The sequence below is a fragment of the Alligator mississippiensis genome, chromosome 1 (genome assembly GCF_030867095.1).
Source record: "Alligator mississippiensis isolate rAllMis1 chromosome 1, rAllMis1, whole genome shotgun sequence".
In the NCBI taxonomy this organism is placed as follows: Eukaryota; Metazoa; Chordata; order Crocodylia; family Alligatoridae; genus Alligator; species Alligator mississippiensis.
In genome coordinates this window covers 110586972-110731150 of record NC_081824.1, presented here as the reverse complement: position 1 = coordinate 110731150, position 144179 = coordinate 110586972, and the positions used below count along the sequence as shown (strand labels likewise).

General features: G+C 44.1%; 2 protein-coding genes and 1 long non-coding RNA gene across 13 annotated transcripts; 2 read left to right on the top strand and 1 right to left on the bottom strand.

The window, feature by feature from the left end:
- Positions 1 to 46863: 46863 nt before the first annotated feature.
- Positions 46864 to 119660, top strand: ECHDC1 (ethylmalonyl-CoA decarboxylase 1). Of its 2 annotated transcripts, XM_006266241.4 has the most exons (6): positions 46864 to 47033; positions 60475 to 60696; positions 72712 to 72854; positions 78578 to 78630; positions 86859 to 86939; positions 115611 to 119660. In XM_006266241.4, the coding sequence occupies exons 2-6, from the start codon at positions 60477 to 60479 to the stop codon at positions 116014 to 116016; spliced, it is 903 nt and encodes a 300-aa protein (XP_006266303.1). In that variant the 5' UTR covers positions 46864 to 47033; positions 60475 to 60476; the 3' UTR covers positions 116017 to 119660. The 2 variants fall into 2 exon arrangements, with proteins under 2 accessions (XP_006266303.1, XP_014466531.1); XM_014611045.3 differs by lacking the exon at positions 86859 to 86939.
- LOC132243343 (uncharacterized) lies at positions 108825 to 112709 on the top strand. Of its 3 annotated transcripts, none has more exons than XR_009454812.1 (3): positions 108825 to 110243; positions 110737 to 110857; positions 112446 to 112709. It is a non-coding gene; the product is annotated as an uncharacterized LOC132243343 (long non-coding RNA). The 3 variants fall into 3 exon arrangements; XR_009454811.1 differs by having other exon boundaries at positions 110734 to 110857; XR_009454810.1 differs by lacking the exon at positions 108825 to 110243 and having other exon boundaries at positions 110256 to 110857.
- A 554-nt stretch (positions 119661 to 120214) lies between the features above and the next one.
- On the bottom strand, positions 120215 to 143796 carry RNF146 (ring finger protein 146). Of its 8 annotated transcripts, XM_059712863.1 has the most exons (6): positions 143639 to 143796; positions 126139 to 126287; positions 124805 to 124881; positions 124605 to 124689; positions 123821 to 123876; positions 120215 to 121979 (listed from the first exon to the last, which is right to left on the bottom strand). In XM_059712863.1, the coding sequence occupies exon 6, from the start codon at positions 121976 to 121978 to the stop codon at positions 120920 to 120922; it is 1059 nt and encodes a 352-aa protein (XP_059568846.1). In that variant the 5' UTR covers position 121979; positions 123821 to 123876; positions 124605 to 124689; positions 124805 to 124881; positions 126139 to 126287; positions 143639 to 143796; the 3' UTR covers positions 120215 to 120919. The 8 variants fall into 8 exon arrangements, with proteins under 8 accessions (XP_059568846.1, XP_019335089.1, XP_019335088.1 ...); XM_019479544.2 differs by lacking the exon at positions 124605 to 124689; XM_019479543.2 differs by lacking the exons at positions 124605 to 124689; positions 143639 to 143796 and adding an exon at positions 133432 to 133510.
- Positions 143797 to 144179: the final 383 nt, after the last annotated feature.

The window sequence follows — 144179 nt, the reverse complement described above, 5'->3', positions numbered from 1 at the left end:
AACATTTGTTGAGAGTTTTAGGATTTGTTTGCAAATGGATCTACAGAGAGTAGCAATGACATAAGACCACCATCTAAACATGGTTCTAGCTCGTAAGAGTCAGATCCAAAAAGGGATTCAGGGCCTGAAAGCAGGAGTTGGATGAATGTTAGGTGTCTATGTCCTTCCTTCTGCCCCTCAACAGCTGCTTCAACTTGTCCTTAAACTTCTGTAGACCCCTCACAAAATGCCACTCTGGCTGTTTTCTTTCAAAGTGCCTGGCAGAGGGCACTGCTGCCACTTTTTGTATGTTTGTAAAGTTCCCGTGGTTGTAACACTTAGAAGCAAGATATATTAGCCTGTGCTGAGCACCACATTAACATGATTATATTGATCCTGATTGCCAAACTAGCTCACTTAAGCTTAGAGCAGGTGCCATAGCACAATGCAGTGTCATGCAGCGGTATCTAAAGAATAATGTAAAAAAAACACGTAAAATGTTGCTTGTCTGTGAATGAACTATTGAGTCTGATCCTTCAGGGACTGGGGATATATGGCATTATATTTGGTTCAGGTTTTTAGAGGGAGAAATCCAAATGTGTGTGTGTGTGTGTGTGTGTGTGTGTGTGTGTGTGTGTGACATGTACTTCTGCTAATGTGAAGGAAAGAGAGACAACTTTTCTATTGAAGCAGGTCTTCTCAACCAAGTACATTGTATGTATTTTCAGTTTTTGATTCAGTTTTTGAAAAATGAAAATAATCAAAATAGAAAGTGTAACGGGGCCCCTGCCCCATTACTGAGAAGAAGGAGCAAACTTCGGGGCCTGCTGGCCAGCCAAGTCCCCAGGTACAGTCTTGAGTGAAGACTCGCCACAGAGCTGGTGGTGGCAGAAGCACCAGGGGCTGGAGGCTTGCACAGAAACATCACAGGGCCCATGAGAATTAATTCTTTAGTATCTGTACAGCACTTGGAAAGCATGTGTAAAGTATTGTTTTTGGGCTGAGTGTATAGAAAAGAAAGGTGGTTGAATGGAATGCAGTGCCCTCTAGTGTTGGGCTAATAATTGAGATGTTCAAAAAGCTCCTAGTAGGTGTGTACCTCTTGCCACTTTTCCAGATCTGATACTGAAATGTATTCGTTGGAAGAGGTGACTTCCTGTAATCCAGCAGTATTATTTTCACCTAAAACAAGTGTCCTGCAGAACATTGGAGTCTCCTCTGTTCTGTTCCTGCTGACTTTGACAGCTTTTCCACAGTGCAGCACAAAGGCAGAAATAATACCAACACCTAAATGATCACACTTACATACTCCATGTTACAAGTTTGGCAGGAGTATGATTTAGTGCAGTGATTTTCCACCAGCAAGCTGCAGCATGCTGGGTTGCCTTGAGATCTTTCAAGGGTGCTGCACAGTGCCACACAATGTTAGCTGGGACGTTGGGAAGGATTTTAGGGATCAATGGATAGGAGGACAGAGAAAGTATGTCCTAGAAAGGAAAAGAGAGAAAGTAGGGGAGGAAGTGACTGAATTTACAGGAAGAAAAACACAGGTACAGAAATGGGGAGAGTTAGATGAGAAGGGAAAGGAGGACAGGAGTCTGTGACAACAAATGGCCTGATGGAAAGCTATTCAGGGAAATAAGTCAGAGGGCAGTGATAGTTTGGTTGCACCAGATGCACTGGAGACAAGCAAGATCAAAGAGAGAGAAATAGAGAAGGGGAAACACGAAGGATGTAGAAGGACAAGACACAGGGGAAGAAAAACCAGGGAATAAGGGAAGAATAGAAGCGCAGAGACAGAAATAAGAGGAAATTGCTTACAGGCCAGAAGTGTGGGAGGGAAGAGGAGAGAGATAAAGAATGAAAAAGAAAATGCACACAGCTTTTTGAGGTTAGATTATATGATTACTCATATTACCATATGCTCTCAGGAGCAGTGGTGCTCTGCATAAGACCAACCTACTCCTAGGAAAGTTTCCTCCAATAATAATGAAACAAGATGCTTGAAAAATGGTGTGTTTCCTGTAACGCATGGCAGATGTGTGGAAAGGATAATAATGGACTTGTCCACAATTGCACTAACTACAACCACATGTCCATATCGTTGTCAATGCCAGTTTTTAAAAACACTTTCTACTATGTTTTTTACTAACTGTCAGTGGGGCAGAAGAGGCATTTGCTATAGTAATGAGTTGGTTATTGTGTATTTATATTTCTGCCCTCTACTAGATGGCATTGGAAATGTCAGAGACCCTACATTACTAATGTCAAACTGAGATATTTCTTTTATGTGAAGTGGGGCATAGGTCAATGCATTTAGGGCCAAATCCAAAGCTTAATATCAAAGCTATTTTGGACCAGGTCCTTGGAGCTAGACAATCTCTTTTTTAACTTCAGTCTTTGTGATGTTCCAAGTGACCATAAGCACTGATAGTTGTTCTTATATATGCAAGTGTTTATTAAACTTCGATACCAAAGTTTAAAAAAAATGAAAACACAAAAAGCTAAACTGCAATGTATTATGGTAGAGAGAAGCAAGTGTGCCTTGTCACAAATATGGTAACAAATACCTTTACTTTATCAACTGGGCCTGTGGTTCAGTTTGAATCAAACTAAAGTGCACTCTCCATAAGAACAAACCATATGGTGAATTCAACAACCTGACTAACTGGATTAGCAGGGACAGCTGCCCAACAATTGTTGGTAGGGGAGGGCAGAATTGTATTTAGGAGAGAGTGTGACAGGATATGTGAAATGAATCACTGAAGTGATTCAAAGACAAGAATGCTCCAGTGAGGCATTATGGGAAGATTTTGGGAGTCAGGGCATCTGACTAATATTTGTATGCAGGCATTTTCCAAATGAATGCTCAGATTGGTGAAACAAAAAATGGTCCTCCTCTGTGTTCTGCACTGCGGTGTGATACAGGAACAACCTTGTTGTCAGTGCAGCTGGTTGTAAAAATTTCAATCTAGATATTCTCCAACAAAAGCTAGCATTTTTTTATTAAATTGTTTGCACCAGGCATAGCTGTCAGCATCAGTTTTCCAGGCCCCAGAAGCTCTTTCTCTTACCTACTGCCTTTTCCTCCTTAGCCCCTCTGTTGAATGCTTCCTGGACCAGTTTTCCATTGGGTTGATAGCCTCAAGTTCCCCAGTGACTCCCTTTCTGCCAGCATCCTAACCCCCTTGCATGTGGATGCGCTATGTCACTTTGTTCTATATTCCCACCTGGACAGCCTGTTCCAGCCATCTCCCTGAAGGTGATGATGGGGAAAGAGACAGTTATTAGGAAAAAAAAGGGGGTGAGGGGGTGGGAGAAGTGAGCTGGAGCTGGGTGAGACTTGCACTGTCTACATTAAAGATATGACCTGCCTTGCCTCACAGTGGCTAGAAATTGCTGCTTCTACCCCCTTTCCCAGGGAGAGTCAAACTTCCATTTGTACATAAACTAATCTACTTCTAGGTGACATCCACTAGGGACTTATCAGTTTCCAAAATGCTAAGACTCCAGATTGGCTCCTCCTAACTCAGAAGACTGAATAAAGTATGGGTCTTCAGAATTCAAGGCAACCAAATTGCTCTTTTGCCTCTTGAGGTATTGAAAGAGCCTCAAGGAACAGGCTCTGATGACATTACATTCAGGAAGTTATAAGAACTAAACATAACAGGGAAACTGAGAGTGGAAATGGAAACTTCCTTTTGAATGTCCTTGCTTGTGTGGGTTTTACAAGTTCCGGTAATGCCATTTTATCTTTGGTTTTAATCTTTAACATGGTTTAAGCTCTGGGCATTTAATCTTCAAAAGATTAATTCATAATTTAGCCTGTGAATGGAGCAGGAGAAAGAAAGGTCAAATAAAAGAGAGAGGCTTATTTGTGGCAATTTCTATGGAGGATTAGTTCAGTTCCTCAGACACTCCCTACAGAAATACTTAGCTGAAATTCATAGGAAAATGTTGAAATGGAATAGAAAATATCTGTTTGTGTAATATTATTATACACATAACAAAAAACAGATGACATGGTTGTTTGATCACAATGCAAGCAAAACCCTTCTCATCCTGGTACATTCAGAACCATTTGCCCTAATCATTGCATTGAATGTTTCCTAATGGCAAACAAAGAGGCATACTGCAACAATACCAATCATATTTTAGGGCCACTGGGCACAGGCAGTTAATGATGCCCCAGAATAAATGAGGTCAACAGATGGCAGAGTCAGCTGACTTCTGTCACATGGCGCAAATTGCTCACAGGCATCAGCCCAGCAAACTGGGTTCTACTGCTAAGGAACTGTTATATATTAAAAGTGCATTAAAATGAAAGCATCCACAGATTTAGCAGATAATTCCTGTTCAGCATTTAGAACATGCTGTTGACTTGATACTATAGCTACAATACTGAGAGTCACATTTTAATGCCACAACTAAACCTCATTGGCCTATATTTAGAGAGGTATAGAACCAGTGTGCACTTGTATTGGTCTCTAAACAGTGTACTGGCTATAGCTGCAGACTGTGGAAGACCAGACCTGTAGCAAAACCTGTTTAAAAAGAATTGAATCAATAATGGAAGAGTAGCAAAATTAATAAGAGGGGAGGGGGAAGCAGAGGGAAGAACTTCAGTTTCTGAGCAATGAAATCTGTGTATGCTTGGCTCTTCTAAATCCCTTCTGTTTAATGATTGAAAAATAGTGTTGCTTATTTAATAACAGAACTGTCAACGTTATTAGGCCTTAAAATTAACCTGCCAATAGTATCGTCTACTCTTATAGGTCTTCCCTTAATAATTTAAGCAATGATGAAAAACGATCTGGTAATAGCACTGCATTAAAAATAAAAAACTACTGACACCATACTGATTGTACACAAGCATTAGCATGCACATGCTGTAATCTCTCCTCACAGATCCAGATCCTGATGGTGGTATGTACATACCAACAGATGTACATCAATAAAGGGTCAAAGAGTTGCCTGGTTTTCAGAGATGCTAAGTATTTGCAACCAACTTTACAAAGATTCCTGCCTGCTGAGTACCTCTGGACATGAAGAAAATAATGTGAATCAATGAAAGATCAGTCAAGCTTACCACTTTAGCTTTCACCTTACCAGACCTGCTTTCAGACTCAATGGTCTTGCCATCATTATGTTGTGAAATAAGTAAACCTGCTGTGTTTTTCATAGATGTGTGTTTTTCTGGTCTGGTAACTGTGGCTGAGGACAGATGTTCACTTACCCTGGTTCGATTTACAGTGGTTTTCTTCACCAATATATTATAATGGGCTGAGTAAACAGACAAGGAGCTATCCTGGGGTAGCTACTCGCAGAAGGGGGCTATTGCTGCAACCCACCAGTAGAGGGCAGGAGAGAAATAAATCTCTTATTTGCATTGAGGCCCCAGAAGAATGTAGGCTGATATCTAAACCAGGACAACTTACATTAGTCGAGTTTTCCCCTGTTCATTTTAGGGGTATTTGCCACCAGACAGGTCAAATTTACCTCCGTTCAGGGAGTGTCATCTCTCCACTTTATTCTTATACCTCTGTAATTCCAATAACAGCACTGTAAGTATGTTATGCATCTAGGTCCTAAGTTAATTTGGTTATTTTTCAGTAACATTTGTATTATGATAGTGAGGTATCATAACATTTCCCAGCTATTCCTTAGCCTTCTTCCAACCTTCTTACTTCCAAGCACTTCCAATTGTGATATAGAATTTATCAAGGCAAAAAAGTGTGGCAGCATTCCACTGATACAACTTCTCTGGATGCACCATACAGGCATGAATGGATCACCAATGGGCTTAACATCACAGGTGTTCATGTTTTGCTGGACTGGAGTTTAGGTCTGCCACTATCCCAGATTTTTCCTTAGGCTTTTACTACTCCTGAATCAGCACAGAGCTTGTTTAGCCCATAGCAACCATAGGCTAAACCAATTGCTTATGTTGAGGTTTGGATAATATCATATAAATCAGGCAAATTACACTTATAACACAGAGACCTGGCTTGCACTATGAAATTGAACCATACTGGAATATGGAACCATTCTGCATTTGTCCAGGGTGTTGGACGAAGTGACCCTTGAGGTCCCTCCCAACCCTGTGATTCTGTGGTTGCCAACTCTCTTTTGTCTGAGTTGAAGTAAGAGGATACTATGCTCATAACCTTTTAAGCTTTCAATGTTGGCAAGGGAAAAAAGCATAAAGCTAGAGAAATAAGATGAACTCCACACACCTGATGGCAACTGTACTAAAGAAGCTGGTGGAAAGTGTGTGGAGAAGCAAAAACCCTTTTACCAAGACCATTTACTTTCTTCTTAGCTTTCTGCTTCATTGTAGAATCAACAGGAGTATAAATAGTATATCAGAAATGTTCATGGATAAGGAAATGAAAAGGGAGGATTGTAAACTCTGTTTGCCTGGCTTGCTTTTCTTGGACTATTTTGAAACCATACTCATAAGTATTTTGACTGTAATAGATGTGTTGGGATATCTGAAACAGCTGGAAATAATTTAAGGCTAACCCAGTCTCAAGCACAGTTGATTGCAACACACACATTGTTTTATTTTAAAATAGAGCAGGATTCCATAATTTCTGTGGAAAGGTGTGTGCGCATCCTGCTTGGATTCATCACTATTATTAAAGGGGATTTTTTAAATAACTCTACATGCTGAGCAATCTGAAAATAATGAATGAGATGAAGCCTCACCTACCCCCAGCTCCTAAATATTTACTATATTTTCTTTCCTTTAAAAACAATCTGTAAGTCACTTTTTGGAATGTCTTTAAATGACAAACCATTTTCCAGGACTCACAAGTGGTGCTGTCTCTGAACTCCTCTTCTGCAATATCTGATTAGCCTATATTAGGCTTGGTGCTCTGCTGATATTATTGGGGTTTGGTGCATCCGTGTGTTGGGAAACAGTAATAGATTTCTGAATGCTGGAAGAATAATGGGATTTTGCAGGGGACATCACAAAAGAGTTAAGAGATTGATCTCCCCTAACACAACCCCCTGGTGCACATAATGGCCATGAACAATTATCCACAATACACTGCTATTTGGAAAGGTGCCAAGAACTCTGGGATGTTTGCCCAGAGGTTATTGCTGCTAAAACAGTTGAGTGCAGTATGAGTACAGGGGCATAACAGCAGGCCCATTAAACATGCATATGAATATCGTGTGTGTTAACTGGAAGAGAACTTAACACAAGATAAGCAAAATCCATGTAAGCCTGCATTATGGACATGCACTCTCATTAAAAAATATGAAAGGGGAATTAAGAAGGGACAAATGGATGAAATGGGAATTACTTTTGTGCACCATGTCTTTTGTACACTCTTTTGGGTTTCAGCCTGTTCTTGAGATGCAACAGCTGAAAAAGCAATGAGTGTATTCTAAGTTGTGGTAGTGGAAGGTCTTTAATTTCATGTCTAACTGCTTTGGTTTTCCCTGTACTTTGTCTCAGCTGTTTTATTTAGAGCCATGCATAACCAGGTTTGAAGGAGAGTAGGGAAGTGGAGTAGAAGGCAATGCAGAAGTTAAGCAGGGAATGAATAGAAGAAGCACATCTGTCAGCATGTGAGAGAAAGAGAGGGAGAGTGCATGGGGGAAGAGGATTAAGCCTTAGGATGGGGGAGTAATAAGAGAAAAATCAGAGAACATGAGGAGGGGGAATGGGGATCAATAAAATAGAAGTATGGAAAAGAAGTAGCAAAAAATAACAGATGAACAGGAGAAAGAGAAATGTTTTGTATTTCCATGTGCCTTTATCCAAAGATCTGAAACTACAGACATGAATGTATGAAAACTCACAACAATACATGAAGTAAATAAATATTACTTTCCTTTTGTAACCAGGACACAGAAAGCGTAAGTTGCACAGCTAGCCTGGGTCGGTGATGAATACAATATGGATCCCTTGAATCCTAGTTTCATAGTTTCTAGGGTCAGAAGGGACCTGAACAGATCATCAAGTCTGACCCCCTCCTCTGACTTTCAGTCTTTATTAATGAAAACATTCTTGGCAAATGCTTTCTCTTTGGTTCGTCTTGCGCCAGTCCAAGCATTTCACATCTAGTGGCACAGTACGAATGCCCCCGGCCAACCCTCTTAATCATGGTCCCAGTTCCGAAACCAAACAGTTCTTCTTGTTAGTGTCTGAGGAGGGGAGCCACAGGAATGCTGAGGGAAAGGTTGTCTCATCTTTCCACCTCTTCTGGGGCATCAGCTGAGGGCTTGCACAGTTGGCTGGAAAGCTGGAGACATGGGCAACTGGTGCCACCTTAATCGGGGGATGGGGGGAGCACATACCCCCTCCCAGTGACCAGGCAGGAACTGGGGGCGGGGGGGGTCCCCTGTGGCCAATTTCGCAGGGGGGGGGGGTGGTCCAGGAAAAAATAATGTGCACCAAATACAAAAGGCCACAAATGGCAGGAGAAAATTAAATGTGCAAGTCCTCATGATTGCATCCAGTCAATCTTTTCCATGGGCTTGGGAACAGGGCCCCTAAAAAACAACTAGAATTAGCAGGGGGAAGAAACACTCAGTTCTCTTCCAAAAAAGTTTGTGGCAGCGTTCTTTCAGACAACTTTGCCCTTATAATAATTTGAGGTGCCTGTGAAACTATTTGGCATGCTATTGTCAGAGTGCTTTTTGTCCTTGATTGTGTAGATTGGAACATAAAGCAGGCCAAGTGAAAAAGAACAGCTGAACACATCAATAAAATAAAAATAGAATAGGTAGCAGCGTTAGGGGGTAAAAGGCACAAAAAAAACCCCCAGTCTGTTTCATCAGAGCTTTGAGTTCAGAAATCACAGAACCTAGAGATAGGGAGGGTTATAGGCAGAAAATATCTATTAAGTTGTTTACTTCTCCCATGGGCAATGAGGCATTTTCTATAGTGTTCTTCTGTGCTGTGCTCAGCTTGGTTTAAAATTTCAGACCATTAAATTTCCCTCATGTCCTTTAGGAACTGAAATAAAAGACCCAGCAGCATCTAGGAATGGATCCATAGATTGTAAAAGCTTAAGTTCAGTGCAGGATTTTTTATCTGAATTCCAACCACAGAGTAGATTTTCATTTTAACTGCAGTAACTGTAATGATTCTCTGGCCCCAGGTGGAGCACGACCATGAGAATAGATCTGTATGTCAAGCAGCCTACTAAATCCCAGAAAATTCCTGTGTGATGTGGTGGTCAAGAACTCCTTAAAGAAGCAATAAAAGAGTATTGAAGGCCCCAAGGGAGGTTTGGAAAAAGGTGGTATCACACTCACCACTCAGCTTTTCCCTGCTCTTTGTACTTATATTTAGATGGTGGAAATAGTGTGTGTGAAAAAGATCAGTGGTGGCTGGTGGCCCTGACTGGAGTCTTATTTCCAAGCCCTGGAAGTGGATATGGGTCTTTCCAAGTGTCTGAATTACTTGGAGCAAATATTGCAATATGAATGTGGAATTCTTGATCCCAACACTATAAAATCTGATGCTTTCAGTTTGAAGTCCCAAGAACAACAGACCTGGTGGTCAGGAAATCTTTCTTAAGAGTTGGCCTCAATTTTCCTCTCTTAACTTCCTCTGATTGCTCCTCCTTATATTTTAACAGAGTTATATGTTGCATCACATTTCTGAGAAGGGAAGCCAGATAATTCCTCTCTGCTACATCATGTACTAAACAACTGGAGACACCGGTCATGTCTAGATTGCTTCCCAGCCAAACCTAGGATTACCATTGACATAATTAGCCCTTTCCACTAACTAACGCTCCGGACATGCCTCCGTTTGGCAATTAAGTAGGTTTTCTGGCTTATGCCATCCTGAGCACATTCTCTGTTGTTTCTCCCAGGAAAAACCTAAGTCTGTCATTATGGCCTGCACACTCTATGCTGCTCTATGCCATCCATGTTACTTCACCCTTGGACCTGGATATATACAGAGCAGGAGAAAATAAGCATAGCTAATTTCCTTGGCAATGGTTCTGGGAGTAGCAGGGAGGCAACATAGACATGCCAACCAAAGCCCAGACATTCGAAGATATTAAGGTACCTAACTCCCCTTGATTTCAGTGGGATATAGGTATCTAAATAGAAGGGTGTAGATCAAATATTTTTGAGCAAAGCAGAGCATGTTCTCTATGTTTATACACTTCTATTTCAGTCTTTCTGCAGACTGTGTGCGCTTTGCTAGGCCTGCAGATTATAAAGTGGCTTTATTGTTTAACAGTATATGAGCTCTAAGCAGTACACCTGGGTCAAAATGGGCAATGTCAATAAGATAAAAAATTGGAAGAGAGGGCTAGAAGGGCACTGATTGAAATCAGGTGTCTGTATTATTTTGTTTTTCATAATAGCTCTGGGACTATTGCTGCACATTTCTTCTGCACTCACCCAGAAAGGCTGTGAATGTAGTTGCTAGGGTCCTTAACAAAACCCATGACTTTATAAAGGAAAACCAGAGAAATGTAGAGAAACACAAAAGTGATACTTAGTGTCACTTTTTGTGTCCCCAAATAGGAACATACCTAAAGTTGTGCACTCAGAAATCTAGTAGCACACACAAAACTGTGGAGTTGTGTCAACAATCACATATTTGAACACTTGGCAGGATATAATTCTTATAGCACTACCTATTTATATGTGTGCATACGTGTTATATTAGCAAGAAACTATGTAAAAATATTTTGTCTCTTTAACTGGGAAAATTTATGATCTAATTTATCATTTCACTAGAAGATAAATTTGAGCGTAACCTGCTAAAGAAAGTCTTATTAGTAATTTACAGGCATTTGTTTTTCCCATATGGGTAAGTATGAAGAATAAAACAAGATAATGAATTTAATGAACAGTGGGATTCTTCATTATAGTCTCTGTATATATACGTACTTTCCAGCCTTCTAATTAAGATCTTTCCACAGAAAAAAAATCTATTCGTTTAAGGTATCAAAACAGAACATCATTCTAAAGATATTATAATTCTGAGTAACATGAGATACTCACATTTTTCCTATTCCTTTGTTTTTAATGCAGTGACATCAGCTCATCACTGTTCTCTATGTTCTTCCATACTTTGATCATCAGTGAAAGAGGTAAGCACATTGACACTTAGTCCATGCAGCACTTGCAACCATGGAGCAGTTCTTACAATTATTGTTTTAGGCTGACGAGCGATAAGTAGACATCACCACACTGGCTTACACGGTTCCCTGTTTTGAATGTTAGGTCCTTGCAAGCTGAATGCTGGAGACATAGTTATTTTCTTAAATGACAGCTGAAGTCCTAGATTACAACATGGTAATCTCCTAAATCAGGGGTGCTCAACCCCTGACCCATGGGCTAGATCCAGTCCCCAGTGCAGAGTCATAGAATCATAGAAAACTAGGGTTGGAAGGGACCTCAGGAGGTCATGTAGTCCAACCCCTGCTCAAAGCAGGGCCATCCCCCACTAGATCATTCCAGCCAGGGCTTTGTTGAGCCAGGCCTTAAAAACCTCCAAGGATGGAGATTCTACCACCTCTCTGGGTAACCTGTTCCAGTACTTCACCATGTTCCTAATGAGAGAGTTTTTCCTAATATCCAATCTAAACTTCCCTTACTTCAACTTGAGACCATTGCTCCTTGTTCTGTTGTCTGCCACCACTAAGAACAGTCTAGCTCCATTCTCTTTTGAACCCCGCTTCAGGTAGTTGAAGGCTGCTATTAACTCCCCCCTCAGTCATCTCTTCTCTAGACTAAATAAAACCAGTTCCCTCAGCCTCTCTTCTTAAGTCATGTGCCCCAGCCCCCTAACCATTTTCGTTACTCTCTGCTGGCCTCTCCAACTTGTTCACAGCCTTTCTGTAGTGGGGGAGGGGAGGAGGGGGCAAAACTAGACACAGTACTTTGGAGTACCAGACCTGTACTCATGAGTACTGATGAGTACTCACAGTACTCGTGTGGTCCATGAGCCACCTCTCAATGGGCTGTGGCCCTGTGCAATAGATCAGGTGCACTGGGTGGTGCAGGGCCTAATCCTAGCACACAGGGATGGATGGAGGTGATGCGAGTCTCCACGGCCCCAGTCTCAGCACATGAGGTTGGATGGAGCTGGCATGGGGCCCCAGAGACTGATCCTGGCACACAGGACCAGGTGGGGGCAGCCCAAGGTCCCAAAGCCCAATTGTAGCATGTGAGGCCAGGTGGAGGTGACATGGGGTCCCAGGACTCATTTCTGGTGCACAGGGATGGGATGGGGCCTGATCTGAATGTTCAGGCCTGATCCCAGTGGTTGGGGTCCAAAACAGTCTGCAGACTGGCCTGGCAGCATTCATTTGACCCTTGGAGCCAAAGGCTGAGCACCACTGCCCTAAATAAAATATTTTTACTGCCTTGATCTGGCCTAGTGAATCCCATGCTAATCTGTTAAAGTCTATAGCAGGTCTGTCCAACCTCCCACTGGCCAGGGACTGCGCACCCTGTGGGTCACAACATTGGGCCCCATGTGCTGTGCAGGATGCACCAGCACAAGTCACAGGGCCCCAAGGTGCTTTCAGCTTCATGGCACCATGCACATGGGCGCTTACCCCCTTGCTATACTGTGCGCATGCCTAGGTGTCATGGACCTACCTTTAGCTCCCCATTTACGGGCTTTTCCCCGCTGCACCACAGTGCACAGCTGTCCCTTGTTCTGAAGGCCATCAGTGGTATAGCCCTGGTATACAGCATCACAGAAAGGACCGCATGTCTACATACTTTCCAAAAAGATGGTCAGAAGCTCCAATTCCATTCAAAGATAAGTTAAAGTAAGTTTGATTATCACCCTTCCTCTTGAGGAGATGTCCACAGCACATGGATATAAGTAGTTTGATCTTCCTGTGGGATGCTGCTGCCCCTCTATTGGTTGGAATCAGTTTTTCTCTTGGTGTGAACAAGCAGCTTATAACTGAGAAGATGGATCAAGCTTTCTTCCAGTGCTTTAGGACTTACTTCCAACCAGTCTTGAATATAAGATAGAAAAATGGAAGCAGATTCAAACTGATGCAGTTAGTATGACCTCTATCCATTCCAGGGGCACACCTGATACTCACACAAGGAGGAATGAATGACTCCAGAGCAGTACCACTAAAGGTGCTTTTGTGCTCTCAGGAAAATAGGCATGTGAGGCCTTCCCTGATTAGTTTTAAACTGTTCATCTTTTGATAATTTTGCATTGCCAGTGGAGAGCATGTAGAGAAGAAAGGATTCAGCTTTGACAACATCTCCTTTCTGGAAGGCAGCACACTTTTCCTCACAGAGCTAACAAAAACAGGAGCAAGCTGAGTGCATTGTTTTCTCCACTTCCTTGTGTGACCACAGTATATAAATAATAGTATTTACTCCTGGCAGTTGACATTTAAGTTGTCTAAAGTAAATGACCTTGTAGGACAGAGTCATCCTGGAGTGTGAAGTTTGTAAAGTGATAGTGAGCTGTGTGCTTCACTGGGTAAACACATAAAAATAGGGTGAACCCTGGGAAGGGAAAGATGAAAGCTTGAGGAAGCTATGACAGTTTAATGATATATCTGTGTTTTGTCACACCAAAATACTGCTTCTTTCCTTTAATGGCTAGAGTACTTCCATTAGTAGCATTTATGTTCAAACAGGCAGCCTGCAAAACAATTACACACCATCAGATATTCACACTGACTGAGCACCCCAGCTTCACCTAAGTGCTCTGTGAGTTATGTTTTACTTCCTTCCCCTGAAGACCAAGCCACAACCTCCACTTCCCACACTAATTCATGTTGCCATCATGTGGGTGTTTTCTTTAATCTGCTAGTGGCATATACCACAATTCCCTTGTTAGCCAAATTTACCAGACCCGCCAAACGTAAAATAATTTAGCAAACATCTAGGGACAGATTTTTCTGAATATGTAAATTGGCGCGGCATAAATCTAACAAATGATCTGGTCTCCTGCTGTCAGGTAGTAGGTAATGGAAAGGGGAACCTGCCCACCCACCTCTGTCTGTGTCTGAGCCTAGCATCATATGCAGATGCTTCCTGCTGTCTAGCTAGAAAGAGGCAAGAGTGGCTTCTCTGGGTATCTGCATCAGGCCAGGAAAGCAGTGATTGTAGGGGGGAGGTTTTCCTTTTCCTGTGTTTGCTTCTGTGTAGTATGCAACATGGGAGGGGGGTGCAGAAGGGAGCAGGAGTAGGAAGAAGAAACTTGCCTGCTGCTGCTGCTGTCCCTGGCTGAGCACAGCACCCAGTGTAGCCAGAGCCCATCATTGGAGCAGGGCAGGAGCAGCTTTGGGGTTCCCCCTGTACCCAGGCTAGCCAGGGATAGCCACAGTAGTGGGCAGGCCCACACTTTCTGTACCTGCTCCCTTCCCCATCCTCCTCCCCATCTTCTCCACCAGCCCTGGGGTTCCAGCTTCCAGGAGAAGCTGTGAAGGTTGCTGAATTCAGCTGAAGACAGCACCCCCCTGGATCAGCCCCTGAAAGCACATGGTCTTCCTTAAGCTGTACATAGTTAAGCTGTAAATACAATGAAGGATAACAGCAATACTAGAAGCCATGAAAATAATGTCAAAAGACCCCTAAATAGACATCATGTATATCTTTGGCATAACACTAGCTTAAAATATCTGTCTCTTTCAACATATGTTTTTTGCCTTCCACACCCTCCTTTTTTTCTCTCCTTCTTCCTAGTTTCTGCATCTCTCTCACATTTCTGGTGTTTAACAATCTAAATGAAAACTGTACTGAAATTCTAATATATTATAGGCTTTGGGGGATGCTCTTTTCTCACATAATTTGCTTTCATTCACATAAGGATATATGAATACTAACAGGGTTAGAAGCTGATATTTTTGATAAGTCAAGTGTGGCCTTTTGCTGAATAACTAGCAGTCTGCCAGCTGGCTGCATTATGTCTTGACTGTTGCCTAAAGCCATTTTCTAACGTATATTAAAAAGAGATTGATGGCTTAAAGAGACTCACACCCACATTCTCTTTCTGCCTCCAAGAAGAATGCCATAATGATAGAGCTATAGAATAGGCTGGGCAGGGAGTGTGTGCTACCTCTCCTAGTTTCATAGTTTCATAGATGTTAGGGTTGGAAGGGACCTATTAGATCATCGAGTCTGACCCCCTGCCCTGGGCAAGAATGAGTGCTGGGGTCAGATGACCCCAGCCAGGTCCCTGTCTAATCTCCTTTTAAATGCCTCCAAGAAAGGGAACAGCACCATCTCCCTTGGAAGCTTATTCCATATTTTGGCACCCCTCACTGTAAAGAATTGTTTCCTGATGTCCAATCTGAATTTGCTCTCTTCCAGTTTGTGGCCATTATTTCTAGGTACTTGAACAGGCACCTGGTAAACTTTGTATCCCCTATTTCTTGCTGCTCCCACCACCCCCGATGAGTTTTTAGGCGGCCACAAGATCACCTCTCAGCCTTCTCTTGTGAAGGCTGAAGAGGTTCAGGTCTCCCAATCAGTCCATATAGGGTTTTTTCTGTAGGCCTTTAACCAGTTCAGTGGCTCTCCTCTGAACCCTCTCCAGGCCATCCACATCCCTCCTGAAGTGCGGTGCCCAAAACTGGACTCAGTACTCCGGCTGCGGCCTGACCAATGCTGCATAGAGGGGAAGTATCACCTCCCTAGACCTGTTTATGATGCACCTACTTATGCAAGAAAGAGGGCAGTTCGATTTACTTATTACCATCACACTGGTGACTCATGTTCATTTTGGAGTCAACTACAACTCCCTACGACAAGATCCCTTTCCACAGTTGTGCTACTTAGAGTGGTGCCTCCCAGCCTATAGGAGTGTTGAGGATTCTTCCTCCCTAGGTGCTACACATGACACATATCCTTGTTAAACTGCATCCTATTCTGTTTGGCACATTTCCCTAGTCTGTGCAAATCAGTTTGCATTCGCTCCCTCCCATCTAGACTGTGTACCTCCCCACATAGTTTGGTGTCATCAGCAAACTTGGACAGGGTGCTTTCTAGTCCCTCGTCCAAGTCACTAATGAAGATATTGAATAGTACCGGTCCCAGGACACAGCCTTGGGGGACTCCGCTGCCCACATTCCTCCAGGTAGAAACTGATCCATCCACCACCACTCTATGGGTGCATCCCATAAACCAATTTTCTACCCACGGGACTGTGTAACAATCTACATTGCAACTGTTTAGTTTACTTATAAGAATTGGGTGTGACACTGTGTCAAAGGCCTTTTTAAAATCTAAGCAAATAACATCTACCTCTATTCCTTCATCCAAGCATTTTGTGACCTGGTCGTAAAATGAAACCAGGTTAGTAAGGCAGGATCTGCCTGCTATGAACCCATGCTGATTGCCTTTTAGCATCATTTAGCCCGCTGGTCCCCCACAAATGTGATCCTTAACAATTTTTTCAAAAGTCTTGCCAAAGATAGAGGTAAGACTAACTGGCTTATAGTTACCCAGTTCCTCCTTCCTCCCCTTCTTGAAAATGGGGACCACATTGGCCCTTTTCCAATCCTCCGGGACCTGTCCTGAGCAACACAAGTGCTCAAACTGTTGTGCTAGCAGCTGTGCTGTGACTCCAGCTAATTCCCTAAGTATCCTAGGAAGAAGATCATCAGGACCTGTTGACTGAAATACATTTAACCCCTCCAAATGCCCCTTTACTAGGTCAGCACAAACAGGTTGTGCAGGTTGTGGGTTGGTATCTATACTGGGCTTACCTAAGGTCCCAATGGGATGCCTATTTGTATTCGTGTCCAGGAACATGGATGCAAAAAAATCATTTAGAAGCTCTGCTTTGGCCATCCTATCTGTTACCAGTTGCCCGAGTTCATTCTGAAGGGGCCCTAAGTTACCCTGCACCTTCTTTTTGCTTCCTGTGTACTTAAAGAATGACTTTTTGTTATCCTTAACTTTTGCTGCCAGCTTAAGCTCCATTTCCACTTTGGCCCTCCTCACCGTATCCCTGCAAGCTTGAGCCAAGCAGGTATACCCCTTCTTGGTGGCAGCCCCCTACTTCCACAGGCTGTAGGCCTCTTTTTTCCCTACAGGCTCTCCTGGATTTCCCTGCTCCACCAAGAGGGTTTCTTTGCTTTTTTGTCCCTTTTTATGTGTATTGGGATGGTTCTTTTCTGTGCCTGAAGGATTAGTCTCTTGAGAAACGCCCACCCTTCCTTGACTCCCATCTCTCCAAGGCTTTTACCAGTCAGTCCCTCCCTAACTAATCTCCTGAGCTTGTTGAAGTTGGCCTTCCTGAAGTCTAGCACTTCCAGCCCACTAGTTATCTTCCCCACCTTTCTCCAAATAGTGAAACCTGTCAATAGGTGGTCACTATCCCCTAGGTTACCTTGCACCTGCAGATCCCCCACCAAGTTGTCCCCTGTGGCCAGTACCAAGTCTAGTGAGGCAGTTCTCCTGTTGAACTCATGTTGCTGGGTAGCCAAGAGTGCAAGATTTATTGGGCCAAATGAAGAGTAAGCAAGAAGGAGAGTGACTTAGTAGCATTGTGACAGACAGCAGGTGGCTCCTGTTACTTTAAGTAGAAAAACTGCAGCTGGAGAGACCAGGCAGTGGCAAAACCTTGCTGTCCAGGCAGGCGGGAGGCCCAGGCAGGTAAAGGGCTGCACCTGCTACCAGTCAGGAGCTCTCTACAGTGAGCTCGCTGTAAGGTAATAGGCAGCTGGAGACCTAAGGCCATGACTGCTTAGTACAGGCTTGGCAATCTGTCATAAGCTCACAGGGCAACACCTAACTGGAACAGCAAGAAGGCTGCTTGGAGCAGGTGCAGACAGAAGTGACAGTTTTCACCCAATCTGGCCACAGAAAGCAGTTTATAGCCATGACCAAACACAAGTTCATGGCTGCAAACCGCTTAAAAAATGGCTGATTCATGGAAAATCTGACCCCTCATTGCATGAGGTATCCAATAGATATTTCAAAGTCTTTTGTAACTTATGTCTGCAGAGCTCCCAGCCTATTGCTGTTTTCAGAATGGGAGGTGGGGAAATGGAGTGGAGGGAGCTCAGTCTGAGGGATTTTTATCCCCCCCCAAAGGTGGAGAGGGGTTCCAATTCACCCACTGCACCCTTCAGCACCAGCTGTGGAGCACCAACAGGCTCCGTCCACTGCCTTTCCCCCCCTCCCATTCTGAAAAGAGTGAGCACTGGCAGAGGGCCTTGACTGTTGCTATGGGAACCTGGATGCACCCAATAAAGGTGCAGAAAGACTCCCAGGCTGCAGCTAAATCCCCCTCCCCCCTGGAACCAACAGTGAACTTCTACTTGGTCTGGGGTAACGCTGTAACTCAGAACACTTTGCAGAAACCGTTCTAAGTTACAGCTGGGAGCTGCACCTTCTAAGTCACCACGGCAGCCCTGAGTCATTAGGCCCTGAGGTAGAAGCCCTGCAGGTGGTTAGGGAGCCACCTGACCAGAAGCGGGCTGGGTTTGGGGCATATAAGCCCAGGGCTGAGCTAGGCAGGCAGGTTTGCCCTGCAAGTGGCTGGATAAAGAGCTCCAGGCCAGAGAGACTGCTGGGGAATGTCAGGCGGGCTTCAGGGCCATAGGCAACTGGTAAAGGGAACATGGGGGGGCATGTGCCCCCCACAACAGGGCCATCCCTGCCGCTGATGCCACTGGCAGCTTCTGCTGGTGCTTGCCAGCTCCGTCCCCACTTCCAGCACTGCCAGCAGCTTCTGCGGGTGCTTGCCAGCTCAGTCTCTGCCACCAACAGCTTCTACGGGTGCTTGCCAGTGTGCCCCCACCACTGATGCTGCTGACGGCTTCTGTGGGTGCCCCCCCGCCCAGACTCAGGAAGCACCAGTCAGCCATGTTCAGGTCCACTCTCAGAACTGGCAGCTGAGTACTGGTGCTTTGCAAAAGGAACACAAGGCCAAGTAAGGGAAAGCTGGGTTGCAAGACAGCTAGCTATTGCTGTCATTGGTTCTACCTAGAGCAGGTGAAGTTTTTGTTACAGTTCATAATGGTGATTTGTGGAAGGGATTGTGAGGGGCTGGTCTTGGAGGTCTCATTAGTGCCCTAGGGGCACATGATCATATTCAGCCCTGCTAGGGACAGGTACAAGGTGCAGCTAGGGAGCCCAGTGCCTGGGGAACAGCAGGGCTTGAGGCTAGAAGCTGCATCCAACACAATGGATCCTGAGCTAAATAGCTTAGTGAGAGAACAGGGGTGGAGGCCAAGTGGACCAATACCCCTACAGAGAAGTGACTGATACCATCTATGAGGCATGGGTGTGGTGTAAAGGGGAGGTTGGAACCATGTAATTAGCTCTTAAGGAAATGAGCATGAAGATATGCATTTATGAGTACTACTAGATTATGATTATTAGTACCAGGATAGCCAAGTGGTTAAGGTGTTGGGCTTAAGATTTAATGGATATATGTCTGCATGGGTTCAAACCCTGCTCCTGGTAGCTGCTATTTTATGGAATAAGCTTCCAAGGAAGGATATGCTGTGCCCTTCCCTGGAGGTATTTAAGAAGAGATTGAACAAACATCTGACTGTGCGGTCATCTGAACCCAGCACTCTTTCTTGCCCAGGGCAGGGGGTTGGACTCGATGATCTAATAGGTCCCTTCCGACCATGAAATCTATCATCTAACTTGGGAAGCCTTGGGACAGCCTCCCTTTTTCTAAAAGACAATAACATCAAGGCATGATGAGTGAACAGGAGAGCGCCCAATAAAGGCAGACTAGGCAAGGGCTGAATAGCCAGCAGGGGGTGTCACAGCCACCTCCTGGGATGAGCTCTTGTTACAGGCATGTTGAGGAGCCCATTCCTTTGGAATGGGGGGATCCTGGTCTTTGGTTATTAATTGCCTCTGTTCTGACCTATCTCCTGCTGCATCAAGCAGCATCCAACCCATGTATCACTGTCCATATGAACATTAAAGGACAGAATCTTCACACGCTCTTTTGATGAGCCTTCTTGCAAGTAAAACTCAATCAGTTGAATATTCATGGAAAGTGGGCCCTAAAGGGGCATAAGCACAGCTGGAGTTAATTCATTTCTAAGTTCTAACATACTTGTGGATAATTTTCGAAGCTCTAATGACTTAGATGTGAAACATTTCAGACTCTCTTGAAGGTCTGGGCTACAAACACTCAGCTGAGCTTAAATTCAGTGCTACTCATTTGTCATCTCTTCTTTCAACTCATTAAGCCAGGGATGTCAAACATATGGCCTGCAGGCTGGATCCAGTCCACAGAACCAGGTCATCTTTTTCCCAGTGACAACCAAGTGCCTGGGTGAGACTTGTGGTTCTGGAGCCCCAGAAGCACCTTGGCTTGCTCCTGTGGCAGCAGCCAAGCCGCTGGGATGCCACGGTTCTGGGAGCTTGGCAACCAAGCTGGCAAGAGTCATGGCACTGAAGCCCAACTGCCCAGGAACACTGTGAAGAGAATCTCAGCACTGTAGTTTGTTCCTGCAGCCACAGCCAAAGATGGGGGATTTGGGGCCTGATCCCTCCAGGTCCTGGACCAGCCAAGATGCTGTATACACTTGATGCAGCATGTTGGGGGGTGAGAGAAGCTGAGAGCTCAGTCAGCCTACTGGGCCAGTCCTGTATCACTCATCCAGCCCATGGACTGGCCCTGCACCACTCCTCTGGGCCATAGGGCCAGAGAAGTTTGACACCCCTGCATTAAGTCATCATCTTGCATAAATGCAGGGGTGTACTAGGTTAATTTAAAGCAGTTCATGCTCAACATTTTTATTACACTAAATGACTTGAATGGCTGAGAAATCTGAAGGAATCCAAACTACTATTTCAGGTCAATACACTGTTTTATCAAGCTAACGACATATCAGGAGGCTCTATCTGAAATTTACAGTTTGTGGGTTGTATTAACCATTTTGGATCTTGCTGATGAACTTTTCTGGAAAAAAAATCATCATAGTTTTAATACTATAGTTAAATTTAGTATTAGAGCATAGAAAAGCTTCACTTATTAGGAAAGTTATGCCATTTCAAGTGATCTTGAAACATGTGGGTCTGATTCTCATTTGTACTATGGCCCCCGTATGAGTGTTTAAGGGTCTTAATTTAAATGAGAATCAGGCCCAAGGTGCCTATGGAAACTTTTACTAACCCTATTCTCCCTGTTTACTCTGCTTCATTGACATTAGTGAAATAATTGTCAGAACTACAGCTATGCAAAATGTTGGCAGTGAATGCTGAAACCTAGTTAAATGAACGCATTAGCACAGACTGAACTCAGACGTGTTCTGCAAAAGGAAATCTAGACATATTTTTTTTAAAGAAACTCAGATTGGGCTTGAGTAAATTCATGCAGTTTTATGGTTTTGTATCAGAACTATTCAAATATTGTCAGTATGCCAGTTTGATAGAAAACTGGGTGTCATTTGAAAGTTTTGACTGAGTTCTCCTTTTGAGAGTTGGGATTTATTTGGCTCCTGCCTTTCCCTTTTGCTCTCCCACTTCTAGCCAATGTATACATAGAAATATCATCTTGAATCAATTCAGTTTTAAACAAACACGGTGCTCTTGTAGGAATTGCTTAATACAAAGAGGAACATAGAACTGAAGGGGCCTCCTGGGCTGATGAGTTCAGTCCCCTGCATGCTCCGGCAATAGTTAACAAAATCACCACTTCAAACCCTCACCCATAACTACAAGGAATGGTATTTGAAATGCTGAGAACACCTTAGCAAGGGTACACAGCAGGGGAGAGGAGGCATCCCAAATCATTTGTTCCTTCTCCTTCATGGCATATTTGTAGAGTGATCACAGAGTCTTGGCCTTCTCTACCCACTAGACAGACTAATAAAGAAAGGTTGGACAATTTCTGGGGGAGAGCCAGATTACAACCTATGCTGTGGCTGCATATTTCTCTGTCTCTCCCACCCCACATTCTCCAGCAGTATCATAACTGTGACACTGGCAGCATCCCCTCTTGAGACTCCTCAAAACAGAAATCCATGTGCAGCTTCTGCAGACATAAACAGCTTCTATAAATTACATCCACACAGCATTAGGGACAGTGCCTAGAGGCTTGTGTACACAGGGTCTGGGGTGAGTTGCTGCAGTCTAACTACACTGAAGTTTGAAAATGGTGCAAGGCACTTCTTATGTTACACTAACTAAAGGCTTGCAATGGTGGAGCCTGAAAGACTATACTGAGGAGCTATGACAGTGATTATAACACTACCACGTGTAAGAAATCCCTAGAACCTGTGGCTCGAAATGATGCTAAGGCAAAGGTGTCAAACTTACTGCCTGAGGGCTGAATCTAGTTCATGGAAACTCTCTATCCAGCCCAATGAGCTATCAGTGGGCTACTGGAAGTTGGGGAGCATGGCATCCTGCAGAATCCAGGGACCTTTTGCTCTGCTAGGCATAGTCACTGGAGTCATGTGTGGCTTGTTGCTGGTGCTGCTGCCACTAGGCCGCATCTGCCACCTGACTTGGTGCCATGGCTGGACCCACTGCTACTGCTACCACCACCACCACTGTAGCAGCTATTGCAGCAATCCTCCTGTCTAGGGCTGGATTTGGCCCTCAAGAGGACCCATGGTCCAGATCTGGCCTGGGTTCCCAGATGAGTTTGACACCCCGTCCTAAGGAGTTATTCAGAAGGCTCTTCCAAGCTACAGAGGTCCCATTTTGTCTTTATGAGGCACATTGCTTCCTAGTGCTCTGCTTGAAGCCATTTAACTCCACAGCCCCTCACCACAAAGAGCAGAGGAATTAACTGCCACAATTTTCACCTTAGACCAGATGTACTTTTTGGATGCACTTCTCACATCCTGCTTTGTTTACCCTGTTCTCCTGCCATTTTCTAAAAGTGGATTTATTTTAACTCAGCTGGGGCTTTTGACATTTGATACTCTCTAAATACAAATAAGTAAATAAATAGATTAATTAATAAAGAAAATAACCAACAATAAAGCTACATGGGAAATTGTTCATCCTACTAACTTGCAGCAGTATTGACAATGGATGCATTATTTATGGGTCATTACAGACAGCTTGGAAAGTTTACCAGGACTGTAGTTTATGATTTCAGAGGAATTACAAGTATTTCAAGTGTGGATTTTTGTGTCATTCATTTTGTGTGGTTGCTCTAAAATTAAGCTTTTTCTCACCATGTTTCCTCCTTTGATGACCTGACATAAAGAATCTGTATCATAGGCACAGTTGTTTGTCTGTATTTATTGTTGCTGTTTCAGATCACATCACATCCTTGCTATGTATGCTTGAGGTTTTTTTTGGGTAGATGATCAAAAAGAAAATAGATTTCCTGGAGTGAGGAGGAGGGAATGTTCTTGTGTCACATTGCAGCAATTCTTTTTGCAAGGCTTGGTTCTTATTTCAGTCCGGCGCTTTTTCAAGCTCCCTCCATAATTGGCATTTAGTGACACTTCAGTGACCTTGTTATACCAGCATTCAGCTGTCAGAGTGGTATAATAACTATCACGGACAATGTACAATAGGCATATCCTTTATTTATCACTTGCATTGAAAGCAAAGCATTCATCCTCTCTTTAACTAGCTGTATTGATGCCCTGATCAGTTAGTTACTATTCACTGGCATTTTTTACACAGTAGTGTCAGCATGGCAGGGAATGGGTCAGACCTGGCATCTCCACTTCATCTTGTTCTGTTTGGAGGGAGAAAGTTCAGATGAACAAAACATGCTTCTAATGAGAGGAAGAAAGACCCAAGGGCTGTTTCCAGTCTGTTCCAATAAACCAAACTGGTATTTTTGCTTTTCATTTTGACAGGATAGCAGCTTTGCACTTAATTTCCACAGTAACTATTTGGTAAGGGATAGAATATTCCCTTGCCTAGATAACAGTGGGCATGTCTACACAAGATGCCCACTGCCTGGTTGTTACTATGCAGTCATTTAGTACCTGAATAACCAAGTACTAAATGACTGTGCAGTAACTGTTCCTACTGAACTACACTGTAACTGTGCCCTCCATCTCCTTGGGTGTACTTCTTGACTGCCCTGACATTTAATTCAGTAGAAACAGACCTGTTGATGAGCCCACAAGTATAATCCAGAGAGAGAAAACAGAAGATCTCTTTTTGTGCATACTAGGATAACTTCTACTTTGTGTCAGTTGGTAGCTCCATAGCCTTTACTAGAATTTCATCAATTTCTCCCCCTGTATGTCATATTTTGTCCTTATTTTGCATATCATCACATGTAAATTGGTCTTTCCCATCTCTTTATTCTCCCTTGTGACACATGCTTTGGCATATATACTTTGTTTTTCCCTTTACATTTTGTTACGACACTGATCAGCTACTTTCAGGTACTAATACGTTTCCGCATACTATTCTTTATTAACAATAACCATAATTACTCTACAAGAAACATTGAGACAGCAAGGAACTCCTCCACTAAATGTTTATCCTCATCAAAGTTCAAGAACTGGCAACAGAGGAATCTGAGGTGCTCTGTGCCTTTTGCTTCAGGAAGATGCAGCCAGCTGCACTGAGAATTCCACCATGCTCAACAGTAATTGAAGAAGAAGGTTCCCTCTAAGCTGCATGTGTGCGCGACCATGCACAATAAAAAGTCTTTCTGTGCAGGAACATTTTAATGCTGCGCACCTGCCCAGAGAGGAGCTGGTCTGTGGCTTACTGGAAGTTTTGTGTGCAGGCCACGGAGTGCGGTTTGGAGCAGAGCTACTGGGGCCAGCACAGGACACTTACCAGTGGTAAGTTACCTTGGCTGCATGGGGAGCCACTCTGCTCAGCTCCACTCCTCACTGCGCCAGCATCCCTGCGGGGAGGGAGAGCAGTGCAGGGCAGGCAGCGGTTCTTCCCCAAGGCAGGGGCGGGGACAGGGGCTGGGGAAGAGCCGGGCACCGCGCGGGCTCCGCCGGTTCCGGGGAACTGCTCTGCTCCCCAGCCCCTTCAGGCAAGCTTCGCCCCAAGCCCTGATGCCACATGCCTCTTCACTGCCTGGTCTATCCAGCGGCAGGACGCACATGGCGCCACACTGCTTTCAAAGGCTGCATCAAGGGAATGTCGAAGTATGTGCAGAGACTGTTGAGGTGCAGTTGAGCATGAGAGATTGCATGGTTGCACCATTTATGTGACTGAGGAGCACTGGACTTTATGGTGGGGCTTTAAGGAGACCCTAGAAGAGTCAAGATGTGTGGAGATGGGGGTCACAGCAAGAGTGGAGCAGAGGGCATTGATGCAATGTGCAAATTTAAGGCAAGGTTTCTGTGGCCAGCCTGCAAGTTTGGGAACAGATGTGACCCTGAATTTGCCACGTACATGCTTGAGGCCTGTCCTTCCTCCAGGATTTCAGGGAGAGCTGGGCACCAAGGTAAACATTTTGCCCAAGGGGAAGAAACTTGGAAGTTTAACAAGACAGCTCATTTATCTTCCCATTGCTTCCAAGTTCAAGATGATGCGGATGGGGTGGAAGATGGAAGGCCACCAGGTTGCCTTCACCTGTCTCCAGATATCCAGGATGGGCACTGTAAGACTCAAGAGGAGACCTGCCCACCCTTGCCTTACACAAAGATCAGGGGCCACCCATGTGCCCTCACTTGGCTGTCTGGCATGCATCGGGAAGGGCCTGGGCTCTTCCCAGGGACAACTTCTGGTTATTGGCCTTACAGTTGAATCCAAGTGTAATAATTGGTTTTTAGTTTATTTCTTTAAATTAAAGAAATAATCATCTTTTGTTGTTATACTGTGAGGCAGACCAAAGTGGTGCACACACAAAGGGGGAGGCAGGACTAATTCAGGAATGGATCGAAGTGACGCACTCACGGACCAAAGCAGCATACTCATGGACTGAAGTGACGTGCTCATGGATCGCTACACCATAGAGAGAACATCACTGAAGAGATGTATTTTTGTGAGCAGCAAGTCAGTCTTGATGTTGGATTAGACATAGGTCATGTCTGAAACCAGATTGCAGAGCGCATTTTACAATGGATTGTCTAATTTGTAGGACCCTTGGGTCATGAGGCCTAAATTGAGCTTGCACATTCATTTTCACTTTCACTTCACAATGACAAGTTAATCTACTGTATAAAGAACATATTGATCAATAATATTTTATACACAGCTGCTTTATCATCTGTCTATCGGTTCAAAGAAAACACTAAGACTGTGATGATCCTGGCACTGAACCTTTTCCCTTCCAAGGGAGAAAAACTACTTGAAAACAAGTCCTATTGGAAAAAACAAAGCACAAATGGTCCAAATTTCTGTTATATTTTTATCAAACAACATATCCTGTTTTTACCTCCAGTCAGGTCACCATTTGGGGAAAAAATGTTTTATGCTAGATTCATCTTGGTTTTCTTAATGTACATTCTTATTAGTTTCTGACCTAATTCAAACAGTTGCCCCAGTCTGAGTGACATACATTAATATAGTATGATGTTGTTATTATTAAGAAGTGGATATTTGCTTTGTCTCACATGCATTCTGCAGCAGCAAACTTCAGAAGAGAGGAGGCAGAAAAAAATGTTTCCTTTTATTGTTATGTGTCCAAACTGATGAGCTGCCAGGAAGCAAATGGATTTGAATGCCTCCTTTTGTAAGGCTATAACAAGCACTCTGGGTGAACCACAGCAATCCAGTATTTCCCCCTTTTTGCTGTTCTGACACTTACCTTCTGCCTTCACTACATAAACTTGCCATTATTATTAATGCTTCTTACTCTTACTCTTCTTTGGCTTTACTTTATATGGAAAGAACAGAGAAACAGCCTCCCTGAAAAGAAATAAATGTTAGTACTGTCAAGGGTTGGAAATCTCTCTGTTCCTATGTTGCAGCCTGTACAGTGAACTGTATTTCCCAAACAGGCATATCACGCAGAAAGTCAGAGAGAGCTAAAAGTGCATATTTGTCACGTGATCCATAAAATCTATTAAAGTGTGGCAGTGAGACACTTCTAAATATCCTGCACAGATGCCTGATCTTACAACAATAAAACTCTTCAGTAAGCATTTTCTGCTAGGCAACAACTATGCAAGAAACCTAGCTATCTTTATTCCAGTCTTTATATGTGGGAGATCAGTGTCAAAAGGAGGTGCTTATACAAAAAGCAGTATATTGGGGAACTATATAGAAAGAGTTACATAGCAAAACAACTGGGTCTTTTTCTCTGATACTTTAAGCCAGGAGTGGTCAGCCTTTGACATGGGCAGAGCTGTCCCTAGGTTATGGCGAATTGGGGCAACTGCCCTGGGCCCCGCACTTTGTGGGGACCCTGCAGAGCTGGGTGGAGCAGCTGCAGCCCCTTCCTCATGGCCCACCTGGAGCTGGTGGCTCAGACCTGTCATGGAAGAAGCACGGAGACCCCTCCCCTTTTGCAGGGGTACCACAGCCCTTTGCAGTGTTAAGGCCTCACACAGGCTGACCTGCCTCAGGCCCTGCACCCTCTTAGGGTTGGCTCTGGACATGGGTGTCACAAGTGGCATGGGAAGCCTCTGGACGTGGCACATGGCAGACTGGAGAGGGGACAGGCAGCACAGTGACAGATAGGGCAGAGAGCAGAAAGCAGAGCATCAGACCAGGCAGGGAGCCCAGGACAGGAAACAGAAAGCAGAGCAACAGAGTGGACTAAGAGCACAGGACATGGAGCAGAATGCGGAGCAGAAGGCCAGTCAGGGGAAAGGGATCAGAATGGCACTCGGGGATTAGAATTACACATGACAATTTGCGGCACCCTGGCCAAAAAAGGGTCCCCCACTGCTGTAAGATGGCTCCAAGTCACAAAAGTGGGATCTAAAAATGATTCTCAACATACAAAGCTATCACTGCATCATGGAATTGATGAGGCAGGAAACTTACGTTAAAGGGATTCAATTTCTCTTTGGTTTCTGCTTTTAATACATTGTGCCATTGTAACATTTCATAAAATTGTTAATGTTTCAAATTGTAATATTCCTCTGATACACCAAGAAAGAAGAGGGTAAAATATAGTGTTTGTAATCCTGGCTGTATGACTGTAATACACCTGGAATGAAATTAACAACAGATTAACAAGTGTTAATCTCAGAATCCCATAAGAGCTGGAACCTACTGCCTTACCCGCACAATATGTTTACTCCAATGCAAAGTAATTTATGCTGGATTTTAGTCTGCAATAAATTTACTCTGTAGTAAGGAGTGGACAGATGATCAGCTCTCCTAAAGTAGCTGTCTGGCCAGAAGGCAGAAGAGTCAATTTGCATTGAGCATATAGCTACCCTCAAGTAAGATTAGCAGTGGTAGTGGACATATGGCATGTATGCAGGAGTAACATTCTCTGAAGAAAATTTACATGCAACATCCTTGGAAATAGCTTTACACTAGAGGGCAGAATTTCCTTCAGACTAAATGCTGTGCATCATATATTTGCTCCACTTTTTCTCTGGAGTAAAGTGAAAATATTCCATGTGTGCCTGCACCCTAAATCTTGGTGATTCAGGAACATGTGTTCCAGACAGGAGTAAATGGTAAATTCAGCTTTAGCTTAAGCAAACATCCATTGCACCTACATTTTACAGCATTTTATGGAATGCCAGATCTATTTCTGGCAGGTTTACCAAAATGCCAAGTTTCATTTATCATAATTGTGGGGAAAAAACCTCTCGGATGCTTCTGTTGCTTTGAATTGGAGTCCAGTAGTTAAAGAGAATCTCATCTCATGTTTATAAAGAGTTAGCTTTTAGCTTTCTTGCTTGAAAACTAACCTGAATGAACAAGATAGCATCAACCTGCAATATTACAAATTCCATAAACTTTTATGTCAATCGCATGATTTGGTGAAGGGAAGGAGGAAGAGGGAACTGACATGAAAGATAGGGCTAGCAATAGTGCATCAGCCCATGCTACAAAAGATGATTACAACTGTCTCTTCTGCTCTGTTACAACATCTTAAGTAAATATTGGGTGCCTGTACATGTCGCCGTATGGTGATGTTGCTACGGTGCCGTGCTTTAGTACTTCCAAAAGGCACAGTAACCACCCGTACTAAAGTACGGCACAGAACGGATGGTTGCTGTGCCATGCGCATGGTGCATGGTTAGATTTTGCTTGCTATGGCAATGTAGCTGCTGATTACATGTAAACCCATGTAATCGCCACGTCACCATAGCTCACTGTATGGCCACATAGTGTGTTGCTATGTTGCCATAGGGCAACATGTGGATGCATCCATTTTATATTAAAATGGAGCTTTAACAATTTCCAATTTCCTCTTGAGTGCAGCTTGGCAAGGGAAAGGCACTAAAGATGATAAGAGGTTAACAAGTCTGAAGTAGTCATCCAGCTGCTCATGGCACGGTATACAAAAGAAGGGAGACCAGCTCTGAGAGAGAGAGAGGTGGCCAAAATGAGCAAAGCCTCTAAAGAGTTATTTGTACTTGATTGGCGTTTTAATTTTGTAGCTCTTTTGTTTGATGACCTTAATCCTATCATTGGATAGTGGAACAACCCAACAGGTGACACTCTAGCAGTTACCTTCTTGGACACCATAGAAGACCAGCTAGCAGATGAGGGTGCAAAATAAGTGGACACATTTTATCTCCTGGTGTCCTATCCAGCCTTCCCCACCTTATAGGCCACATTCAGAGCTTGGCAGCCTGTGGCTCCTGGGCTGAATCCAGCCCAGGAAACTATTGGATCCACCCCAGAGAGTTGGGGCCTACCTCAGACCTGCCACTGCCAGAGAAGTCTGTTGACTGGTGAGCTACATTGAACCACCTTGGGGGTTCTTGACTGAGCAGACCAGTGATCTCCAGGCGGATATTCCACCACCACAAGGCTGCACCCAAGGCTCCATTATTAGTGTAACCTGAGCTGCAAATCTGTGTCTGTTCTGGATTAAGATTTAAGGGTTTGTTTTTTTTCAATGGGCTGTATTTTAAGGCAAATGTGATTAGGTTCTCCACCCACCTTTTTCTGCTTGGACAAGAAAAGAGTGCGTGCAGCACACAATGTGATATGCCTCAGTAGCAGAGCTGGATATTGCAGCAAAAATATTTCTTGCATGATACCCACTCGTGTGTCAGTAATATTAATAATAATATGTAGCTCTTATGAAGCACGTTTCATATATAGGTCAAAAGTGCTTTACAAAGGAGATCTGTATCATCTTACTGCAGTAAATTCATTTGATATAGTTGTGTTCTCTCCCCCTCCTTTACACACACTTTCTCCACTTTCAGATCTGGTTATTCTACTTTTAATAATGCAAATATTAATAAAAACCTAGGAACAGAGACTCAGCTGGTATAAATTGACCCAGCTCCACTAGCTTCATGCTGGTTAACTCTAGCCAAGGCCTCCCCGCTCCCTCCAGCAGATATTGTAGTTATAAGTATTGATTTCAGCATGGCTTATGGGAATACACAATCAGGTATAGGATTGTCTCTACCACTTTATCTGACCAATTACATCTATCCAAAATTAGTTCGGATAGCAAAGAAACATTTGTAGAGAAAAAAATGACCCCCTCCCCCCCATCAAATACTTTAACACACTGAACAAATGAATGGAAATTGCAATTGGCTTGTAGATTTCCATGATTAGAAAATAAGACTAAATTCTTAAAACAAGTTATTTGGCATGAATTATTTACTCAACTCTGAAGTTATAATAAGGTCATCAAATTTACTTTCTCACTTTAATGATATGAAACAAGTGTTATCTTAGTACTAGGAAGAGAGATCTTATATAGTGAGTAAGATGCATTTGATCTGGCCTAAATTTACTCTGGTGTAAACTAATTTGATGTAAGCAGTTTTGGGCAGGCATCTACACATGCGAGGATTAGGAAGCAGATTTATTGTTCTTTGCACCAAGTTTCCTGCAGCCATGCAATGGGCCTCTGCCAAGTGCCCTACCACTTGGGGGAGCTCCAGGCTCCAGTTGCAGCTGCCAGCACCCAGCAGCCATTAAAAACCAGCCCCCTCTGTGGTGGCAAGAAGCCCCCACAGGCACCAGGAGGGCTGGGGAAAACCCCAAGAGCCCCCACAAGGAACAAACAGGCCCCCCCACACTCCAGAAAACTTACCTTTAGAGCATGGCCAAAGCCGGAGCCATGGGTGCACGAGCCGGCGTTATGCTGGCTCTTTAATCAGCTGCTCCCGAGGCGGGGGAGTGCCAGGCTGATTACGGTGGCTGGGGATGCCACTGTGGGAAACTTAAAAACCCCTCCAGAAGCCAGCAGGGGAGGAAAGAGAGAGAGAGAGAGCCAGCCGGGAGCATGCCAGGCAGGCGGTGACTCCTGAGGCTGGCAGGACTATCGTTGCAGGTGCTGCGCCTGCACTTGGAGCAGGGAGAGCAGTGTCCCTGCATTATGCTGGGGAAGACCAATCCCCGGCTGCCTGAATTTTGGATTCCATAAGAGTGTCTCTCTCTCTCTCTCTGAGAGAGAGAAAGATGCAAGATCACGGGAGCCCAGCCCTCTGGCACTAGGGTCTGGGGACTCCAGTTTCCCTAACATCCAGGCAACCGATCAGTGCCAAAGCTGATGCCTGACCCCTTAGTAAAGGGGCTAATGGGATGGCAGAACAATGGAAGCAACACCCAAGCAGTTGGTGAGTGAGTGGATGGGGTGTAAGGGAGGCGGAGCCCCGGGGAACGTCGTGGCACAAATATGAGTACCTCTGTCACCGGGTCACCCGAGAGGAAGAACACCACTGAACCCCTCCTTTCACCCAGTAACAGCAAGTCATGGCAAGAGAGTTGAGGGGGCACTCAGGTAAAGGGGAACAGGACGGTATTCACCATGCCCACTAAAGACGCCACACCCTTACTGCTCTCTGGCTAGCCCCTTCCCTTCCTAGGAGCAGTGTGCCCATCTTGGGTCAGCTCTCCTTGTTCACTCTGCCTCCCTGTGCCATGACTGCTCCAGCACTTGCCCCGGCAGCAACAACCAGTGCCCTGCACTCCCTCCGGCCATGGTGCTGGCCCCAATGTCCACCCCCCACCTTCGGCCCCAGGACAGCCATGCATCTGCCAGTGGTGGCTGGGGCACCAGGTGCAAGAGGTCCTGGCCAACCACTTCCTCTAGGACTCCCCACTCCAGCTCAGCTGTACCACTGGATAGGGACCCTCAACCCTACCTGCCCATGCCTTGCACCATGTTCACAGCAGACGTGTCAGAAGAACAAGATTTTATTACACTCATATCAAACAGAGCTCTATTCCAACCTCAACAAACAGTGCCCTCCCTCCCACATTCCTCCCCAACACACAGAGCTCCTGTCCCTCCACAACAAACAGAGCCCCTCCACCACCCGCACCACCTAACAACAATAGAAAATCCTCTTCCCTGTGCAAACTATTTACAAAATGTTGTTTGTGGTGTCCCAGAGTGCAGCGCCATGCAGTGGGGGCACCTAGGGGGCAGAGCCCAGCACCTTGGCCTCTGGGCATCCCCCTGCAGGTGTTAACATTGCTGCCAGTGCGGCAGGTGGGGGTTCGCTATGGGATGATGGTAGCCACTGGTCCCACAGTGTGGGCAGCTCTCCCTCTGGCAGGCACTGCCCATGGCTAGCAGGACTGGCATGCAGTCCTGGCCCTGCTGCTGGCACCTCTGGCTCTCCACCCACATGAAGCTGGGGCAAGTGGTGGGCCTGGGCCCAGGCCAGAGGGGTGTGGGGCCGGGCGGCAGCAGGTCTGGGGCAAGGGCTGGGCCAAGGGCTACTGTGGGCTGGAGGCACAACAGGACTTCCTCCCAGGTCCCGGGGGGGGCCTGCTGCAGAGCAACCGCCAGGGCCAGAACAGTGTCTAGCACCCAGAAGTCATCATCCATGGCCTGCACTGCCTGGCCCAAAATGGTATTCTGCTCCTGCAGCACCTACAGCCTCTCATGCACCAGGGCCAGGAGCTTGGCCTGGAACTCCTGGTCCTCCTGGTCCCATGCCCATGGGTGACATCCTCTGCCTGCCAAGCCCATGCATCCTCTGCACACTCATTCAAGACCACCACCATCCACTGGAGAAGGATGATACAGTCCACCTCTGGCAGAGCTGGTGCATCTGCAGTGCCTTGGCTATGGGCACCGGCGACCCAGAGACCGCATCACTGCTACCAAGTCTAGCTTCTCCCTCGCATTCAGGACCCTTTGGCTTATGGTATCCATACCTTGGTTGATACAGCCCTGATTTTGTGGCACTGGTAAGAGGGGCCATCTAGCAACATACACCATGTTTAGATTAACTTCCTTTAATTAAATATCATTGTTATCAAACAAAATACCAATATAAACCTCAGCTATCTAGGCTCCCAGGGTGTCCTTCTTATATGTTATTTCATTTTGGAATATCTACCACCAAAAATTTAATTACTTAAGATTTTTGTAGGTCACCAGTCCATTTGTTACCCATTATACAATAATGAATATCAGGACATCATGAGAAATGAAAGCCTTCTCAACAAATAACAAGAATAAAGCTTGCCTAAAAACAGTACAGTTTTTTCCAAGTCTGTCTGCTCTTTGTTATATTTTATACAAAGGCATGAAGAAAGTTAAATAAATTATAATATCATAATCCATGTAAATAGTTTGAAAGTCACAGATGGTTAGGATTATTATTTTGGTTAAAGAATAAATTGCGAGAAAAGATTAATTTCTAACCACAACATACTTTAAATATTGAGTATTTTACAACAACAACAAATGTATTTTTCCATGTTAAATCAATAACTCGACAGCAGGAAAGTACAGGCAATATGTGCACATGCTTTTGTGTAAATGCATTTGTTTCTCAATGAAATATTTCAGAAAGTATTATATTTGATGTCAGCAGTTCCTTAAACTATTGACACATTTGTAACTATGTGCTCTAAGGCAGTCAAAACTGTTCCTATTATTATCATGCTGTTTTTGATCTTACAATATTTGCAAGGGTTAGATTAATAAATTAATAGATTTTAGGGACTGGAAGGGACCTTACAAGATCATCAGGTCCGGTCCACCTGCACTTGGGCAGGAAAGACTGATGGGGTCAGATGACCCCAGCAAGGTGGGCGTTAAGATGCTTTTTGAAGATTACCAGGGTAGGTGACTATACCACCTCTGCTGGGAGTTTGTTCCCAAACCTTGGCACTCGAATTGTAAATAAGTTTTTTCTTATGTCCAATCTGAAGCAATATTCAATCATTTTGTGCCCATTGTTTCTTGTCTTCCCCTGGGGTGTCTTGGTGAACAGATGCTCCCCCAGGCCTTGATGTATGCCCCAAATATACTTACAGGCTGCCACCAAATCCCCTCTAAGCCTTCTCTTCTACAGACTGAACTGCAGCACCCAGAACTGGATGCAGTACTTCAGCTGCAGCCTCACCAAGGCCAAGCAGAGCAGGAGGATGACATCCTTAGTTTTGCTTGAGATGCATCTGTAGATGCATGCCAGTGTTTGATTTGCTCTGCTAGCTACAGCATTGCATTGGTGGCTCATGCTCATTCTGTGGCCTACACGACTCCCAGATCTCTTTCAGTTGTGGTCTGGCAAGCATAGCACTGCCAAGCCTGCAAGTATGTTGCAGATTATTCCTCCCTATATTATTCCTCCCCAGCACTTCACATTTCTCCTTGTTAAACATCATCAAGTTATGATCCGCCCACCTCGCAAAACTGTCCAGATCAGCCTATATCACCAGCCTGTCCTTGAATGTAACCACACACCCCCATAATTTGGTGTCGTCTGCAAACTTTGCCAGCACACTTTTAATACCGGAATCCAAATCATTGAAGAACATGTTGAAGCACTGGTCCGAGTATTCAAACCTGAGGGACGCCACTGGTCACCTTCCGCCATGTTGACTCAGTTCTGTCTACTAATACTCTCCAGGTCCTACCTCAGAGCCAGTTACCTAGCCACCAGACCATAAAGTAGTTGAGGCCACATTTTCCCAATTTTACCATGAGGACGTCAAGGGAGACTAGATTGAAGGCCTTTTTGAAGTCCCTGTATATGACATCAACCTCATTTCCCTTATCCAGGTGGTGAGTTACCTGATCATAGAAGGAAATGAGGTTGATCAGGCATGACCTGCCCACAATGAAGCCATGTTGGGTGTCCCCTAGAAAACTGCCTTCTCCTAGCCTATGAATAATGTATTCTTTGATCATTTTTTCCGGGCTTTTACCAGAGATTGAGGTCAAACTGATTGGCTTGTAATTCCCTGGGTCCTCCTTTCCCCCTACCTTGAAGATATGCACCACACTGGCCATCTTCCATTCTTATGGGACTTCTCCTGAGTGCCATGATTCCTGAAATAGCTTTGCTTTCTGAAATAGGTTGCATGATGACATTGGCCATTTCTTTCAGCACTCTTGGGTGCAGTTAATCTGATACTGCTGACTTGTAGATATCCAGCCTTTCTAAGTGTTCCCCCACAAGAACAAGTATGGGAGGGTGATCACCCCCACCTTGGGAAGGTGATCACCCCCGCACCTTGATCATCTTGTATCCTGTCAAGCAGGCTAACACCGTTGGACTGATGGAATACTGATGTAAAGTATTCATTTAGGAGTTCATTTTTCTCCTGAGCGTCGGTTACCAGCTGTCAAGGTTATTTGGGTAAATCTGATATCTTTTATTAGACCAGCTAAATACAGTAGTTGGAAATTTTTTTCTTAGCAAGCTTTCAGGTTTAAAAACCCTTCATCAGGCTGATGAAGCATCTGCAGTTGGTGTGTGTTCTTCCTGGATAGAATGAATAGTAAGGAAGACAGAGGCTGGTATGCGTGCAAGAAAGCCAGTCAGTGAAGATGTAAATTGAGGAGTCAGTGGGTGAGAGATTGGGGGGGGGGTGGCGAGGGGGAGGTCTCTCCTACGTAATTTCCATCAGGACATAGGTGCATTGCATGGTTATCAGCTGTCCCACTTCATTTATCAGGGGCCCTATGCTTCCCTTATTTTTTCCTGACTTCCTACACATCTAAAGAAGGACTTTTTGTTGTCCTTGATTTCAGTTGCCAATTTGAATTTGGTTTCTGCCTTTGCTTTTCTAATCTGCTCCCTTCAGGTGTGGGCTATTTCTGTGTACTCCTCCTTGGTGGTAATTTCTGACTTCCATCTCTTAAAGCTTCTCTTTTCAATGTCAGGAGGTGCCTGCGGGCCTGCAGGTGGTTGCCTGAGGGCGGTTGCTGCTTGCCCCCACTTCTTCCCTCGCCGCTGATATTGCCGGTGGCGTCTGCAGGCGGGCAGTCAGCTATCGCCCCTGGCTGTAGGCAGTGTCTGCAGGTGCTCCCTGATTACCACCACCATGCTCCTGCTGCTGTCAGCACCACTGTGTTCCCCCAGCCACCAGGGGGGCACACGTCGTTCATGATGAAAAGGAATGGACTTCGTTTGTGCTCCTAGGATTGCTTCCTTGAGGAACTAACACTCTTCTTGTATGCCCTTCTGCATCGGATGGTCCCACAGGGCCTTGACGACCAATCTCGTAAGCTTGAGGAAGTCAGCTTTCCTAAAATCAAGGATTTCTACCCTACTGACTGATTTCACTGTCTTACTGTGGATGGAGAAAGTGATCATTTCATGGTTACTGTTGTCTAGTTTCCCTTCAGTCCTTAAGTTGCTCACTAGATCATCCTCTTTGGCCAAAACCAAGTCCAGGAGTACCTTACCTCTGGTTGGCCCGTAGACTTCTTGGGTCAGATAGAATGCAAGTGAGGAAACTTTGTGAACAATCAGATCTTGCTGAGTGCTCATCCCACCAGATGTCTGAGTAGCTGAAGTCACAAGGCTTCTGTAGAATAAGGCACTCCTGCATGATAAGATTTGGGCCAAATCTTCCATTGGAAGTCAGCATAGCCTTGCTGAAATCACCAACTGAGTGATACAAATAAAGTCGGATCACCTTCACTGACTTATGCCAGGTGTAGATCTAAGTTTATATCATTCAAAATATATTACACATGAAGTGGCATATATATTAAATTGTAAGAAAATGAAAACATTTGGAAGGTGTTTGTTTCCAAGAAGACAAGTGATGCAGTTAAGGATGTCACTTGGCTCTTATATCTGTATGATAATATTCTGTCTTTTCTCTAAACTTTGAACTATGAAAATAATACAAATTAAGTCAATAACAGCCAGAAACAAAGGACAATAAACACATAGAAAGAGAAGAGAAAAAGTGTCATTGTTTGCAACCATTTTAACATGACCAGGAAATATGTAAAATCTTTGCAACCTGGAAGAAGAAGGACACTAATAAAAAAACAGTGCAGGATTTCTGTGACTCTAAATCAACTGAGACAGCATAATAAAGAGGAATAGCAACACTTGAATTCTTACTTTGTTTCAGTGTGGTCTTTAAAGCAATGATTCCTAGCCAGGGTATTGTGGCAGCCTGTCGAAGTCCTTTTAAGGGTGTTGCAGGGTACCTTTTAATATTAGCACTCTTGTAGACATCTATACATTATTCAAAAGATAAGCCCAGTAATTTCAAATAGGAATCCATTGTTTCAAAAACATTTTGACCTGTTGTGGTCTTTATGAGTTTTTTGCAAGAGAAGAACTATTCTTATTTTTTTTTCCATAGTCAAAAAATGAAAGCTAAGAGCTGGCATTTTTGAAGGGTGCCTTGAGTCTAACAAAGGATGCCTTGAAGTTTTAAAAGGTTGAGAGTCTTAAAACAGTTTATTCCCCCTACAGCAATCAGAGAAATCTAGTCTCCATGTACTTCACAACTACATGCCATCTAGTGACTTTTCTAGCAATTGCAGCATTTTTATTAAAAATGCCCTGGTTAAAGAAAATAATTGTTCTACCTGGTATGTATCTTAAGCTGCATCTGCTTCTTTCCCAGATCTGAAGAAGGGTATTTCGTCTCCAAAACAAGTCTAATGGGGCTCCCAGTTATACAGCTGGTTCAATAAAAGTTATTACCAAGCAAATCTTGCTTTTTGTATATTCCCTGGATCATCACACCTACAGTTCTAGTTTAGTAGTACAACACTAAACTACATTAGACACAAGAATTTTTGAGACATGCTTGTATGAAATAGCTGGTACAAAACTTTCTCCTGAAGTGCTTGATTATAAGGGTTCAGTCCTCAACTGTGCAGTGTTATAAACCTTAGTAGTTATGATTTAGATCCTGTAAATATAAAGTTGCTTTTGTATAATTAACATGTTTCCTGTTGTTGTGTTTTATTATTGTTTTGCCAATATAACAGTAATGATTAGTGGAGCTTTTTTTAAACTTTCAACCCAAGAAGGTCCTGGCCTATAGGGCTGTGAGAAGCTTCGGTTCCTGATTCAATTTGGCAAAGATCTGGCCGTATTTGGTGGCCAAATTTCCGAATCTGAATTGAATCAGAGGACCCTTTAATCTTTGCAAATTGTATCAGAACCTTCCAAATCAACTCGGAGAAATTTGGAAAGATTTGGAGATTCGGATATAGAGAGAGCTTTAAATGTTTTTTCTACATACCTCTAGGTATCAGGGGCTTGTGAATGCTGTGATGTTGGGGTGCATGGAGTATCTCACAGCAGCATGCGGAGTTGCCCAGCTTGCTCAACAGCAGACCCAGAAGTGGATCAGAAGCACTTCTGGTCTGCTTCCAGGAAGCGTGCTGGGCCCCTCCCCCCTTTCCTCCCGCCCACTTGGCTCAGTGACCGGTGCCTCCTAGGTCTGGCAGGGGCACCGAAAGTTCCCTTGTAGCCAATCGCCAAGCCAGGGAGATTTGTGTGTGTGTGTGGGGGGGGCAGCCCAGTGCACTTCCCAGCAGATCCAGTACTTCTGGTCCACTTCTGGGTTTGCCGCCAAGCACATGGAGGGCTCCCCCGCAATCCTGTGGGACACTCCATGCACCCCAGCATTGCAGTGATCATGAGCCATGCCTGCTACTTCAAGGTATATAGAAAAAACTTTTAAAGCTGTGTCTATGTCCCAATCGCTGATTGTTTGAATCAGCATCGAATCTTCAGATTCGGATTTGGCGGAATCAAATCAGGGACAGTGATCCAAATCAATTAATCGAATCACTGTCTCTGATTCAGGCTGATTCCAAAATCCAAATTGAATAGAGCCTGCACCCCTACTGGACTAGAGAGATGTTAGTGAGTTTCTTGCCATACCCCACACTACAAGAACTGGATCGAAAGCTAATAAAGCCTGTTATGATTTCACTTTAAAACTACTGTTAACATCAATAACTTATCTTTAAAATATTTTATAAATAGAAGGGAATGGAACTGGAAATGAAAGTCATTTGGCAGGCAGAAGGGCCCTGATTCGGCAAAATAGTGACATTGCATTGAAACCAATGGAGCTCTTTATTTCAATGTCTCTAATTGCTTTGCTGAATCTGGGCCAAAGGCGGCAAATGAGGATGATTAGCTAGGAGTGTCCACATATAACTCTGGTTTGGAACATTTGCATCCTCTCTCAGCTCAGCTCATGTGCACTCCTTAATAATTTGCTGAGGCTCAGAGAGATTTCAAAGGGCCTTACCCTGGTGCTCTGACCCTGTAAGCACTTAAATACTTGTGTCATGTTACACACATGAATAGACCCTTTCTCTTGAAGCAGGCTACTCATCAGTTAAGGCGCACACTTGCGTGATCACAACTGTATGTTGTAATCTGTTTAATTTATTCATTCTGACTAAGGTTATACAATTCCTAGAAACATCTGGATCTGATATTAAAATGTTTTCTATTGTAATTAGGGTTTTTTATATGTTCCACAGTATTTATTTTTAAGAGTCCCTTACAATTTAATGGAACAATGATTTCAAAGTGTTATAAAAGTTATTACTGTTTTCAGATGAATTTTTTAAGTGAAAATTGGAAACAAAAATCAGATAAACACTAGGTCTTCTGTTCCTGATGCAGGAATGTCTGAAAGAATGGTTTTATTTACTGCTGTCCAGAATATATAAAGAGGCACTTGCCCTAATTAATGGCCTATTTTCACGGAAGGCTTTTAATTAAAGAGTGACATTTATGAAGAGGCAGCAAGATGATGCATGATGTGTGATTACCACCTGGCCTACTTCTGTGTGACTAATGCTCTTGAAGGAACAGGTGGAACTCACTTTCAATCTGAAAGTTATGTATAATACAGTCACAAAGGAAAGTGGAATGGAAGAGAAAGAAGAGATGCTACGTTTGTGATGGGACACAGGCACCTAGGTACCCAGTGGGATCCACAGCCATGGGTCAGCTCTCATCATGCATTGTATAGGTAAGCACATGAAAAAGGTAAGGTAGGCCATAGGAAATATTGAGAACAGGTATATCTTAAATCATGCCCCTCTCTGGGGCTTTGCATCTTACTCTGGGCTTCAAAGGGGTATCTCTCATCACTCATGATTCACAGCCTTGAAACCTCTCCTCAACACCATCTCCTTTCTTTAAAGAAGGGAGCAGAGGGATAGTGCTTTCTTTCAAAGCATGGTTGGTAGAAGCAATAGTGGTGCCCTCTCCTTTGTATCCTGTAACATAAAGATTAGAGAACTCAATCAGGCTATAGAGCTGGATTCAATTCCATTCTCTGCCTGAAGGGTCTGAACCCACATCTCCAAGGAGTTTCCCATACCCACAGACAATTGGGTATTTCAATCTCCACCATCCTGACTGAGCATTCTTACCATTAAGTTATTAAAAAAAGGTGGGTAGTAATATCAACTTGTCTTCTAGTTATGGTTTGCGCAGACATTACACATTTACCGACTACTTAACACCTACCAGGTTAATCTCTTCAGGCAACGTAGGCAGAAAAAGGTCTAATTTATGAGGGAATTGGGGCCTGAACCAGGAATTGAACTGTTCAGCACTGTCAGTGTGTGAGTTCCTTCTAGGCATCCTCAGAAATAGAATTTTAGGTGGCTGGAGAACTTTAATTTTGAAATTGTAGGAACCCATGGATTCTAGGTACATCTGAAGATAAGCAGCAACTGAGGGGATTTTAAAGATCAAAGTTTTGGACATGGGCAACTGGTACTACCTTGGTCAGGGGGCATACGTGCTGCCCTAGTGACTAGTCAGCAACCAGGGGGGTGTCCCCCATGGCCAATCTCACTGACTGCAGACGGGTCCCCCCAAGCCTCCCACTCCCCAGCTGGCACTTGGCGGGGGGGGCACTGGCACTCCCGCCTCTCGCCTAAGCAGGTAGTGCAGCCTGTCAGGGGGTTCACCAGCACTCGCAGGGGGTGCATGTGCACCCCTGTGCACCCCCTAGAAGTCACGTTTTGGACTTAAATTTCTACAATGGGAGTTGGGTAAAATATAGGTGCCTGCAGAGCCATTCCCCGGGGGGGGAGGGGGGGAGGGGTGAATAGGGGTGACCGCCACAGGGCCCATGCTTTGGGGGGCCCTGCGGACAGTGTTGTACAGGCCCTGTGGACAGTGCCATTGGCATGTGCTGAAGGCGCGATCACTCTGTATGGCTGCCATGCGTTGCCAGCTTTGTGCTCCAGCCACTTACCCCTCCCCCCCGCACAGGTGCCTCTGTGCTTTTGGTGGGTATAGCCCTTAGTGAGTGTATCAGTATATATTTGAGCCTGCTCAATTAAGTTCACAAATCAGATGATAATGTTAGCAGTTTGATAATGATAGTCAACAGGGTATTTAGTGAACTGATTGTGGACGTGGGAACAACTTGCCCTAATTAGCAAGGGAAGTTTAGGCTAGCTATTAGGAAAAAGTTCTTACTAGGAGGGTAGTAAAACACTGGAATAGGTTACCTAGAGAGGTGGTGAAATCTCCATCCTTGGAAGTTTTCCAGACCTGGGGGGTGAACTAGATGACCTCATGAGGTCCCTTCCAACCCTACTTTTCTATGATTCCATGAAAAACAGTGTCATGGATATTTTATGTATTCATTGGAGAGAGTCCAGCTGAGGGCAACAGAAATGGTAAAGGGCTGAGGGACATGGCTTATGAGGAAAGACTGAGGGAACTGGGCTTTAGTCTAGAGAAGAAAAGACTGAGGGGGGATTTAATAGCAGCTTTCAACTCCTTGAAGGGTGGTTCGAAAGAGGATGTAGCTAGAGCGTTCTCAGTGGTGGCAGATGACAGAACAAGGAGCAATGGTCTCAAGTTGCAGCAAGGGAAAATTATATGAGATATTAGGAAGAATTTTCTCTCTAGGAGGTTAGCAAAACACTGAAACAGGTTACCCCGGGAGGTGGTGGAAGCTGCATCCTTGGATGTTTTCAAAAGCCAGCTGGACAAAGCTTTGGCTGGGATGATCTAGTAGATGATCCTGCCTTGAGCAGGGGCTTGTACTAGATGACCTACTGAGGTCCCTTCCAGCCCTAGTTTTCTATAATTGGAATTCAGGTCTCCCTGAGAACTAAGCTGGGATCTGTCATTGCCTGGCTGTGACAACAGGACTGGATTAACCCTTTAGTGGGCCCTAGGCGGACAAATTCATGGGCCCTGGGCTGGTCAAGGCCCCCGTCCCCACCCTGGCACTGCTGCCTGTGGGGAGCAGGGCTTGGAGTTGCCACTAGGAAGCAGCCACCACAGCAGTGAGGTCGGTGGAGGGGAGGGGAAGGAAAGAGAAGGGAGGTGGACGGGGCCATTTGCACTGCTGCCATGGATGGTAGGACCAGAGCTGCCTGGAGCTTAGGGCCCTGGGTATATGCCTAGTTAGCCTATGTATTAATCTGGGCCTGTGTGACAAAAGTGTTTCTACTATGAAAACAAATATTGCAAACAATGAGTTTCATGTTCTTACACATCACCTAAGACCTGGAATTCAAGCTTTGTTCTTTCTGGTTATTCCACCATCAGAAATAATAATAGAGTCACTCATGTGTAAGTAATGGTGGATTTGGACCTGAAATTAGAACTTGGGCAATAATTCTGAAGATGATCTGATTCTCCCAGAGTTACACACAAACAAAGATTTTCAGGATGACTCCCAGAACCATGCTCTTTAGTACACTACCATGGTTTTGTTGTCTGAAATTTTGCGTTGTTATATAATGAAACAGACAGAAAACAGTTGCCACCCTGTTCAAGTGACTCTCAGCCTAAGGGATCCCATCTATTTTTAGCCAACCCTCTCCCCCAGTCCTCATTCCATGGTTGTCTATCAACATGAATGCCGTGTACCCCCAAAGGCTGGAGGGTACAGTGAGCTCCAGCAGGTGGAGGTGGTGGCAATGTTGGCAGTGGGAGCATGGTGGCGGTAAGTGGGGAGCTCCTCCAGGCAGCTGCAATGCTGTTGGTGGCTGGGGGTGGGGGTGGCAAATGCCGACCTTTGGTCAGTGACCACCTGCAGACGCCACTGGCAGTGTCCAGCACCAATCACGGACAGCCCGCAGATACCGCCAATCATGTTGGCGGCGAGGGGGGGGGTGGCAAGCTTCGACCACCCGTAGGCGGTGCCAGCAGTGTTAGTGGTGCCTTTTCATAGGGGGTGTACTGCCATGCTCAGGGGTACATATGCACCCACAAGCACCCCGTATGCATTGCCAACATCTATCAACATCTTTAAAAGCTGTTAACTACATAGCCACAAAAGTGTGCAACAACCTATTACTCATTAAAGCTATGATCAGACATGTTACTTACCCTAACTTCTGCTAGGTGGCAATATGCTACCTACAAAACCAGGGGATTTGCCGGCATCAATAATTTGCATAAGATCCTTGCTTAAGGCATAATTGTCACTTTGCCATAAAACCTACCCTATTTATTGCTTCTCTTTCCCACAGCAGGATTTATTTCTATGAGCAGGATTTGGAGAAAGATGCATTCCACTCAGGAGGTTTCTACATTAGGATCTCTTCTGTTTTCGAGAAACAGATGTAGAACTAAATGCTGTAGCAAGTGTATTTATATTTAGGAAGGGAAAAAGATAACCAAAATCAAAGGGCAATAACTACCCCAATAGCAAAATATAGGAAACATACCTGCTACTGCAACATTATTCTTTTTTTTTTCATTCCAAGGTAAAAATTAACGGGAATTAACTCATTGTTTGAAGTTATTGCAACCTGTAATTAGGATATTTAGTATTTCTGTAATAGCATTTTCTTTAAAATCACTCAGAGAACTCTTCTGGGTGCTCCCAATATCTCTCCTATGCTTTTTAATAATATCACAGATTTTTAGGTTTTTGTTCACATAACAAAAAACCTACCCAAAATGAACTAAGAGTGAACTATTTCTAGTTGCTTCTCTGTTGGCCATTCTATGCGCATTTCTCTGTCGCAGCTCCTCAGACTTAATACTTACATGTTGACTTTAGGAACAGAATTCTAGTTCCAAAAATATCACCTACAGGTTTTAAATAATCATATTTAATCAGAGGGATCAATGTTAGGGAAATTTGTATTTGATACCAAAATTAAAAACAGGTGGAGAGGAAGCACATGCAAACCTGCTTGCACAGGAAATAGAAATGAAATAGAAATAAAAATAAAGAAATAAGTACAGGGAAAGAAATCTGGGTGTTGTGTATTAGCATTGGTATAGTGGACTGTTGGAAGGATTATCCATATGTAATGTTTGCACAACAGTTTGACAACAAAGTGCTGCCTAAGCATTCAATACACATTTTTGGCTCAAATACACATATGTCTGAATACAAAGGATTTGAATTTTTCCACACAATGATGTTAACAAGGCATTAACCTCATTGTCGTCACTGAAGCAACATTAGTAATGAAAAAAATGGCATAAATCAGTGGAGGATTAAGTCCTAACATCCCTGTGGGGCAATATTATAAAGGTTAATTAAGTGTTGCTTTAATTTACTTGCTTCGCTTCTGTATACTTTGGGCAGGGATGCCTATCATATTCTGAGCCAAATGAGTGGCTGCCCTAGGGAACCCAAAAATGGCAATTTTTTTTCTGTTGTCTGATTATTATCATCATTATCTCTGGCAAAGGGGGGGCCAATACTAAACATTTGCCCGGGACCTCCAGGAGTCTATGTCACCTTGAGTAGCTACCTTGTATTAGCAATTAACATGCCACTGTAGACTGCTGAGTCTCAACTAGGGTGCTGTGGTACCCAGAGGTGCCTTAAGATCCTTTCAGGGATGCTGCACAATGTTAGTACTGGTAGGTGTGCCAAGATAAATAAACGCAGAGATTTCAAATAGGAATCCAGAGTGTTAAAAACATTCTGCCCTGCAGAGGGCTTTCTGGGTTCTTTGCAACAGAATTGCTCTAGTATTTTTCTGTTGTCAGAAAGCAAGCGAAAACTAAGAGCTGGCATTTTTGGTGGGGCTTGAGTTTAACAAGGTTGAGGACCACTGCTGTAGGTCTGGGGTTAGATCTGCACTGCAAGGGAGCTGTGTGGAGTTTTTTGGGGTTTTATTTTTGACCTACGGATATCCAAAAAAACCCTCAGGAAAAAAAAAAAGCAGAGCAGCGCATGTGTGGGCAGTGTGTGTCACACAAAACCAGAGCCTGGCTGGCTGGAGCTGCACTTTGGCTGTTGGCCAGGCTGTGTGTGGCAGGAGTGCTGCTGCTGCAGCCCCGGGAGGCCCCAGGTACAGGTAGACAAGGTTCTGTGGGTAGACTGATGGAAGGGACCTCGCAAGATCATTGTGTCCAGCCCCCTGCACTAAGCAGGAAAGACAACTGGGGCCAGGTGACCCCAGCGAGATGACTGTCCAGTTTCCTCTTGAAGATTTCCAACGTAGGTGATTGCACCACCTCTGGATGGAGTTTATTGCAGTCTGGACACCCTGACTGTGAAGAAGTTTTTCCTAGTGTTAAGCCTGAAACAGAGTTTGTTGCCATTACTCCTGGTTTTCCCCAAGGGTACCCTGGTGAACAGTTGTTCACCAAGCCCTTGATGTATTCCTCTGATATAACAGTAAGCTGCTACCAAGTCCCCTCTCAGCCTTCTCTTTTTTTAGGCTGAAGAGACCCAAGTCCTTCAGCCTTTCCTTGTATGGCTTGCTCTGCAAGTCTCTGATCATACAGGTGGCTCTTCTCTGGACTTTCTCAAGCTTTTCCATGTCCTCGATGAAGTGCAGTGCCCAAAACTGGATGCAGTACTGCAGCTGCAGTCTCACCAGTGCTTAGTAAATGTGGTATCTTTTATTAGACCAATTCAATAGTTGGAAAAATTGTTCTCGACAAGCTTTCAGGCACAAACACCTTTCTTCAGACATCAGGAGAATACACATATATACATACATACACACACATATATGTGTGCATATACATGTGTGTATGTATATATATATGTGTGTGTGTATACATGTATGTATATATATGTGTGCATACACACACAAAATGCAGGTCTGTGAAAATGCAAATGTATATGTGTATGTATACACACACACACACTTGCTTTTTCACAGACTTGTGTTTTGCATGTTGGCTTCTATTCCATCCAGGAGAACGCAAAACAGCAGCAGACTCTCCCTATGCCTGAAAAAGGGTGCCTGTGCCCTAAAGTTTGCTGAGAACAATTTTTCCAACTATTGCATTGGTCTAATACAAGATATCACATTTACCCACAGAACCTTGTCTGCCTATGTACACATGTATACATACATGTGTGCCTGTTTTACACATGCATGAAAGACAACTGCATGTTGTCTTTCATGCAATGTTATACATGCATTATGCATGTATGCTTGTAAATATGCATGAGACGCATGCAGATGACATGCATGTATACACTTGTGTGTGTGTACATAGGAAGGTGTACACACATGCATGCATATGTGTGTATGCACATGGACAGATGCATACGCACATGCATGTACGTGTGTGTGCGCATGGGCAGGTGGACACCCACATGCATGTATATGTATATTTGTGCGTGTGTGCACGGGCAGGAGGACACCCACATGTATGTATATGTATATTTGTGTGTGTGTGCATGGGCAGGTGCAAACGCACATGCATGCATACGTGTGCACGGGCAGGTACGCACATGTATGTATATGTATATTTGTGTGTGTGTGCATGGGCGGGTGCCCTGGGGTTGGGCCGCGGGGCCGATCTCCCCGCGGTGGGCAGGCCCCCGGGCCGCTCGCGGGCCCTTTCCCGCGCGGCCGCAGGTTGCCGCGGAGCCTGTTCCCAGCCGCACCCGGAGCTGGCGCGGGGGCGAGGAGGCGCGGGGGCGCCAGGAGCCTGGGTCTGTCTGTCCCGAGGGGAGCCCGTGCGCAGCAGGTAGGGCAGGCCTGGCTGCTGGGCCGCAGGCCCCTGCCCTGCGGAGGGGGGTTGCCGCGCTTCCTGCGAGCGAGGAGCCCGCAGCGCTGAGGCCGGGTTGCCTGCAGCCAGGCTGGGAAACCTGGAAGGGCCCCGAGGTCCGACTGGCAGCTCTGGGCGCGAGGCAGTCTCGTAGCTAGGGGAGGCTGAGCTGAAACATCCTGTCATAACTCAAGCGCATTAAGTCGTGGGTGCTGGTGCTGGTGCTGGTCCCCCCGACGGGTTATGGAGGAAAGGCTCATCGGAGCAAGTGCAGAGGGGGAGCTGGGACCAGGGCTGGGGGTCTCGGGGAATTCGAGAGAAATCTTCAGGAGACTGTGGAGAGAGTCACCAGGGCGCGAGATAGATGGAACATTCACGGAAAGAAATATTACATGTTGAATCTGATTTATACAGTTGTCCAGTGGGTTTTTAAAATGTAATAGGAATGCATGCTTGCCTTCCTGACAGGAAGTGATGAATGTCAGTGCATCATGTGATGAAACCTGGAATAGATTCAAACAGATCTAGCAATCCTGACCAGGACTCAGGACTCCTCTGTCTCTCCTGGAAACCACATCCCCCCAATAAAACAAAACAAAACAAACAAAACTAAAGCTTTTTAAGAGGAGGCTAGACATACCGGGGTTGTCTGACCCCAGCACTCTGACCCCTAGATGGCTGGAGTTGTTTGACCCCAGCACACTTTCCTACCCAGGGCAGGGGGTTGGATTTGATGATCTGCTCAGGTCCCTTCTGACCCTAACATATATGAATCTATGAATCCTATGCTTTTTTTCCCTAGTTACCTAGACACAGTGTAAAGACTACAGGAACAGCCTGCCTAGCCCTAGAAGGCTGTTCATTTACTATAGAAATAGCCTGGCCTAAGCTTCAGGCACATGGCTAAAGCTCCTTACTTTCTGCTTGGCAGAACACCTTATGCCTGAAACCACGGGGACTGTTTAAGGTTTCTTTGGAAGGTTTGAGAACTCAGACTTTTAAGTTTTACCGAGTATACACGTAAATGCAGTGCAGTTAAATAACAAGCAGATATTAATGGGTTGTAATTATGGCAAATTAAGTTTAGTACCTGTAATGACAAGTACTAAATGCACTGTAATCAGCACTACTGTGCATTAGTGCAAATGAACACTTTCGTGATGTTAATGCACATTACACTAAATCTGCACATTAGCATGGATTTTGCCCGCTTTGATAATGCACAGTAGAATTAGTCTGCACATTAAGCATCTTATGTAGATGTATCCTGTGAGGCTGAAAGCTCCTATGGACTGAAGGGCCTCAAGTGTTTTGCTTAACTGATACCAGAGAACCAGTTTGTTACAATGTAAGTGGTCAGCAGCAAACTGGGACTGGCACTGTTTTATGCAGTTCGCAAACCATGAACTTGTCTAGTATTTGTGTAAATGGAGTGCACTGTTTTTAACTTGAACTAACCCTAACTGGAACCTAGTTTTCAGAAAGCATTGAATTTACCCCCCTTCTGAAAATCAGAAAGCTTCGGTAGATCTGAAAATTGAGCAGACCCAAATTTGGCATCTGATATTCTCTTTTGAAAATATTGGGCTCTGTTTCTTAGTTAAGCTGTTTTGGAGGAGGGAATAGCAAGTGGCGACATTTGGAAAAACCTTTTTGGGGAGAATTCTGCATCCTGGGGAATGTTTTGTATGAATTTCTTCACTCTTTTTAAGAATTCACTTTAGGTTGGTGAACCCGGCATGCCAGTCTTCAGGAAGGCAGGTTAGGCTATCATGGAACTGCAAGAGTAGGGAGAAAAATATTCTTTAATAAAAAGATTCACTCACTAGACTGAAGACCTATTGAAACATGCATTACGAATCCTCTGCAACTTGACTGATTGTGTAAGAAACAGCAAGTGGATAAAGCAGTTGCATATATTCTTTCCTGTAGAGCTGGGGAATTTGAATTCCCATATTCAGAAATAACTTGAGTAGAGAAAATTGCAGGTACAATTACAAAGACCATTTCTGGCCTGAAGCATAAAACACACCGTAATAGCTCAAGCACATTAAGCCAAGCTCACATTCTGTTCTCTTGATTGATGGGGAGTTATGACCATCTCTATAGACAAAGCATATTTTTGAGTACAGTGTATTCTAGGTGAATTTTTAGAGGAATGGTTCTGAAAGTTTGGCCCATGGAGTCTAAAGCTGCTAAGCAGTGAGAAAGACATTCACCCTTGGGAATGACTTCTATAATTCAGTGGAGTTAAAGCAGAAATTCATTTAGCCCCATATAGATTATCATCTAGAATTTGGTGGAGAAAAGGCATAATTTTCAGAAGAGCTGTACAAGGAAGGAGCATATCTTATACTTATTGGGCGCATTTACTGCATTGCATGCAATTAATGTGCCCCAATAAACTATGGAACAATAAACTCTGGAATTTTTTGTTCCCATTTGAATGTGCGTCCAGGAGCAAAAAACTCCAGAGCAGATTGCTCCTGAGTTTATTTGTGCACACCACATTGAGCCTGGTCAGGCTGGAAGGGGATCAAGGGGGTCAGTCTGCCAGCCTAGGGCTGCTCCAGCCATGCTCATGTGCTGCGGGGAGGCTGGCTGGGGCATAGGGTGTCTCAGTGCAGGTCTAGCAGGTAGGCAGCCCCTGCGCTGAGGCACACCACACCCCAGCCAGCCGCAGAGCGGCACATGGAGACGGGAGCGGTCAACCCAGGGCTGCTCCCCTGTCTCTGCATGCTGTGGAGCTCCTGCTGAGGCATGTGGAGATGAGGGAGCAACTTGCTCCCCCACCTTTTTGCACTCAGGCACATGGAGATGGGAGAGCAACCAGCCCAGGGCTACAGAGCCCCCATGCTGCTGAGGAATGCTATACCCGAACCAGCTGTTCCACTGTAGACACATTTTAGGGTGTGTAGACACACACATTTTGTACAGCTGACAGGTCGAAGAGGGTGATGAAGAAGTCTGGTGCAGATCTTTGGTTAGGGAGGGGTCATTAAGATAACAGCCTTCTGGCTGCAGGATCCAGGACAGCCACCATTGTGTGGGAAAGGAACATCCAGTCTCAAGGTCCTGAGGTTGCGCTCTAGCACTTGCTGCAAAACTCAGTCACCTAAAAAGTAAAAGGAGAGAAGGTGAGTGTAGGCTTTGTTGGAACATTGATTCATATACATACTGCAGTGCTCACACAAAGGCCTTCCTAAAACATTGGCTAGAGCACGCCTGAATGCGCCTGTTGCATGAGCTTTTTACATAAGCAAAAATTAGCTTGTGGGCCAGATGTGCACTAAGGAGATGGGCAGGGGAGATGGCTGTACAAGATACAGGATGTTCCAGATACGGGAACACCCAGATTAGGGTGAGAAACACACCCATGGTATAGGAAGGTTTAATATATTCAAGATATTGGTGGAATATAATGTAATTTGTTTTGATCCCTGTATAAAAAGAGAATTAGAAAGTATGGGAACTTTATATTGGCCTGGGGGAGCATACATGGTGTTTTGACAATACCTTTTCAGAGGCCTATACATGCATTAGCGCCTTGTCTGTCAGATCACAAGTGTGTCAGAGCCATGCCTTGTAGGCAGCAAACCTGTCTGAGCCTTTGCCACTGAACTGAGCCTGTGGTCATTCTTTAAAACAAGATTGGTGTTGGAATCTCTTGGCTGTGACTTTGCTGACACTGGAGCCCCTGAGATTTCAACACTGACAACACATCAATAATGCCCAGCGAAGACAGTGATGACAACAAGAAGCATATTTTTTTTATTTTACATAGCAATTCAGATAATAAACCTTCCCTAACGTTTAAACATAAATGTAGCTGTGGAGTGGAGGGATTAAATAAAAAAGCAGGTTCCACAGCATACTGCAAGATGTGAAAATGCTTTAAGGTCGACTCAGAGAAGAAAATGGAATGAGCACAAAATATGAGACATTTTCAGTAATTAAAAAAATTGAAGAGCATAATGGGTTACAATTAGAGGCATTAATTCTGTAATACTGAGACCCAAAGAAGTGTAGAAAAGAAAAGAAAAACAAAAACAAATTACAAACAAATTATAAAATTAGAGAATACTTGGTTTGCCAATCAAATAGTTGACCTGTTCAGAATAATAGTGTCTGCAGTTAAAAAAAAAGAGGGGGTGGGGATGAGAGCACGGACATGGAGTAAACAAAATGAATGGTAAGGGCAGTGTAGTAATGTTAAATGTGTATTGTAGTGTTAATTGAAACTTTTTTTCAAGTCACTTATCTGTTTTTAGTAGATCAGTGACTCTATTCAGAGCATCTTAGATTAATTAGTTCCTTCTCCTCCTCCCAATTCTGTTTTTCCAAAGCTAGGAAAGCAGCATTTCTAGGGGTTAGGACAGGACTCCCGGGTTCTGTTCTGTTCTCTTGTCTATAAATACTTTATTGGTGGGTTATGCTTATCTGTAAAATGGAGGAACTGACTATTATTTTCTTCTACAGCATGCTTCTAAGGATTTCAAAGGTCTTCACAGACGTTAATGATATTAGCCTCACATTGTAACAGTGACGCAGGAAAACATTCTTCAGTGGTGTAACAGATTGCTATGCAGGCATAATTATATACTACCTGTGCATGTAGCTCCTCTATGTACCAATCATTAAGGTGGCTCTTAGTGTCCCCCAAAGACAAAACAGTGGATAAAGTGGAAAAGGGCCAAATTTAAAGAAACATTTAGTCCCGTCCTCTCAGATCTGCTACTTCCGACTGCTGATGCCTGACTGTCAGTTCTGATCTGTGAACGACTATGGTAAGGGTATTGAACTCCCCCCACCCCATTCCTGCCTCTTCCATGTACCCCCTTCCTTCTTCTTCCCACTCTTTCTCATTTTATGAACAGCTGCATCTGACTCTCCTTTTCCTCTACCCCTCTATGTTGCTGTTATCTTCTGTCTACAAACTCCTTTCTATCAGCCTTATTTTTTTTAATTTTGACTCCTGGCTCTGTCTCGCCTCACAATTTTCTACACACATCTGTGGCTTCAGCTTCTGTACTGATGACCAATAGAATGCCATGTGGGCCCAATACTTGTCCTTACTGCTTAACTCAGTGTAAGGTCCTTGTTTAACTCTTCTACTTGTCAAAAGGGCTGTTTGCTTGAGCTGGTTTCTAAGCATAACTTTATTCCTGATCTGTTTCTTGCTCATTTCTCCCTCTGACCATCACCTACTCTCTTTAAATGGTGTCCAGCAGCCTTCACATTGTATCCTGTCACTTACTCTTTCTGTGCCTTCCACCCTTCACTGGTGTTGATGACTTCTTATCTGCTCCCACTCCCTCCTCTCAACCATTTCTTCCTTCTCCTCCGTTGATATACTGCTTGATACTCTCCACATGGCATTGTTCTTCACCCTCTACTCTTTGTTCTTTTCCATCCTAAGATCTGGCCACTCCTTTCAGATCTCAGCCTTGACTCACCCCCAACACTTGTTTACTCTGGTCCTGCTATTCAGAGTGTGTTTGGTGAAAATCTCATGATCAGATTGATTTTCTCTACTACATGTGCGGGCCGGGCCCCGATCCCGCCCTCGTCGCCATGCGCGGCAGTGATTCCGATCCCATTCTGGCCGCCACGGGCGAGCCGGGAGCGAACTGGGGTCATACCGGACCTGTCTTCAGTGCACAAGGGCTGTGGCCAGCAGCCCGGGCACGCGGGGCTGGAGAGAACCGCGGGGCAGTTTAGCGTACGCGAGTTAGTATTAGTTACGGAGGTGTAATGGTTGATTGAAAAGATTGTTTACTTACACCCAAAGATGGTATTGGTGTAGGCTGGACAGGTTTCCAGGCACAGCTCCCGCTTGAACCCTTGTTGGAGGACTCTGACAAATCGATTGCTCCCACGGAGTTGTTCAGGCTCCGCGGGTCCGGTTAAGTTGGGTTCAAAAAGTTTCCCCGGAGTTACTTAGGCTCCGCGGGTCCGAAGTTACAGGAAAGGGATACGTCTGGGATTGCGCTCGGCGACGGGGAGAGGCTAGAAGCGAAAGCTCCGTAGGCTCGGTTCCATTGCCTCTATTGCCTGCTTAGGGGAGGCGCGTCGGGTCCGCGAGGGTCTGCAGCGCTTGGAGATCTTCACACAGAATCTCTCTCGTCCTCCCTCCTCTGACTTGGGCGGAAACTACCCAAGCCTTTTGTACGGCTAGCAAGCCAATCGCTAGCCGCCACGTGTGCCTAAATTAGGAATCAGCCAATAACGTGGCGCGAATCCTAATACAAATGGCGGGAACTTCTTTACAGCGTGTATCACTACGATGTAAGAAAGAGATGCACACTGCAAAGAAGCTGTAATCTGGCGGGAAAACCCCCGTTGCACCAGAGTTCTCTCTAGCAGCAGAGAACTCCACCGTGCAAAGAAAGCGACAAATTGGCGGGAAATAATTTAGCGGTGCTGAAGCGCACACACAAACAAAAAATCACAACTTTGGGTTGTGACACTACAAATACCATTTCCTCAGTCCTAATCATGTATCCACCTTCTCATAGCCAATAGTCCTGCCTCCACTTCTGTATGGGATCTTCCAAGAGAAGACCAACAGATTACAAACCGGCTTTCCCTTCCTCGTCTTCTGAGGTCGCTCCCAGGTGATGCATTACTCTCCTTGTTTTCCTCATGCTCACTCCATCTCGTTCCATGCTCTTCTCTGAATTTTCCTTCCCAAATATGCTTTAATATTTCCCACCCTGTCAAAGTGGATCTCAACAAAGGGCTTTAATGGCCCGTCCCTAGCCAAAGCCTTCCACCAGACATCATCATCATCAAATGCCTGCCAGCTGTTTGTGACAGCTGACCGGTTCTTGAAATCTTCTTCCCAGCTTTGGCTTCCATCACTCTTTCCTCTTCTGGTTCTCTTTCTGTTTCTCTAATTGTTCCTTTACAATGTCTTTTGAAGTATCTTCCCCAGCCTCACTCCATATTTCTGAGGGCTTTGTCTTTGGTCCTCATCTCTTTGAATGCATGCTATTTCTTGTTAATGTCATCTGCACGTACAAATTTGGCTACTCTTTCTGTGCTGGTGGCTCATAGATCAGGCTTTCTACAACTCATTTCTTATGCAGCAACTGAAATCTCAGGCTGTTCCTTTAACAGCTGTCACCTTATGCTCCATGTGGCTAAAACAGAGCTGTTAATCTCTCCCCTCCCTGTTCACCTTAAAACCCACCCTTCTACCTCCATTTTTAGTCAGGGAGGCCTGTAACCTGGGCATGATTTTGACTTAGACTTCTCTATTTTCTAAACTGGTGGTTCAGGGTCTCATCCTCTTTCATGTTTTTTTATGGTAAAATTCTTTGCTCTGGCTTGCATAACCTGCCTTACTCATATCCATTCAGAAGGCTTATGCAAAAATTATTTCCCTGGCCCATCATATTGACCAAGCCATCTGTCATTGCATCCCTCTGTGCTACTCTTTTGGCTGCCTCTAGCAATTTTACTAGCAATTCCCCACTGATACAATGTGCCTTGCTGTCACAGTTGGAGAAACAATCTGCATGGTACTGCATACCTAGAATGAATGTGGAGTCATGAGTCATAGCTCTCAGCTTCCCTCAGTCTTGGACACTGGAAACTGTTTTGAAGAGAAAATATTGGCCGAGGCTCTGGATTTTTTGTCTTTATCTTTTTGAAAAGTATCATATTATAAAATCTTAACCTTCACTTTCCAGAGTCTCTCAGAAACAACCTTGGTTTAGCAGCCATTCTGTAGGTTGGCACAGTGTTCTGCAGGTATTTCACTGCAGGTTCAGCACTTGGTAAGAGTTCATATCAATCCATAATCTTTTAGCCCAGAGTCAAGAATGATGCTGCATCATATGGACACTGAATTGACTAAAAATAATTCACCTTTTATTAAAGAAAAGGTGCAAAAATTGGTTACAAAGAAAACCTTAAAACGGTGAATTAATATTAAAGTCTATTGCTTTCTGAATCAATGGCTGGAGATCCTTAATTGTTAGTGGTTGTAGGTGGTCTACCCAAGATCTGTCAAGTTTTATAACAATTAAAATTATACCAGTAGGTGTGAATGCTTACTGCTCCCATATTGATCACGCACTAGCTTCTCCAAGAAGGTTTGCCCCTGAAGAATCAGTACTATAAACTGATTCTGATCCAAATAATAGTGAATGTAGCAGGCCTTACTTTTGTAGGACTTATTATTAGAAGCATATTTACGTAGATATGATTATAATTAGATGATTTAGGAATTTTACTTTAACTTGATTAGTTTAGCATTACATTATTATTTTAAGTGGCCTAGTAACATATATGGCAATTATGCTTACTTAACAGGGTATGCTGTTACCTTTACAACTAGCAAAAATCAACTTTGACTACTCAGTTCCACGCTGAAGTTTTGATTTATTTTTTTCAGTTAGAGATCTACAAAACCCCCTGCAGCATGAAAGAGCTAAAGCTTAATTTTTTTCCTTGTCATAGGGGTGTGGGCTTTCTTAGGCTAAACTGTTAAAAATAATCTTTTTTCTTTTTATACATGATTAAAAGAGTAATATACACTGGTTGGTATTACAGAAAAGGTAAAAAAATAATTCAATGATAATGCCTTGTTTTAGATGAGTCATTAATCATGACTCATGATCAGCAGACAGTGATGTCCAATTTGTTTTCTAATCCTTCACTAGCTGGTGCTCTTTATTACCATAGTGATAATATTAAAAATGCATATAACCATGCAGTTAGACACTGACAGATTTTTTTTCCTCTGGAATAACATTTCCATATTTTAAGTCTCTTGCTCTTTACTTTTTTTTAAATGTAAAGTCTAAGTAGCATATAAATTATGAGAGAAGTATAATTTGACAAGTGAGTTAAGCTAAAAAAATGCTCTGCAGTCAGTCACTGAATTCACAGAAATTTAAGACTAGTGTATATTTTTGTGGGGGTTTTGGACATTTTGGGTTAATGAAAATGAGGAGCTAATAGCACTGTCAGATGTGGTATAATATAGCAAAGCATTATGTAAGCCAGGATTGGCCAACCAGCTGCATACCTACCACAGGGGCATGGGCAGCCTGTGTGTGTGGCATGCAGTGGATTGGTTAGGAACTACAGGGCAAGGAGGGGAAAGCAGAGGAAGAAGATAGAAGTGACATTTGGGGACAGCGGTGTAGGGATGAAGCCAGGCACCTGGAGCACAGAGACAGCGGCAACTTCTGGTTGCTGCTGTGGTTGCAATTGTGATTGTACAGCTGCCAGCAGCTGTTGCTTTTTTTTCTTTTCCCCAAGTTAGTGCCTATGGCAGTTGCCACATTCACCCCATCCTAGTTATGCCACTGCTTTGGGAGGGTGCAGGATTAATTTGAACCACATCTGAAAGCTATTCCATATTATCCGCTTACATACTTCAGTGCTAACTTGTATTATTATTATGTGGTTGCATGTCCAGTAGGGATGACAGAAAACTGGGATCTAAAGCTCGTTTTTAATTTCTGAACACAGGTTGCCATAAATCAAACACTAAGAAATTAATCCACTTTGATACTTACCTATGTTTAGAAATTACTATTTTTTGTATTGCAGTAGGTCTGAAAACCCTGCTGTAATAGATGATATCCCCACAGAAAATATTTTGTATGTTAAATAGCCTATTTCAAAAAAGATTAGGTGGTCTTGCCATTTTAAAATAAGAAAACAGCATTACAGACCTGTTAAATTGTTAATTAAGGGTAACCCCCCAACTAGAAATAGTTTTAATAGCCAGTGGTTTAAATGTTGTAGGTAGCATTAGAATAGAATAAGAGGTGTTGTTAAATATGCAGGCAGTGTTGAAGTAAGAAGCAACGTGAATGACATCTCTCATCTGTGATAAAAGAAAAAGATCAATTAGTTTGGACATAAACTTGGTAGATACATAACTTTATTTCTCTCTCTTTTTATGTTTTAACATAAGATGAAGACTTGCAGTCTGCCATAGCTGAAGATAAAACCTTATACTTAGCAAGCAGGTCTGTCTTTGGAGGTATTTTTGGAGACCTCTTCCACATTAATCTCTGTAAAATGATCTGTTTCCTTACTGCAGTATTTTATTACTCTGTGGTGTTTTATTACAACCTTACTGTAATTAGGTTAGAAGCTACAAACACAAAGTTTACAACAGTGATAGTCTAACCACCTAGAATTGACTCCTAACAGAAAATATTATGAATACTTTTTATGTTTTGTTTTTGTCCTCTATGCCTTGCATGTGAATAATGTAGCACACAAACTACATGCCGTCACTTTTTCTTTTGATCTGGAGTGTATTTGCCACAATTCACCCATGAATGTACATGCTGTTCTGGCTCTCTGGTTAATGCTGATGGCTCATCCAGTTCTTGAGACAGTTGGAACTGAGTGTCCTTGTTTTATCAGCCTTTTTTATAATGTGTGCTGAAACATCAGAAAACTGTTTGGTGCTCATAGTTACATACGTATTAGGCAACAGGCTATATCAGTAGCAGTAAAACAAACATGCCAGTATCAACATGATTCACCATTTTTATTTAGATCATGTATGTATTTATGCATGTGCATACGATATATGTATTATATTGAGAAGAAATAAGTCCTGTCTGTTCACGCGAGACATGCTTGACATAATTTAAAATCCAGCTATCAAAAAATGCTTTTCACTGTGTACATGTTTTAGTTTGGGTTCAGATGACATCTGCTTTCCACAAAAGGTTTCTAGGATTAGCAAATAGCAACTCTGTTGAAGGGTTTTTTGTTTGTTTGTTTGTTTATTTTTTGTTTTTTTGTCATATTCTGGCCAAACAAAAACGCTGTAGAACCTGTTTTCTGTGATGTTTCTTTATTACATTATTATGGCATTCTTCCCTGTTTCTGACTGGATTCGTGTCTTAAAGCAACTGTGTTTTCAAAGATGCTTGCAGGAAAATAGTTTCAAAAGATATTTACCATGTGTTCTGGATGTCAACAGGATACTTCAAGAGTTTCTTGGTATAAGACAGTCCTAGTTCAGCAAGTTGTAAGACAGTAATGATAACTTAGACCCTTTACTTTCACCTGTGAAGTTTCCTTCGCTTTGTGATTTCATCGGGTAGCTTCCAGCTGACTTCCCCTCAGGTCAGCTGCCTCCGACAAAAGCAAATCTCTTCTTCAGATCTCCCTAAAGTCACTTGTGGATGATTACATCTTACTGGAACTTTTTCCCAGTTGGGAGGTATTTTCTGTCATTCTAGGATTTGGATTGCTTTCAGTTAGATGGTATGATTGCCCTACAATTACAGACATATGGCTCAGGTTATTTCTCCAATCCAGAAATGTTAAAAATGACAGAGGAGAAAAACTTGGTGTGTGAGTCAATCTGAAGGAGACAATGAGCCATCAGTGGGAGTTGGCTGTAAAAAAGGAAAATGCAATCCTAGGATATATCAAGCAAATGATTTCTGTTAAGCCTAGGAAAGCATGAATGCCATTGTCTGTGGCATTATCTTAATTAGAATGCTGTGTACCATTTTGGTGGCCAGAAGAGCCACTAGGATGATTTGGGAAATTGGGTGCTTGCCTTATGAGTAAACACAAAAAGAGCCTGTTTTATTGAGCCTAGCATATAGCAGAAAAGGATTGCTGTCTTTGTTTGGGGTGGAAGGGTAAACACTAGTGAGAAGATCAATTTAACCTAAAGGACGGTGTAGGTACACCAAATGGGTTAAATTGGTCATGAATAAAACTAGCCTGTTAGAAAAAAGATTTCTAACCACCAGAGGAGTATGAGGCAAACAACCTATTTAGATTTTAAGATGGAATTTCTACATTTTTAAGTGATTTATGTAATGTGGTTTCCTGGTAGCAGGAGATTGGGCACAATAGTGCAAGGGAAAGATCTTTTTCCAGTCCTACATCCCCATTTTCCAAAGGGCTTGCTCCTAGTAATATTTAGCAGAAGTGAACTCCTACCACCAAATAGGAAACCTCTAGAACAGTGGTGCTCAACCTTTTTTGTACCAGGACCCATTTGTAAATATCAGTCGCCAGTCCTGACCCTGTGGCCCTCACTTCCAACCCTGTGCTCACCACCCCCAGCCCCCTGGTATGTGGGGTGAGGGGCATGTGTAGGGCATGGGGAGGGTCCCAAGCAGCCCCTTGCAGGCTGGAATTCTGTCAACCTGAAAAGGAAAAGCTATGGTTTCCCATGTTTTTCTCCTTTAAAGAAAAATCTTATTTTTAAAGTTTGTTCCTGACCCTTTCATATATTCTTGCAAGCTACTTTTGGGTTGTGACCCACGGAATGAGAAACGCTACTCTAGAGGCTATGATAGAAACTAGTGAGAGACCCTTAAGAAAAGTGCTACTGCTTTTGTATGCCACTATAATTACATCTATACAGGCAGTCCTTTACTTACAACATTTCGAGTTACAACAACGTTTTGCACTTAACAACGTTTATAAATTGACACTCTGTTTCAACTTTATGACGTCAGTTTCAACTTTACAACGCTTGATCTAATGTGATGCCACGCCAGCGAACAAGTTTGCTGCGTTGCTCATCTCCCTGTAGAACATCTGTCCAAACTTCCTTGGACATTTTCTTTAAGAAAGCAGACAAGACTCCAGAAAAACCTGCAGCCAAGACTCCTGAGAAGACTCCAGCCAAGAACCCTTCAAAAAGTCCAGCCGAGAGCCTTTTTAAAAGTCCAGCCAAGTCACCTCAAAGAAGTCTTTCCAAATCAATATGATTGATATTTACAATAGAAATACATTAATGTAGCTATATTACTCATCTATAACTGATCAAGTACAAAATTCTGGGGTATTTTTGGTGAAAATAGGGTATCAGGCCTTGGTTCAGGAACCAATTCCCCATTTATAACATTGTTTCTTATGAAAAAATTGGTTCTGAGTTACAACGTTTCAACTTAAGACGTGGTTTTCAGAAACCCATTGTGTCGTAAGTCCAAGGACTGCCTATATAGCTTTTGGCTATTCAGGAAAAGAATCCTTCTTTTACTTGTAAAACTAGTAAATAGCTTTAGCATGTGGGCTTTTTTGGAAAAGACAACTAATTGCCTGTGTTTATGTAGCAAGTACTCTAGCTTCATACCCAAATACTTTTGGATCTCCCTCAGGGGTGGGATCTTAAACAATGTCTATGGTTTCTTGGCCTGACTTCCTTCTCGTTGGATCAGTCGGGAAGTTCCCATTGACTTCAACAGGAATAGATATAGCCTGAATCTTGGTGCTTTTATAAATCCCATCCTAAGTATCTACTAGCTTCATGTTACAGGCACTTTAGTGACTGTTTTACCTGGGAAGTTAATTTCAAAATATCCAATATCTCTGTCAGAGAAATGAGATACATCTTAATAGAAAAACACCTGCTATTTCATCATTTTCTACTATATGTATGTTTTCTCTCCCTTCTTCCCAGAAATGGCAGTTTCTTTTTGGAACAATTTACTTCAAATTACAAAGAATAGAGTGTTACAGCAAAGAGGGGTATCACTTTATAACTATACCCACGGCTTTGAGGAACATGTGATAAAGAAAAAACTTGAGCAGTTTGCTGGTGGATCCATCAACCTTTCTAAAGATGGCAATGGCATTGGAGTCCTCACCGTGAACAACCCAAGGCTTATGAACGCATTCACAGGTAATTATGTGTGTATGTGTATGTATGTGTGTGTGGCGAATGGAAAATTTATGCCTTTAAGTGTTGATTTTGTCTTTTGATTAGAAATGCATTAAGTAGCTGATGTTCAACACTGTAACTCTTTAATAAACAAAAAATATAGTTGGGGAGGACCATCTTCTATAACATACCTGCCTATTTTTCAGTTACCTCAATCCTGTCTCTTTTCTCTTTTCCTTGGCCTATCACAACTGCCAAGGAGCAAATAAATAGTGCCTGTAATCCCAAAGTTCTTTACAAAGGTCAGTAGACAGCATTATCCCCATTTTGTGGATATAGGCAAAATTGAGAGTCCGAAGAGACTAGAACGTGCTTCCTGCATCTTGCTTTATGCTGTCCTTCTTGCTGAGTCTTTTATATTATAAGCTTTTCCAACCTTTCACATACCTAGGTGTTCACAGTGTCTCCTCTATTAATCTTACACATCTACTTATTGCTAAACGAGGAATAGATGACCTAAGCTGGTTAGGAATTTTGTAGACCAAATGGTTTTACTCTGGAAAATACTAATTTGTCAAAACAGAAACTTCACCAAAGCACCAATTTTGAGGAAATTTATCAAGGAAGGTTTTTCAGTTGCATGATAGAAAGTGGGTGAAGGGACAAAAAAGAGAGAGAGATTGATAGACTCTCTTGCCCTCATACACGCACACTTGAAATCGCATGAAATACAGGCAATCTTGTGATGGACTGTACAGAAACAGCAGTGACATTAATTTGGATCATCACATCTTGGGGAGTGATGTCATGCAAAGATCACTGGCTATTGTGTGTTCTCTTGCTTTTTGTAAAAACTCTAAGGCTAAGTACAGACAGTCAAAAAGCCCGAGGCTGAATTGATTCAGTGTTTGCAGGTTAGTCTGAGCTGCAAAGATTGAACCAATAAGCAAATGAACAGACATTTAGTTTTGATTCAGCAAGTGCAGCCATATGCCTGCAGTGGTTCAAGCCGGGGAGGGGGGCACAACTAAAGCTTGGCTCTTTGGCATGTAGCCAGCGTGGGCTGTGTGTTTACTTCCTCTTCCTGCTGCCCCTGAGGTCTCTGGGATTTACAGTCCAGAGTCACAGCTAACAGTAAGTTTAGTAGGACAGGGCAACTCTGTACTGGAGGGAGGAGGGGGGAATTTAACCCCCTCCCTGGCCCCAGGCCCCAGCCAGGGTTTGCTTGGGGGGCCAGTGATACCGGCCAGTGAGCTAGACTTCACTGCTCCAGCTAGGGAGGGAGCAGAGGGGCAGGGTCAGCCCTATTCCCTGGAGCAGACAGAACAGCCCAGCCCAGAGCTGCGAAATGCTAGAGTGCTGGCGGACAATGATTTAAGTTGAACCAGGAAGGGGTCTGGGACAGAAGTTTCATAAACCGGTTTGACGGAAATCAGTTAAGTCTGATACTGCATTCAACCAGGTTTATATTAAACCAGTATCAGCCATTTTGAAACTGGTTTATATGCACTAAACTTCTATGATGTTACAGGTTTAAACCAGTTTCTGATCACTTAAACCGGTTTATGTATAACTTTTGTCCCTAGCCCAAAAGATCTTGAATTTTTGCTTATGAGGAATAGGAAAAAAAATGAAATTGCAGAATGTTTTGTAGGACAGGGAAATCTTCCCCTCACAGTTCTAGTTTCAGTTCAGTTAGAATCATCTTAAGTTTTCTGATGTCCTTATGGTTTGTCTATTTATCTATTCCAGTCAGACAACTTAAATGTAGCATATACCTCTAAAAGAAACTAAAAAGAAATTTTCAGGCTTGGACTTATAAAAAACTTCAAGCTATATCAGTCAATATCTACAGCATTCATTGACTCAACATGCATGTGAGAAGGGCTATTTGTGTATCTATAGTATCATTTAAAATATGTTTTTAAAATAGGACATCTTAGTAATGATGCTCTTTTAGACAGAACATGGAACTTGGAGCTAGAACTCCTGGGTTTGTTGTAATCAGGGCTATCCCTGGGGTGGCATGAATCTGGGTGACTGCCCTGGGCCCCGTACTTTGGGTGGCCCCACAGAGCCAGGTTGGCTTTGCATCCGGCTGCTCACCCCCCATTCCCCACCCCCACTGGCGCAATTTGCCCTGGGCCCTGCACCCTGATATGGTCATCTGTGGTTGTAATCTTTGTCTTTGACTTCCTATGTAACCTTGATCAACCTTTTTCTCAGGTCATAGTTTCATAGTTGGTAGGGTCGGAAGGGACCAAAGTAGATCAAGTCCAACCCCCTGCCATGGCAGGAAAGAATACTGAGGTCAAATGACCCCAGCTAGGTGATTATCCAGCTTCCTTTTGAAGACCCCCGGGGTAGGAGCAAGCACCACTTCCCTTGGAAGTTGGTTCGAACTCCTAGCCGCCCTGACTGTGAAGTAGTGCCTCCTGATATCAAGCCTGAATCTACTCTCTCAACTTATGGCCGTTATTTCTTGTTACTCCCGGTAGGGCTCAGGGGAACAGGGACTCTCCTATTGCCTGCTGGTCCTCCTTGGCCAGTTTGTAGATGGCCACCAGATCCCCCCTCAGCCTTCTCTTGTGGAGGCTGAGCAGGTTCAGATCCCGTAGCCTCCACTCGTAGGGCCTGCCCTGATGTCCCCTGATCATGTGAGTGGCCCTCCTCTGGACCCTCTCGATGTTGTCCACATCCCTCCTGAAGTGTGGCACCCAGAACTGGATGCAATACTCCAACTGTGGCCTGACCAGTGTCACATAGAAGGGGAAGATCACCTCCTTGGACCTGCTCATGATGCAGGTGGATGGGTGGATGGGCCGATGGGTGGATGCATGACAAGGTGCGGTTAGCCTTCTTGAGTGCGTCCCCACATTGGCGGCCCATGTTCATCTTGGAGTCAGTAATGACTCCAAGAACTTTTTCCGCCTCTGTGCTGACGAGAAGTTAGTTCCCCAGCCTGTAGGTATGCTGCTGGTTCTTCCTCCCCAGGTGCAATACCTTGCACTTGTCCATATTGAAACCCACCCTATTCTTGAAACCCACCCTATTCTTATCCGCCCACCTCTGTAACCTGTCCATATCTAGTTGTAGCCTGTCCTTCTCCTCCAGCGTGCCCACTTCTCTCCACATCTTAATATCATCCGTGAATTTGAACAAGTTGCTTTTCACTCCTTCGTCCAAGTCACTGATGAAGATGTTGAACAGTGCAGGCCCGAGGACCGATCCCTGGGGGACCCCACTGCCCACATCCCTCCAGGTCGAAAAAAACCCATCCAACACCCTCTCTGGGCATAGCCCTCCAGCCAATTTGCAACCCATCTGACTGTGTAGGCATCAACGCCACAGTCGCCTAATTTCTTAATGAGAATGGGGTGAGAGACAGTGTCGAAGGCCTTCCTAAAGTCCAGAAAGACTATGTCCACTGCAACACCTGCGTCCAAAGATTTTGTGAGCTGGTCATAGAAGGCCACCATGTTGGTCTGACAGGAGCTGCCTTGAATGAATCCATGTTGGTTGCCCCTAAGCATGATCCCCTTTGCTGCTCCCTCGCAGGTGTGCTCCTGGATAATTTTCTCAAAGAGCTTCCCTAGAACCGAGGTAAGACTAACAAGCCTGTGGTTTCCTGGATTCTTCTTCCTCCCTTTTTTGAAAATGGGGACCGCATTGGCCCTTTTCCAGTCCTCTGGCACCTTGCCAGAGCACCATGAGTGCTCATAAAGCTGTGCCAGGGGTCCCACAATGACCTCTGCTAATTCCCTCAGCACTCTGAGGGTAGAGATCATCAGGACCTGCTGATTTGAACACAGGCCCCCACATCTATAATAGGAATAGTAATCTTAGAATCATAGAAGCTAGTTTAACTAATTGTGCCTGCACCTTTCAGTAGTGGCCAACATATGGCATGAGTGCCACAAGTTGGCCACTACTGAAAGGTGCAGGCACAATTAGTTAAACTAGCTTCTATGATTATAGGATTACTATTCCTATTATAGATGTAATTGTGCTGCACCTTTCAGTAGTGCCCAACATATGGCATGAGTGCCACAAGTGGTATGTGTCACAACCAAATTAGGTAGTGCCCATGTCACAAACAAGTAATAACCATTTAAAACAGTTTTTTCTGCGCTAGGTTAACTAAGGGTTAACAATAATGATAGTAACCGCTTTTTTCTGCGCATGTCAAAAAGAAATTTATTGCTGCGCCACTAACAGAGATAAAAACTTTTGCCTTCTTTGCTTTATATAAATCATTATAATTGGTCAAAGAAAACAAGGAGTAACCCTGTGAAAATAACACCCTAGCAAAGACCGCTAGATAATTGGCGATTCTAATTAGATTTATGACGTGGCGAAAAACAATTGGCTATCATACAAACAAAACCCGCTTACATTTTTCGCAAAGTCGAAGACAACTCTGCCCACACCTTGGAGTAAATCTGACAATTAGATCAGTTGTCAGCATCTTCCCGCCGCGACCTCCCTGGCGTACCCTTGCTCCGCATGCCTGATAAGCCAACCGCCGGCCCATATATATATATCTGCAGAACGACTGAATGACGATCTCTAAGCTGTAACTAAGTAAGTATCTCTGACCTCCGTCTTACACCACCTTGACGTGAGTAAACAATCTTGCTTTGCAACCGATAAGCCTCCGCCTAATTAATTCTACTCCAAGCATCACAAGTACCCACCTGACGGCCTTCTAAGGCCCCGGACCCTTATCTCCCCGGGTGGGAGTCAGGGAGAGCTGCTGGCCGGCTGCCCTGGGTCCCGACAGTATGGAAACCTCTTGTGTGTGCCATACAGCAGATTAGGGAGAGGACAGGCAACACAGCAGCAGATAAGTCAAAAGACAGAAAGCAAAGCATCAGATCAGGAAGGGAACACGAGACAGGATGAAGAAAGCAGAGCAGCAGAGTAGTCCAGGAGCAGGAAGCAGAGTAGCAGATCAGGCAAGGGAAAGGGATCAGAATAGCACTTGGAGTGGCCAGAAAGTTGGCCACTGGTGATCTAGACCATATTCTCCTTGTTTGATTATGAGAACAGTATGTGAGGTATGCTTACATACTTGCCATTTCCCTTCTCTCACTTTATTGGGAAGATTTTGGCAGCATGTCAGAAGTAGAACTTGTATAAACTTTCAATTTGGGCCCATGCTTCTACACGGATGGGGGAGAGAACTGGAAAATGATGAAGAAATTGTACAAGGTTTACCGCTGCCTATGCAACTTTAAATCTGTTCTTTTGTGAGTGTGTAGCATGGTAATTTATTTAACTACAGGATCACATAGGACTTTTTTCCAGAGGATCCTTGCTTCATTCAGTGCATTAGATTGATTTAGAATTATGACTACATGGGTGACTATAAATCTGTTACTTTTTATCTTTTGAGTTGTTGGCTTGTAACTTATACTGGGCACATCTACATGAGACATTTACTAATTAGCTCCAGAGTAAAACGTCACTGTCTATATGTGCAGTGCTGTTAGGATGGAGTAAACTAATTAACTTCGTCGTAGGATAGTATAGCCAAACACAAGTACTATCCAATGACAGAGTTATTTACTTTGCCGCAACTCGTGTAGATGCTGACAGGGCTGGCTGGGGCCCAAGGGTGCTTCAGAGTGGGGGCTGCCTGCCAGCTAGCCCCTCATTAAAGCGCCCTCATGCCAGGCAGACCCCCCACAATATGCTGAGTTGGTTTGGAGCAGCCCTAGGCTGGCAGGCTGACCTCCAAGGCCTTCTGCCAGCTGGGGCTGCTCTGCCCTGGCTCAGTGTACTGCAGTGCCGGGTGTATGTAAACTCTGGCATAAACCACACCAGAATTTATTCAGACACCTTAATAGCATGTATAGATGCACCCACTGTTACCTTGTTTTTAATTAAATATATTTGTATTATAGACATTGTAAGGAACATATCCCTTATTACACTTATTTTAAGTTAATTTCATATTCATGATGTGTTCTAGACTGTCAGCCCTATGGCTGTATATTCAACCCTCAGGATAGGCACTCATCCTGAGGCCAGTTAATGCATTTCCAGCATTCCAACTTCTTACCTGAAGAAAAAACTCCAGGAGGCAAGAGGACAATTAATTCACTCTCATTCATTTAGTCTTTGGCATTCAGCTGATTGAAAAAAAAGTCATTGTGGCACTTCAATACACCATCTAATTATTTTATCACTACAAGGTATTATTATAATGGACACCATTTATTGTTAATGTTGCCTGACACTTCCTTTGATAAGTCCCTGTTTTTGCTTGCTTACACCACTTAACTGGAATTAAACTTCCCATGTTGGGTGCCTGCATTAGGTTGATTTTTTTTTTTTTTTAATGTTCATCTATTTAATTGGATGAGAGTTGGGCAAAACAGCCATTTTCCCTAAGTTAAAATATCCTGATATCCTTTTCCTTCAAACTCTGGTAGTACCATGCTTTGGAGCAAGAACTTTTTAAGTGTTGCAGAGCAGGGCTTTTGTGTCAGGGTTGGGTCTTTTTCTGTTCCTGTGAAAATCCACCTAAAACTAGCTATGTCATAAGGCTTTATCAAAATGCAATGTGCACATACTTAGTAGAGACATCTTAAATGTTAGCAGTTAAATACTGTACCCCAAAGGCTTTCACATAGTGTGTGCACTTTAGAATAGGCCTGAGCAGGACCTGCTTTACAATTGCAGTTTTTGGATTGCTGTGGATGATGATAGGATCAGGCATCTGAACTGAAAGCAGGGAGACTTTCCTGTGTTCTCAACAATACTTTTGCTGGACCTAATAGCTTGTAGGAGGAGGGGGGATGTTGAGCTGGCATGTTGAAAAGGTAATAGTTGATCTATGGGTGGATACATGGGGAGAAAATTGGGACAAGGAGCCAGGTTTGTAGAGAAGGCCAAAACTGGGACTGGATCCTGAAAGGATGAGGAGAGAAATTGGGGCTGAGAGTATTGGGGTGGGACCGACAGTGGAGATGCTGGCCTGTTTCTGGCTGGGAGGAGACTAGTAAGAAGTGGGGGAGAAAGTTGAGGCAATGAAACTAGGACTGGGTAAGTGTGGAAAATAGGACCGAGGTAGGGAGCCAGGGCAGGGGTGGTCAAAATATGGCCCATGGGCCAGGTTTGGCATGCCAGATGCTTTCATCTGGCCCATGGCGTCCACCAACAAATTGTGCACCGCCCAGCCCTTCTGCCCATGAGGGTGGGAGCGAGGCACCCAGGAATACACACCATCTGCCAACGTGCCCTATTGCACCCCACTCCCACCCTGTGGTTGGAAGGGCCCAGCGTGGTCACCACTCAACTTCCAGGCCGGGCTGCTGCTGCTGCTACAGCCACCGGGGGACCTGCTCAGCTTCCCTGGCATCCTGCTTGCTCCAGGCACCAGGTAGGGAAGTGGCAGAGGTAAGGCCAGAGGCATGGCTAAAGCTGGGCAGGAGTGTGGAGCATGGGGTGGGAGATGGTGGCAGCGTGGAGCCCATAGCCATGGTGGTGGCAGTAGCACAGAGTTCAAGTGGGCAGGGTGTAGGTGTGGGCAGGGTGAGGACCCCCTGTCCCACGCACTCCCCCCATGGCGTGCAGCCCCAGCAGGCAGTGGCTGCGGAGTCTTGGGATCTGCGCAGCCAGAGGCAAGGAAGGCAGCTGGCTCCAGCATGTGGCACTTCCCTCCCATGCTGCATGAGTGTGGGGGCTGTGTGTGCATGGCAGGGAGCACTGGCGATAGAGATGGCCTGGCAGGGACTGTAGTCCTTGCTGCAGTGTGCAGCACTCACCAGAACCACGTGCCACCGGCCACGAGCACTGGGTACAAGCGCCCTGAGCACCCTTGCTTGCTGCTGCACCATGAGGAGTGTGTGGAAGGGGGTACCCACACACCCCCAACCTCCCTCATCCCACAAATACCACATATACACACCCTGCCCCCACAACCCCAACATATACACAACCTCCAACATGCCCTATGCCCCCCCACACACAGCCACCCCCTCACAATCCCCCCACACCCCTATACCCCACCATGTACACACCCCAATATACAAGACTAAGACTTTATTTTGAGTTATTATGCAATCACCTCTATATACAGTATGCAAACACAAATCATGACAAAAATATTTTTTGTAATAAAATTAAAATATGTTAGAGTAGGTGTTTGACTTTCAGTATATGATTTGTTTTTTCTCTGGTTCTAAGATGGCAACCCCTCCTCCCCCCCCAAAGGAGTGTTTCCAGCGGTCAAGGGGAGAATCTTCCAGTGGAAAAGGTCAGGGGTTAGAGGTGGGATTTCTGGTCCCAAGGTGGCAACCAAGGTTCAGGGCAACTGTCAAGGGGCAGGGCTACCCATGCAGCTCTCGGAAGCTCACCAAAATTCATGAAGCGGTCCTTCACCCAAAATAATTGCCCACCCCTGAGCAGAGACAAGACTGGGAGAGACAGGTGTGAGGAATATGGGTAGAATGGGACACACTTTGGAAAGGAATGAACAGAAAAGTCTCTTCCCATTAGAATAGCCTCCCCTCAAAGGTGGAAGTGGAAACCCAAGTCCCTGAGTTGCACCACCCCTCAACTGCCAGTAAGTCTGAAATCCACTGGCAAAATGTCCTACACCCCTACTCTGCATAACTGATGCAGACCATTGCTGTGAGCTACTGACACCTGCTCTTAGCTCAAGTGTCAAGAGATCTATGATAGATCAATAGATAATAACTCTGGTACATGGTAGAACTCCTCTTTTCTCAGTTGCTTTTTTAAAACTAAGGTTACATTAAGAGATAATTATTAAGGATGCATACTCACTCATGCACTCAGTTTAATACCAGAATAAAGTTTCTGTATGCAGTCTTAATTTGGCTTCTTTGGTATAGTCTTTATTACACATTTGTATGCTATTTTTTTTCTGAAGGATCCTTACTTTCATTCATTGTACAAAATGAAGTTGTATTCGTTTGAGTCTCAGTTGTGCGGGGAAAGAGGCTTTAGCTTGCATACTTCCATTTTATTTGTTGCAGAAATGTGTTGAAGAGATGTGTGCTCCATTGTGCAAGGGAACATAAGCACTTAGTAATGATACTCTGTGCTTCAAAAAGGTGCTGTTAAAAAGATTATATACTTGGAGTCCTGGTGCCTTTACATAGTCATATGTGCATATATTATATGTAAAATGCATTGTAATGCTAGAGAGTTGAAAAACGTTAACAAACTGTAGCAAAGAACTGCTATGTAAATTAAACATATGGCAAATAGTCTTTCTATTCCATGGGAATTATGTGTATTGTATGTTTAAGCAGTTTATGGAACAGAAAGGGGAGGGAGATTAGATTGGCAAATAGCTAATGGGCTATGTGGATGTTGTCATGCTTTTTACCCCCTAATTGGAAACTGATAGGCACCTGTTTGAAATGTTCTCATTGGAAACCAATGCTAATAATACCAATTTAAACCTAGTGAAACCAGGTTAGTAGCTTCAGGCAGAATTTAGATTGGCCCCATAGGTGCCTCCAATTTAGGCTTCAGCATGCTTAATTTTAAAATTAGGTGCTGGGTCCCAGGAGAGTAATTCAGTGGCAAGGTGTTAGGCCCCAACATTCCTTTTATGCAGTCAGTGAGGAGAGTGAGGTTCCTGAGGCAGTGTCTGTACTTCACCAATAGGTAAGGATAACTTAGATCAGGGATTGTCAACTGGCGGTACTTGGACTGGTCCTAGGGGGTATGTGCAGGCAGGCGGGGGTACTAAAGAAGGTTGAAAACCCTTGATTTAGATGTATATCTAAATTCCCACCCCTCTCTGGAGTGTAGGCATGTCGAAGCTGTACATTAGGTGTTTCCATCTGTTTGGGATTCTGGGCTTGGTATTCTTTTCTGAGTAGGCACCTCATTAGTGCTGCTGGTGCCAGTGCCGACCTTTTATATAGTTGTGTAGCAACTGGAGCATTTCCCCTAGGAATGGATGAGGCATGTCCTAGATCGGAGGTGGGCAAAATACAGCTTGCAGGCTGGATCCAGCCTATCAGTTGATTGTATCCAGCTCACAAGTGCCCCCACGGCACTCTGCATAGGGCCAAACCTAGCCTTTGGCAGCCTAAGCCCAGCCCTGGACCTAGCCAGTGAGTATAGCTTCCAGAAAGGCTGCTCCCTGTGCAGCTTCAGCCACCCAGGTGCTCCTCTGCTCGCCTCACCTCCAGTGGCTTCTCCTTCTGCTCCTACTGTACCATTACTTGCAGATAAGGATGTTTCAGCTAGGTTGTTCCTGCCCCAGCACATGGGGCTCTGCCTTCAACTCCTGGCTGTCTTCCACCCACTCTGCCTGCATGCAGCGTGGGCTACCCCAGGTGTGAGCAACCAGGGCTTGGCCCCATGTGGTGTGCTGCGGGGGCAGCTGTGGACTGCACAGCCTGCGAGAGCTGATGCATGTGCCCCCTACCCCCTCCTTCCTTCCCTCTCCCCCCGGCTGGCTCTTGGGACCTAGTGCCCTCCTTCACCCCCCACACCTCTCCCATAGGACAGGGGTTTCCCCACAACCCCACTCCACTATCCAGGCCTTGCCTGCCTGTCTTGCTCCCAAACATTGCTCCCTGCCTGCCCACTGCCCCATTCCACATTGGAAGTTTTGGTGAGTTGTTGCAAAAGGGAGGGGGATGTGCAGGGAGTGCAAACCTGGGCTGTGACAACTGATCAAAACTCCCTATGTGGCCACTGGGCCCAAATAATTGCCAGACCGTGTTCTAGGCCCTCTGAGCATGCATACTATAGGTGTCACTCTGCCTTGTATCTAGGTCATGATAGAGCTTAGGTAGAACAAGGCACCTGGCTATTCTATGTATGTGTAGAGACCTAAGTTTAGGCATCTAGTGAGTTTTCAGCACCAAATTTGTGTGCCTAGTGGATTTAATTACATGCTAAGATTTTTTTTTTATTTTTTTTTGCAAGGCAGGGGTGGGGGTTGACTGCTTGAACAAGGATATTCCACATCTCTTTTTGTGATTAAAGCAACTACCTAGGTATTTAGGGTGCCTGTAGACATACCTGGAGGCTGCTTTGGCACACTGCAATTACAGCATTTTGGAGCAGACTTGATTAATTGAGTCTGCTGGGACGTGCTAATTAGCATGCTCCAGCCAGCTGCTGCATCTTGTGTCCCATCACTTCAAATAGCAGCGAGGTACTTTAACTAAAGTTTGTTTGATGAGCTTTAGTTAAAGTGCCCCCGCTGCCATTTTGACATGCAGGGATGCTGGTACACGAGATGCTGTGGGCACTTTAATTAGAGCATCTCTTGGAGCCCCTGCCTCTACCCCTGGAGCACATGTAAAAATGCCTTTAGTTTACTGATCTGTATGGGGCACCCGGTCTTTTGTTCAGGTTAATTTCAGACAAAGAGGAGCCAACTTACCAAAATTTTAGACTGCAAAATTAACAAAATAATGAACGTTTTGCACAAGTTCTAAGACTTTTATAGGGTTACACCCAGAGATCCATGACCGGTAATCTTGTAAGTTGTCTCACTGAAGCTGCTACTTAAAGTTAAACGTGTATTTAAGGGCTTGGGTGGACTGGGGTCCTGTGAACTTGGATCCAATGGGAATGTTTCCACTTATCTTCATGCCACCCTCAAGAATGCCACTGAGCAGCATGCCTCACTCATTCACTGTCAATGTGTATGGTGCAATTCCCCAAAATGAGGCAACACAGAGAGGTGAGCCTGGTCTTAGGCTTTTTGCCTCAGATATATTTACTCATGCACTCTTAGTTAGGGCTGATCTAAGGTGGCAACATTGCCTCCTTTTTGGAAGTCAGTGTGCATTAAAGTGGGACATTTTTTGTGGCAGCAGTTCTGGATATGGCACGAAGGTAATGTCGAGATGCCCAATTAGTTTAGGTGTCATTTTATTTTGTTATATATCCTAAGCATATTGTTTTGTTAGTTTCCTGAGGATAAAAACTGTTTTTGCTGGTGAAAAATATAAATATAGGACATGATAGTAAGATGGAAGGATTCTCTGTTGACCTGCTTGTGCTTTTTGCTCTTTGTGACAGGCACTATGATGCTTGAACTTCAGGAGAAGGTAACTGAGCTGGAAAATTGGAAGGAGGGGAAAGGACTTATCATCCGTGGTGCAGAAAATACTTTTTGTTCAGGGTCTGATTTGAATGTTGTCAAGGCACTATCAAGTATGCAGGTAAGCAATGATAAAGCTCGCATTCCAGGAGAAAAAGGTGCTTCACAATATTTTTGTTGTAATTATTTGTATTTTTTGTATTCTCCTTTTTGTCTCGTAATGTAGAATACACTGCTTGCATTTCAGAAATAATTACTCCAGTGGTGACATAATTTATTTATAATTCAGAATGTTAAGTACATATTCTTTCTACTTGTTCTTTTCCTTTCAAAAATATGATTTCAGGCCCTTTGAGAAGGGCCTGAAATCTTATGTTACTTCATAATGGTTATGTCACCTTTATGAAGTAACAATTTTAAAAAGACCTGAATGAATTTGTTTTTTTGTTTAATAGCCATTAAGGATAATCGTTCTTTACATAATCCATTTATAATCAAAGTACCACAGATAGAAGGAGCGGAGGGAAGAGTGCTGTTACCAAAATATTACCGTATTTTTGCGCATATATCCCATGGGGTATACGTGATTTTACAAAAAAAAATGGATGGGTGTGGGCTATACGGGGGTGTGGGCTATCAACGGACTTTTTTTCCCTGCCAGGCCCGGGGAGAAATTTTTTTAATTGCTGACATTGCACTAAGCCCTGCATAAATTGGAAAAGTAGGCACAGTCCCTACAGTCCCTGTCCCAAAGAAAAGCTTAGACTCTGATTTTTGCAGTGAAATCCACATGGACAGACTTGTGCATATGCACATACTTGCATTAACTTCTTTAGGGCTTTAGATGCAGGGGCAGGACCTAACGGGATGAAACAGAATGGTACACAGAATGGAGGACCCAGAGGATGACTGAAGCATACCAGATGTTTTATTTTAATTTTACATTTTTAAAGACATGTGTGACATCCCTATTTCTGAGAGTAGAACTGGGTGTTTCCATATAAATAAGATTTAATGAGGGAGTTTAATGAAAATACCAGCTTCTTAAATCATGGGGTATTACATCTCAGAGCACTCCTGATTTCAGTCACATCAGGTACAGATGATAAAAACTATAGTAGAGCCTGCATTTTCAAAAAGTGTTAAGTGGTTTTCTTGGGCACCTAATTCAAAACACTTTGAATGCTCCTGTTTTCCAGAGGATAGGAACTTGATACTTTCTGAATATCATAGTCTATGAAGAAGTTGGACACGCTGGGTAAAAACATTTCTCCCAAGAGAGAAAGCCTTTTCTCTTGGAATCCTACAGACATACAAGCCCATTGTCCCACCTGAAATATCTGTGAAGCATGCAAGACAAAATGTGCTGACACTTTTTCCTGGGACAGACTCTTTTTTTGTCACAGGTTTTAACTTGGATTTATTAGAAATGCCTTAAATCTGATGTCTTTTTAACCTCTTGAAATCAGAGATCACTAGAAGCTTAGACCTGAGTGAGCGGCAACCTAGTATTTTTCTAACAAGCAAATAGTAACTGAATTTTTTCAAACAAAATTTGGGTCAAATTGTTCTTCCTAATTTGCAAACTAAGCTTTTTTTGTTTGAATATCGTATTAGATCATTCTTGATGGTATTTCTATTTTGATATAAGCTCTCTTTGATATTCAGCACTGTGTCAGTATGTTTATACAAATTGCATGAAGCCACTGAAGTGGAAAGAGGGCTGAAGTAAAGGAGTCCTTACTTACTTACTTACCTACTGGGAGGAATAGAAATGTATATGGAAATGTGGAAATGTATATAATATTGCTCAGAGAATTACATTTTTAAGAAGCAGCCAGATCACACACAGGTATTAAAAATAATAATAGCCATAAATACTGATCTAAGAACATCTACATCTACTCATTTTATATGCACTTTTGGTCTAATGATCTTAGGAGGGTTCAAAATAATTCTCTGGAAGAGAGAAGCTTATTAATATTTGCCAATTGCTGAACCATTCATGTACAAAGATTTAATATCTGTATCAGCAATAAAACTTTATAGAATAAGGCATAACAGTTATTTTATTCAACCTTGCAGAAATCTACTCATCTCAGGTGAGAGAGCTCTGTTTTGACAGAGATTAAAATGTTAGGTTTTTAGGTGGTGTGGGATGTTTTGTTTGTTTCCTCATGGAAAAACTGTGTTTGGGCTGGTACTTTTTAATCCATGGCTTTGTTTTGTTTAGTTTGGTTTAGTTTAGTTTAGTTTAGAGGTTTTTTGGAGGGTTTTTTTGCAGTTACTGGAAAAACAGCTATACAATGAGTTGTTTTGTAAATTCAACACACATTTTGCCTGTTTTCTCTGATTCAAAAGAATGAAGGCCAAGACAGTTTAAAGCAGGCAAGGTCCTTTGGGTAGATGAGATTTCTTTTATTAAACCAAGTGTGTTGGACCAACACGGCTACAACCAACAGCAAAGACAATGTAAGGATGTTCATGCCCTCTAGTGGCTCTTTCACTTCCCTTGGCCTGTAGAGTCACTTCTCACGTGAAAGAAAAACTGGTAGCCTCGGACAGATACAGTCCCTGTTCTTCCTGTGTGAGTGCCTGTGATATATTCTCTGTGACATGTTCAATACAAAGACATTTTTTTGATAAATAGAATTCAGGATTCATTTTTCTGTGACTTGGTCTATGGTGGAACAGACCCTTGCTCTTTGGTGGACCAGAGAGGTTCAGCTAACAAAAAAAGGAGAAGCTCAGAAGGGGCCAGGTGAAAGGAATGGGGCATACAGGAGACCTATACCTTTCTTCCCTCTCAAGAAGCCATAAAGCAGCTTAGTATGTGGGCTATCAGTATAGTACCAACCATTTGGTGGCAAATCAGTGAAAAGCTGGCTCTCACCAACTATAAGCTCATTGGTTTTGACAGGAGGAGTAATGTTCTGACACCATCTATACAGCTTTGCATTTTACTTTGTGATTGGGGCTTTATTCTCCTAGCAAGCAGGCTGATCTTTGTATCCACAAATAGTTCCCTTCTCTATTTCCGCTTACTTTCTACACTTTGATTAGTTTTTCCCCTTACTCTGAAGATGGCACTGCAGCTGATTGTTCTAGTAATCGCTAATTAACACATTTCTTATTTTGGTAAAAATTGTCAGGTAACCTACTTTTTTCCCTTCTAAAATACTGCATCAGAAAATCCTGTAAATATGTATTGGCCAGGGCTTGAAACAAGATTTTTCTTCTTTCTTGGGGTAGTTATTTTTCTCTTGTACTTTTTCTATGTGAGATCCATTAATCTCTCTACCACCTGTGAGAGATTCTGAAAAGTACCCAGTAGGAAGACCATGTATTTGTCTGCTGAATCATAGCGGTGTTTATTGAGCTGGTTCATTGCAGCATTAATCTCAAATTTCTATTTTGACTTTCAGCATGAAATAGTGTATGTGTTAAGATGGCCATTTGAATGCAGAAACACCACTGAGTTGTGATACAATGAAACAAAGCTCCCACTGGAGAATCAGTTTGGCTGTTTGCTGATAATTACAGCATACAAATTGCAGCACTGGTATCTGAATGTGAATATTGTTACATGAGTTCCTCTGGGAGTTTTGAGGCTTTTGTTTTTTCTTTTTATATGAAAATGTTGGGCATGATCAAATAGGGCTTGTTATTGCATACGCTGAGAATGTGTGTTGAGACTGACTTCTGTGGAGGTAGATCAGACCTGGAATAAAAAACTGGAATCTTTTTGATTAATGTCATGCTGATTGTGAAAGACAGTCTTCAAGCAACTTTTAAGAGGGATGAGGCAGATCCTCTGACTTAATTGGAGCTATGCAGTTTGCACTGCCTGAACATCAGCCCTTAAGTACTAAAGTGCCACTTGGCTTGTACAGAGAAATGTTCTTGCCTCTTGCTCTTCAGAGCCCACAAATGGACGAGGATGGTGAAATGCTCACTTTATTTTAGCAGATGGTTCTTCCAGTTACCAGTTAAGGCACATTGATAGTGTAATGGAAAAAGAGCTTCACTTGCCTGTCATTTTACCTGCTGACATGCAGATGGAAAGATGCTGATACTTTTAACTAGAAACACAGATTATAAATATACTTATATAAGCAAAAGGGAGTTGTTTGTTAATCACTTTAAAATTGTTTTACGTGGAGACCTGAGGCTAAAATCTGTTCTGTTACCCACCAGTTGGGTTTTCCTTGCTCTTGTCCCCACAAATTGCTACAAGACTTTTGGCACTGTTTTATAATTTTTTGAGTCAGCACTAACACATTTGTTATAGATGCACACAAATCTGTGAGTAGATTTTGCAAGTTGATAAAAGAGGGGGCAGAAAAAGAGGTCAGAATTTTTCAGTTGAAATTGTTTTGGCTGAAAACAAATGTACAGTGAAAAATTTTATCTTGCTAAAATGTTCTGGTTTTCAAAAGGTAAACATTTATACTGAAAACTGAATGCTTACTGTCACAGCGCAGGGTCTTGCAAGAGGGCCGTGATCTCCTCAAGGCCCCCTTCCCATGTCAAGTTGGCCCAAAGGGCGCCCTCACTTCTCGCTTGCCACGCCTTTGATGGAGATTAAATGTATGGGAGGCTGCCTTACGTCGTCTTGGACATGGTCTGTTGCAATATCTGACCCTGTGGACTTCCGGACCCCTTGTGGGTCCCGTTCTGCAATGGGTGCTGTAGGGGCACCCTAGCCTTATGGGCTATGTGTGGTTCCAGCCACTCCTTTACCACGCCCCAAGCCTCGCAGCTGGAATAGACGTTGTTCAGTCCAGGTCTACACCCTCTCTCTGGCGCTCGGGCTCTCCACAGCCCTGTCTCTCTCTGGGCCGTCTCGGTAACGCCGCCCCCGCTTCCCCCTGGGCCTTCTCAGTAACGCTGCCCCCCTTCTCTGGAGCTCACCGCAACACTGCCCCCTTCTCCGGGGCTCACCACGCATGCACTGGAGCTTCTCAGCAACGCCCCCTTTCTGGGGCTTCTCAACTGCCCCTCTCTGGGGCTGGGGTCACTGCACCCCGAATGCTGTGCCCTCACTGGCGCTGGGGTCCCCACACTGCTGTGGGTCCCCTATGAGGCCTCCTCCGGGCCCTATTAGCCTCACCCAAGCCACCGGTGACAAACAGCAACACAAACGCAAGCCCTTTGGCTATAACATAAACTGAAGCCACCTGGCTACAACCACGTTCAAGCCTACCAGAGATACTTCATCCCACCGCAGTGTCAGACGCTGCTCCTGCATTCAGGCTGCTCCTTCCTCCTTGGCTGTTGGCAGGGAACTGCTCTTTGGCCTCAGCCCCTTGGGTTTATAAAGGAACCAGGCCCTGTCCCTTTCAGTCAGCTGTCCGCTGGCAGGTGTGATCTCTTGCTAGCTCCAGTTGCCCTGGCAACCAGCAGCTGGGCTCCTTATTCCCTGCTAGGGCTCCTTCCCTAGCAGTTTCCCCTCTTTAGGAGCAGGGCACCTCAGTGCTCTGCGACACTTACACTCAAAGCAACTTTTGATTATAGTTTTGTTTATGTTGGGGAAAAAAATATGTGGAAAATTTGGGTGGGAGGAGGGGGAAGAACCAAAATTTCCCATTAAAGTAGCTGGCATTTTTTGACAGGTTCTAGGAATAGTAGATAAATATTTTGAGTCCACTAACTTTGGCAGTCTCATGTTAACCCTAGGCTTCATTCCATTATGACAGTTGTATGAATCAGCTACCTTCACTGACATCAGTATAAATAAGCATGAGATCAACATCAGTCCTTGTATACATAAAATTGCAAGTAATTATGTCTGTTCTTGTCATTTTACAGGATGATTTTAACCATTGTTTTAATTAATTATAGGATGGGGTGAACACGTGTATGTTTATACGAAACACCTTAACCAGACTTATGAGGTAATATATTGTCTTTCTCCTCTTCTTTATAGAATAATCATGCAAGGACTGAAATGATTTTCTGGCTAAACTTTTGAAAGTGGCCTCTAACTTTTCACATGTAATATATAATTGTGTATGTGCAGCTATATATGTTTAAATCTGATTTTCATTTACAACTCTTAGGATTGGAAAGGATTTGCACAGATAGGGTATCTGTACACATGCTGGGTGGGGGCACTTTAATTAGAGTGGCTCTAAGACCCACTCCAATTTAAAGTGCCCATAGTGTCTTGTGTATCAGCATCCCTGCACTTCAAAATGGCGGTGAGGATATTTTATCTGTAGCTCATTCAATGCAGGCCCCCATGGGTAGCAGATCGAGGCCCCCATGGTGAGGGAGGAGTAGGGGCGGGGGCTGCCCAGCCAGGGCAGGGAAGGACGCGGGACAGAGCTGCAAGCGGCTTGTTTGTGGGGTGCGGGGAAGGGAGGTGGATCCCGCTGCTGCACGCACCCCAGGGGAAGGCATAGGGGGCATGTGCCCCCTGGATCTATGCATGGGGTGAGGGCAGACTGCTGCTGCGGGTTGGGGCCAGGGGCAGCATCAGGCTCTTCTTGGTGTGGGGCTATGTTTGGAGTGGGCGGTGGCAGCACTGGGAGGCGGGGGCTACAGAGGGCCGCAGCCCCAGTGCAGCTCCCTTGCACCGCCCACAGCAGCAGCCTGCCCTCGCCCCACACACAGATCCAGGGGCATGTGCCACCCCATGCCTTTCCTGGGGTTGTGTGCAGCAGTGGGAACTGCCCCCATCTCCATGTTATGCCCCCCAGATAAGTCACTCGCAGTTCTGTCCTGCGCTTTGCCCTGGCTGGGCAGCATCTGCCCCAGCCCCCCTTCTCACTTACTGTGGGGGCCTCCATCTTCCTCCACCACACACCCCTTTTCTCTCCCCGCCCTTCCCCCCCAACAGACTTACCAGCCTGACGCTGCTCTCCAAGCTGCTGAGTAGGCCACGTGCACATGTGCAGGTGGCATTTATTGGCAACATTATTGGCCACATCAGCCAAAACAAGCTGATCGCTGATAATATCAATTTTCCTTTTATTGGTGCTGATATGACCACCGTATCAGTGCACCTCTAATAGGAGCGAGTGGTGCTGCAGGTTAATTGGCATGCTCTGTATTGTTCTGTAACCTTCCCATGAGGAATGTAGACCTGTGATGTGTGATTAGTTTTGACCCAGCATCTCAATCAGGAGCAGGTCCAAATGAGATTGTCCTTCTCCAGCTAGCTCCACCCACATGCCTTGTGCTTATGAATATGTGTTGGCTGCTAAGCAGTAGTAAGCACTTAAAATAGTTCCTACTTCTGTAGGTTCTTATTTCCTCTTTGCCCTGGACAGAGGATTCTGAGGCTTACTTTTCTAGGCTTCTTGCTCAGCCCTACAATCAACTGCTGATCAACCCAAATTATATTCATTCTGGCAATAGGAGACAATCTAGGGTAGAATTCTGTTTCCCTTTGTGCAACTAAGTGGCAATTTTCTAGCTTTATAATTGGTATTTCTAACAGGCACAGGTTGCAAAATTGTTACCCTGCACTGTGGTTGCATAAGCATGAGCGTGTAGGGTGAGTATATTCAGTAGGCTATGCACTGCCTGGACATGTACACAGCTATATATGCACATGCATTCTGGACCTCTAAATCTGTTTCTGTCACAGAAATGTAGCTGCTCAGAAACTCATGGCTAACAAGTGTTTGACATGCTTTACCCTCAGTAACTCAATAGTTAGGGTAGCCTAGAAGTAGGAGACCTGGGTTGTAAGCCAACCTCCTCCCTTGAGCGTGTTTGAACCTATGCATTTCTGGCTTCCTAGCACAGTGCTCCTACTACCATCTCACAGGGTAGGCAGTATTGTAAACCCTTTTGTAGTGCTCCTATTGAAGTTGGTCCTCCTGGTAGCCAAGAGAGGGAGCTATTAGGGGCCAGGAAGAAAAGAGCAAGTGACTTTATGACTCAGTGAGATGGTTGTTGTCTTGGGGTCTAGCCTCGATGCTAACTCCCAATGGGGTAGAAAATTTCTCACAGTCCTGCTCTCTACCCACGTTATCCATTAACTAGTAAATGCAGGGTGCAGTGGTTCAGTTTCAAAATGTGCCCTAGAGAAAGGTTTGGGCATTGCCTACTTTGTGGCATTGTGGTACTGGCCAGTCACAGAGGTATAGGTTCAGACCTGCTCTCCTCAAAAGGAGCCTGGAACCTGGCTCTCTCACTTCCTGGGCAAATGCCCTATTCAGCTACTGGGGCTAAAGCATGGGAGGCTACCACAACCTCATGTCTCTCTCTCTCTCTTTTTCCCAGACTTATTCTTGGGAATGCAAGTACAGCGTGTCCTCTACTGCTCAGGTTTAGTTTGCATGTACGTATATTCTAATGCCTACTGCATACGCTCACTCTAATAAAAGCCTTGTCTGTGTGTCTGTGTATCTGTAACGCTTCAGGCCAACTCTGCATACCCTGCCTAGAGGCTGGGTGGTGATTAGCTGGTGCAGGCGGTACGGGTACAACTTGGTGCTCAGGGGAGTGGCTGGACACGGTCAGGGGCAGGGAGCCACTGTGCCTTGCTTCCCCCTGACAATGGCTGGCAGGCAGGGGGGTCACGGTGGCCCACTGGCAGCGGTGGAAGGGCCATTAGGGAGTAGTGGGGCTGTGGCTGCGCTGGGCTGATCCCGGCAGGAGGGCAGGCTGTGCCCTGCCTAGCCAGGCAATGGGGTCATGGGAGCCCGGCAGCTTCTCCAGGGCTGGGGGCGGGCGGTTCCCACCACTGTATGAACTGCAGGGGAGCTGGGGGAGGGAGGCCTGTGCCACCGCCTTGGCTCCCCTGTGCCACCCCTGCATGAGCCACTGGGCTCTGAGTGTTCCACGGCTTGGCCTGGCCGGGGCCCCGTTCCCTGTGAGTGCACCTTGCCTGGCTGGGCCGTGGGACACTCGGAGCCTGGCAGTTCTTCCAGGGCTGGGGGCAGGTGGTTCCCGGTGCTGCACGTACCATAAAGGAACCAGGGGAGGGGAGCCCATGCCACCTCCTTGGCTCCCCCACGCTGTGCTCCTGCACAAGCCGCTGGGCTCCCATGGCCTGGTGGGTTGCAGGCACGGGAATTCAGGCCCCGGCTGGGCTGGGCCATGGAACGCTTGGCAGCTTCTGCACCCTGGCAGCTCCTGTGGAGGTGCAGCACTGGGGAGTCAAGCAGGGGCATGTGGCCCCCCAGGGTGTGCAAGGGGCACAGACAGCTTGTGCTGGGCTCAGCTTCTGCTCCCCACCTCACTGCCCCTGTTTTGACAGAGGCACCATTTGAGTCTCGCTGCTGGGCAGGCTGGGCAGTGAGGCATGTGTCTGGCCTGGGGACACATGAGGTATGTGTGGCTGGGTGTGTGTATGTGCGGCTGGGTGTGTGTGTCTGGCTGAGTGGGGATGGCATCTGGATGGGTGGAGGTGGCATGTGGCTGGTTGTGTGTGTGGTGTGTGGCTGGCTGGCTGGCTGGGTGTGTGCGTGTGGCATGTGACTGGCTGTGTATGTGTGGCATGTAGTCGGGCGTGTGGCTGGGCGTGTGTGGCAGTGTGTGGTGTGTGGAGCTGCATGTGGGTGTGGCTGTGGGTGTGGTTGGGTCTGGGCATGTGTGTGTGGGGGTGTAGGTGTGGCTAGCTAGGTGGGTGTGGCATGTGGCTGGGTGTGTGTGGTGTGTGGTTTATGGCTGGGTGTGTGTCTGGGATGTGGGGGGGGCACATGGGGCCTGGACACAGAGCAGGGTCGGGGGGCGAGTTGCACGTGGCCAGATGCAGAGCGATGGCAATGCAGAATGGTGGGTGGTGACGCTCCATCCCCGCCGCCTTCCTGTCATTCTTGCTGGGCACTTGGCTAGTGCTAACATATCCATGGTATCAAGTCATGGTCAAAACCAACCAGATACACATCTAGAAAGCTGCTGTTTAAGTGCATAAAAGGAAATAAAATTCCCATGCTATGTAGACAAAACAAGTGGTCAGTACCAGTTATGTCACTTTCTTAGGATGTTTTGGCTGATCTTGAGATTACTTCAGTTACTACTGTCCTTGTAGTAAGAGGAGCAATAGATTGTTTTTGCCCTCCAGGAGTGGGCAGATTGATTAATTCCTGGCTGAAGTAGTATAGGTAGCATTCTGGCAGAGGCTGCTTAGAAAACTGATCAATCAAAGTATCTTCCAGCTTCCATAGTCATGCCCACCACCTCATCCTGGACAAAGTGCTTTCTGTACTGTGCTCAGTGACTCTGATTCTCTTTTGTGCTGCTGAATCCACTGCTCCCTCCTTCAGGTATACTTTATGCTTCAGGTTCCCCATAGGCCAAACTTCCACCAGTGGAAACAGAAGCGAATCAAATTCAGTATCTTTATGCCCCATTAGTTTTCTTGTATCCTCTACAAAAAGCACACCAACTTGAACCCCCTTCAAGGTGTAGATGTTGTCTTTCAGAAGGTTTTATCTTGGTAATCTGTCCTCTGTCTCTTGTAGCCATCAATCCAGATGTTTGCAACCACCTTTTGATAATGTTATGTCTGAATTTAGATTTTAAACACATTATGGCATAAAAATTGACTTTGTCCCTAAGGCACTGAGCACACAGGGCTAGATAAACAGTTAATCATGTGGCAATATTTTATAGATATATATTTTTAGCAGAAACTTTTCTTTAACAGGAGACTTCTCTACTAATGAAAGTGATCCCTTAAGGGTCTGGGGGCACAGGTGGTGTTCTCGTCGATCCTCCCAGTCTCAGGCTATGGGCTGAGAAGGGACAGGAGGATCTATGTGGTCAACCAAAGACTGCGGCGCTGGTGTCGTCAGGAAGGCTTTGGCTTTCATGACCACAGCCCGCTCTTTGGCGAGAGAGGCAGCGAGCTGCTGGGAAGAGATGGTCTCCACCTCTCTCCCCTAGGGAGGAGGCTCTTCTCAGCCAGACTGGCTGACCTGCTCCACCGGGCTTTAAACTAAGCCCGCTGGGGGACGGGGGGACTACCGCCACTGCTGGCCCGCTGAACAATCCTTGCAAAGCCAGCGGATCACGGCACTCAAGGGAGCCCACCCCAGCCCCAGCCCTGGTAAAATCTGTGGGCAAGGAAGGAGCCCCCCAGGGGGCACTTGCCTGCCTGTACACAAATGCCAGGAGCTTGGGGAATAAGCAGGAGGAGCTCATCCTCCTGCTCAGTGCAAACAATTACGATGTCATAGGGATCACGGAGACCTGGTGGGACTCCACCCATGACTGGACCACGGGGATAGATGGCTATACCCTGTACAGGAGGGATCGTGTAGAGAAAAGGGGCGGGGGTGTAGCTCTCTATGTTAAGGAAAGCTACGCGTCCCTGCAAGCCGATATTGGCGACCAGGGTGGACGGCTGGAGACCCTCTGGGTTAAAATCCGTGGGGAACACGGCACAGGGGACACAATGGTGGGAGTCTATTACAGACCTCCCACCCAAAGTCCTGAGCTAGACCAGGAGTTTGCCCAGGAACTGGCTGAGGCAGCTTGCTCCAGGACCATGGTTGTCATGGGTGACTTCAATTACCCAGACATCTCATGGGAGGATCGCTCAGCAAAATCTGAGCGGTCGCAGAGCTTCCTCTCGTGCGTGGATGACCTCTACCTGACTCAAGAAGTCTATGGGCCAACGAGAGGAAAGCGCTGCTCGACCTGGTGCTGGCTACTGGGGAGGACCTAGTCGGCGACCTAGTGATCGATGGGAAGCTGGGTGACAGCGACCACGAGCTGATCACCTTCACCATCCGCCGAAAAGCTGGCAAGTCAGTCAGCAACACGCAAGTCCTTGACTTCAGGAAAGCCGACTTTGACAAGCTCAGGAGGCTTGTCAGTGAGGCCCTAAGGGACTGTGACCGCAGGGAGAGGGGAGTTCAAGAAGAGTGGTTGCTCCTCAAGGGAGCGATCCTCAATGCACAAACTAAGTCTATTCCATCTCGGAGGAAAGGCAGCAAGAGGGCACAGCAGCCCCCCTGGCTCTCCAGGGACCTAGCAGACCTCCTGAGGCTAAAAAGAAAGGCCTACAAAGGATGGAGGATGGGAGTCACCTCCAAGGAGGATTATTCTGCACTGGTCCGGTCCTGTAGGGAGCAGACCAGGAAAGCCAAGGCTGCAACTGAACTCCAGCTAGCTTTGAGCATCAAGGACAATAAAAAGTCCTTTTTCAGATATGTGGGGAGCCGGAGGAAAAGCAGGGGCAACGTTGGACCCCTGCTGAACCAGATGGGGCAACTGACAACTGATGCCCAGGAAAAAGCCAACCTATTAAATAGGTACTTTGCGTCAGTCTTTCATCAGCCCCATGGGACGCCTGTACCTGCTACAGGGCCGGGAAGTCCGGGTGAGGGTGATCCCCTGCCCTCCATTAATGCTGACTTTGTGAAGGAACATCTTGAGAAGCTGGATACCTTCAAGTCAGCTGGCCCTGACAATCTTCACCCCAGGGTACTCAAGGAGCTGGCGAGCATCATAGCCCAGCCTCTAGCGCGGATCTTTGAAAACTCTTGGTGCTCTGGTGTAGTGCCCGAAGACTGGAAGAAGGCCAACGTGGTGCCTATCTTCAAGAAAGGGAGGAAAGTGGATCCGGCTAACTATAGGCCCATCAGCCTGACTTCTATCCTAGGGAAGATCTTAGAAAAGTTTATTAAGGAGGCCATCCTTAATGGACTGGCCGACGCCAACATCTTAAGGGATAGCCAGCACGGGTTTGTTGCGGGTAGGTCTTGCTTGACCAATCTCATTTCCTTCTACGACCAGGTGACCTATCACCTGGACAAGGGAGATGAGATTGATGTCATATATCTTGACTTCAAAAAAGCCTTCGATCTGGTGTCCCATGATCGTCTCTTGGAGAAACTGGCCAATTGTCGCCTTGGGTCCTCCACGATCCACTGGCTGGAAAATTGGCTCCGGGGTCGGACCCAGAGGGTAGTAATTGATGGAAGTCACTCATCGTGGTGTCCTGTGACCAGTGGGGTCCCCCAGGGCTCTGTCCTTGGACCCATACTGTTCAACATCTTCATTAATGATGTGGACGCTGGAGTCAGAAGCGGACTGGCCAATTTCGCCGATGACACCAAACTTTGGGGCAAAGCATCCACGCCAGAAGACAGGCGGGTGATCCAGGCTGACCTGGACAGGCTCAGCAAGTGGGCGGATGAGAATCTGATTGTGTTCAACGCCGATAAATGCAAGGTTCTCCACCTTGGGAAAAAAAACCCGCAGCATCCTTATAGGCTCGGCAGTGCTATGTTGGTTAGCACTATGGAAGAAAGAGACTTGGGGGTCATCATTGACCACAAGATGAACATGAGCCTGCAATGCGATGCTGCGGCTAGTAAAGTGACCAAAACGCTGGCTTGCATCCATAGATGCTTCTCAAGCAAATCCCGGGATGTCATTCTCCCCCTGTACTCGGCCTTAGTGAGGCCGCAGCTGGAGTACTGCGTCCAGTTTTGGGCTCCACAATTCAAAAAGGATGTGGAGAAGCTTGAGAGAGTCCAGAGAAGAGCCACGCGCATGATCAGAGGTCAGGGAAGCAGACCCTACGATGACAGGCTGAGAGCCCTGGGGCTCTTTAGCCTGGAAAAGCGCAGGCTCAGGGGTGATCTGATGGCCACCTACAAGTTTATCAGGGGTGACCACCAGTATCTAGGGGAACGTTTGTTCACCAGAGCGCCCCAAGGGATGACGAGGACGAATGGTCACAAACTACTACAAGATCGTTTCAGGCTGGACATAAGGAAGAATTTCTTTACTGTCCGAGCCCCCAAGGTCTGGAACAGCCTGCCACCGGAGGTTGTTCAAGCGCCTTCATTGAACACCTTCAAGATGAAACTGGATGCTTATCTTGCTGGGATCCTATGACCCCAGCTGACGTCCTGCCCTTTGGGCGGGGGGCTGGACTCGATGATCTTCCGAGGTCCCTTCCAGCCCTAATGTCTATGAAATCTATGAAATCCCATTAGATGTTTTCTCCTGCTGCTGCAGCGTGATATAAATGCTGTAGTGGAAATTCATTTATCAGTATTATTCTATTTACTAACATAAATTAATACTTTGAGGGCATTTGTAGTACTACTCAGCGTAGAAATATTGCACCCAAGTCCTTTCATTATTTGTAAATTGTTAGTAAAAGTGTATGCCTTGCTTACAAAAATCTTTCTTTCTTGTGTAGGCTGCCTCTGATTAGTGTTGCATTAGTTCAAGGAAAAGCTGTGGGAGGAGGAGCAGAACTTACCACAGCTTGTGATTTCAGGTAAGATTAAAATATTGTTGAGCCAACTCCATGTGGCTGACAATGCCTGAATGGCATATCTATGGGACATAGAAAATTTGAGACATTTTGTACCATTGTTTGTCATGCATATTACCAGGAGTCATATCACCTAATCCTTAGGGCATTTGTAATTGGTCTAACTTGCTGTGTAAGCATGCTATGAGGAGGGTAGGTGTAGGTTTACTTTGGATTTCCTGACACTAGAATGAAGAGAGATGATTTTTACAGTGATTCCAGTCCGCATATCATGGTAATACAGAAAAAATGAAGGCCAGCAATGAAGCTAGGTTAAGTCAGGCACCTCCTTGCTTTTGGTAAACAAGGGAGAGCCTCATTATTTGATTGATAGGATCAAACATTTGTGAACAAGCTGCCACTATGATATTAAGTAGAAGGCAGGATAGATTTGCACCTTATAGACCAGGGGCAAAATGGTGGATCTGGCTGGTGGCTAGACCCCATTTCCCAGCAGCCCCTGCCCACATTGTTGCAGCTGGTTTCTGTGGAGACCCCAGCAGTGGCAGGGCCATGATGTGGAGCCAGGGTTTCCATGGAGACCAGCCCCAGCAGCACTGGCAGGGAGCATGGCTGGGTGGTGAGCTGCTCTGGGGCCAGGGCTGGGATCTTACAGCAGTGACAGCATGGTCTGGAGCCAGGGCACAGCTGTGATCCCCTACCTGCATGCTCCTGCCTGGGGTGCACAGGCAGCAGATCGTAGCACTACCCTGACTCCAGACCATGTTGTCGCCGCCGCAAGATCCCAGCCCTAGAGCAGCTCCCTGACCAGCTGTGTGCCATACCAGCACTGCTGAGGCCAGTCTCCGTGAAAACCTGGGCCCTGCGCAGTCATGGTCCTGCTGCTGCTCGGGTCTCCATGAAAACTGGCTGCAGTAATGTGGGCAGGGAATGCTGCAAAATGGAGTCCTCCACAGACCCGATCCAGCCTGTGGGCCAGACTTTGCCCACCCCTGTGATATGTTAACTAAAGTAGATATACAGCACAAGCTTGGTTACAGCTCACTTCATCACATGCTGTGAAAGGACCTGCAGGGAGCAGTATACAAGGAGAGAGAGAGTTGAATACAAAGAAGGGGAGGAAGAGAAGAGAAGAGCAGTGCTGCAAGAAGCAAACAAGCAACAAACCCATAGGAATAAAGGAGTCACAAAAGCTAATGCAGGTAATGGAATAAGACTCTATAGTCTCTGTTTAAACCACACTTAACACAATTCAGTCTATGAATGATTTCCTGTTCTGCAAGTTCTTGTTCAAATTGACTTTTAAAGGTTTGCTGTCTAAGAAAAGCCACCTTGCAGTCAGCAATGGAGTGTCCAGGGAGATTCTGCCACAGGCTTGCTTGTCTTTCTGAAGCTGGTGCCAGATCAGTTATTCATTCTTTCACATAGGGATTGCCCTGCCTATCCAATATAGACAACAGAGGGGCACTGTGGGCAAGTGATGGCATATATGATAGAATTGCAAGTGAGTGATCCTCAGCTGATATAATCCTTGCTATTTGGTCTCTATTGGTGAGGGGACACAGCTTGTAACTGGGTCTGTTGCAAGACCTGGTGCCTCAGTGGGAATGGGAGTTAGGTAGCCTGTTGCTGGAGAGAGGCCATTTGAGGTTGGGGGTTGCATATAATCCAGGAGAATACCAATGCCAGAAAGCAGGGCTTCCTGGATTGCCAGGTTTGTGGATCTTGGGTAATAATCAGTAAAAGTTGCCCAGCCTAGGCTCCCAGGAGGTGGAAGCTGTTATTCTCTCCTGTGTTTCCTGAGGTAGATCCTGTAAGAATTTATCTAGTTCTTCCTAGTATTGTGCCATGGGGCTTCTGCCAGGGGTGTGTAAAACTCTGTGTTGGAAAGTTGTATCAGCTTCCTGTATGTATGCTGTTTTGACTGTGACAACAGTGGCACCCCCACCCCCCTTATCAGACTGTTGTGTGAAAATATCTGGGTTGTTTTTAAGGCTTATTATGGTGTTCTGTTCTGCAGGACTGAAGTAGTATTGTAAATGATGTTTTTTTGCAGTCAACACAGTGTTATACAGAATACTTCCACCAATAAATTAAATTATGTTTTTTGGAGGCAGAAAGGCTCAGCCCCCAGTTCTGCACATGAATTAATTCCACACGCCCTTGGCACTTTAGTTTATGTTTCCTCTTACTTGGTGAATGTGCTGTGCTGTGTACCTGCAGTGACTTCAGCCTCAAGATATGTTAGCTGCTGTTAAACCTCTATGCTACAGAAGGATTGGTTCCAGCTTCATCACCCTGATTTATAATTGAGAGTGGTGCCACATTGCATATCAGGTTATGTTCTTCCCTAGCAACGTAATACGTGTTCCCTCAAGATGAAGAACAGCAAGCTTGCCTGCCATGAAATCCAATTAGCAAATTCCTTTTTCTTATGACAACTTCTCATTAATGGTAGATGAAAAGGTACACCCAGAGCTGTTGAGTATTTTTAATCACTTGTTTCTGTAATACACTACTGGATGCTGCATACAGTTTTTGGCACATCGGTATCAGAAAGATGCTGTCAATTTAGAATATATGAGGTAACACACAAGACACCAGGCCTACAAGTTGTTCCATGCGAGTGAGTGCTGCTGGTTTCTGTCAAGATGAAGCAGTTGGCAAGGTGTGGGCTTCAGTAATTGTATATTTATCATTAAGTTAAAGATGTCTAACTAGTAATGTGAAAGCTGCCTACATCTGTAAGGAGCCAAAGAAAACACATAGGTGCCTCCATCAGTCAAGGAGAAATAGCCACATGCATTCAAGGAAAAGATATTTGGTCTTCAGAGGGACCTAAATGCCTGGAGTGAAAAAGAAGTTGCTTAGAATGAGCCAAAGAAGTAGTTGGAAGCTAAATTCAGTGGTATCAAATAGGGCCAAGAAAAGCTTACGCTGGATGTCAAAATGCTTTCAAAATCATATGTGATAATTTTAGAATAGCTTCTCAGCAACAGGGAAACAACGCTTTTTGAGCCACTTGAAACTAGATAAGTCTTAGTATACATCTGTATAGCACAGAACACTGGAACCCTGAATAATGGTTTTGTGTACTAGTGCAATATGAATAAGCACGTACCAAATTTGCAGTTGTGTGATTTTCACAGAAACAGTGAATTCTGGCAGGCTCTGCAAAAAATGGCAGGCTCACTGCAAAATAAATTAATAAAAATAAATAAATAAATATACCTTACCTGCAACCAGAGAAAAGGATAGAAAGCTCTGCAGTCTTGGAGTGTGAGGATGGAGGATAGGGAGAGGATGGGCAGTGGGGATGGGGCAGGGGAGGGTGGATGGCCAGGGAGGGTGGACAGTGGAGATGGAAGGCAGATAGCAGAGGGTTGGGTGGAGGGTGGGGGGCACAAGCAGCTGGATTGTGGTTGTGGGCCATCTGTAGCAGGCAGGCTGCACCAGGGTCCGTGAAGCTCCAGCTTGTTGCATGCATGCATCCGCCACTGACATGGATCCTGATGCAGTCACTTCCTGCCTTCCGACTGCCTGCCACAGCTGATCATGTTCCAGCTTGGGGACGGCCCAAGACCGCATGGATTAATGGTTTCCCCTGGCTTAATCTGTGCAATTAAGCCACGGTGTTGGGCCATCTGGAAATCTGCAGGGAGGGGCGGGAATGCCAGGACCAATGTTCCTTCTAAGGTGTAGTGACTGTGAGCGTGCCGCTTTGGTCCATTCCCGAATTGGTCCCGTCTCCCCCTGCAACACTACCCTGGGGAAGATCACAGCCTCTTCCTAACAGCTAACGTACCCAAAGGTACAAAATCCATTACATGGATCTGGACTACACTCAGCCTAATCGACAAGAATCCTCATGTAATGGATTTTGCAATAATGGATTTTGAGTAAAACTAACAGTGAATACTAAACTAGAACTAGAATGGTGTGTGGTTTGTTTGGAGGGGGCAGATGTTGCTTACACAGTGGAGGGGAGCCAGGCTGTCTATGCTTCAGGAGGGGTGAAGGGAAGGGAGAGGACCTGCCCAGGTGGTATATGCAGCTGGAGGGGCTGGGGAGCAGAGCAGTTCCCCAGCACCAGCCCCAACCCCCACCTCACCTACAGGAGCAAGGGGCACATGGCATCAGGGCTGGGGAGCAGAGCAGTTCCCTGGTGCCAGCCCCCAGCCCCGCCCTCACCTCAGGAAGCACCATGTGCCTCCTCACTCCCGGAGTTTACCTTTGCTAAGTATCCTGCACCGGCCCTGGTGCATCTGCCACACTCTGCGCCCAGCTTGTTGCCACAGCCCAGCTCCTCTCTGGGCGGGTGCGCAGCATTAATGAGTTTGTGCATGGCATGGATATAAATCCTGTGCCAGCAGCTTGGAGGGAACATAGGCCAGGGCCCCGCAGCCTATCAGAGATGTGGAGGGGCCTGCTGCCCTCAGCCCACAAAAATCTACCTTGAGTTTAGTAGACCCCTAATTATGAGTATCCACTACTCCTAGGTGCCATATTTGACATACGTAGAATTGACAGGAGCGTAGACTTAGAGGACTCTTGTGTCTTTTGCTCATATCAGTGAACTTGTTAATGACAATGAATCTAATTTTCCTGCTGTAAATAACCTTCATTAGGAATTTTGTACTCTTAACAAGATGCAATACAAAAAAATCCCTCCTTAGAAATACAGAATTTGTCTTTTGGCTTTCTAAAGCAATTTAAAATTCTCTAATTTACTTTAGCAATGCAGTTTTCGTATCCTGTATAATTTCAATCATTATCAAAGGGCTTCCCTTTTTGTATTAAGTGGGCAGCTGCAAATCCTCTCATTTCCTTCCATAATTCTCCAAATAACTGTAGCTGTGGGTTCATTTTTCATCATTTTCCAAACACACTAAACGTCTAGTACAACTAAATATTAGCAATCCAGGAACATCTAGTGGGAGTTTAATGAAAACCACTGCAAAATAGTGAGAAAGAAAGAGAAAGAAATGGAGTCTATTGAAGAATATTCATCCTGAGTTTTCTGGTGGAGGTGAAATTCTGGCTTCGTTGAAGTAGGCAGAAAAGTTTGCATGGGGGGAGGATTTTACTATTACTCGGGAGTTCTCAAGAGTAACATTCAAAACTAAGAGGCCTGTCTCCTTTCTCAGACTATCTCATCTTATCTTTTTAATGACTGCATGCATCAGGTAAATTTAAAGTTGGAAATTCATTTCCATTTTCACATGCTCATAAGTTGCTGAAACATTTACTTTTGAATGGATGTTTTCATGGTATGTTGTCTGCCTAAAGCTGTACTGCATTAGTTATACTACTGTAGTTAAAAGAGTACAGCCCTACCTAGCATGGATACACTTAGAGAAATATAAAAATGTTTATATCAGTGTAGCAGTAGCTTATCTTGGTAAAGAATGGGTTTCATACCCTTTATACTAGTATACTCTGTCCATAATAGGGGTTGTACCTGTATAACTGTGTCAGTAAAAGATCATACCTGTAACCCAACATACTTATACCATGACAAAATAGCATGTAGACCAGGTCAAAGGAACTCTTAACAATATCCTCCACCTTTTTATATGATAGGTACGAATCTCTGGAATTTGTGCTAGAAGTGCGTGGTGTGGAGGCTTCTTTAATTTGGGGGTTTCCCCCACATGCTCCCCTACTGATGATTGGTAGAGTGGCCCCATCACTCACCACTCACCGCCTGCACCTGATGGCTGGGAGGTAAAAAACGCATATTTAAAACTACTGTTTTCGCGTCCCAGCCATCAGGTGTGGGCAGTGAGTGACAGGGCTCCTCCGCCAATTAGTGGTAAGGGGGTGCACAGGGAAAACCAAGATTAAAGAAGTCATAACACCACACACTTTTGGCACAAATTCTGGAGATCCCTAATGATAGGAGAGTAAGGAAAAGAAATACATTTCTCATTTTAGTAACCTTTGCCCACCCAAAACGTTCCTTATCTGGACTTTTGTGGTGTTATTTCACATTCTCTCCACCCAGCCATCTTGGGCATGTCTACACAAGACGTTACTGTGCAGTGGTTACTGCTCATTTATTTAGTACTTGTTTAAACAAGTACTAAATAAATGCATAGTAAGTGGAGCTACTGCCCAGTAGCACCAGCAAATATCTTTTAAGTGATACTACTGTGCAGTAGTCTAATAATGTTGATCATTAGTGTATTAGCACTGTTAAGCTGTGATCTGCTACTGCACAGTATTTTTTGGTTACTGTGCAGTCAGCGTCTTGTGTAGGTACGCCCTCTGGCAGGCACAGGGGATGATGCTCTCAAGGTATACCTGAGGTCCATTTGTAATTTTGCATGAGAACATAACTGTGACTTGTCTCATTGAATCACATAAGCACTTATTTTTAATTACTGCATTTACTTGAATCCAAGAGGACCCTGAATTTAAGATGACCCCCTAATAATTTGATTCTGTATATGGAAATATTATACATTTGTTAGCATTTATCAGGTATAGAATCTAATTATTGAAGCATTGTCTTAAATTCATCTCCCCCCCACTACTATAGTAGGGAAAGCAGTAGCTGGAGGGCAGGGACATGTTGCTGGTGGGTAGGGGCTAGGAGGCACCCTGGCCCTCTGCCCCCCCACCGTGTTCCCACTGCAGCCTTTGTGCCACCCTGCCACCTGCCCCTGGCTCCCCACAGTCTTTGCACCTTCCCATGCACCCATTGCCCACAGTCTCTTTTTCTTTCCCCCCTGCCACTTCTCACAGTCTCTCTATCTCTCTCTGTCTTCTCCCCCAACCCCAACTCTCCAGAATCTCTGCCCTTTCCCTGCCCCCACTCTTACTGACAGATGCTGCTCAGGCTTTGTTCTCTGCCAGGTCATGGATCACAACACATAGAAGCACAGCCCTTGCCAGGCCATGCAGCTGCAGTGACACTGCTGATTGGTCAGACAGGGGATAGATTTTCCCTATACTTCAAGCCCGGGAGTATAGCTGGGAGCTTAACAGTAAGTGGAAGGGAAGAGGGCTGAGGAGAGAGCAAGTAGAGGAGGGGGCAGGAGGCTGCCATGGGTCTGACTCCAACTCTGACTGAAGCTCAGGGCTAGAGTCAGAGCCGCAGCAGCTGCTTTCCCTCCCTCCCCTCCCCCACGCTTTGTTCATGAATCTTAGATGAGGCGATTTCCCCACCGTGCTCACTAGGAGGAGGGGAAAGGACCTCATCTTAGATTCGAATAAACATGTTACCTCTAAAGTTCCTGATCAGAACATTTTACAAACCAGGGAAAAGGAAGACTGGTTCCTATTCTATGTCCCGTTCATGCAGAAGATTTAGCATATGTAAATGAATTTACTCTCAAATGTAAGTGTTTGCAGAATTGGTGCTCCAGAGAGCTCAGAGTCTAGGATTACCACAAGATACATTGGCAGATAGAGAAAGACAAAAATGGGAATAGGTGCAGTCTGACAGTAAAGGCCTTTGCACACATCAGTAGTCTGTGGGCAGAATGGTTACAGGTGGACATCAACATAAAGCAGCATCAATGAATCACAGTTCATAAGCATCATGAGTTTCCTTGATTTTCCCCTAATTTGCATTGGCTCTTTTTTTAGCAGGTTAGGTGTTTTGGGAAATCCCACTAGGTATCTGTCTGTATGTATCTATTTAGGTAGGTACCTAAATAGCTTTGTAAAGCAAGCCCTAGATTGTTCTTTGAAAATGGACTGTTTTGTCATATAGGTGTTTTTGAAACATTTACCCCACGTTTTTGATTGCACTGGCTTTGAGGAAAGAGAAAGAACGGGAGAGCCTAGTCTACACTAGAGAGTTTTGGTGGGAGGCCCTCACACAAAGGTCTTCTGCTGTGGCAGAACCTTCCTGTAGGTTCTGCTGCTGTTTGGTATCCAGCGGAAGGTGTCTGTAGATGCCTTCCAGCAGCTGCTGCATTGGCAGCTGGCATCTTTCAAGGGTGCACTTTTCACACTGGCAGCCCAGCTGCTGCAGTTAAGCTGTATGGAGCTCCAGAAACGCGTGGATGCTCATGTGCTCTGGTAATGTAGCAATAGCAACGGCTGCTTGACACCACACTTGTTGGTGGGACTCAGAAGTTGAAAAATAAATTGATTAGACCTGGGCAAATGGGAGCACTAATAAAGGTAGGAACTCATCTCTTCTCCTACTTTTGAATTTAAATCGGTATGAAAATAAGAACCTAATTGTGTCATTACTGAACACCAAGGTTTTTTTTCCTTTAATTTTTTAGTAAAAGAATTAAGAAAAATGAATGCAAAACATTAATCTTGCACAGTTAAAAGTAGTTTATTTACCCAAATCCAAGATGACTTTGCATTTAAGATGACTTCCCAATAATTAGACCCTTCCCCTCTGGTCCCTTGCCACTTGTCTGGTGCCTGTGCCTGCTCCTCTATCGCCTGCCATCCCCAACCACTTGCCTTCCACTGCCACCCTTTGTCACTTGCTCTCCGCCACTGCCCCTTACCTAATATGGTGGCTCTGGCTCTAGCTCTGGCCCAGTCAGGTGGTGACAGCAGCAGCTCTGGGCCAAGTGAGGCAGAGCCGAAACTGCTCCCCAGTTGCCAAGAGGTCTCTCCAACCCCCCTTCCCCCAACCCCAGCCACCATGCAGTGTCCCCCACACCCTCTGCTCTCCCCTTCTTTCCCAGAGCTGTACATTGCATGGTCTTCCCTTTGCCTCCTCTCTACCGCACTGTGCAGTCTTTCCGCTGGGCCTCCCTTGCATTGCCTCCCCAGTGCTCCCCCTGTTGCATGAACTATCTTGAGCCACCTTGAGCTACCCTGGCTCAGGGTAGGTGACACCTCTGTCTCTGGTCCCAGAGCTGGAGCCTCAGCACCTGCCTGCCCCAGGCCAGTACTCAAATCCAAAACAAGCCCACCTGCCCCATGTTGCATTTGGAAGAATACCTCATCTTGGATTTGAGTGAATACAGTACCTCTATTTGAGGCAAGCAGTACCTTACCTTACAAAAAGTACTGTTATTTTAAAGAGGTATTTACAGAGCATTCTTCTGTTCAGCATCAGTGAAAATGGAAGAATCTGCCCTGGGGATGGGGGAAAAGTTAATGCTAATATTCTGCTGATGTTACAGCAGCCATATTGCATGTGTATGGTTGGAGTTTTTTTCTTTGTATTTTTTGGCAGCTGTGTGTAGCTTAGTTTATTATTACTATTTATGATGTAAAATGCATGCCTTCAGTCATGTTGCAAATCCTGTATATTTTAATGTTGCTATAAAACAATAGCTTTTGCATGTTCTGAGTTTTCCAAAAAATTAAACTATACAAGCTTGTTTTTGTGTGTACATATCTATTGCATACCGACGATAAACAGGTGGAGGGAAAGAGGAGACTAACTGGTGAACGAATGAAGGCTCAGCACACCTGCCTTAAGTCAGAGACGCCTATGCATTTCTTTTCGGTTATTGGTAATTTGCTCCTCAGAAAGTTGTAAAGACATCAGTATTTTAAAGGCAAGCATTTCCAACAGTAGGTTTCAAAATGTCGGAACACAATTCACTTGCTTCTTTAGAAACATTTTCCCTGTGTAAGGATTTTAGCCTTTATTTTTATCAGAAGCAGCTTTCAGATAAACAAGATCCTTTTTATTTGCAATAAAATTGCAAATAAAAGTGCACAATAGCTCTTTTCACAAGGCAGAACATGACATGAATTTAATAAAGGGTATTTGCATATTCATGAGCTCTTAAGTCCAGACTGACAAAGCACTTTTCACCAGATACAGCACATTTCCAGGCGGAGGGTTGAAGGCCAAAAATATCCAAAGAGTCATTGCACATTTCTAAGGTTAGAAGTGATAGTTAAATATAGATATGTGGGTGCTGGTAACTTTAGGTGCTTGTTTACAATTCCTTCCATCTCTCTAAAAATCAGTGCACAATCTTAACATTTCACTGAACATTCCTGCATCACTGCATATTTTTATTATTAGTACAGTTTTACGACAAATTTTAAAAGAACCAGAAGTTTTCAGATTCATTAGAGTTCACTGAAGTATTGCCTTTAAAATCCTGTGAACCTTTTTGGCTTGGTACATTCGATTGATGCTTAATTAATCATAGTGGTGTTAAAAGCAAGATTTTTTTTCCAATTACTGGTATTTGATTTTATTGTAAGCGGGTGATAGACCACCTCACTTGGAACAGAGAATACACACATAGTCTGTAATTCAAATGTATAACATAGTTTGGTTTTATGGAGACTTAAATAGGAACAGAATACAGGCAACCCCTGCTTAACACTGTTTCGCTTAGCGCTGTTTTACTACAATGCTCATTTTACACTGATACCTGATTCCAGTTAGCACTCAACAAGTTTCATTATAATGCTCATGGACATCGTACAGCTGGCAGCAGGGAGTGTACACTAGCACTACAGTGCATCAGCAGTGCACAGCCTCACTGTGCAATTTAGCTTGCCTCCACTATGTAGCTGCCCACATGGGCCAGCCGCAGCGGGTATATGACTCACACTATGACTTGCGCTGGGGGAGCCCTGGACGCTATGCCATGATCCCGCCACTAGGAGTGAGCACAACTGTGGCCATGACTGCCCCCTTGCCCCCAACCTGCCACCCAGCGGAGGACCAACAGCATCACCTCTGGGGCTGGGTAAGCAGCAATGGCATGGCGCTGGCCGAGCCTGCCCTGACCTACCAAGTGCTCATGTCACTGATGCTGAGTGCCCTGGTAATTAATTTTATTTATTTATATTAATTCTTATGGGAAAATTGCTTTCATTTTAGCAGGCCTTCAGGACTGAAAAAGGTGAAGCAAATAAGCTTCACTTTCTGAAGGGTAGAACAAACTTTGAAAAGTAAGAAGTATGCTCTAAGGCTGTGTTCATTCAGGGGAGATGGTGCAGATCTTCTCTACACAGTACTTCCTCTCTTTTCTTATCACATGCTTCTCATAGTAAAATGGTGATTAGTATAGGTGTCCAAAGTATAATCATCAGCATTTAAAGTATAACCATAAGCACCCATTGGAACAAGTGGAATGGTCCAGACAGTAAAGATATTATTTTCAGGTACCACTGCATCAGCTGCAGTCTAGTCACAATGGGGCTTCCTTTGCGTAGGCACCAGAACAAGTTTACTGGGAGGTAAGTTATGATCTGATACAACCCATGAGCTATTCCACAGCAAGTTCTGTGTACATGTTCTTAAGTCACAGGAAAGATCATTACCCTTCAGTGGCATGCAGACACCCAGGGTAGCACATGTATACAGGCAGTTACTATGAAATAGCTGTCAGTTTTCTTTACCCTAACGTACAATAACTTTTTCATGTGCCCTTACTCTGTAACCATGAGACATCCCAGGCTCTAATGCTCTGACTGTTGGGCCTTGATATCCTTGCCCCCAAGGGACATATCCAACATTTTGAAAAAACTCTATTAAGATATGGAAAAGCTATTAAATGATGCATCAACTGCCTGAGCCTAGGTATAAAAACTTGGGTTTCCCTCCTCTTCCTAAGCTCTGTGTTGGGTAAGACAGTAGTTGATGATCACTGTAACCAAGAACTCTAAATGGAAGATGTGCAGCAATTCTGAACGTAACGATCACTACATCTATGACACACAGTTCAGTGCTATTTCCAAGTTATCTTTTATTGGCTGCTGTGTTCACATTAAACAAAGTATAATGAAAACAAATAATCCCTTACCTGATCTTAGATTTTTTTTTGCCAGTTTTTTAAATGAAAAGATTGTGAAGATAATGTAATCATGATGAAAAGAGAATTTGCCAAATGCAGCTATAAATATTTCTGCAGAATGTGTGACACTGCTGGAAATGTGCCTGCCCTTCATCCATCTTTTCCTGAGCACTGTGAATGAGATCATAGAATTGGTGATCCAAAGCCGCTGTTACTTTCTAAGTAACTAGCTTCCTCATGTAGCATCCATTTTAATTGGAGTTACCATTTGTAATTTATTTTTTATTTTAAAATGTAGATCTTCCTTGTATTATTTTTAAAGCAGCCTTTGTGTCCAGACAAGACCAAATAATACTAATAGAAAAGCAAACACAAAAGCAATAGCAACGGAAAAAAACGCTCAATCATTAAAGAACTTCTAGTCAGTATAGCAATATTAACCCTTACTTATATCCTGACCAAATTCTAGCATATGTAATTGCATCTTGCCTATCTCTAGTTTCAAACAGACGTGATCCTTCTTTATCTGAGACACAAAATGCTGTGTAAGGGCTGCTACGTATTGTTAAACAAATACTGTGTTCAGTACCTCAGGCTGCTGAATTGCAGATGCAACTGAAGTGATCCCTTACTTTCCTGACACAGTCTAGTCTCGTGGCATATTTACATTGGTGTGAACTCCCTTTCCACATTAGTCCCAAAGTATAAGTAACTTAAAATTACCATAGAGTTACCCAGGAAAAAAACAGCTGTAAAAATATGTCATTGCATGCTATAGGCACTTTGGTGTAGCTACTTGTTCAGTACAAGCAGACCATCATATATACCCCTACCATGTTGTGGAGCAGTACTTTAATAGTGCCTTCTCTAGCAGCTACTTCAGGATAACTGTCTACTTTCTCCCATTGTAATTTTAGATTGAGGTACAAGCTGATGTAAATGACACCGGAGTTAACATGTCATGTGTCTAGCCTAACAGGTATTAAGAGAATTAATTAGTTAATAAATTATACGGTATACTTTGGATCTGTCAGTGAAAGTTAGTGCAGAAGTGTCAGGTAATATAAATAAGTTGTCTTCCACCTATATGTCATGTGGAGATATATTGCCTTCAAGATTCTCTAACATTAGTTAAAAAAAATTATGAAGTCAAAACTGAGGTTGACAGAAAGATCAAAATATGATGTTTCCCAGTGTGTTACTCAGTGTTATGTCCTATGGGCAAGCAGAGATTAAGGATTACTCTTATAGACAGAAAGCCATGCAAGTCTGATCACTTTGGAGGGTCATATCATGCCACGGAGAGTCTACATCTCACCACAGTTGCATTTATGGTGCAAAGAGATTTTTTTCACGTTGACTTTTCAGATCTAGTCCCTGATAAAGACCAGTAGCAGCAGAAGTTAGATTCAAGCACAGAAGAAAGAATATAAAGCATGTTTCTCCAGTGTCCCTCATTTCAAGGGATGTCACTGAGGCCCAGAGTTATCTAACTAAGTACATACAGATACGATGTTTCTTTGTTTTGGTCTTGAGAACCATTTATATCAGGCATAAAGAATCCTGGAAGAGAAATTATCAGTTGCCAGGAACCCTAACAGTAAACTTTTCTTGGTCATGATGGCTACATCTGCATGATGCCTGATTAGCTGGGACATGCAGTATGTCCTCTCCTCAAGCTCACTTATGGCAACTTGAGGACCAAAGGCTCATTAACTCTTCTGCTCCTGAGGCTCTACTCCTTGTTCTGGTCCTTGACTTCTGGATTCAGATCCTTTGGTTCTTGGTTCCTGAGTATTGTCTCAGATCCCTCTTTGCCCACTGCCCTGACCACTGGGCTAAATGGCCTGTGTCTCAGTCACATTACACCAATTTTTGTTACAAGAAATTTTGAAGAGAAAAATCTTTTTCTGTTTAATAATTTTTTTTAAAGCTAAAACTTTTAAATTAAAAAATCATTTTAATTTTTCAAAGTCATTTTCAATAAAGCTTTTTGGGTTTTAGCTAAAAACTTAAGGTTTTCGAAACCCAAAACCTAAACAGTTCTATTCCCAAATTAGAGACTAACAGATTTGGAGACGCACAAGCTTTCATGAGCAAGAGTTTACTTCATTAGATGCTGTGCTCTGCTCACAAAAGCTTGTGCATCTCTGATTCAGTTAGTCTACAGGGTGCATTCCTACCCTTCCTTTTGCCTGACTTAAGCATTACACCGCTGACTACCTCTGTCTATTCCCAAATTATCATTCTTCACTGAAAACCTAGAAAAGCAGTTTTGACCTGATAAACTAACTCTCTTATCCCAACCTTTTTGCTTGATTTGTCTGAATACACATGTGGAGATTTATCTTAATTTCCTTCAGCAAAAAGTCTCAAAGTTTTCAAAAAGTCTTGAAGTGTGTTCCTCAGACACTGCTGCATGTTATTTTTCTTCAGAGTCCAAAACATTGGAAGAATCATGAATTTACTCCTCCCATAATCTTTAACTGAAAATCTGTTTATAAGATACCTTTGCCATGATGTCTGTGATCACTTGTCAGAGATGGTCCTCTATGGAAATCCTGCTCCAACACCTTCACCTAGTAGTGAAGCATCTGTAGTGCTTGTGTGATACTTTATGCTGACACGAAACCTAGCTTTTTGGCTAGGATACTTAGGAAGTGCCCAGAACTTCTGTACTTGGGACTGTCCCTTGGAAATTTTTATTTTAGCTCTTGGATATTGTTTTAATTTATTTAAATCTGGATAAAGGAAACTATTCTTACAATCACTGAAAGGGGGACTGGTCCGTTCAGTTGGTTTACTAAAACAGTAGCCATGACCTACTCATTTTCTCTTTGAAGCAAAGATGCTAGGCTTCAGCTGTTCCCCTTCCTGAGAAGTAAGTTAAAATCAGGAGGGAAGCTAATTTTGCACAGCTTTTTTTGTTAGCGTACCCAATAATTGGGACTGAAGAGCAGCTTTCCCAGTTTGCACTTTAAAAATATTCATGGGGGAGAGATTTTCTAGAAAGATATTTAAAAATATATCATTTTCAGTTAAAATGTTTGGCATTGTTTATTTCTGCATGGTTACCCATTTCATTTTTCTGTGTAATGAACATTTTTTTTACTTGATTTTAAAGAATAACAGGCTCACCCCCCACACCCTTATAATTTCAGCCCTCTCCTTGGATTAGCCGAAAAAGCATATAGCAGAAGTGTGGGGTTATCAATTGTATAATATTTTCATAGGAAAATTTTCTCTTTGTGTTGCGAGTGGAATAGATCTGTTCACTTCCTGTCATCTCCAATGGTAAGGCAGCAATTATTGTAATGCATTATTGCCTTGTTCCTTTGTTGCCTTGAGCAGAAACACAAAAGGCTGTCCATAAGATAGTAGTGGTAGGGGGGGTGGTATATGTGTGTTGGTGAGCTTCTTTAGAAAAGAACAGGGAAGTCATGCCTGGCAAACATTCATTGTATTCTTATAGTTTGAAAGCCTGCCCAAACTTGTTAACCAGGAGTTGTTCTCTGACAGTAGAATCAAACTTTTATATATCTTTAGAAGCCCATATAATTAATCATCCAAAAATGAGAGGCAGGTAAAATTATGGATAGCTTTCCTGACGATGGTTCTATGATTGCTGATCTTGTGCGAGAAGAATGAGGATGGGGTTATATGGTCAAATTTTAGAAAAATCTTTGAATACTTTCTGTCAGTTTTCGGAGTACCAGGTTAATGAATTGATGGTATAGTGAAAAAGAGGCAAAAGGAGCATGCACCATGCAATTAAAGAATTAGTCCAAAGTTTCTTTTTGGAAATTTTATTTTTAAGACTTGAATTTTGACTGCATCTGACATGAAAATCTAAGTGAGGGCTTCAAACTGCTTATCACCCACATTGTTGACTAGCTGAATTATTTCTGTGTAGTAATGCTATATTTCTACTTCATAACATTCTTCCCATGACACATTGTTGCTTCAAAATTTGTCAGAGACTCCAGGAAATCTCTAGCTAACGTGCTCTTTGTTTTGAAGTAAAATCCTATATAAAAGCTTTGGTGCATGGTGAAGGGTGGAGGAAGGGGTTGTAAATAAATGGCCCCAGTTATCAGATTACTGGTTTATCTTGACCAGGAGGTGACAAGGGAAATTTTGTCGATGGAACCAGTATTTTGAAAGCAGGGTTTTATGTTGTGAACTGAAGGGAGTGTTATGGTCAGTTCTTAGCTGGACTGACTTCTTTTGGACCAGCAGGGGCTCGTTCTCAATAAGAGGAAGAGTCTGTTAGAGATGGCAAGGGCTGACTGCACAATAGTTTTCAATTCCCATCTCTTCCGTCTTGTTGAAAATGTACCTGTAAAGCCAAGAAAGCAGGTTGACTCCAATAACTTTATGGGGCTCTTCTCTAAACTTGGCTGACTATGAAGTGTCAGTAAACCCCTGCAGTGCTTCCTGGATCACTCCAAAGAATGAAAGACCCAAACCTGCTTCTAGGTCCAGACAAACATTTACAATCTATAACTGAACATGATGAAAATAATTGTTTTTCTACTAAACTTTTCTTCTAATGCTATTTTTATGAGTATAAAGGCTCTCAACATGTGGAAAATGAAGAGGCTAAATACAAAATGCTTCTTCCTTTTTATGTCCTTTATAATAATAATTTTTAAAAAATCTGTCTGCCTATTTTGATAGTTTTAGGCATCAGACTTATTCCAATCCCATCCAGGAGCAAAAGTGTGCTGGAACAAATGTAAAATGATTCCCTGATTGCTTTTGATACATCATTGCCTTTTTTCGCAGGACAGGTGTTCATTTGCATATAACTGCCCCAAAACAACTGCTGCTAGGTTTTTTGCTTCAAGATTCCCTGTCTCAAGGTAACTCAATTCACATGTCCATGACTTTGTGAGAGCAATGGAAACAAAATCCAGATTGCCTGCATTAGTCACCCTTTTCTCACTGTGATGCATAAGTACCCTAACAATAAGCTCCTTAAAAATACCAAAACTGGATGTTGAATGACTTCCAAGCTTTATTGGCACAGTTAAGGTTACCTGCCTGAGCCTTGTGGTTTTCTGAAATGCTAAATTTGGCTTCACTAAAATTTCTGCAAATCAAGGAATGACAAGTTACCACTGCTACTCCCTTCCCCCCACCCACACTTTGGAGCTGGCAGTAGCCTTTGAGAACATCTGAGTAAGAAGGGGGGGGACCATACATAATGGATTGGAAGATGTTCTAAGAGGATGTGTCGTAATATGTGCATTCCACAGATTTGAATTGTAACATTTAACAGCATGTGCTTCAGCTGTTTTCACTGTTAGTTGTAGTTGCATTGGAGGGTGGAGGAATTAGTTGGAGATTAGCATAGTTATTACTTCAGTGTGATGAGAAGCATACAAATATACCTCATTTCATCACTGATTTCATAGAGTATGTCAGTGGTGGTAACAGAAAAACTTTGTCATTGGAGATTCTCCGCCATTTGGAGGCATAATATAACAGTGGTCTCAGGGAACTGATGTGTAAGTGAAGTGATGTGATGTGTATGTGAAGGCAGTCTCTTATAAAGACTCTTCTGAGCAAGGATAAACTACTGCCCCATGCTCCTCATCCATGTGGGCACCAATGATACTTCCAGGGGAGACCCTGAGCATGTCAAAAGTGACTATGGGGCTCTGGGGGCAAGGGTGAGAGAGTTGGGGGCTCAGGTTGTAGCAGAAAGCCCCCTTTTCCTCTAATGTAGCAGAAAGCCCCCTTTTCCTCTTGCCTGCATTTGCTCTCCCCTCTTTGGATATGTGTCTCTTTTTCTACCTTTTCTTCCTTCCTCTCTCTTTCACTTTAAGATAAGGAATTGTATTTTAAAATGTGTATGTGTGCATTTTATATCTCCCCTTGTATTTTGGTATTTTTATCTATTTGTGTGCCATGGCATTTGTAGCTTATATTTTATACTCCTCACCTTTCAACTTTCAACTAAATGTGTTTTAGTAAGTTATTCATTGTAACATTGTTAACAAAGGCAGGAATCAAACTGCCCTTCCCTGTATCAGGCTGGCCTCTGAAAGAGTGAGTGAATCAGTGATTGAATGTGTAACATGGAAGCAGGCAGCAATTATCACCTGGAAGCTGAACTCAATAGAAGACAGTGTAACAACCGGGAAATCTCTATACCTCACTGATCAAGGGCTAGAAGCCCTGGCCTGACTTAATCAACACCAGAGACCAACTTTTGGGCTGAATATCTCCAGATTGACCACTCCCAGAGCCCTATTCTAAATTCATCAATGGACTCCCAAACCTGCACGTACATGCGGACGACCCCTGGGGCTGACAGATGCTGTCCAGTAGCCACCGAGGGGGGGGAAGTCCCACGAGGGTCAATGACCCCTGGATTGGGCAAACCAGAAAACTGGGGAGTCACCAAAGTCTGCCAAGGACAGATAAAAGGCAGTGAAAAGTGACCCTCAGTGGCGCCCTCTTGATCTCCAACTCGACCAGACCTGTCCAGCCAGAAGGACCAGCCGGCGACCCCCTTCTGGAAGATAACACCACACTGAAAGAAGCCTCAACGACAGACTCCAGCGCTTGTAGGATAGGTATACCTGACTCTGTAGCCTGCTACTGTGTGTGTGTATGTGTGTGCATGTGTGCATGTGTGTGTGTGGACCAGCCCCAAGGTTTATGATTACAGTGTTTCAATCCGCCTAATAAACTAGAATTTTAAGGATCCCGAGTTGGACATTTGTAACTGTTCAACAAGGTTATATTCTCATTGATCCTTCTGGTCAAGGGAAAGGGCCCAGGCAGGAGCAGGTGCATCCTGCAGATTAATACCTGAGTGCACAGGTGGTGGTGCCAGCAGGGATTTGGCTTCTTTGACTATGGGGTGTTCTTCCAAGAAGAAGGATTGCTGGGAAGAGATGGGATCCACCTGATGAAGAGAGGGAAGAGTGTCTTCACAGACAGGCTTGCTAACCTAGGAAGGAGGGCTTTAAACTAGGTTTGCTAGGGGTTGGAGACCAAAGTCCTGAGGTAAGTGGGGAAGCAGGAGACCTGGAGGAAGAGCAAGCAGGGAGAGGGCAACAGGAGGTGTTGTCATGCTTCCTGAGAAATCGGGGCAATCAACTAGTTTCCTCAGGTGTCTGTACCTCAATGCATGGAGCCTGGGAAACAAGCAGGAAGAATTGGAAGTCCTTGCACAGCCATGGAACTATGACGTGATTGGAATAACAGAGAGCTGGTGGGAGCTTGCATGGCTGGAGCACTGTTATGCATGGGTACAAACTGTTCAGATAAGACAGGCAGGGGAGAACAGGAGGAGGGATTGTGCTTTATGTAAAAGAGCCATATGATTGCTCAAAGCTCCAGTATAAAATTGGAGATATGCCTTTTGAGAGTCTCTGGGTTAGGGTCAGAGGGGAAAGCAACAAGGGTGACAACAAAAAGGAAGGTTATAAGAAGTGGAAACTTGGACAAATAACTAGGGAAGAATATAATATTGCTTGGGCATGTAGGGATGAAGTCAGGAAGGCCAAAGCAGAACTGGAACAAGGGATGTGATGAGTAACAAGAAGAGTTTCTACAAGTATTTCGGTAGCAAGAGGAGGATCAGGGAAATTGTGGGTCCTTTTCTGAATGGGGGAGGCAACCTTGTGACAGAGGATGCAGAAAAGGCTGAAGTGCTCAATACCTATTTTGCCTCAGTCTTCACAAGTAAGGTCAGCTTCCAGCCTATTATACCAGGCAGCACAGTTTGGGGGGGAGGTGAGCAGCCCTCAGTGGTGAAAGAGCAGGTTAGGGACTACCTAGAAATGCTGGACATGTACAAGTCCGTGAGGCCGGATGGGATTCACCCAAGGGCACTGAGTGAATTGGATGATGTGATTGCAGAGCCACTGGCCATCATCTTTGAAAACTCATGGCAAACAGGAGAGGTCCCAGATGACTAGCAAAGGGCAAACATAGTGCCCATATTTAAGAAAGAGAAGGGGGAGCATCCAGGGAACTACAGACCAGTCAGCCTCACCTCAGTTCCTGGAAAAACCATGGAGCAGGTCCTCAAGGACTCCTTTTCTGAGCACTTGGAGGAGAAAAAGGTGATTAGGAACAGTCAGCATTGATTCACTGGGGCAAGTCATGCCTGGCCAACCTAATTGCCTTCTATGATGAGGTGACTGGCTCTGTGGATATGGTGTGCCTTGATTTTAGCAAGGCTTTTGATACAGTTTCCCACAACATTCTCGCAGGTAAACTAAGGAAGTATGGGCTGCATGAATGGACTGTAAGGTAGATAGAAAACTGGCTACAGCTCAGGCTCAGAGGGTAGTAATCAATGTCTAGTAGGCAAACAGTATAAAGTGGAGTGCCCCAGGGGTCAGTCCTGGGGCTGATTTTGTTGAATAACTTCATCAGCGACCTGGAAGATGGTATAGAGTGCACCCTCAGCAACTTTGCACATGACACCAAGCTTGGGGCAGTAGTAGATATGCTGGAGGGCAGGGCTAGGATTCAGAATGACCTAGACAAATCATGAGATTCCTTTTGGCCCAATCCTCTGAAGTACAACAAGGACAAGTGCAAAGTCCTGCACTTAGGATGGAAAAATCCCATGCACCGGTACAGGTTAGGGACTGACTGGCTGGGCAGCAGCTCTGCAGAAAAGGACTTGGGGTTACAGTGGACAGTAAGCTGAATATAAGCCAGCAGTGTGCACTTGTTGCTAAGAAAGCTAACGGCATACTGGGCTGCATTGGCAGGTGTGTTGCCAGCAGGTCAAGGGAAGTGATTATTCCCCTCTGTTCAGCATTGGTGAGGCCACATCTGGAGTACTGTGTTCAGTTTTGGGCCCCTCACTACAAAAAGGATATGGACAACTGGAAAGAGTCCAGCAGAGGGTGACAGTAATGGTGAGGGGCCGGGGCACATGACTTATGAGGATAGACTGAGGAAACTGGGCTTATTTAGTCTAGAGAAGAGGAGACTGAGAGAGGATTTAATAGCAGCCTTCAACTACCTAAAGGGTAGTTTGAAAGAGGATGGAGCTGGACTGTTCTCAGTGGTGGCAGATGAAGGAACAAGGAGCAATGGTCTCAAGTTGCAGCAGGGGAAGATTAGGTTAGATATTAGGAAGAATTTTCTCACTCGGAGGGTAACAAAACACTGGAACAGGTTACCCAGAGAGGTGGTGGAGTCTCCATCCTTGGAAGTTTTCAAAACCCGGCTAGATAAAGCTTTGACTGGGATGATCTAGTTGGGGATGGTCCTGCTCTGAGGGCCCTTCCAAGCCTAACTTGCTATGATTCTGTGATTTGTAACAGGAAATCTGAGGTGATTTCTTTTTAAAATGCTTAGTAAGATAAGGGTAAGTAGGTCATTTGCTGACTTGACACCAAACTTGGCCAAGAGAATACTGCCCAAAAGTGTTTCTCTGTCTGTCCTTGTTTTTTTTTATAGTCTGTGTAAGGCTAGAGTGTTAATATGGACATTAAGACAGAATTACGATTCTGTTGCTGCAGTGATATGCATCTCAATGCTGTGTCTTGAGAAGCGTAAGTAGACCTGAATTTGGCACCAGGATCCACCAGGTAACCTTAACTCTCTGCTAACAGAGTTTTAAAGTGTTTAAATTCCCAGGGATAGGTAAATCTGGAAGCAGCATGGGAAAGAGATGGATTTCTGGTGGATTTTCTCCCAATCAAGGAACAGTAGAGGAAAATGAAAGGGGAGCCCAACTCTTTCCTTTGGCTGGGTGGGGCAGCAGTTGGTAGGAATTGTTGGGCATGGAGAGGATTTGAACAGGCATGTATGTTACTGGGGGGAAGGTGTTTACCTACTTTCAGAAGGGTGGTCATGGCTGAGCATCCGGAGCAGGCAGATATCTTCTGCCAGCCCAGGTGGTCTTTGCACCTGATTACTTTTTGTATTTTCTGCTGGAGAACTTGGACAAATCCCAATTGGCTTGAACTTCTTGTGCATTGTGTAGGGGAGTCAGGGTTCTAGCTTAGGGTATATGCAGATATTCCTGGGACCTGATCTTTGATCACATGACTTACTTTAAACTGGGTCCCACTTATGCAGATGGTCACCGGTGCTGGAAGCCACACCAGGAACATGATCTATATCATTCAAGGGGAGGGAAGGGGTTGGCAGGATGAGGCAGGGGACTATGGGGTTTGGGGCAGGGAGGCAGTTGGCAGGATTGTGGGGGCTGGCAGGTCTGCTGGGAGGTTTTCCATCTTGGAAGGGGAGGGAGTCTAGAAATACCTTGGTCCAGGGGAGGAAAGGTTGGAAAAGCACAGTCCCTGGGCTGAGGTAACAGGCTAGTAGGCTTTCTCACCCCTGGGGCTGCATTCCAAACGTGTACAGACATTCATTAGATTGGACTAACTCATTCCTCATTCCAGGTGAACTAATTTAGATCGGGCCAGCCATATTTTGTCTGATCTAACCTTGCTGAATGTACAGGTCGGCACTTAGATTGACTTAACCCTACTTAGGTAGGGTTCAATCTAAGTGTAATGTCTGCATGTACCCGTTAAGGATGTAGATTTCACTGGGTGCAGAGCGACCTATGAGTTACAGCACTTCACTCTCAAGTAATCTGTTTACCTGTGATCTTGCTCAGTTTCATTGTTCTGGATATGAAGATTGAGTCAGATTACTTTTTCCTAACTGCAGACCAGGGACTTCCATCTTCTCTCTGTTTAATTAATACTAATTTCTTGACAGTATGACATTGCATGTAAATTTTAGAATACATAACAAATATTGTTCTTAAACCAGAACAATTCCAAAATGAGCCCCTCCAGAAAGAGGGCATGCAATGTCTACAGTGCGTTTGCTGGAAACAACCATGGGTAGGATTTGAACCTTCAGTGCACAGGCTTGGTGACCACAAAATCTGGAACTGGCAAGTTATGACAACAGACTACTCAAAAGCAGTCTGGCTTTAAGGAAACTTTGTCTTGCTGTGCATCTTTGGTTTTTAGGTGCTTAGGCATAGCCCATGCTGATCAGGCATTATTAACTTTACCCATAATAACTCATTTCAGTATTCAGCAGAGGGGCAGCAGGTGCTGAGTTGAATTCCTAATGCCTGGGATTTAGCATGGGGAGAATTAGAGACAGAATTTGAGTCCCCAGGTGTGTGCAAAAGGACTCAATAAAACCAAAATAATAATAATAAAACAGTGTGGAGAACCAGGTGATTTTGTAAATGGCTAATGTCTGACAGAGCCCCCTTTGCCCAAATGATCCCAAATTCCAGTCACTAAATTTATCCTGCACTCATATAATGCACAGCCTGTTTTAAGGTAAGCTGAATCTTATGTGGATTTTAGACTACTTGCAGGTTTAGCTTCACAAAAAAAATGCTTTATAGCAGCCTTTACTACAATAAGTAGTAAAAAAGATGTAATAAGTTGGGAAGAAGGTAGCAAGGGAATCCTCTTGGAGGTGATGGGTTTGGATCACCTGCATGGAAACTTTAATTAAGTGCCTTCTCTCTTGTTTAAACCTTCCTTCACAACACCTGTCTTGGTTAATCATTATAATATTGCCTCCCTGCATTCTTCTATGTGGGTTGTTGTCCTGTGACGTGCATGGGGTCTAAGCTAAGGTATAATCTCTTTATCACTGTATTGTTTTCCTTTTTGTGGGTATTTTGTAAAATCCCATTACACTCTGATGGTGCTTTGTTAACAATAATAGTGTCGGCATCCTGGTTCAGAAACAGTAGTTCCTTTGAGCACCTTGCATCTTCAAAGGAATGCAATTTTAAATCCCTCTTTAAAGTTGTTTGCATCAGTTGATTTCCTTTAAGGTAGACTGCTTTCTTGAGAAAAGGGTCTCTGGGTAGATTTCACTGTTACATGATTTATTTTTTGAAAGCCAATTAGTGTTTGAGTGGTAGGCAATCCCCTATGGACTGACTGACTTTGTATGTATCATTTACTCTCTGTTTCTGTAGAAATAACAGCAAGGGACCTAACCTTTAGCATGGCCTTAAAAAGGAACACCTGCTTGTCTCCTTTTATTGAGCTTTCTTTCTTCATAATGGCTTACCCTTCTCCTACTTTATTTTCCTTTTCTTTGCATTCAACTCAAAGCAGAAAAGACTTTTAGTCGCTTTTGGAAGACACTTAATGAGTATCACCATGAATATGATATGGAGGGAAGTACAACCCACTGCTGTAGTTGCTTCCTAAGGGAAATGGATTAACAAACCATAGGGTGAGTTCTTAACTAAGACACGTGTGAGATAACAATGAGCAAAGTAAAGATGAGATACCTTTGAAAATAATAATGCAGTGTTACATGTTGAGAGATCAGTGATTTTATTCTAATGTGTACAGTATAAGGCACAAATAGAGTAGAGCTATATATCAGAGCTTGTTTTACTGTGGTCATTAATTAGAATAAATCAAACCCAGGGTATGGACAGACATAATGTTTATTGTGCATTAAAAGCAATAAATAGTGAGTAGTGCCATATGTAATACTAGCATGCTACAACTCAGCTCTTCCCAAATCAAAAATAACTGGATAAAATAGAAACAACTCCAACTTGCCTTAGAGTAAAGCCCATCAGGTTATATCCTTCCGTTCCTTTAAGGAGAGTCAGCCCAGCAGCATCTCATTATGCTTTGGGCTTCCCACTTCCATTCTGCCCTGTCAACTCTTCTGCTGTGTGGTCACAGGCCCTGCCTGTAACCTGAACCTTAATATAATAGGTAGGAAGGAAGGCAGTTGCCACTTACTGCAAGACCGCTACTTTGCTGATCTGGCTTCTTGAGAGTAGCATGCACCTTCCCACCCTCCTACCAAACAAATAACCGGAACTTCAGAAAATGCCCTCAAAATGTTTTACCAGCTGGAGATTCTTGACCTCTTTGCCATCCAGCGTGAGGAGAGCACTCAGTGGGTCCTGTGGGACAGCCACTGAAACCAGGCCATTTAAGAACAGATCACAGTAGAGTTGGCAGCTCACAGGCACAGTCAGGACCAAGGCAAAAGTCTGGAAATCCCAGTACAAGACACCAGCCAGGCTTCAGGTGCCCACCAGTCAATGTGCTTTTACTATGAAGAGCTGTCATAGAAACTCATTGGGAATGACACCATAGAGCCGTGTGTCATTGCTGAGTAAGGAGTGTACTTGGACTTGTTCAGAGGCAGTGATGTGGAGAATGAGGACCATAGGCAGGCTCAGAACATGCACCGGAATCAGCCCCAGGCTTGGAGTGCAGGCCTGAAGAATTTCAGAGAAACCCTGCTCCTTTTTGGGACCATGAAGCAGATGTGCTAGTTGTTAGCTGGGGTGACGCAAATATCAACAAGGACCCACCTGCCCCTTGTGCCTTCATCCTCCTTGGGAGAGGTCAGCCTCATCTTGACTTGGGAGATGTCAACCAGGGGGAATTCCTGCTTGGTTGCTCACAAATCCCACTGGTGTGTAGCAGTGCCCCTTCACTCTGGCAGCACCAGTAATATTCCTGCCTATTCAACTGGCCTGCTGTGTACAAGACCCAAGGTGTGCTATACCCAGAGCCCAGATTTGTGTGTACTTGGAGAAAGAGGAGAGGCTCAAAGCAGTTTGGGGGCTCTGGCTCTCAGCCCATTCATGCACCAAAAGTGGAAACTATTGTGACTGCTCTGGAAACTCCTGAAGTCTTCAGGTGTGGGTACCTACCATCTCAGGAGCCTGACCTTCATTTAAATAGTTTCCTGTGATGGCATGTTGGCAATTAAAGGGGGCTCTAGGAATTATCACCAAGTTTGACAAGTAAAACAATGATGCCTTGTTGATTTACTTCCCTTCCAGAGTCAAAGCCTGCAGCTGCTGATAATTCTGCTATAGTCCCAAAGTCAGTGCCAGAGGCAGGACTCAACGTGTGGCCAGAATGAGGATGAGGCAAAGCTGGGAAGGAGCAGCAAGAGTGACATGCCTCAGTGGGGTTTTATCAGGGCTAAGGCCAGTAGTGAGGCTGTGAGCCTGGTGAGATGCTGATGAAGAACCTCTGTGTGGAGAAGGAAACCGCATTCTCTTGTAGCCGTTCTCAACTAATAAATAAGAGCTTCCAAGCAATTTTGCTCCCCATGCTCAAACCTTCCTTGGCCCAAGCTGTTAGTTCCCACCACCCTCCTTTCCAGTCCCTGAGATGGGCTTTCATAGCTTAGACAGTAGTTTTCCATTCTATGGCTTCCAGTTACAGGGCCTTCCATCATGTGCACAAACTTACCTTCAGCAAGCTCAGCAGTTCCACAGGCAGATCTTGACTTCCTTCCAGAAACCATCTCCTCACCCATATTCCATCACTGGCTTTCAGTCTTCACTGAAAGGCTCCATAGCTCCTTTTCTGGTGCAGGAGGGAACGCTGGGACATAGTCCTTCCACAGAGACTTGGAAGTATGTGAACAGGAATAAATCCCCACCACCAAACTCATGCCCTGTCGGTGCTTTCGGTGGGGAAGGGGCATAGTGTGGGATACGAGCCCTTTCGGTCCTCCAGACAACACGGTGAAAGCCTGTTCCGCAAGTTCACCCCAAAAGACCCCTCCCTTTTTAGTGGCATGCACTGAATCTGGTCTGGAGCCCATTTTCAAGCTGCCTCTTCCTTGCAGAAATCTCCCATGCTCCCTTTACAAGGAAATTTGCTGTTTCTCTCTTGCAGCCCTGGATGTTTGTTTGTGCAATTTCATAAACATGTTTTGCCACATTTGTTGCCAAAAAAGTCTAATAATTTTGTCTTTCACTTAAATTTCAACTGATACACCCTTCCCCTGCCCAGCGATCTGGCAACATTGAATGTAGTTTGCAGGGTCTTCCCTCATGAAAATATCCTGTTGTGATTTTTGAGGCCAAGTCTCTGGGGCCTGAGACTGACAAGCCTCTAAGCCTCCATCACCCAGGCTTCCAGTAAGAATTCATGCTCCCCCCGCACAACCTCATTATGTTTGCAGCATGCAGGACAAAATGACCATCTTGGGTAGCTACTAAATGTTCAGTAGCTTCTAGGCATGCTCCCAGTGCTCTTTGACAGCCTCCAGACCTATTCCAGTATTTTGGCAGCTGCTCAGCCAGTAGCTGAACAGCCCTTCAGTATAGGACTTCATTAGTAAGGGGAGGAGAGTGTGGGCTGGGTCCCAGCGTAGCGTTAAGTCTAGAAGTGCTGGGGGAAACGCTCTCTGCATCACCGGGGGGCATCCTGTAGTTCTGCAAGCCCCTAACTGCACACTTGTATGACCACTCCATAGTCCATACATGAGCTGACCCTGCTGACCTGAGATGTCCTGGAGTATATCAGAGAAGTACCCCTTGCAGTTAGTTAGTATACTCTCAGCCCTGAGATGCAGGGCAGAGGATGGCAATGCACATGCAGTTTCAGAAACTCTTTACAGGCAAATCAGCCATGACATCCTCTAGACTGAGTGAGTGATGAACCTAGGTGCCAGCACCCTTAGGGGAGCAAAGCACATCTCCTGTGTGGCTGATCCAGCTGTAGATTTTCTTGCATTAAAATGGTTGGCCACACAACGGAGGAGGTTGGAGGTTTCTAGTTTCCAAGTGGCTATTGCCACCCACATCTCTGCTTATGGGGTACCCTCATTTGGTTGGCCTTGCTATAGAGCAACAGGTCCAGTTTGGTGCAGATCTCATGGATAAGCACCCAGCTCATTCTGAAATTCTGCTACTACTGTCATCCCGGGTCTGCAGCATGATCCACCCCCACCAGACCATGCTGGTCTGTGTCAGAAGCAGCAGTAGACATGATCCCACAGAAGACCATCATAAATGGAATCTCTCAATATCTCCCTTAGTATGTTATGTTCAGACTGAACAATACAGGACACAAGTTCTGGGAAGCACCTAATGCCAGGATCATTGAGTACTCAGCTGCCATGCTGTGGCAAAGCAGCCAGCAAAAATGCTAAAACAGTGGAAAGCGTGGCCTGGTAGGTCAAAACTCACTTGTGAAGCTTGCTGTGGCACTACTTGCTCAGTGCCAGCAGCTTGAGGAGATAGAAAGTATCTTCTGTACCACTTCTGGGAATGTAATGGACCTGTAACTGGTTAGTCTTCCTGACTGATACACTCACAATGGCAGGAAGCACAAGCCAGAGAATTCAGGAAGCCGGGAGAACAAATTCTCATAAAGCTGTGCAGTTTCTATCTTGGAAATTGTAGGTAAAAGGGGATCTCTGTTTCCCAACTCTATCAGTGAAGTGGTACAACACCATCAGCTACTGCAAAATGTGATACAACTTTGGTGGGAGGGAATTATAAGATACTGACACAGTACAAATGGAAAGCACTTCAATGTCTGCCTTGATTTGAAGCAGTTTTTATGTACGTCTGCCCAGATCTTTAAAGTGAGGCTCTAAATAGGAAGTGAGCAGAAATGAAGCCTGCAAATGCAAAATGAGGCTACAATAATTCAGAGAGGTGGCACCACCTTTACAACACTGTAGATCTGTACCCAGAGTTTGACCTGTCCTCTCAAAATACCAGTTTTGTGCTTTTGCTCATTTAGTTCAGGGGATGTTGATTTCTGGTGTTGTTTTCAGCATGAATTAAGGAAGCAGGCTGTGTTGGCACTTGTGAATCAGCACGAAGGCCTCTTACTGCATCTTCACACTTCATTTTCTTTCAGGCACTTGTAAAAAATGACCTCTGACTAGAGGTAGCAGTCATAGTACTAAATGGTCTGCTTGTCTGGTGCAGTCTAAGAAATATAATGCCTGGTTTCCAGAAGGTCTGAGTGATTATTCACATCTCAAACTGAAGACAGTAGTAGTTGTGAGTATGCAGCACCTTTAAAAAAAGAACTTGTTTAGCATCCAGGTACAAGCTGTTTAAGGGGCTCTGACCATAATAGCACACTACCTAGTGCTACTTCACTTCTGACACGAGAAACAGTAAAGTTGGTTTTAATGTGGTTCACAGTAACTAGAGATTAACCACTGAATTTTTGTTTCCTACCAACAGATTAATGACTCCAGGAAGCGAGATTAGATTTGTCCACAAAGAGATTGGTTTAGTACCTGGCTGGGGAGGAGCTACCAGACTAGTACAACTCATTGGTAGTGGCAATGCCCTCAAGCTGTTAAGTGGCGCTCTCAAAGTGGATCCTGAAAGAGCGGTGAGTCTCAGGCTTGCTGAGGAGATCTTACCATCTTCAGATGAAACTGGATCTTTAGAAGAAGCCTGTACGTGGCTAAATCAATATACAAAGGGTCCAGCTGAAGTGATTCAGGCTATGAAAAAGGTAGTCATAGCAGGAAGAGAACTACACCTAGAAGCTGCCCTAAGGGAAGAGAAGGACATTTTTGGAACTGTATGGGGTGGGCCTGCCCATGTGCAGGCCTTGGGTCAGAGACCAAAACACAAATGATTAATTATCAATGCATAAGAAAAACATGTTTGATCTTTTGAAAACAAAGCCATACATTTGAACCATTTAATGATTTGTTAATTTAAGCTGAAATTAACATTCCTAGCTTTTCATACCAAGGAGTTAGATTTGATGTGCTACCACAGAGAGAAATCCCCAGTAGATTGTTTGCTTTCCTACTCACAGGTTGAATGGAGATTAGTGAAATTAATGTTTAAAGATAAATGCTGTGCTGGGATGGAACTGCTATGCTCTCAGAATGGGACTGAAGTCATTGCTTTTCTAATTTGTATGGATATTATTGCTAGTGAAAGGTGCTGACTTGATTACGCTAGAAATGAAGCTTAGGATGAGTGAGGATTGAAAGTATGTCTCCCTCTGCATGTGGCCAAAGGATTTCAAACTAGTTCTGGTGAGATCCTCACTAAGGTGAGAGGGTGGTTTATTTTTCATCTTCCATTAGGTTTTGGTGCTGCAGCTGAAAATTTAAGCAAGGGTACATATTAAGGGGTTTTTTTTTGTGAAAAGGACACAAATTCAAGAATACTGAGCTACTAAACTAACTTAGACACAGGTCCTCAAAGATACTTAGATGCCTATTTATCTGCCTTTTTAGTGATCCAGGTACCACCATGTAGGTACCAGAACATCCTCAAGCTGTTGGTTGTCTGCTGTCTAGCATCATAGACCCCTGAATTCCCTCATTGGCTAAGTTTCTGCAGATGAGCCTATACAAAGCTGCCCAACTTTTGGCTCCATGCTTCAGCCCAGAGGCTCTGAAGTGGTACTATCAAAATACCCATTTCCCAGTGTGTGGTCCTCAATCCCTAGGTATGCTGAGAGTTCAGTGTTACAGTTTGAGTCCTATCCCAGAACAATGTAAGTGTTAGAGCACTTGCTGAGCTGTGGGATGCCCCAGTTTAAAAGCCTGCTCTGAAACAGGGATTTAAATGTGTTCCACATGTAAAGGGAGTCCACAGTCTTAAGCACCAGCCCATTGGCTATTCAGTGGTGGAGGGCATTTTCTCTCTGTCTCTCAGCTGTTTCACTTTGTGTAAAAAAATATTAATCAACTTATAGATCAGTAGTTGGGGGAGATTCACATCCCTGCTCCAAAGACTATTTAATCCTTTGTTCAAAGAACACCTCCACAAAGAGGATGCAGATACAAAACCATCCCAGAATTTCCAGCTTTGTGACTTAAGCACTTGTCTGTGACGTGGGTTCACATGTTGGCCTTACTAGGGTAGGATAGGGACTTGACCCTAGGTTTTCCATATTTCCACTGAATATTCTAGCTATTAGTCTGATGGAAGAACATTTTCCCTCATCAGGTGCCTACTTCCAACCATCTAAGCCTGTGCCAGAAGAGTACAGTATGGCACAGTATCCCCGAGGCACAGTCTTCCTGACTACTCAGATCACACCACTCCAGCCAGTCTTCCACTTAGGCCAGGGTGTTACAAAATAAGGCTTGTGGGCCAGATCCAGCCCATGAAGCCTAGGGTGCTACTCACGGGTCTTGCACACTGCATGGGGTGTATGCCAGACTAGTCATCTGCACTGCATGGGGTTTAGCATGCACTACGCAGTGCACAAGGCTGGATCTGGTGTACATGATGTATGTGGTGTGCAAAGCTAGAGCTGATCCAGGGTGTATACTGCATGCAAAGCCTATGCTGACCTAGCCTTGCATACTGGGTCTCACACACATGTACACAAAGCCCCAGCTAATATTCTGGCAAAACAGTAAATGGTAGGTGCCTAAAGGGTTGGGTGTATCCCTTGCTGGGATAGATACCTAAAGAACAATTCAAGCACCAGAGAACTTTTTCAAGTCTGGCCCTTCCTAGCCTCAGGTGGGGAATCCTGGGTACTACATTACAACTTTCTGCACACTACAGGGATCCTTTGTTGCAGTTACTTACATGCCCTAAAGCTCTGTGCTGATGCAGTGGAGATTTTATATCATTTAAAAGATATTCCGCACCCCCAAAAAAATTGCTGTAGTGTGCATCTATCCACCCTTCCTTTACAAGTTGCAAATCTCTTAATTCACTGAGCTACAGAGCAGCTTAGCTAAAATTGGCAGGAAAATAGTCTCCCATTGAAGGTAATGGCTTATGTCTAAAGACAGGAATTAGTATTTGCTGCTTCTTTCGAACTGGACTTAGAGAGTGAATCTGCCGCCTCTGATAAGCTCTCCCCAGCCTAGCTTTAATAGCCCATTAACAGAGGAATTCACAGCTGCAGTCAGTCAGTCAGTAGGAGCCAAAGACAGCTCGGGTGTTTTGCTCAATAGAAACCTGTGTCTACCTCAGACAAGAGTGAGAAGGAAAAGCACTAGTAAAATCCTCAGAAATAGGCTGCTTCATTGGCTGGGCAGCCTGGAACTGGGTCCACTGAAAGTTGTTTTATACATTTTGCCCATCTCAGTATGTGCCTTAAGATAGGACCAATACCTGCAAACTCTTTAGGATAGTGTGTTTCATTATGTATTTGTACAGCCCAAGGGTGCCCAATCCTCATTAGAACCTCTATTAAAATATAAGTAGCAAGAAAATGACTAGCTGAAAGCCAAACAAGAAAATTAAAGAGGAAACATTTTGTTTTCCTTTTTATGGTGCAATTCATATCCATTACCCATATTAAATGTAACCAGAGAGATTTTTTTTTTTAAGTTCTTTGCTTTGTGATAGCTGAAAGCACTAAGAACTAGGGGAGCAACTCTTCAGGAAGGCACCTCAAGGGGGGGGACAAGTGAGGACCAATGGGCATAAACAGAGAGGGTAAATTCAGGCTAGACAAGAATCTGGAACACACCCAGCAGAAGTGGTGAAGTCACCCTCCTTGGAGATGTTAAAGATGAGGCTGGACAAGCACATTGTCAGGCTTGTCTGAGCCCAATAACTTCCTGCCCACGGCAGGGGACCAAACTTGATGATCTTACAGGTCCTCCGGTTCTGTGATTCTATAAAGGAATCCTTTTCACAGCTCATCAATTTATACATCTTCCCCATTTCACAAGTGTCCCAACTCACTGTCATAAGTTCCTTTCCACCTCCAGAAATGACTCTTAGTATGCTCTTTAATCATTGCCACCAATTTTTGGTGAGAAGTGGAGAGCAAATAAGTAAAATCTCTTATGTTCCCATGTTCTGCATCTTCAGTTTCCACAAAGGAATCCGAGTGGGACAATGGAGTATGGTGTAACTTTATAGCAGCTACCCTGGCATAAATTTTTGCTCGAATTGTGACATATACCAAAATAAGATTTAAAATATGTGGGCTTTCTTTTCAGAAGAACAGTTTGAAATCCACAAATTTCAGAATGGACATCATTGTAATCTCTAGGGCTTCTGTTCTTGGCGTGTAAAGTGCACCCTTCAGCTCAGTTCTGAAGCACTGTACTTTTAAAAACACACTGCAGGTACCATATTTCTCTATTAGTTGAAATGTGCTGCATTTTCCACTGTTTTTTTATTAAGCATGTTAAGTTTACATTTTAATGGATGATGCTTTATTACCATCTTAGTCTGTTTTATTTTATTGCACAGACGACACCCTGCTTCTCTTCCCTCCGAAGACTAGGCTGAAATGTACTGAAATAGTTTCCTAATAAAATTTGAAAGATGAAAAGCAAATACAGTATTTCTAAGTTCTCTCAAACCACAGCTTCTCAAGTTCTGTAATCTTACTGAAGACATGAGGAAAAGCAAACATGGGATCAACAGCAGAGCTACGCTGTGAATTAAGGGAAAACCTTGGAAGTGTACCCACCAATTCAGGACATGATAATAGATTTGTCATGCCATAAACAAGTAGCAAAGTAATCCCTAAAATGTAACTAAAGCTTTGCCCTAGAACCAAACACTTTAACCTTTTGATTGTCTAAGTACACAGCCACACACACACTTACAATCTTCCTGAATGTAAATTACAGCCTGTCTGCTTCTCTCTTGAAGTCTTTATTTACCCCAGGAGAAAAACCTGAGCAGCTCTGACTGGAGACTACATAGGTTCTAAACCCATAACTAACGCTAATTCAGACAGTCAGAAGAACATGTACATACCATGGTGCGGTCAGCACACTACATTAGGAACAAAAATATCAAGATCACTCAAAGCCAGACCAAACCAGAGCATGCTGCTTCATGACAGATTTCCCTCTGATAAAGTTCAAAGTCCAAACAGACCGTAGATTGTTACTGATAAAATGTAGTTTTATTAAATTATAAATTTTGTAACAAAAACAAGACAGATCAAGAAAGACCTCAAAAACAAAACTACAAGGACTAGATGGTAAAGCCAGTGAAAACGCCATGAAGTGTCTATAGATAAGAATTTGCAACAGAAGTTAATACCATTTTTACATTTCCATTTAAGGAAGAAGATAAAATGATTGCTGTTTGTCTAGTAAAAACACATTTTAGCTCCAAACTCACATCTATTTTCTCACATCAAATTGAGCATCTCTCACACCCAACATGGTGTCCTGTTCCCACATTGCTTTAGTGTTCTTTTCATACATCAATCCATGCAGAAAGTAGTAAGACACTTAATGCAACAGTCAAATAATGAAGACAATCCAAGTTGTACAGTGGATATACATCGGCCAGAAAGGGAGAGAGTAGTTCCAAGGGGTAAAATGCTACAAAATAAACACGTGATACTTTCTGGGTAATGTTAAGCAGCTTTCAAACCATAAACAAGACAACCCATTTTCTTACATTTAAAGAGTTTTCCAGCTGAGATGTTAAAAAGCCTAACTTAAATGGCCAAATCAGTTTCTCATCTTACCAACCCCATCTCACTCCAAATATACTACGGTTTGAGTGCAATGCCAACAGGGACAGAAAATTTACAGATACAGGACTGAGTTTTTAATCACATGGCTCTAGATTTAAACTTCAGTTACTGTGCACTGTCCATCAGGCCTTCTAGATCTCACACTGGTGCTTACTGCCCCACCCCCTGCAACTGGTCTCTCCACTACTGACTGGTTTGCATTTGCAATCAAGTGTCTCTGCTGAGCAGAGGACGCACGTGGCTGGAGATGAGCAGACATATCCTCGCTATCACTGCTAGCATCCGATTCAGTTTCCTCAATAGAGGTGTCAGGAGCTGGCACCCTACCAGAAGACGATGATTCGTGGTCCTCCTCTCCCTCTCCTGTATGACTTCTTTCAGCCATACTGTCTCCATTTATTTGTAAGTGGGCAAAAGAGTTCTCTAAAGAAGTGCTTGCATCAGGTGATGGTGTTGAAGGACTTGTTGGCTGACCATCTACTGACGTTAGGGGCCTAGCAGAAACAGATCCAAGAGGCTGCAGAGCCGCAGCCCCCAGAGTCAGTGTACTGTCTGCACCATCAGCAGAGCTCTCTCTTGCTAGATTGACAGAATTAGAATCACAGTCCAACCTAAGCCCGGCCACACCCTTCTTTGGTATATCTATTATGTCCCGTTTTATTTTCCTGCGACGTCCATGCTCATTTCTCCTGTACTGAACCATGTTTTCAAGATCTGCTACATACAAAAACCCAGCGATTAACATCTCAGTACTCTTTTTACCTTTGGAAAAGGCATCTTCTAGCTCCCTACTGGTACGTTCATCATACTGCCACCAACCATTTCTACCTTCATAGTACCAGGCATATTCTCCATTGCCTCTGCTTGCTGCTTTGAGTTCCTCTGGTGACAGCAAGGTTGGCTTGTCAAGGAAGTCCTCTGGAATCTCCTGCCGACAGAGTGCACATCGTTTCCCAAGCCAGGAAGCTCCCTTCACACACAGATAGCAGAAGACATGTTTACAAGGCAGACTCACTGGATGGACACATGTTTGCAAACAAATAGCACATTCAGGGACGGTCAGGGAAGGTGCTGCATTGGAACATGACTCATTTGTCTTCCTGTTTGTGGGAAGCATGTTTATTGAGTGATCAATTTCACCACAGCCAGCCATCCTAAAGAGAATCAAAAATATAAAATCAGGTTATACACTTCAGATCAAACGGGTACCTAAGCTAATCACCACTCTCAGAAGAAACCTCTGTGAAGTTAAAACTACTACATTTTGAAAACATGAAGATTTTAAAAATACTGACATTTCTAAATGTTATATAGTTTTCAATCTCTTAGAACTGACTTTATTAAAGTACTCAAGGTGAATGACTTCAATTTTTTTCCAAATATTGCCTTGAGCATCCCAGCCTTTGGGATTTCAGTAGAACACCCTAGTATGCCAAGTGACAAATGAATGAGTTTGGAGTTCCTCCGTCTTCCATGAGCAGCAGTGTTAGCTAGACAGTCATGTAACTTTTGGCTGTGTCCACATGGGCGTGGACGTGTTTCTCTGGGGACAAGCAGCAGCACAGCTTGGCGCCACTGCTACTTGTCTCCAAGGAACGCCTGTACCACGCACCCTCTGGCATGTGGCGTATTTCCCTGGGTGGGGTAGGGGAGGCTGGGGCCAGCAACTGTGCAAGCCCCAGCAGCCTTACCTAGGGTCCTGGGGGCCTCAGGGAGCTGCAGCCTCAGCAATCCTGCTGCTCTGGTTTTGGGTAGCACATGCTGCCCCCACGTGCTCTGCCCCACTTTTTATTTGTGTGGGTTTTTTTGATCTGGGGATCTTCTGGGGTCAACCCCTCCCCCCCCCCCTTTGTAGCTTGGGGAACCCCTGAACACCCAGGCACATACTGCATGGCTGTGCTCATCTGGATGCAGCCTTTGATGAAATAGCTCCTAAAGAACATCTAGTCAGCCACCTGTTTCTTTGCCTATTCAGGAGGTGAACACTATTTTTGACTCCTTCCTCCCCCAAAGGAAAATATCTTCAATAAGTGTTTTCTTGTTGGCACTTGACTGTTTTAAGAGGTATTCTTAATACCACTGGTAAGCAGCAGCCTAGTTACGGGTTGGCAGATCGAAATACCTACTCAGTCTCCTCTCCCCACATAGCACACTACCCAAGACACTTAACGTTTATCTGACAAGAGCAGGGAAGAAAGTGCCAGCACTAGGTATCCACTCAAAAGAAGTTAACTTTGTCCTGAAGCAGTTTGTTTTCACTCTTACAAAGTACACTTTTTACCTTGTAATCTGGGGATATAAGGCTGACCTCAGCAAGGTCCCCTAGAGATAATATTGAAGTACCTGGTCTTCACTGTGTTTCTAAGCTCAGGATTGCTCATGCTTATTAATGATTTCAGAGTAAAAATGCACCTTTTCTAGCTGCAAAAAACAAGCTCAGTATTGTAAACAGCTCAGAGAGGACCTTTCAACCAGACCAGGCTCCTACTAGTTGTGACACACATGATGGTAGCCATCTTAACTCTACAATTTGTTTGGCAACAGGTCCCCGTTCAGCTGTTTCTGGCTGGCCTCCTGCCCAGATAGTTAAAAAAGTCTCAGCTTTGCTCAGAGATCCAACAGAAAAATAAGTTCCTGAAATAGCATTTTTTTCTGGACAATGAATTAACTGTTTCAGTGTCAATAAAGAGCCCTCAGACTTCCTCTTTACTGTACGGAGCCTGGTGGCTACTGGGGCATTTTTTCAGAAGCAAGGACTTTTTACCTTCCAGCCTCAAAGCTAGCAAAAATAAATTAAAAAAAAGAAAAAGAAAAATGAAGCAATTGTCAGCAATAAAAAGGGTTGTTTCAGAACTGGGTGAGATTAAAAGGGGACAAGAACAGTCTTTCATAGACATTATTCTGCCCTACAGCAATCAGAAGAAAGGAGGATCTCTTAAGGTACATGGCAAGAAGCTCAAGAATCTACATGAAAATGCAAATTTGAAGGTCATACCTTTAGTTCTGGTCCTAAATCCTTCATCTTGTTTTTATGACCCCCATATAAATAACCTTAAAGGTCAAAATAAGAGAAAGAATACAGATGGACTTTTCCAGTTTGTTCTGTTGTGGAGCCCCAAGTATTCCCCTCTTTAGAAAACAAAAAAAACAACAACCCCCCCCTAAAAAACACAAACATTAAATCATTTCCCACCTAATGCAGCAAAATAAAGCAAGCCACCTAGAATTCCATTCTCTTCAGGAACCAAAAAGGCTCCTCTTTTTGTCACTCAATCTCTAGAGTGGTCTCACTACAACTGGGGTTTTAAAAAGTTATGTCTGCTGCAGCATCTATGTTTTAAATGCATTTACTGCAAAAATGTGATACATTCCCTACATGTCGCCCAACATATTTGACTGCTATCATAATATAGTAAACTCTAGTTAATTTACTACCCCAAGGGAAATGCAAATAATGGTAAGTTACCCAGCAGTGGCTGTTTATCAGGTGTTAGAGGGGTGAGGGGAGGGAGGAGAGACAGCTGGCAGGGAATCAGAGCAGACCAGCAGCAAATTATACCATAGGCAAACTAATCAGAGTTTACCATAATTTGCTTCTGAATGAGAGCGATATGAAATCTCTTCACTCCAATTGCTGTTCATCCACTTATGCCCCTAAAAGCATGGCATTTTGGAAACTTTTTCCTTTCTAGTCGCATAGTTAACTTTTAGTTTCTTGTCCAAGAATTTCCAACTGTGAAATGAAAGGAATCTGTGAAGTTGTGTCTGAGCTAGCATACCAGATATAGGAACAGGAATATCACCCAGTACTTCTCTTTCTACACAGTAGTATAGGCCAGCCTGAGTGATCCTCCCATGAAAGATCTGAAAGGACAGTAAGCTATGTTTCAAGGTTTTACACCAGCTTGCACTAATTGCTTAACACTTGTACTGTGTTTGGAACAGAATTGTTGCATTTTTACAATAATTTTAGATTTACCTTAAGTTTGTGTTTGTGGTTAACTTCTACTAAATGGGGAAACTCTCAATGTCCATTGGATATAAGGGAATGGATCACTAAAAAAAAAAAATAAATCCTTATAATTATTATTATTATTTTACCAATGGCTGCTATATAGGCATTTCCATAATGACATACTACTGTGCTGGAAGGCAATTTCATATAAATTATTTCCATGCTACCCACTTATAAAAGGTTCCTTCTTATTGAATATTTTTTTCTGGATACAAAATTGTCCTTTTCAGAGGGATGGTAGAGATTAACCACTTACAGTATACATAATTTTCTATGTTTGGTACAACTGGTCAGCACCTCAAAGGAAGCTGAGTTTTTCTAATACAGAACACAAATGCACCTCACATTGGTAAAAATCACAGATTCCATGCATTTGTAGTCTAGTGGCAGGAGATTCAGAATTTCCCACTATTTGGTAATAACAAAACAAACCACATTAGCACTTAAACTGATCAATGGTTCAAAGCAGTTAATTTATAACTAACAGTAAACCTATACTACTACCTTCATTTTTTTTTTCCTCACTGCTGTACCATCAACTTATCTATAGTTCCCAAAGCAAGACTGGGGATAAAAAAAAAGATGGGCTAGCTAAGGGTCAACCTGGAATGCTGGCTTTCAGGACAGCAACTGAAATACCCCATTTTTACACAAATGTGTGCTTAGCTCTGGAAAATGCTATCAAGCTCTCCTCCTCAATTTCCACATATAGCACTGGCTTATCTAGGACTTCAGCTTATTCACTTAGCTTGAGATATTGAGGAAGAAAATATAATTATTCCAAGGATCTCAGGCAGACACGGCTGGAAGATCTAAATTCACAAGCAGCCACAACATAAAAAGGAGGAAAGGTTGTTTAAAGTAAACCTGCTGCAGGTTTAATTCTTACCTCCAGAAGCCCAATTTCTGTCTCAGCTGTGGAACAGAATATTTGAACCATACAATTTAATGTGCATGCTGAAATACAACATACAGTCACTAAGGAGGGGAACCCAGCTTGCACAGCTGCCAGACTATGCTCCATGTTACCCCTTCTTTCTTCATATATATTAACATTAAATTTTATCTCTAAATTCACATTCTTAGGATGTTTCTCTTGGACGGTCTTGAAAATCTGGAATAGCCAGGGCAGAAAATATAAAGCCATCCAGCATCCTGGTCTTCTTTTAAAAGAAAAAACTAGATTTGCTCCATTTAAATTTTTTTGAAAGAACAGGCCGTATTTTGGACCGTAACTAAGCATTCCTCTAAGCAACTGATCAATGAAAATCCATTAGAACACAAGAAACAGATCTTACTTTTTTAATACAATTCCTGTTGAAGCATGCCACAACAACAAAGCATCCTCTTCAAATGCACTCAGTTGGGATGCAGCATACTATTTCCCACTGCTGGCTCATTCCTCTTCTATCTTGCACAAGGAAACACTACTAGTTTTTCAACTACTCTGCAAATTGAGGGAAAAAGACATCATCATAATTAGGACAAGAGGGAAAGGTTCATTTTTCACATCCTATGAAATAAATAACATCATGTTCTTGCTGCAGCAAAGAAAAGAGTGTTACCCTCTTCACAATCTGATGGAGGGAACTTCTGACATCTAGAAATAATATATTCAAAGGTGTGTTGTTTTAAAAATTCCCTATTTCTCCTTACATTATGATATCCACTGTTAGGACACTGAACAAATCTACCCTTCTTTCTACAATATTTATAAAAGGCAGTTATAGTGGTATCTCAGAACTGGAAAAAAGTGGAAAATGAACACTAATTCTCTAGAGCTACTAATCAGTGTGCTGACCAACCATGCAGAAATAAGGCTGATCACTCCCAATACTGCACTCTTTTCATCAAGCTTTTCTAATGTTTAATATGCAACTAGGAGTCTGTGTGCTTAGACTCAGAGTTCAGGAAATCAGCAAGACTTCTGAGGTTTCTCAAAAAATGTTAATGTATTTGCAGATTTGCTCATGAGATGCATAAATGTAAGATATGAAAGAGTAAGAAAGTTGTTCAATTACTACAGATACTCATTCAAATGTCCCTCTGAAAGTGACAGGTTAACATCTATTGCAGTTCATCTTACACAATGTTACCTATCCAACAGGGCCAAATCATTTCACATAGACTACATGGTCATCTGAAGCCATGACTATCTAACCAACGACAAAGATTAGAACTGAAGCAGACTAAGTAAAGATCTGTAGGTTACTCACTTTAAAGCAGGGATCTGCAACTTTAAGGGGGAAATAAACAGACATCAAAGGCGCAGACAGAAATGATATTTGTTGTGTGATCGGCCCCTTGAAAGTGTTCTACAGCCACGCCCTCGGAGAAGAGCACAGCAGCAGAGCGCTCCAATCTTGCGACAAATTCACTCTCATTATATGAGGGTACAAATGAAGGTGCTTCAAAGCAGAGCACCTTCATTAGCTTCTGTCTGCCCCAGCAGCTGGACTGCTGCAGCCCAACCCCATCCATAGTGCTGTCTCAGGATGGGAGGGGGAAAAAGGTAGGGGAGGGAGGTCCGTTCTGAGGTTTGCCCAACTGTGCTGGAGGTGGGGACAGATGGACTGGTGCCCCTCAACTCATGGGTGGCAGGTGCATGAGGTGGGGGGCTCCAATCCTCCCACCTGCTACTCCAGCGCAGGCTGAGGAAACCCCAGAATAGACCTCCCTCCCCTGCCTTCACCCCCTCCCATCCTGAGATAGCACTAGACTGGGAGAAGGGAAAGCAGAGCTAAGGAAAGGTTGCAGTCTTTGCTGGATCGGCTCCAAATTGGAGCTCGATCCCCTACCCTCCCAACTCAACAGCTAATGTCCGTTGGATCGGGAAGGTCAATCTAACTCATGGTGCTTTCTGCTTTCGTGGAGCTGCACTTCTGTCTGCGCCTCAAGGGTTGATGAGCGCTTGTCTAAACATTCTAAATAGAGAGTGAAGCAGTCATAGTATGCCAGAAGCACCTGGGCTATGAAACGGGTTCAGAACTCTACACTGAAACATAACCAGACCTATGAGTTATACTCTCATAATTTCAGCATTTTAAATTACATCATCTTATCCAGCTTGCTCTACACCTTTTAACTGCTACTAAGGTGTAAAGTGAACTTGAAGATGTCGTATGCAACACTTCTCTTTGCTCAAGGAAAGAGCCACTTCTGTGAAGTCGTAATACACAGACCATTAATTTGCCCTAATCTGATGTTATGCATAGAGCTGAGCAAAAATTAAGAAATGATAGATCCTCAACTGCACTAAATACTCAGTGCAGTAGTGGAGCATACATAATTGATATTGGCAGACTGAATATTTGGATGACTTTCCAGTTAACAATCAAGACCGACACCCTAAAGTTATACCTACAGCTGAAGATGGAACTATTTAAATCAACAGCCCCCAAATCTGCCATGATAATCTTTGAACTAGAAAATTTTTTTTGTTTTTTTTTTTTTTAATCAGTACTTCTCTGCTCACAGGCTTCTTCCTGCATACATCAACCTCCAAAATAAAAATCTACAACAGTGTTAATATTTCAGATCCTTCACTTATCAGCCCAACAGACAAGATACTCCTTTACTATGATCAAAGAGGTAGTTGCAACAAGCTGCATGCTGAGGGGAGTGTATGGTTCTTCATCTGAGATGCTGCTGTTCTATTTCTATTGCTTTTGCAAGTAATTTAAAGAAACACAGGTCTACTACCTCTCCTTATCCACTATAAAAGGAGGTACACCGTGAAACCAAATGTTACTTTGGAAGGAAAGAAGGAAAGATCAGTTCTTTCAATTTTGACAGTCCTTAGAAAAAAAGATTGCACACTGGATATGTAATTATCCTTAGAAGAATACAAACAGGGTATAATTATGAGATTAAGGTAAAGGAACTCTCTCATGCCAGTTTTTAAGAGGAACTGATTCACAGACTAACTTCAGTTAATCTCTACATTTCATTAAGATGTTGTTTATACACCAAGATAGGTTTGAACATTTTACCAGCCAGTGTGAAAGATGCCTTCACACCTTTTCCCAAATTCCTCCCCCACACACAAATTTAGTTGCTGAATATCTATATATCAAATATTAATGTAAATTGTTACCCCATACACTTTACAAAACCATCTTTCCTAAGCTATAGCCACCCATTACCCCCAAAAGCATGCACACACCCCTCTTGTTCACTAATGCTCATGCACAAAAGCCTTGAAGCGTTAATTCTATTTCTCACAGCTAAATGACTGAAATCAAGAAAGAGGCCCAACGACCAACAGTCCTCGACTTAAGACGTTTCAAGTTACAACAAACGGCACTTACATTTATAAATTGACACCTGTTTCAACTTTATGACGCTTGATCCAACATGACGCCACGCCAGCGAACAAGTTCACTGTGGCACCCATCTCCCTGGAGAACATCTGTTCAAACTTCCTTGGACACTTTCTTTAAGAAAGCAGACAAGGCTCCAGAAAAACCCGCAGCCAAGCCTCCTGAGAAGACTCCAGCCAAGAACCCTTCAAAAAGTCCAGCAAAGTCACCTCAAAGAAGTCCTTCCAAATCAATGTGATTATACTGTAAATAGCAAATACATTAATGTTGCTATATTACTCATCTATAATTGAATGAGTATAAAATTCTGGGTTATTTTTGGTGAAAATAGGATATCGGGCCTTGGTTCAGGGACCAATCCCCTACTTATAACATTGTTCCTATGGGAAAAGTCAGTTCAGTTACAACGCTTCGACTTAAGACACGGTTTTCAGGAACCAATTATATCATAAGTCCAAAGACTGCTTGTATCCGTTAGAGTCCAAGCCTCCCAGCAGCTCTAGGGGAGGTACTGTAATTCCTCCTAAACTTATCAACAGGCTTTACTTGGGGATTCCAACTTCTTAAGTCATAGGTTAACACGTACCTCCTGCCCCTTAAAAAGTCCCTGTAGGTGCTGGAAAGGTGAAATAAGTATTGTCTCTTTTGCCCTTCCAATTCCAGAACCTGAAGGGTAATGGGTTTCTTCAGAAAACTTTAACTCCATATCCAAGTTTGCTCTCCTGCTCAGCAAACATTTTCAGCTTCTACTGGGTAGAAACAATGAAACTAGACTCCCCTTGTCAATTTGGGTTACTACTGTCATGGTTTTCAGCATAAAGAGTAAAAACTGACAGGGCTCTGGGTCAGTTTTCACTTTACTGATGCTCAGATCACCAACGCAGTACCTGAGCTAGAAGTACGAACAATTAAGAAGCCATAACTTATCCATTTATGCTTCTTTCATATTTAGAAGGTTCTCTCTCTTAAGCACTAGAAACTTTTCTCTAAATAGAAGCTTAGATACTGCAGACAGAAGCTATTATCTTTTTTGGTTGAGTACTTCCTGCTTATCAAAGGCAATTCAGATTTTTCAAATCCCGCATCAAATAACACTTTACGTACCCCAGAACGTACTGCAGTTCAATATGTTATGAAATAAGAAGTTCAATTAAGACATGAATTTGTGAAATTTGCAATTTTTTCCTAAATGCTTAAAATCTGAAAAACATTGCATCATAACTTCAGCCAGGAGACCAGTGAAGGACTGATTTTTAAGAATACTGATGACAAAATATTGACTGGAAAAAATCAAGGTACTGTTGAGTGAATAGGACTTGAAAAGCTCTTGTAGTCATTTGTCAATAAGTCTCATTTAAAATATAAAAACTTTTCTGTACATGCAGGTGGCTTCATTACCCTTTTAGCTTAGGAAGAAATCAAGCAAACACTAACTAATGCCTTCTGTTTAGAATCCATCATTAATTAAACACAGTATTTTTTAAGTATCTCCATCAACTTAAAAAAAAAAAAAAAGAAAGCCATCTTTTCAAAGTTCAAGGATTTGTTACCTACTCATTACAAAAACTACCTAAAATTGCAGAGATTAAACAAATGTTTCCATTGATTTTTTTATGCATTTGGAAACTAACTATATGCGGTGTTCTATTACTTCCCCTCTATGGTCAAATTTTATGAGAATTCTTTTAATAGGATTTTTTAAAAATAGCGTTCCTTTCCAGTTCTCCATGGGCACTTAATGGAAAGAAGCGACATTTATTTAGCAGAAATATCCATTTACTACTGCACCATAAAACAGATTAAGTAGGAAACAGGTTAAATATTTTAGCATAACACTGTTGCAAAGACATGCAAGCATCCCTCTCCCCACTCACTTAATCTTTTGCTTTACTACAACTGGTACTTAATTCTGAGCACCAGTTAGCTTTATGGACCAAATATCGGAAGAGTTATAATTTTATGTATGGTTAAACAACTTTAATAGCAACACAGTCCTACTACATGTCTAAAATATTTAAAACTTGCGATCAGCACCTGTTAAAAAAACAAAACAAGACAAAACCCGGTTGTTCTGAGCCAACTCCAACACCAGGGTTGTCTGATGTCTGCAGGACCAGGTTTGTACCCAGCCTCACACTGCATGTAAAGAGGCCCCAGATACATCAACATTTTTTTAGTCTTCATTATACATACCTGAGTGGTGTTCTGCTAAAGCTGCTCCCCTACCCCCAGTTTATTATTCCTTTACTCTTCCCAAATAATGACAATTCAATTACATGCGAACTGATGTAGGTTAAAATGTACTTCAATTGACCCACGTTAGTTAAAACAGGTACAACTTCCTCCCTTCTCACAGCACAGGTTCTCCACTGCATCAGAGTCAGAAAAGAATTTGTTATTCCTTCCGATGACAGATGTAATCAAAAGAAACCACAACATCACAACAAATTATGGAGCAAGTTGTTGCAAAAAAGTTCAGCATTGAAAGTAGGATTTTATCATTTGGGCCAAATCAAGATTCAGATTTTACTGTGCACTTAATACTATGGCAGTGCCTCAATTCAGACAGTGCAGCTGTACATTTGGTTGCCACCTCTTTTCTCAACTGCAGCATCTCCTTTAACCTCACAAGCATGTAAAAGGTACCTAAAGTTCTCATCCTTATCCTTCCTACTCATTATTCAACATTTGCTTTACTCCACAAGCACAGTTAAGCCAGCTACAACATGTGTTGCCTACAGAACAGAAAGATTATCCGGAGATTCAGTTAGCGCAAACCTATTTTCTGTATTATGTGAAATTCCAACCTGTGCATACAACTACCTAAATTATTGCACTCTAGGAAAATTTCCATTTAGCACTTATTCGGGACCAGCTTCCAGCACCGACAAAACAGCAATACATTTTCCACTTGTTGCACCAAAAGAAGGGAGCCAGAGACTATACCACCTTACCTAAATGTGCAAGTGATATAAAGGAAGTCCCAGAGACCAAGCTATCAGTCGCAACAACAAAAGCTGAGTATTACGCCCTATAAACTGTCCCCCTTAAAAAAAGGAGCTGCAAGGGTTAAATGATGCCAGTCCTATGCTTCCTGTTATTGATAAAGTCTCTGCTCCTACTAAGGGGGGAGGAACTGCATGTACTGACCACACAGATCATTAAGCCCTTATCTGGACAGGAGGGGACTGTCATCACTCAAAATTTGGGACCCATAAACGGGGTAATCTATGGGACTGGTTATATTCCCTAAATCCAAAACAGCAGTTGGGCATGTTGCAGGAGCAGGGGGATGCACATGCCTGCTTTTACAGGCTTCCTGCAGCATCACGAAGAACAACGCTCCTCTAGGGCGCATTCCGGGCCAGTGTCTCCTCACAATGCTCAGAGCTCTGGCGCAGCATTTGGCACCCAGCATGTGCCAGGCCCCGCACCATAGGATCTAAAACAGAAGAGATACCGCAGATCCTCCAGCCTGCAAGTCTAGTGAGAGGACCTTCCAGCCCTCCCACTCAGGGACAGAGCCACCCCTGCCACACGCCAAGAACTGGGCATTTGAATATCTTGCACACATTGGTGCCACTCAGCATGCGCACACGCGCACACACACACACACAAGCACGCACGCACACGAAGCCCCTGGTGTAGCAGAGGGGCTGACACCTGAAAAGGAGGTTGGGACTTGGCAAGAAAGGGAACGGCTTCATCTTCAGCCTCTCAAACAGCCCGGGCAACCCACAGAAGTCACCCTCGCACCTAGGTGGTGTAGTCAGTCTATAAGAGACACCTCCCTGCCCCTGCATTGAACCCTCAGGCCTGCCAGCCCCATCCGCAGACAGGGAGGGATGAGACCACCCCCCCCAACCCCGGCTGCAGCAGGGGCAAGCGCCCCTCACATGACCAGGGGGAACATCCACCCCTACGTCACCCCCGCGCAGGGGGGGGGGGGGGAGCTGCCTCTCCCTCACTCCCGGCAAGAGGCGGGGCGGAGCCACTCCCGGGGACGGCGGGGGCAGGGAGGGAAAAGTGGCAGCCGCCTCTCCCGATACCTCCCCTCCCCTGGGCCCTTTGTTGGCGGGGGGGGCGACGCGGAGGCCGCAGCGCCCGCGCCAGGGCCAAACGGGCCCAGCCGTTGACGAGGGACAGGGGGTTAAGAGGAGCAACCGCCTCCCGGGATTAGAACACCGTGACGTCACGGACTAACCCGCCAGCCCGGCCCGCGCCGCGCCGACCCTCCTCCGCGCCCGTCCGAGCCGCAGCCGCCGTCACCTGCGGCCGCTACTGCTGCCGCCGGCAGAGCGAGACGTGCCGACGTCACACGCCACGGGGAGGAACGCGGAACGAGCCGTGGTGACGCGAGGGGGGTGGTTACGCAGGAGCCCCATGCGCTCGCGCAGTTCTCCCGTCCACCGCGCCACAGTGAGGCTTCGCGGCTGCGTCACCAGGGGCGGGGCGGGACCAATCGCCACTCAGCCCCGAGCCGCCTTGAAGTGAGCGTTTGGGCCGAGGCCTGGGAGCGGGGCGGATGGCCGGGCGTTCGGGGTGCGGCAGTGGTTTTGCCCCGCGGGGCGGCTCGCAGTTAGAGTGCGTTACCCGGTGCCATAAGTGTATCGTGTGGCTGGCGCGGTGCCTGATAGACACGGAACGTTGCCAACTGCCATGATTTTTGTCGTTGTGCTTAAAGTCTGTGCTACGGGAATGTGCAAAACTTAGCTCTTTCATACATATATATGTACAAATGCACACACACACGTATACACATGCATACACATACATATATACACACACAGTGAAGTACCCATTTTCTGCCTGGGGCATTATTTTTGTAACGGCAGTGTGCTTATTTTCAAACAACTTAGCACAACCTGTTTTGGTCAAAAATATTGTTTATTTTTTAAGGAACATAGCACAACATACTGAATATTTAATGTGGAGCGGAAAAAAGGGCAAGCATCAATATAATAATGACAGTTGAACTGAATTCACTGCATCCAAAATGGAGTGGTAGCAGTTTCTGATCTGAGAAGCGATGTAATCCCAGTCAGTGGAGACCCCAAAAAGGGTCAAGTGAAAAATAACCCACCTGTAATTTTCCTCTGGTGGTATTGAGTGATTTTGAAAGGTTTGAACTGGATAGGTATAGCCATTCTCTTTTGCTAAGTTCACACCCTTGCAGTTTTAGCTTTAACCTGGGCGGGTCTCCCATTTTTTTAGGGCATCCTGATGGGCAGCTCAATTTTTTTTGTAGACCCACCCAAGAATCAAAGTGTAATTTGAACCCTGAAAATAGGGTTCTGTGCATTCACGTGCATACGTAGACGCACCCTGTAATGCCTTCTTTTCCTGAGCTCCTTTTCTTTAGCTTCGCTAGAATGTAGTCTAACTGGAAGTCCCACACAGCGATTCTCAAATTGAGTGCCACAAGATCCTTTAAAGGGTGTCAAGAGGTGTGAGGAGATAAGCAGGCACAGGCTCAGGCTTGCCCCTGCCTGGCCAATCCCTTCCTCCCCCACCATTGTCTGGCCTCTCTGCAAGGAGGTAAACATTGTAGCATATATTAGGTTTTGAAATTGGGTGCCACTCAATTCACAAAAGTTCTGGAGGAGTGCCTTGAGTTCAAACCGGTTGAGATCCACTGCTGTACTCTACAGCATTTCATTCAGTTGAGTATGGTGCTATTTATGAGCAGAGAGATTGGAAGCCATGTTAGTTTGCAGTCAGGCAGAAGGCAGGGGAGAGGTGAACCTTTTAGACCAGGAGTGGCCAACCTGTGGCACACCTACCACTTGGGGCACATGGCAGATTGGGGAGGGGACAGGCAGCACAGTGGCACAGAGAGCAGAAAGCTGAGCAGCAAGATAGGTCTGGGGAAAGATACCAGAGTGGCTATCTGGGAAGGTTCAGGGCTAATTTGTGGCATGCCTGCCAAAAAGGTTGACCCCCCCTACTATTATAGACTAATTGAACTACTAAATATATAAGTTTTCATGAGCTGCAGCTCACTTCATCAGGTGGAGTGTGATGAACCAAGATACTATCTGATAAAAACAGTCTCATAAAAGCTCACACATCTCTGATTCATTTAGTCTGTAAAGTGCACCTGTACCCTGCCGCCTTATCAACTTCATACTGACATGGCTAACGACCTCGACTTTAATTAAAGTCACTTCTCAATTTTCTTTTAGAGAAACAGCAGGTTGGATTTTCTGTGTCTCCTATTTGTGGGCTTTTTCTCCAGACCTTGAGTTATTTTTGTGATTCCTTCCATAACCTCTCTTAATTTTTCAAAATATTTTAATGCATGGGCACTAGCTTTGCATGCAACATTCCAGTATCAGCCTCATGAGCACTTGACATAGAGTTAAATCACCTCTCTGCCCCTACCCACCTCTATAGTAATCCTAGTTTTTGTTAATAAGTATACTGAGGAACCCAAATGCTACAACAGTATACATTTTATGTAATAATAATGGTCAATAATGCAGCTGCAAAATGAAAATTAGAAGTATTATAAATTGTGCAGACTGAGTCCCTCTGTGCATCAAGTCCTCCCTTTTACTATCAGCAGTATTGTCAACATTCACATTTTTACTGTGGTTTCACAATATCTGGTGATTTTCTGAGGCCCCAGATTCTGGAGTCAGGAGATGAGGTAACAACTCATCTTTCATTGTTCTAAAATAGGTACATTTCTAGCTGTCATGGTTTCAGGAAAAAAAAAAAAAGCTCGAAAAAATTACCTGAATGCCTGTTAAAGACCCAGGAACAAAATCTAAAGATATCTAATATACTGTGTATGTGTGTGCATGATTATTTGGTGGGGGGAGGCAAGGGTGGAGTTAAATCAACCTAAAGATAATTGGAAACCTGACTCATGATTTTTTAATGCTTGGGGTTAACAGCATCCTAGCAATCACAATACTGTGTTGACCTAGTGAGCATGTGTGTGTATTTGTTTCATCTCTGCTGGATGAGACAGTGAGCACTCAGCCATGTGTCATTCCCCTCCCCCATTCCTGCACTGCTGACAGTAAAAGGAGATTTGCTTTTTGCTCATACTGTTTTTGCAGCTGACTAAAACAAGTCCTGCCACTACTGTTCTGGGTAGCCTCTCTGTCCAGGATACCAGTACAGTGACAAACAAGGAGATCGTAGTTGGCCACTGTTTAGCTATAAAATTTCATGTAAAAGATGAAGTGCAAAGCTGAATTTAAGGACCTTTAAGATATCAAGGAATTCTGTACTAAATCTGAATATTTCAGTCTCCATACTTAGTCTGAGGAACCCTGTACTTTGGAAATCTTCTGATCCAAACACTGTCTTTTCAGGTCATTTCTGTTTGTACATCTAAAGCTTCCCCTATGCTAGAGAAATAATTCCTACTATGTCTAATGCTAATTCATCTGAACTGGTGACTAAGGGAAGCCCCAGCCACTTTTTGCCAGTTAGACTATATGTTTCAGCATATTTAACACATCAGTTCATCTGAACAAATTTCTCTCAAAATTTTTTGTCCAAAGGTACCCAAAAGCACTTTACCAACTGTTTGTATACAGTACCATTCATATACTGCCATATCTGTAGTGGAGGTCGGTCACACAATCAACATTTCAGCAGAAGTCAACCAGACTTCATTAGAATGGGTGTAGAATGCAGATGATATTCATATTGAGACAATGGAAATATAGGGAACTGTGTTTTGTCCTATTTTGGCGTGTATGACTGGGAAGTCTGTTGTACAAGCATCTTCTTTGCAACTAGTGGCTGAACCAATATAAAGAAATACTAATTTGGACAGCAAATAACCTGCCATAATACTGACTGTGACAGGACGGAAGTTATGAATTTGTATGCCCCTCACTTAGCAAATCTTGGCAAAACTGACCATTTAACAAAGATTACAAATATTTCTGATATAGCTGGAGCTTGAGAAGTCCAAATATCACACTTTTGAAAACAATTTGTAGTGAAGAAAATTCGTAGTTTACACCAGAAAAGAGAGACACTAGAGAACATCAGTAAGAATGATAACTTAAGAATAGTAAGTTGAAAAGTATAAAATAAAAATTCAAGATTTTTTAATCACCAAACTCTTATAACATTCTGAAAAGATCTGCATGTAATTAGAACTGCATTTAACAAAATGACATAATTACATCCAAGGACACTAATGTGGCAGCCTGTATTGCTATTTAAAGAGCTCACTGTGAGAAGGAGCCAAATAATAGTCAGAGATTAAACAAAAGAAAGTACTTCACTGGTAATTGGTTTGTTCAGCAAGAACAGACATAATCCTTTGCTCAGCCAGATCTGGATCCTGCAGTTGCTACTGAGACCAAATTCCCATTGGTCTTACTGGGAGTTTGACTTGAAAAAGGATAGCAGGATTGGGCTCTTAAAGGGCCAGAGTATGGCTGGTCTAAAACAATTATCAATACACAGAGCTTCACAGGAAAAAAGGAAAGGAATCTATCATTGAAAATTAAAGGGAAGATTCTCTGATGATGTGAATCATCAGAACTTCATTGGTTTCAGGGGAGCTATTACATTTTACTAGAATGAAGGATCTATACTCAAGTCTCAATACCAAATGCAAAATGCATTTCTACCATCCATCCCGCTATAAAAAAATTAATCATTATGATGATCACAGGTGATGTATCAGAGTACACTAGGTACCCCGCAAAATAAAGTAATTAAACTACCGTAAATCATTGGCCTAAGGAGATACAAGCCATACAGGGCTGGAGTGTTGTAGTTGTGATGGTCTATGAAATGTCCAAAGCCAGGCTTTTTTCTGATATCTGTAGTTGGGAGTTTTTGGATAAGCCTTCAAGCTTCAGTTGCTTTTCCTCAGATCTCAATGAGGTGCTGCAGGCTGTTTGCACTTCCATGGAGTCTTTTTTTTCTGGTGTGTGTGTGTGTGTGTGTAAATAACTATATATATGGTTTTTACATGCATATAGTTTTGCACATGCAGGACTGTGTTAAAGTTTCCTCTCAGCTCTAAAATGGCTGAAAATGACAATCCTTTCATGAGTTTGGCATCTACTCTTCTATCAATAAGCTTATATTCAATTGCTAGTACATTTTAACGTGCATGCCTTCTGCTGTATTACTGTTTTCTGAATAGCAGTCTTCCATTTTACATTTGTTTTGATTATTATTTTCCCTCAGCTATATTAGTTTTCATCTCTTGTCTGTACATGAAATCACCTCATTTATATATGTCTCTCCCAGCTTATTTTGTAATTCTGATCTCTTTCACATCGTCGCTATTCTTAGTTTACTATCTTCTCCAGATTTAATCTATCTGGAATTTGTCAATCTGGTCTTACTGCCAAATTGTTAATGAATACAGTATATTAAAATGTAAAGATACAAAAAACTGATCCCTGAAGGACACCACTTATTCTTCTCACTTTTCAATACCAGCATCATCAATAATCACTTGCTGCTACTTATTTGATCAGCGAAATATTATACTTCAGTGTTTCTGTTCACACAGCAACTTTTCCTTTTTTCTAAGTGTATGTGATACCACATCAAGAACGCTACAGTAAATACGTTTTATTTATCAAGGGCTCAATGGAGCAACTGAGGAAGTATGGAAAAACGTCTCTAAGTCACCTGCCCTCTTATCTGATTCTGTATCAGGTGGGTGTCAAAATGGCCCTTTGAGTCACTTAGTAAGGCCACATTTACATGAGATATTTACTACGGAGTAGACTACTAAACACCACAGTAAATGTCTCTGCATCTACATGTGTAGTCCTATTAGGCCACAGGAAACTAATAAACTCTACAGCAGGATAGTACTTGTAAAGAGTTTTGTTTTTTTTTCCATGTGCAGCACTGCATGTGTAGAGGCTGACCCAGCTGGCTGGGGCACTAGAGTGATTTAGTGCAGGGACTAGTCCCTCACTGAAGCACCCTTGTTCCCCAGCCATCCCCTCTGCATCACATTGAGCAGGGTTTGAGCAGCCTCAGGTTACAGGCTGACCCACAGGCCCCTGCCAACTGGGACTGCTCCAACCTAGCTCAAGGTGCTGTGTTCCATATATAAACATGGTGTCCAGGAGCAATAAACTTACGCGCAATATGCACCAGAGTTTATTGGTACGCATTAATATGCATATGTAAATGCACCCTGTATGCATGCACCTCCTAGTTATGCTTGCTGCAGTCAGATGCTGGCCCATTAAGAGAATGAATGGAAGCAAGGGTGTAGGTTGTAGCTGTGTTGGTCTAAGGACATTGGCAGACGATGTTCTTTGGGTGAATCTGGTATCTTTTATTAGATGAACTTAAATGGTTGGAAAACAATTTTTAAGCAAGCTTTCGGATTCAAAAACCCTTCATCGGGCTAAGGAAGTTTCAGTAGTTGGTGTGTGCTCTTCCTGGATGGAATGAAAAGTAAAGAAGCCAGAAGCTGGGCTGGTATGCATACAAGATAGGTAATCAGTGAAGATGAAGTTTGAGGTGTCAATGGGTGAGAGACAGGCTGGGTGGGGGGGAGAGAAGGGGGAAGGACAGTGGAGAAGTACCTGGGGAGTCAGGACACTCCTCCAGAGAGATAGATTGCATGTTTGAAAGAGCCACCCGGATACCACGTGAAGAACTGCTGCAGTACAGAATAAACCCCACCACAAATCACACACTGCTGGTTATGATATATCACCCCTCCCTCGAACCCATATGGAAAATCCTCAAACAATTGCAACCCATACTAGAGAGAGACCCTATTTTTAAAGAGATCTTCCCAGAACCACCCATCCTAGCCTTCAAACAAGCACTGAACCTCGCTAACCTCATCACCAGAAGCAAAATTCCTCAGACCCAGAACACACCAAATGGATCCAGACCATGCCATGACAAGAAATGCTAAACCTGCCAACACATCTCCACCACCCCCACTATTACTACACCCCACAACAGAGCCATCAGTATTCCCAGATCTTATAGCTGCACCTCCAGAAATGTAATAGATTTCATCCAATGCACCAAATGCCCTGATGGAAAATACGTAGGAGAGACCAAACAACAGCTGTGCACTGGAAACCTATCAAAGACAGGAATACTCAATTACCTGTGGAGGCACATTTCTCACAAGAAAACCACTCTCTCTCCAATCTCAGTCCTGATCCTTAAAGGAAACTTACAAAACACTTCCCAGAGATGAGTCTATGAACTCCACTTCATCATCCTCCTGGATACAAAAAATCATGGACTAAATATAGACATTGGATTTACGGCACATTATAACCTACCTGACATCTGACTCCCCAGGTATTTCTTCACTATTCATCCCCCTTCTCTCCCTCCCACCCAGCCTGTCTCTCACCCACTGACTCCTCAGTCTACATCTTCACTGACTGCCTGTCTTGTATGTATACCAGCCTAGCCCCTGGCTTCTTTACTTTTCATTCCATCTAGGAAGAGCACACATCAACTGCTGAAACTTCCTTAGCTTGACCCAAAAGTTTGCTTAAAAATTGTTTTCCAACTATTTAAGTTCGTCTAATAAAAGATATCAGATTCACCCAAAGAACCTGAACCTTGTCTGCCTCTGAATGGAAACAATGCACTCGGCTTTACCCTTTCTCAGACGAGGTCATTCCTCCCTACCCTAACTCTGTCCACTACATGACATGAAGAGAGAACAGCTGGCTATTTGCTACTTGACACAAAGGAAATGCTAGGAGGAATACTGGTGTCTGCTTTGTACTAGAAATTAGAGTAAGAGGCAAAATACTGAGCCTGAAAGCTGTAATATTAAAACAAATGCTTGCTTTGTTCATCTGAATGACATGGTATCTGAATGATACAGCTTAGAAAAGCTGAAAACATGCAACATGAATATAAGTCCCTGTCCGTGTTTTATGAGCCCCTGCTTATCACTCAGTAGATTTTTTTCCTCTAAATATTGCTGTAACTACTCAGTTGGTTTAATAAAAGATATCACATCTACCCAAGGAAGCTTGCCTGCCATATTATACTAAGATTTTTCTCAAATGTATTTGTTTTCCTTGGCACTGAAGTCTAACCAAATGTGGATGATTTCCAGATCTCTTTTTTATAGTTTCAGAAGGTTGTGGTCCAAGATCCTCCAATTCTTTTGTACTGCGTTTTTAGTCCAAAATGGTTCTGACCATAAGAAGACCATTCCATTATAAAGAGAGTCTGGTGGCAGAGAGTCAAAATTAGAGCTTTTCTATCACTTTCTCTCCCTATGGCCTAACAATCCCAGTTTTCTTTGGAACTATTGTTAACTAGTGTGTAGTGGTCTTCAGATGTGATTCATAAGATGGTATCACTTAGACACCATTACATTCATTTACATCTCCTGAGAGGCAGATCCAGAAGGATTGTAGTGGCATGGGCAAACACCCCTTTTGGACTACACCACACTAGCAACAGCAGGGACATTTTTTTAAATTTCCAAATCAGATAAGAGTCATACGCCCCTCACTCCCCACCCTACCCCCCACTCCTGGCATCTGCTTTGTTCATCTCTGTCCGTAGCAGCATGTCCTTTCCTCTCCCATTCACTCCTATCCCTTGCCTACCACTACAACCATCCCTGGCTGATGGAGGCAAGCCTAGGGTTACTATATGGCCAGATTTTCCTAGACATGTCCTCTTTTGGCCCCCATCCTCATGTCTGGGTGGGTTCTTAAAATGCGAGCAAATGTCTGGGTTTTTTGCTTTGCCTCTGCTTTTCCCAGGCACAAGCAGCTTGGATGTTTGAGGCTGGGAGCAGCGGGCAAGCTGATTGGCTGTCAGGGGTCACGTGCTCTGTGCCCACACTCCGGCAAGTAAGTAAGTAAGTAAGTAAGTGTGTGTGTGTGTGTGCTTGTGCATGCAGGCAGGAGCTCCATGGGCAGAAGGGCTGGGAGGACAGGGGACTCTGGGTTGAGAGTGAGGGGCACCAGCAGGGCTGGGGGGACAGGGCTGTGGGTTGGGAGTGAGGGGCTCTGGCAGTGCTGGGGGACAGGGGGTTGCAGGTCTGGAGTGAGGGGCACTGGCAGGGCTGGGGGAGCAGGGGCTTAGGAGTGAGGGGCAGAGGCAGGGCACAGGCATATCACTGCCCCCTCAACAATCAAATACCCTTGCCCCCTCACCCCCCTCAGCTCACTTCGCCCTCCCCCCCCCCCCGTGTCTTTTTTGATCCTGAGAATATGGTAAACCTAGGTAAGCCCCAGAACTGTGCCCGCCCCATTCCAGCTAGGAACAGCAGTGGCAGCAGCAACAGGCAGGTTTTTCCTCTCTATCTGATGTCCCTCCTTTCCCCCATCCCCCCTCTATCCCCGCCCCCCACGATGTTCCTTGCCAACACAGGAGCAAGCACCTGGCAGAGGAACCCACAAGCTGCTGCTGCTGCCTCCTGCTGAGCCCAGCTCCAATTACTCTAAAGTTCCTCGCCCTACAACCCTCCCAAGCCACACCCCTTCCACTTGATTTCACAGGGGGGAAAGGCTCCAGAGCTGCTGCAACTGAGCTGAGCAAGGGACAGCAGCAGCAGCAACACTGGATGGGTTCACCACTCCACACCTGCTTCTTGCTGGCAGGGAACTCCTTGGGGCACCAGGCAGAGAGAAGGAACCTGCCCGGTGCTGTCACTGCTGCTACTGTTCCCAGCAGCAATGCAGTAGTGGTGACTCATCAGCCAGGAACAGCAGCAGTGGTGAGCAGGAGAGGGGATGGGAGGGGATTTACAGCTGAGGATAGAGGAGAAGAGAGGCGGTGCTGAGAATGGATGGAGAGGCACAGGATTTTTACCTGGTCTGAGGGCTTAAAAAAAGACCCCACTGCTGCTCCCGTGGTATGATCTGCCCTCCTGGTGGGGGGATGCAGCCAAGATCAGGGTTCAGCTACTCCTACAGTACTGGTCACTGCTCCTGTACCCTCCCCCCCTTTTCCCAAAACCCCTGTTCCACCAGTGTTCATAAGACTCTAAGTGAATGTAGGTAGAGCTAAAAGAGTCTGCTTGTCTAAAACCCCCTTGTCTGCTTGGGGTTCCATCACTAAAATTCAGGTTTCACTTGGATTAGTTCACATAATTCAAATTCCTGCTTTGCCATGTCTATACTTGCTTAAGTATAATGTCTAAACTTACTTGCCTGCCCTGGTGCAGATACACTGATTGCTAGCCACCAATTGCTGAATCAGGACTATACAAACACAAGGCCTAAGTTAGTGAAAGGGAATCTAACTTCCTGTACCTTAGGCATCATTTTTATATTTAGCTTATAGAATACTCAATCCTATGTTCTAAATGTCTTCTCATTTAACAGCCTTTCATTACATTTGCCATTTATATCATAACCTTTGCATACCCATCTCACTCCTTCCTGACCCATTCCCTGTCAATAAAAGATACAGTCTGAATACTGAATTGCCAACCCCCAAGTACTCCAAAATCATGAGTCAGGCATCCTTAAAGCCTTAACATTTCACAAATAAAACATTTCACCTTTTCTCCTCCAAGTTCTCCTCCTCAGTCTTCATCCGCCTGGCTTAATGATTTCAAGCTTACTTCTTTCTTCAAAAGAGAGAAGGAATTTATTTTTCAGTTGAGAGTCTCACGTTATCACAGGTCTCCAGAAGTTGGCACTCTGTAAGAACTACCAGATATCAGAAGAAATGGCAACACAATAGGTCTTAGATAGAGGCCATAGTGAATGCTAAACGAACAACAGACACTGCATTTTTTGTTTTTGTAATAAGAATAGCACTCATTGGGTGTGTCCATACAATCATTTTCCAGGAAACTGTACATCAGCATGTTAGACTTCCAGCTGAGGGAGATATTTAAAACAGGAACACAGTATTGAAGCTTTTATAAATATCCAGCAACACAATTCATTGCTAACGTGTTTGCAGAGGACTCAAACTCTTTCAACCACGCCCTACTCACCAGATATATGTGCTACTGAACTCTTGGCTGAGTTCCCAATTCTTGAAACAGAACAGTTGACTACATAGGTCTAATAGTGCAGTCCCTTGTGTCTGAA

Coding starts and splice junctions, on each gene's coding strand:
- ECHDC1 (XM_006266241.4), top strand. CDS start 60,477: ATGGCAGTTTCTTTTTGGAACAATTTACTTCAAATTACAAAGAATAGA. Junction 78,631..86,858: donor ACCTTAACCAGACTTATGAG/GTAATATATTGT, acceptor TTTCTTGTGTAG/GCTGCCTCTGATTAGTGTTG. Junction 86,940..115,610: donor ACCACAGCTTGTGATTTCAG/GTAAGATTAAAA, acceptor TCCTACCAACAG/ATTAATGACTCCAGGAAGCG.
- RNF146 (XM_059712863.1), bottom strand. CDS start 121,978: ATGGCTGGCTGTGGTGAAATTGATCACTCAATAAACATGCTTCCCACA.